This window comes from Pecten maximus, chromosome 5 (assembly GCF_902652985.1).
Source record: "Pecten maximus chromosome 5, xPecMax1.1, whole genome shotgun sequence".
NCBI classification, from domain to species: Eukaryota; Metazoa; Mollusca; class Bivalvia; order Pectinida; family Pectinidae; genus Pecten; species Pecten maximus.
This window is the reverse complement of record NC_047019.1, coordinates 37,156,293-37,279,838: the sequence shown is the minus strand read 5'-3', so window position 1 is coordinate 37,279,838 and position 123,546 is coordinate 37,156,293. Positions and strand designations below refer to the sequence as shown.

General features: G+C 36.1%; 5 protein-coding genes across 6 annotated transcripts; 1 reads left to right on the top strand and 4 right to left on the bottom strand.

The window, feature by feature from the left end:
* Positions 1 to 2,498: 2,498 nt before the first annotated feature.
* LOC117327949 (protein LTO1 homolog) lies at positions 2,499 to 10,165 on the top strand (the record flags this gene model as incomplete). Its single annotated transcript, XM_033885207.1, is given in 5 exon segments — positions 2,499 to 2,604; positions 4,358 to 4,428; positions 6,570 to 6,684; positions 8,973 to 9,122; positions 9,726 to 10,165. Coding segments are annotated over 4 exon segments (364 nt in total), but the record flags the coding sequence as incomplete, so codon positions are not given.
* Positions 10,166 to 13,420: 3,255 nt separating this feature from the next.
* On the bottom strand, positions 13,421 to 48,111 carry LOC117328441. The gene is made up of 16 exons (XM_033885971.1): positions 47,719 to 48,111; positions 46,085 to 46,188; positions 45,780 to 45,934; positions 45,203 to 45,371; positions 42,836 to 43,069; positions 42,058 to 42,272; positions 41,678 to 41,786; positions 40,559 to 40,771; positions 23,461 to 23,750; positions 19,264 to 19,486; positions 18,292 to 18,485; positions 17,877 to 18,064; positions 16,940 to 17,280; positions 15,794 to 15,875; positions 14,594 to 14,806; positions 13,421 to 14,486 (listed from the first exon to the last, which is right to left on the bottom strand). The coding sequence occupies exons 1-16, from the start codon at positions 48,109 to 48,111 to the stop codon at positions 14,376 to 14,378; spliced, it is 3,234 nt and encodes a 1,077-aa protein (XP_033741862.1). The 3' UTR covers positions 13,421 to 14,375.
* LOC117327948 (sterol 26-hydroxylase, mitochondrial-like) lies at positions 17,254 to 28,192 on the bottom strand. Its single transcript, XM_033885206.1, has 6 exons — positions 27,993 to 28,192; positions 23,461 to 23,750; positions 19,264 to 19,486; positions 18,292 to 18,485; positions 17,869 to 18,064; positions 17,254 to 17,517 (listed from the first exon to the last, which is right to left on the bottom strand). The coding sequence occupies exons 2-6, from the start codon at positions 23,747 to 23,749 to the stop codon at positions 17,304 to 17,306; spliced, it is 1,116 nt and encodes a 371-aa protein (XP_033741097.1). The 5' UTR covers position 23,750; positions 27,993 to 28,192; the 3' UTR covers positions 17,254 to 17,303.
* A 3,536-nt stretch (positions 48,112 to 51,647) lies between the features above and the next one.
* On the bottom strand, positions 51,648 to 63,696 carry LOC117327947 (organic cation transporter protein-like). 2 transcript variants are annotated; one of them, XM_033885203.1, is made up of 10 exons: positions 63,625 to 63,696; positions 60,861 to 61,360; positions 60,503 to 60,606; positions 60,204 to 60,358; positions 57,944 to 58,112; positions 56,646 to 56,879; positions 56,001 to 56,215; positions 55,645 to 55,753; positions 55,157 to 55,369; positions 51,648 to 53,481 (listed from the first exon to the last, which is right to left on the bottom strand). In XM_033885203.1, exons 2-10 carry the CDS (start codon positions 61,254 to 61,256, stop codon positions 53,418 to 53,420), a joined length of 1,659 nt encoding a protein of 552 aa, XP_033741094.1. In that variant the 5' UTR covers positions 61,257 to 61,360; positions 63,625 to 63,696; the 3' UTR covers positions 51,648 to 53,417. The 2 variants fall into 2 exon arrangements, with proteins under 2 accessions (XP_033741094.1, XP_033741095.1); XM_033885204.1 differs by lacking the exon at positions 63,625 to 63,696 and having other exon boundaries at positions 60,861 to 61,679.
* A 9,628-nt stretch (positions 63,697 to 73,324) lies between these two features.
* On the bottom strand, positions 73,325 to 84,843 carry LOC117327946 (organic cation transporter protein-like). Its single transcript, XM_033885202.1, is given in 12 exon segments — positions 73,325 to 73,393; positions 73,525 to 73,737; positions 74,897 to 75,005; positions 75,335 to 75,549; positions 75,760 to 75,993; positions 76,373 to 76,541; positions 76,864 to 77,018; positions 77,209 to 77,312; positions 79,151 to 79,492; positions 79,494 to 79,581; positions 81,447 to 81,499; positions 84,793 to 84,843. Coding segments are annotated over 10 exon segments (1,656 nt in total). The 5' UTR covers positions 79,551 to 79,581; positions 81,447 to 81,499; positions 84,793 to 84,843; the 3' UTR covers positions 73,325 to 73,335.
* Positions 84,844 to 123,546: the final 38,703 nt, after the last annotated feature.

The window sequence follows — 123,546 nt, the reverse complement described above, 5'->3', positions numbered from 1 at the left end:
ATGATTATTAGTTTAAGTTTGAAAATGAGCAAAATTATAGATTATTTTGAAGAACTAGATTTGAATATGATGATCATCGTACAGGTCAAGCATATACTTTATATGAGATATTGTATTGAACTGTTCTAGTATATCTGTTTCCAATGAATAAGCCATATAGCCTCCCAGTAAAATGTGAACTAAACATATATTCTGACAATTAATGCAAAAATGAAATAAATTAAATATCAGAAATAGATACGATTGCACACATAAACAATTTTTTTCCAATATTCTTGGTTAGGAAACAATTTTTTTCCAATATTCTTGGTTAGGAAACAATTTTTTCAAATATTCTTGGTTAGGAAATGTACCATCATCTAGTGACAGTTTTAAGAATACAAATAATTGATACTTTTTAACATATCTGGTATATAACCATTTTGAACACATTCATTTGTTTCATACAAAAAACATCTTAAAATAAAAATGTTACTGGTTAAATTACTTCTTTTCATTCTACACAACCTACCTAGAAACAATAGTTTTTTTTATATCTATGTATGCTTCAATAGATGTCCATCCAAGTACGGAGGTCAAGATCTATAGGTTCAATAGTATTTAGTAAAGTTCTTAAAAGGGAGGTAACCCCTACTTAATTTTGATTCTTAAACCAATCGACAAAGACCGTACGTAATAATTATTAAAAAATGTCAAAAACATCGTTTTGATACGTTATTGATGTAATATATATTGATTTGTGTGGAATATAATGGTAGATTTGGGTAGATTTGGGTGGATTTGGGTAGATTTGGGTGGATTTGGGTAGATTTGGGTAGATTTGGGTAATTCGTCGTGCCGAACGTAGGTACCTAGCTAGACCCCTGCCATATCTAAAATTTTAAACATTACTACCAGCATTATATAGAGATCTCTGTTAATATAATTTTAGGCATGGCCTATGTGAGAGCGCAGCAATCCCGGTACCCATGGAATTCGAGAAACAAGCACACATAATCTAGTGTACTAGAATAGTAAATCCCACGTTACAAAATGAATATATTGCCAACAGAACTATACACTGGTTTGTAATAAAGTAAATATCAACAAAAATTATGATTTAGATAACTTACTACAAAAACTAATCGTAGAATAAGTCTTAAAATAGACTGATTAAGCGATGACAAGGTGACGGGACAGCAGATCTCGCAGATGAGCAGCAGACGACAACAAAAAAATTCGGAAGTCCTTTTTATTTTATGTTTGGCAAACTTGTATGCAACTCGAACGGACCGGGGCTGCACTCGTGAAACACCAGAAATATTTTCGTTGAAAATTATACCGTTACGTTTTGAATATAAAAAATTAAGAACTTGTTCGTGATAAATTTTATTAACAAATTCTAACTAGTGTGAAGTCAAACATTTGCATATTTTTAAAATCTTGATATTTTGTAATCTCCCGAGAATGTGACTTTGAATACAGTCTTGCGCAACACTGGATCTTGTCGTAACTTCCTGTTTCCGGTTACTGAGAAAGTTTTTGAACTCTAAGTATATTGGGGTAAAGACAAGTGAATTGTCGAATTTTGATGGCAATCTGCCCCTTTCACCCTTTATCAAGACACAAGAAAATTACCAACGATCACATATAGACATAGAATATGAAGCAGTTAAAGAAGTTTAGTAGATAAACAACAAAAAAATATTGTTATATTTGTGTTAATGATCCCCTCGATCGATGATTAATTCGCCGAAGGCCTATTGTAATTAATTAGAAAACATCTTAGGTGGTGTACAGCTGGTAGAAATAAATAAGGTGTAAAAATAAAAGGTTAAGCAAAAAAACAGCACAAGTTGAATTGGTGTGTTGGCAGCATATGTGCAAATGTTTTTGTTTATCTTTGCAGTTGGTTCATTTCATCCCTCAAAACTCTGCCCAAACTGCAGGCATCTTGTAGTAATGACAATTATGGGTGCCATATCCCATATTACTGACTAAAATAGTTTGTTTTAACATTAATTGAATAAATATCTAAATAATTCATACACATTTATATAGAGTTAGTGTAATTTGAACACAATCATTGAAAGGGTTGTTTGAAAAGTCTTATGAACTTTTTCAGCCAATCAGCTACTGTTTCGTAAGAACCAATGCAAATCCCTAAAGAAAGTGACTTAAATGTGTTTCTGAGGTTTGTAGGGATTGTGCTGGTAAATGAGCATATGGAGTGGGTACTTCAAATATACAAGGATAAATATTGTTTGAAGGTTTGAAGGTTTGAGGTTTGGGGTAGGACTACAAGTAGAAAAAAAGGCGTGAATTCAATCCGCCGCCCCCCCTCCCTCCACTGTAAATATCGGGGATATGGTGCTATGAGTACCTATGTGTTCTTATATAACTATATGCTATAAACCTGTGCAAATATCATTTTATAGGTGGTAAAAGCTTCAAACTATGTTTTGGAATAAATATCCCATCATTTGAACTACAAATGATTAATTTTTATATATATGCAGGTCTCAAAGTCAAGGCTTCAATGCTGGACAGATGCTTGGTCAGAAGACTGGTTTGGAAGATGGGTATAGGCTAGGCTGGGAGAAGGGAGCAGGTGTTGCATCAGAGGTAAGTCAGTTCCAGTACATACAGCAACAGTACATCAATACCTTTATGATATAATCGTGTTGTTAATGGTAGGTTTGATAAACATCATGGGACAGGTTTCCAAATAGAATTATAGATCGGTACAGTAAAATCCTATATCTGTTAATGATCCTGACAATGTTTATTTATATCTTACATCCTTAGGACTAATGTCTGATTCCTTACATGTACATTCTAGGACTAATTTCCAACTACCTACATTCTAGGACTAATATCAGATTCCTTAAATTCTGGAACTAATCTCTAATTCCTTACTTTCTAGGACTACCCTCTATTTCCTTACATTGTAGGACTAACCTCTGATTCCTTACATTCTATATGACTCATCTCAAATCCTAACATTCTAGGACTTATCTCAAATTCTAACATTCTAGGATTATTCTAATTCCTAAGTTAATTTCTGGGACTAACATCTAATTCCTTACATTGTTGGACTAACATCTGATTCCTTACTTTGTTGGACTAACCTCCGATTCCTTACATTGTTGGACTAACCTCTGATTACTTACATTGTAGGACTAATCTCTGATTACTTACATTGTTGGACTAACCTCCGATTCCTTACATTCTGGGACTAATCTCGATCTGATTCAATTACATTGTTACTAATCTCTGATTACTTACATTGTGGGACTAATCTCTGATTCAATTACATTGTTGGACTAACATCTGATTCCTTACTTTGTTGGACTAACCTCTGATTCCTTACATTCTGGGACTAATCTCTGATTCAATTACATTGTTGGACTAACATCTGATTACTTACATTGTTGGACTAACATCTGATTACTTACATTGTGGGACTAACCTCCGATTCCTTACATTCTGGGACTAATCTCTGATTCAATTACATTGTTGGACTAACATCTGATTACTTACATTGTTGGACTAACATCTGATTACTTACATTGTGGGACTAACATCTGATTCCTTACATTCTGGGACTAATCTCTGATTCAATTACATTGTTGGACTAACATCTGATTCCTTACATTGTTGGACTAATATCTGATTCAATTACATTGTTGGACTAACATCTGATTACTTACATTGTTGGACTAACATCTGATTACTTACATTGTGGGACTAACATCTGATTCCTTACATTCTGGGACTAATCTCTGATTCAATTACATTGTAGGACTAACCTCTGATTCCTTAAATTCTGGGACTAATCTCTGATTCAATTACATTGTTGGACTAACATCTGATTACTTACATTGTTGGACTAACCTCTGATTCCTTAAATTCTGGGACTAACCTCTGATTACTTAGAATATTCCTTGAACTAGTGGCATAGTCTCTAGGAGTTCAAGTTACCATGTTTTATATTTTTACTTTTTTAGGTCATCATGCATGTAAACCTTGTGTTGATGATTTACATGGTCTTATTGATACCAAAACATTGGATTAATTACCTGTAAAGTGTTGGAACCCTAGTATGTGTACTCTAGACATATGGAGCTTTAACTATAATTTTATGAAATTTAATACAAGTATTACCATGAATTTGAGATCAAAAGGTCAATAAAAAAGGTCCATTATCATGCATGAGGCTCACATTCACTTTCATATCTTGAGAGTTGACATACTTGCTAGCTGTATACTGTATTTGCAAAGTTGTCTTATAATATGACTTCTAAAGTATGCATGTTTACATGTAAAGAAATGTATGCTTCTGCAGTGATTTAAATAGTTTTCATTTCACTTGCAGCTTGGGTTTTATGTTGGATTCTGTCAAAAGATATTACAGGAATTAAAAGATTCTCCGGCAGGCAAGCAAAGGTAAATCTGAAGTGAACATATTGGCTATATTTGATTGTCTCTTGCTACTATAGAGATTGAATTTTGTAGATCTATTGATAAAGTTTTAAATCAAAAGAGCATCTATGAATTTTGAAGTCACCTGAGACAAAGTCTCAGTTGACCTTTTGCGATTGCCTTTTGTCTGTTGTTGTCTGGTGTAAACAATTTACATTTTCAACTTCTTCTCATTAACAAACAGGCCCAGGGATCTGATATTAGATCTGTAGCTAATTAGCTTGCTGGGATGAAAGGTTACCAACTTTGTTCAAATGGATGACCTTGACCATCGTTTAAGGTCATAAGGATCAAATATGCTAAAATCTTTAAATGACTTCATCTTGATAACCAAGAGGCCCTGACACCTTATTTAAGGTTTGTAGCATGCTGGGATGAAGGGCTACCAAGTTTGTTTAAATCAGTGACCTTGATCTTCATTCAAAATCACGGGTCAAATATGCCAAAATCTTTCATACAACTTCTTGATAAGCAAGAGGCCCAAAGAGCTGATATTAGGTTTGTAGCATGCTGGGATGAAGGGCTACCAAATTTGTTCAAATGGATAACCTTGACCTTCATTCAAGGTCACAGTGGTCAAATATGCTAAATATTTAAACAACTTCTTCTCAATAACCAAGAGGTCCAGAAACCAAACCTGATTATGGCCCTGTTTCATGCTGGGATGAAGCTAAGAGGTACAAAGTTTATTCAAATGGATGACCTTTGCCTTCATTCAAGGTCACAGGGGTTAAATATTGCTAAAATAAAAGACAACACCTCAGGTGACCGTTAAGGCACATGAACCTCTTGTTACAGGTTTAGATTATTGCAGTAGATGTTGCACTCCGTTGAATTGTGAACTTGTTTTTCTGTACCAATTCGCTAGGACATGTAAGTAATAATCTGATATATTTTTCAAAATGTGTAGTCAATAACCAAAGGTTTTGGTAAATGAACACACTGTGCTTTTAGATCACAAAACCATGGACACTCTTTTTGATGCACTGACTATATAGGAATATGAGTCACAGCTGTTAAATATACACCCTGTGCTATGTGTACTGGACTGGGGGCATTATGTTTTTAGCCCAACATCATGATCATCAGATGGTGTGCTGGTTCAGATTGCCTTTCATCCATGATCCATTGTCACTGTGTCCATCCATTATTCAATCTGTAAACATTGGATCTTTATATCAAATTTCATATGTATGCTTTCCCTTGGTACCTCTTTGTGCAATTTACATTTTAAGACAGATTGGAAAACAAGATGGCAATAATAAGCTTCATTAATAATAAACTTTTTTTATTTAGGATAAATAGGCTAATAATCTACCGCATGGTCCTCTTGTTAGTAAAAATACATGTGTATGTTAAAAGTACTATATGATATACACAATGAACAGCAGTCAAAATATCACAGTTTTTCTTGATTGAAATTATTACATAATACATAATATTCATACATAGGTACTCATTGTTCAAAAGCATGTGCCTAATATACATACATATTGATATTGCAAATTATATCATAAGCGGTTGTAGAAGAGGATGTCAGTGGAAATTTCATACTCTGTAGAAAAGCAGTTGTACCCTAAGACTTTGATTTACATTGATAAGTTAATGTTCTGAAGTGGCATGGCAAAACAGCTAATTTGCTTCATGTCATCGGGTAAAATATTCCACTCTTTAAAACTAGAGATTAAAAATTGTTTAGAGTAAAAAACAGTTCTGTGTTTTGGTACTTGGAAATTATTCTGTCATGAGAATCAGGTATTTCTGCTATGACCATCTCACACAAGAGACACATTGTTTGATAAATATTCGTAAATTCAGATTCGTCTGGATTGCTACAATTCATTCTCTAATTGTACAAGTTCCTGTTTTTTTTTAAATGATTAAGAGGAAGAAGAGAGATTTAGAGGAAAAAAGAGAAAACTAGAGAAATGATTAGTCTAACAGAGATCCAAAAAAGGTCATTCAATTGGTGGGTGCCAGTTGGAAAATCTCTCTGGGATCTCTTGATTGTTTAACATGTTTATCATAATAACCAAACAGAACTTGTATTTTAAGTGATTGGCTAATTTATAAAAAGAAAACCTGCTTTCATGTTTTGTTTGAAGGCCCACCAAAGCAGCCCAATCCTTGCTGAAGTTAGTTGATGAATTTCCTCTGACAAACCCTACACATCCACAGCTGTTTGAACTAGTACAGCAAATAAGATCCAAATTTAAGCAGGTACATGTGAAACCATCACAGTTGGTATGTTGTGTATGATTTAAGATTTGATTATTGAATGAACAAAAGACATCAGTTATTAGCTCACCTGGTCTGAAGGACCTTGTCCGACGGACCAATGTGAGTTTATACCATACTGTGGCGTCCGTTGTCCATCCGTCTGTCAACAAATTACTTTTTTAACGTCAGGATGCCTTTGGCACCTGCCATTATAGTCGTGGTGGGTAAATTTTGTTAGTCACACTTTTGTTTCCGGCTAAGAACTTCTCTTTTCTGAAATACAAATGATATTCATCCGCAGCATGATATAGTTCCTATTTTATCAGCAATTATTGACACGATTTAACTGATGATTCCCGTGTTTACTGCAATTATCTAAAATGAAACATGAATGTTTGGTGTTCTAGACTATTTTAGATAATAAATATAAACATTTTCCTCATCAGTTTATGCAATTTTTTTGGCAGAGGATTACATAGTTTTGTCTCAATTCTGCCTTGAAAACGAAAGTAAAAAAAATCAGTCATATGTTCATCCTGAGATCATATGCTCATCCTGAGATCATATGCAGGAACATTTCATTTAAGCATAAAACCAACCGTGTTTACGTAGTTAAATGTTTACAATTCTATAAATAGCTTTGCAGCCAAACATTCCACGGATAACTTCAGCTGTCACGTGACTAATCACGTGATCATCACTTATATCGGCCAAAATGGCAGTTATATATGTCTAATGTAACTAAACCAGCGACCGTTCACAGTTTTTAGGCAAGAAATATCAACAGGAATTGAAGGCAAGTTATAACAAACTACATTGTCGTTTTTCATGAGGATTTTATTAAATAAGATTATTATTTGTTTATTTGAAAATAATCTTAACGATTATGATCCGTGACTGCCGTCTTGTTTGTCAAAACTGTACTGTAGGCCTATACAACTTATGTCTCGTCGGACAGCATGACCAGTTTTCTATCGGAGTTAAACTATTTGCATTATAGAAGTTTGCTAGGCCTAATTAACATCTTAAAATATCAATAAAAAAACTTGGGCTGTGTACATCTTGGATTTTATCTCTGGTTGTACATGTAACTGTAATAGACCGATTTGTCCTTCAGTTGATTTTTTTTTTTCAAAGTTTACAAGCAGCTTTACTGATTCAGAAGTATATAAATAATCTTCCACAAACATTAAAGACATATGTCAGGGAAAGAACTATACTCAGCTATTGGAAAGTTTTCAGCAGATAAATATGTTATACATGTTTTCTTGCATAGGAATAACCAGATATAGACTTGTGACATTTCATTTGATACAAATGTAGCTGTCTGACTCTAAAATCCTATTTTAAATTTCTTATTTTATGACCTCAGACCCCGACGTTTCTCAGGGCCTTTAAAATTTGGCCCTTTGATTCTCCATAACCGCTGATTAGAATTGAACAAAATTTGATCCCCCTGGGGGCTAATGGGTGGGGCCAAAAAGGGTCAGTTTGGTTTAATTGATATAAAACAAGTGATGAGGCTGACCCACTGGGGGCCTCAGGGGCGGGGCCAAAAGGGTCACCTCGGCAATATTGATATTAATGACTTCTTCTCTGGAATTAAGCAATGTATGACATTGATATTTCAGTGGTATCATCCCCAGGTGGCTGGTATTCAAATTTTTACTAATAATGGGGCTGATACTTCCCTCCCCTACCACCACCACTATTACCATCACCACCCCCTGGGGTCTGGGTCCTTTCCCCACCCATGAAGACTTATTTCTTTTGTTTTAACTTTGAAACCATTCAGATCTCCACCCCATAATCATATATAGCCTTGCTGGGCATCAAGAAATGAACACAATGCTGATGTAAAAATAGGCCCAGGGGTCTTTCCCTACTCCGAGGGACTTATAGTTTCTTTTAAATTAAATACAATCATGTTGAATCTTGAATTTGTTTTTGGGTTACATCTTTGAAGCAGTTGAGATCCCCACAACATAATTACACATCAACAAATAAAGCTATTAGCAAATGGAGCATAAACATTATTTTGATGTTTGCTCAAATAAACCAGGTGTGCGATACAGGCCCTCTGGACCTCTTGTTACAATACTGAAAATGAATAGTTGTTGTTACAGTGTATTACAATTGTTTTGAAGTTTGATTTATTTTCTTCAAAATTATCTTAATGAATTTTTTTAACTGGTATTTTTTTCAGTGTTTTGAGTTGTTGATTTGTATCCTTGGAAAAAAATGCTTTAAAAAGCTTTGACAACTTAAACTTATGTATATATTTTCAGCTGACATCTGTGCTGGGTATCAATCCTAGCTATAATTGGAGTGAACCAGAGAGTAAGGGTGTATCGTTTTGATGAGGAAAACTGGACAGGCCTAGTAATGCCTGTTAATTAGGGGAGCATTACCAAATGCACATGTTATCAGCAGTCCAGGTAATATAAAAAGAAAAATGTTTCAAAAGCATTTAAGTATTTTCCATTTTAATTGGCAAATACTTGACAAACTTCTCCAGACCTTCTTTTGATCATAGCTCAGTCATGGTTCCAGCATTTTGTCATTATTTAAATGTAATATTATAGAAGAAATTCTTTGAATTTAATAATCTAGAAAAAAATCTTTATTGCAACATGTTACAACAATTAAATAACAAGAGAGAGAGAATCTGTCAAACCATCATGGAGACGGGGGTACAGTTATTTGTTAGGAATAAACCACATTATAAAAGGAGAGGGGGCATCGTTGTTAGCAATAAACAACACATGTTCATTATGAAATGGGGAGTAGCAGTAAACCATATGTGTTTGTTATGAAATGGGGAGTAGGAATAAACCACATGTGTTTGTTATGAAATGGTGAGTAGGAATAAACCAAACGTGTTCGTTATGAAATGGGGAGTAGGAATAAACCACATGTGTTTGTTATGAAATCAAAAGTACTGAGATGTTAGGAATAAACCGAATGTGGCAAGAATAAAATATTAGGCTACATATTCCCCAATGGTTTCTAGTTCTAATTGTCCTATTCCATGATTTCAGATTGCTTGTAAATCACTGACAGAATGAGAAATCCTCTGGATTTCTGGGTTTCATCTACAAGGATGTGTCAAATGTAGAAAATCACTTACACATTGGAAGTATCAGTTGAAGTAAAGAACATCTTGTATACACATTGGAATCAACAGTTGAAAGAAAGAGCGTCTTGTACGTTCTCCGATGTTAAGAAATGGAGGTCCTGATATCAGATTAATTTGGATTACTTCCGATTACCAGAAGGAAGAGACACTAAGTTTCCAATGTGAAATAAGAAACTCCCATTTCATAATTCTATAAATATCGTTTATTACTCAACTAGAGGCACATCCCCATCTATACCTACTAGGAACACCAGGCCATGATGAGGAAACGCTGCAGTGTAACTTATGACAGTATTTACTAAGAGATGGACTGATGCAAATAAATCGATTTACGACAACAAATTTAGTTCTGTTGTTTTTAAAGCCCCATACTCCCAAAGAAATATATATATGAATGTTTAAATTTTGACCTTTTTACAGTTTTCAGACTTAATTCAACTAAAAAATTAGAGGAAAATGAGTACCAGTATTTATGAAAATGTACGGGAAATACCCAGAAATAATAACTGGGTCTGTTATTGTTATTGTTTATTCACTTTAAGCCTTACGGCTCATAAGGATACATATACATAATAACATAATATATAATCAATCATATGAAATACTAAATAATTCTATCATCAAATAATAAACATGATCTTGTACATTGCATGGACAATATAGATGTTCGAAAACAATTATAGGTACAAGATAAAGAAATTTATAAAGATGGGTGGCTCTAAAGTGACAAATGCAATTTTAAACATAAATACTAATTCATAATTGATGGTGAATAATTGAAGAATCGGCAGCAATTCTGAAAAAGGGGCTAAGTAAAATATATTAGCAAAACAATAGTAGGGTCTATATGTCAAGTGGTGCTGTCAGGGGATGGACTATACAGCAAATGCAGGAGACGGAAAATGTACTAATGTAATATAACATAAATAAGTAAATGAGATCAAATTAAACTAAGAATGAATTCTGGACCGTGATAACAAGCTTGATTGTAAATACTTTCCGAGATTACATAAATCATTTCTGTTACGTACAGATAAAAGCTGGACAAGTTTGAATGAAGGGCGATTCCAATAATACTTTTTGATAAACTTTTTATGAATATCTACATAGAGTGGACAGACCAAAATAAAATGGAACTCGTCCTCAACTTGGTTTTGATTACAATAACGACATAATCTATTTGCCCTTTGTATATTACGATACCGGCCTTCTTCTATACAAAGTTGATGCGAGGAGAGTCGAAATTAATTTGAAATATGCATCTGGAATAGACTAACTTTTAAGTAAAATTGTAACGTAAAGCTATCGATCAGGAATTTGTACAAAAAACATTTAGACGACCTTTCAAAAAATTCATTCCTTGTTTGAATAAAATTATCAATCAAACGCTGCTTAAAACAATGTAAAAATACAGTTTCGTTATCAACAAATTGGGTTAACCAAACATCACCAAAACCTGATGACAATAAAAGGTTTCTAACTTGGCAACGCCAATTACAATTTGTGTGATTACAATCATTCATTTCTTCATAAACTGACTTAAGAATACAATTGTCACATTTAATTAATTTCAACCAATATTTAATTATTCGACATTTTCTGATAATATGTAAAGGCAGGCGCCCTAACTCCGAGTATACCATTAAAGATGGCGTACTTTTCTTTACATTTAGGATTCTTCTTAAAAAGTCGAGATGTATTTTTTCTACTTTATCTGCAGCATGAAAACCCCACGTTTCGCAACCATAATTAAGAACGGAAGAAACATAAACATCAAATACATTTAGTCTAGAATCTACATTGAGAGACAAATTATTACAAATTCTTAATGCATTATGCATACATTTCCGACCTTGTTCAGCAATTTTTTCTTGAGTTTTTGTAAACTTGCCATTAAAGTTTAAAACTACACCAAGATAATTAAATCTGTCAACAATTTCAATTTCATTTCCATCAAATAGAAATTGTTCGCCGATACGTAATCGGCCACCATTTCGAAATACAACAATTTTTGTTGTTTTTTTTCTGTATTAACTGTCAATTGCCACATATCACTGTATTGTTTTAAGGAATCTAGCAAATTATGCAAGCCAGAGGCAGATTCTGAAAAAAGGACAGTGTCATCTGCATACATTAGAAGAAATAACGAAATATCTCGTAGGAATAAAGCGTCACATGATGTATTAATCAGTTCATTTTCAAAGTCATTCACATACATGGAGTAAAGAAAGGGAGACAACCCCTTCCCTTGCATCAAGCCCCGTGAGCATAGGAAGAAATCAGATAATTCAGACTTGTTCCTAACACAAGATTTTAAACCTTCATATAAAGATTTTATAATATTTAATAATTTTCCTCTCATTCCATTATGGAAAAGCTTCAAAAATAATTTGTTTCTATTTACACTGTCGAAGGCTTTGCGGTAGTCTACAAAACAACAGTAAAGCTTGCGCTCGCTGATCATGACTGACCAAGTTTCTTTGCATATGAGTCCCACAATGCAATGGGCAGGGTATCAGTTATTTAGTCAACACAAAATTGCGGCTTAACTTTTGATTAAGACTATCGCCATTGAAAAATCTTTTCTGGTAAAATTTTGACGACACTTTGAATTAAATTGACCAATTTTTGCAGGACCTTTCTCTATATATTAGTCTATAATCGGTCTTGAACTTATAAACGTGCTAAGCACCTATCGTTAAGCTTATGGTCAGAGATCCACTTTGTCCTTGAATTTTGTCCCAAATGACGTCGACCTTGCCCTACGATCAGTTGACTTTTTTTTTTAATTCAGACCTACTTTGCGTCATAATGTCATAACCAAATGTTAATACCTTATTATTCACAATCAACAATTCCGTCTCAGATTAACTAAGGTTGTCAAGCACAGCGTGTATTGACACAGATTTAGTAGTGACGTGGTCAAATGTTATCTAGAAACTGTACGCTTCAGCCATTTGTTGTTAGCTTACCTCACGGAGAAGTTTCCCACAATATTCAGTTTAGTTTTTGACAAAATACTCACTTGACGTTAGCTTTTTGTGCAGAGATCATCGGGTAATAGGAAAAAACGCTAAACATTGCGCTGACCAGTCCTTTCAAAATGGCGCCGCCTAGTTGACATTCCAGTAATATCAGGAATAGACGACGTCATAATTATGTTACCAATTCCAGCACTTATTAATCCACTGAGCCTTTTCACTGCGTGTATATTCGCAGCCAGAGTTGACTAAGCTAAAGAAGGGAGAGATGTAAATATTTTAGGATTGCACTTCATTTTGAATGCGTATACAATGTACATTAGTATGCCCGCAGATGGCAACGAACATGCCCTATGCAGCGCTACTGCGCTAACCATAGGAAATGTTCGTTGCCAACTGCGGGCATACTACCGTATACGCATTCAAAATGAAGTACAATCCTTGTATTTACATCACACAGATCGTTTAAATACAGTTCGAAGAAAATAAAATGCAGGTTGTGTTGCGACGTTAGTAACTACGACAGCCATAGGTGCTAAGATAATATAGTTCCAGCGAATCTACGTAAAGACACCAGTATTGTTATCAAATTAAAAGAATCAACTCATCATTTTTGTTTCATACCTTATACGTTTTTAATTAATTGATATATTCACAATACACAATGTCCGTCTCGGATTAACTATGGTTGTCAAGCACAGCGTGTATTGACATATTTAGAAGTGACGTGGTCAAATGTTCTCTAAAGGAACTGTACGCTTCAGCCATTTGTTGTTAGGTTATTTCGCAGAGAAGTTAAAATAGGCATCCATTTTCGCAATATTCAGTTTAGTTATTGACAAAATACTCGCTTAGCGTTAGCTTTTTGTGCAGAGATCATCGGGTAACAGGAGAAAACGCTAAAATTGCGTTGAGCAGTCCTTTCAAAATGGCGCCGTCTAGTTGACGTTCCGGCAACGTCACAAAGAGACGACGTCATAATTCCCGTGCTTATTAATCCGCTTAGCCCTTTTTTACTGTGTATACGCTAATTAATTCGCATTCAGAGTTTACTAAGCTGAAGAAGGGACAGGTGCAAATATAAAGAAATGAGTGGAATTGGAATTGTTGTTGGGAATATCACTTTAAATAGTGACGTAGTGACGATATGCAAGTAATCAATATATTTAAAAACTTGTTGACACAAGGTGTTAGCTGTTATAAACTATATTATATTTCATTATATCATATTATATATATTGAGAGTTTCGTTGTTGGTCCATTGTGCTACCTAGCTGTCTTTGTCCTTACTCAGCATTGGTAATAACAAAACAGCAAGCATATGATTTGGACAAGACCACTAACTTTAGTCTACTCGTTATATAACTATCTCACCGTAACTATCTTTTATATCTTTACTAGTATTATGTCCCTGAGGTATATCTCCCAATATTCTTCTGTTTTCCATCTTTCTTCACAAGCTGTTCTCTGGACACGATCCCCTTCTGACTGGAGAGCAGTCGTTAATTCTTATTTCACAATTGCCTTTTGAAGTGCACAACATTTGAGGCCGGGTTTAGCCACCAATTGTCCTATTTTGTGAAGCGTATGTCTAGAGCTTCGTCTGGTAAGGCGGCTACACTGTATGATATGTCTGTATTTCTTGACGTCTCCGGTATTGTTATTTTGTATCTTTGTAGAATCTGAAAATCAAAAAAAGGAAGCATGAAAACTAGTAACAAGAACCAAATTTGGATTCTATCATTCTAAAAATCTGTATAAATTAAGGTACCAATAGGACTATTAATACCTTGATCACGGCAACATAAATCTGCTGTTCGGCCAATCTTCGGCCGACACAATTGCGTCTGCCCATGCCGAATGCTAATGCACAAAGGGTCATCCTTCGTCTCCTCTCCGGAGTCTGGCTAACGTCCATCCACCGTTCTGGTACGTACTCTTCCGGATGGTCGAAGTACTCGGTACTACGGCATAGGGAGTTGTGCCCAAATAGTATCCAAGTCTGTAGTAATAAACAATGAAAGCAAATTCAAGTAAATGCGGGTGTAATTTTGGAATTTCATAAAAATGGACATAGGATAGATTGAAATATTTCTATTCTTCCCAATATGTAGTTAGACATTCGTTGTATAAAGTACGTTTTATAAAGTTGATATAGAAGACAGCTGGAGCATACGAGACCCAGAAACAGGAATCTCAAAAAGGAGGAGTGTTCTAGAATGGTATTCGTTCCTGACTCCCGGGGCTAAGACGTGGTGTCTTTAATCTAGGATGATAATATGTAGTCACCAACTGTCTGATGTACGTTAAACACCTATCAATCCACGGAAACGGAGTAAGGACATGGTACCAGGACAGCATAAAACGACATAGGTTGTCCAGCCTTCGTTGGAACAGGGAGAATATAACTTGATTACATTGATAACAGGCCTTTTAGTAGCTAATAGAGGGTCGATATTCCTTGAAAAAGAAAGAAAGAAAAATGTTATGCTACTATGAGGAAAGCAATGCCGTACATGCGTCACCCAGATTGGAGTTCAATAATGAGGTATAACAGGGGTTAGTAATGACATTTTACTGAGTTTTGTGTAAGCTGTCGATAATAATGATGTCTTACCGAGTTTGGAAGTGAGGTGTCGCCGAGTTTGGGGCAAGGTGTCGGTATTAATGATGTATTACCGAGTTTGGAAGTGAGGTGTCATCGAGTTTGGGGTAAGGTGTCGGTAAAAATAATGTCTTACCGAGTTTGGAAGTGAGGTGCATAACATTGATTTCCTTAAGGATTTGGATAACGCCTTACTTAGCGTACCTTTGTATTTGAAATGGGTGTACAAGTAGTTGAACAAACTCAGACAGGACGATTGGGGAGGCTAACATATTCGTTTAGAATAAAGCGGAAGGGTAGTACATGTATACATACTTTACATTAACATGTTCCCTAACGAAATGTGGGCAGTATAACTTGTCCACGATAAAATAACACGCTCACGCCTTTTGGTACAAGGTAGTCTCCCAAGACGACATTTTCCGAAAGTATCCTCATGGGTCCATTTACTGTGGGGTAGACGAACCTGAAACAGGAATACGATAGATCGAGATTATGGTTGTAGTATTTAATATACTCCATGAATTAAGTATCATTCAATATTGTTAAAAACTAGTTTGATAATGGGTATTTGTCCCAATGATACTTTTTTTTATATATACATTGTATCGGTTTACAAAACACTTATATCACGTTACAGATTAAGCAAAAGAAGTACAATGCACACTTACGTCAAGTCGTAGGCTTTTCTGCTAAAGACACTGGCGGTTACGTTATGTGCATATAAAATACGGAATGCCGATCGGTTGGATAATGCATGATTGAATGACAAATAATCGATTTACTTGGATATTTATGTATAAGTTTGCAATGTGACACTTATGAGTGAAGACATCGCTAATTGTTTGTGTGGCAAAATTGGTCCGCTTGTTTTATAGTTCCGTAAAATTTACTCACCGTACCGCTGATTTCAATGGCGGCGAAGTTACAGAGACGACTACCGAAATGTTTACCGGAGTGATTAATGTCATGGCTTCTAATACCCTTTTATATCTATCAATTTGGTCTGATTATTAATTAACCCCATGATCGGGGGAGTGACAACAACACACGCTATCGTTATCCCTATTGTCAGTCAGGGCATCTAGGGGAGAAGTGTGAAATCTTGCCGCGGGGGTCACGACCAACACCTGTCCAGTGGTCAGTACAGGTAAACTTTTGTTCGAATCATGAGATGTCAATTACCTATGACATCTTGGCTAACGGGCCATGAAAAAAGTTCGATACATCGAAAACTTTGATTTATAAAAATTCGAATCATGCATAGGTTCGTTAGTAACTTAGCGTTATATAGTAAGGAAATTCGGGACCAAGCAAAAAGTTCGATACAGCGAGAAATTCGAATCAACGAAGTTCGAATCATCGAGGTTTGACTGTACTTAACATTCCAAGAGTAAAATCTGAAACAATATGATATACTGTACTTTATTTTATATATACTTTACATTCAAAGAGAAAAATCTGAAACAATATGATACTTTATTTTATATACTTTGCATTTCCAGAGAAAAATCTTAATATATATGATACCTGAAGGATTCCTTGACGCATGCTTTTAAATATGGCATGTGCTGCAATGTTTCTACCGATATGGAGTTATTCATGCCACTGATGCTTTGGATTTCTAGGACTAACTTCTCCTGCTTGTCTTCGTGCATTCCTAGTGACCACAGAACCCACATCAAGGTTTGAGACGTCGTTTTTGGAAAGTAATAATCAGTTATGTAGAATACACTTAAGAAAGAAAATTCTTTGTATTGAAAATTAAATACTCTATCGTGAGTCATATTAAATCGAACCCACTGAAATAGTACAAACACAACGTATGATAAACCCATATTATTGAAGACATTTTGCATTAACAAACGGCTCTAATAAAGAAACAATATGATAATTACACCGCTTTCATAACGGACACGAATTTGTATGATGGATATAACCGCTCTAGATATACCATTTCCACTCCACCAAATAGTATGCTGCTCATCACGGATATGATCTCGTCGTCCGCCATATTTTGATCACGTGACAGGTATCCAAGGAGATTATCAGACATTGGTCTGCTTATCAGCTCTTCTCTCGCCAGTGAAATTTTCTTTGTGCAAAAACTACAAGAATATAATAGTGGTTACGATAACGGGTTCGCTTACCCGTTTTGTTGATCGAACAAAGCCTTTTTGCTGATTTTACAGTCTATTCTTTCTAAGTTCATGTCAAAAACGAGATACATTTAACGCGTTAAACATAACATTTAACCCGTTAAAACTAGTTTTAACGTGTTAAGATTTAACGCGTTACCACTTTAAAAAATTAACGCGTTAAGATTTAACATTGATCGTTTTTGACATGAACGGCCTTTCATAGGCTACAGTATTGATGTATGCACAAATATTTTGTTTATCATTTTTCAATATTTTCAACAATAAGAATTACAATGGTGTAAATGACGATATATATACCTTCTCACTTTATCCATCGCTGATTCAAACCGAATGTACATGGGTGTCCGATACCACTTCACCAGTGGTAAAGTAAACAACGACTTTGACATCAAACTGAAGACCTCGTCTAAGTCACCGAGAAACTCATCGTGTTCCTCGTTACCACTTCTCCCTAATATATCCAATCTGGTGTTGAAAGTTATCAAAGCTGTAGCTAAAACATTGAAAGATTTTTTTTTTTTGAATTGTGAAATCCTCTTTAAAATACCGAAACATATATGTCTTTTTAAATACTGAAATTATCTTTAAAAATCGAAACTAAAGCAACTTAAGGAGTTGTTCCAAAATTTGATTGAAGATTTTGACCAGAAATGTGACTATGATAGAGGGAAAGTGATGTAATAAAAGAGTAGACGATACATCTTAAGGCTAACCAATCACCTTCAAGAACATATTGCATCAATAGACGTTTCATGAAAGATCCATTCAGCTGTCCGTTACTAGTGGTCAAATGTCCAAGCGCTGTTACAAGGTCCTCCCCACAACGGAAGTGGTCCAAGAGGTTGCTTCCTATTGTCCGTGGTGATAGACCCTGTTGTAACGGCCGGCGTATCCGATACCAACTATCACCCTGTCTGCACACAAAATGACAAAATATTCTTTTTGTTTGTTTGGTTTTTTTTTGGTTTGTGTGTTTTCTTCTTTTTCTTGTTTATCGTTTATTGTTTTTGTTTTGTTGGTGTTATTTTTTGTGTTTTTTGTTGTTGTTTTTTTTGTTTTTGTTTTTTTGTTTTTTGTTTTTTTTTTTGCATTTTCTTTTTACATTAGCTTGATATATAATATAATGTATGTATTTGCTTTCATTGCACAACAATAAAATATATTTCATTGGGGAAACTGATACTGGAAGTGATCGAAATTATAATAACTGTTACAGTACTTCAATATCCAAATTATATATATTTATAGTGCAGAGCTCATCCTGAAATTCAAAAGTATTGGTTCTAATTGGCTTAGATCGGTCTGCAGAAGACTTTAGCATGGTAAATATTCTTGATTGCATTGTAACAAAATCTTGAGATAAACATTTGAAAAGCAGGTCCTATAATTCCGTATGTGCTGATTGCGTCATAATTAAATCAGAATTGACAATCAATCCCATATTTCATTGCTGTAATTTTCCTCAAAATAATATTTGCAAGAACGTTTTATTTTAATGCATTTACTACTTATTTATTTTACTCACCGAAATATCATTATGCACAAAAATCCTATCAAAGAAAACACAATACAAACAATCGATCAAGTAAAATATGCTCCTCATCAGTTCGCTATCAATGACAAAAATAAATTGTACATTGATATCGTTAACTCTTATACCAGTGCTTTAAAGCTTATACGGACAACGAATACCTTGTGCTGATAAGGTCCACTCCCCGTCGGGAAACATATGCATCCAAAATAGGAAGGGACGTACGGCAGGGGTAAAGTCCTTCCTGGGATATGACTGCATCAATCAAATCCGGATCAAAGAGTAAGACGCTCTTTTTCATACCCATAGGAAACAGGACTATCTTCCCATACTTTGCGTTAAGCTCTTGGAACAATAGATGGAACTTTGATGTTGTATGATTGGCTGAAAATAACAATAACATAATACAAAATAGAAGCTTTACACTTATATATGGTTTAAGGGGATAGCCATGATCAGGAATTAATGAACCGATTGTCATGAAAATTGACATGAGTAATCTTTGTGCCACCATTTGCTTTGTTGCAAAAATCACTATGCCTTCTCATGCAAATTTTCTCTTTATCAAGACTTTGAAAAAAGCAATATTTCTAAAAACAAGGACGAAAAAATCCTACAATTCTCTGCAAATGTTTAGTGGTTACAAGGAGAATCCATTTTTAGTTGAGGAAATTTTCTTTGGAGGACATTCTTATTTCATCAAAATATAAAAAGAAAAAGATACATGTGTCTTTAAAAAAAACCCCGTTTTTGTCATGAATTTAATCATATAACTTTTCTTGTAGCAATAGATTACGATCATTATTACATTATGAAATAATAGATAAATTATCTTACTAGAAAAATAAAAATAATGCATATTTCTTAAATATTTAGGTCAATGGACAGATTTTCGTCTCCCAAAAGCAGGAAAAAAAGAAGTGAATTAATGTTGATGTTTAGATCGAAATCACTGAGATATTATAAAAGTACAAGTAATTCGGAGTTTTTAGGGAAAGTGTTGTCTCTCTAGTTTACCGCATTCGGATTTTAAGTCGCACTCATTTCAGATAGGTGCTGCGGCAACCTTCTCAGCTGTATCAACAGATAGGGAGATAGAAGTTGTTCACAATAACATTAGATTTACCGTTTGTTATGTTATAGTTACCCCCTTCTACAATTCTAGTTATTTAGATGTCAAGTTGGATACTCGGGTCTTCAGTAATAAAATTACCGGACCATCATTTTGAATTGCAGAACGGGAACATATTCATCCGATGGTCTGGGAACAAGGGATATCTTGGTTTTTGATCAGATGGACCAATACTACCCGCATAAGGTAATACTTGAATTAGTATTCCAACAATGAACTTATGTTGCAGTATATCAAAACATACAAAACATAACATTTTGTTTGAATGTTATAACACTTTGTCTGAATATTATAACATTTTGTCTGAATGGTATAACCTTTTGTCTGAATGTTATAACATTTTGTCTGAATATTATAACATTTTGTCTGAATATCATAACATTTTGTCTGAATGGTATAACCTTTTGTCTGAATGTTGTATATTTTGATAAGGTATTTTTACTAGGTGAGAACCATTGAAAAAAACGGAAGCGTGTTAATCGTGAAGGTCGCATTAGCTTATAGGCGTATGTAATGAACACCTCTACTGTGACATATGGCAGACATTACTATATGGATTTATATTTTCCTTATATTTTATGTTCTCATCAATATTTGATCTGATTTTTTTATTCTATTACTTCATTTCACCATTATATCACTTGATATTTTTTCATGATATGATTTGATTTTATCAAAGTATGATTATTTATTTCGGTAAAATATCATTTGATTTCATTTAAAAATGATTTGATACAAGTAATATATGATTAAAATCATTATGATATGGTACGATTTTGCCATTAAACTATATGATGTGACCATTATACTATTTGATTTTATTGATAGTTTCGAATTCATCATTGTATGATTTGTTTTCCATCGTATATGTATATAGTTGTACCTTTTTATTGCATTATTTTATCATTCGATAGTGTACCGTCATGTACTTTGACTATATACAAACACTTCTATACCTCGAGAGTGTACCGTCATGTAATTTGACTATACAAACTCTCCTATACCTCGAGAGTGTACCGTTATATACTTTGACTATATACAAACACTTCTATACCTCGAGAGTGTACCGTCATGTAATTTGACTATACAAACTCTCCTATACCTCGAGAGTGTACCGTTATATACTTTGACTATATACAAACACCCCTATACCTCGATAGTGTACCGTTATGTACTTTGACTATATACAAACACCCCTATACCTCGATAGTGTACCGTTATGTACTTTGACTATATACAAACACCCCTATACCTCGAGAGTGTACCGTCATGTACTTTGACTATATACAAACACTCCTTTACCTCGATAGTGTACCGTTATGTACTTTGACTATATACAAACTCTCCTATACCTCGATAGTGTACCGTCATGTACTTTGACTATATACAAACACTCCTATACCTCGATAGTGTACCGTTATGTACTTTGATCATATACAAACACCCCTATACCTCGATAGTGTACCGTTATGTACTTTGACTATACAAACTCCTATACCTCGATAGTGTACCGTCATGTACTTTGATCATATACAAACACCCCTATACCTCGATAGTGTACCGTTATGTACTTTGACTATATACAAACACTCCTATACCTCGATAGTGTACCGTTATGTACTTTGATCATATACAAACACCCCTATACCTCGATAGTGTACCGTTATGTACTTTGACTATACAAACTCCTATACCTCGATAGTGTACCGTCATGTACTTTGATCATATACAAACACCCCTATACCTCGATAGTGTACCGTTATGTACTTTGACTATATACAAACTCTCCTATACCTCGATAGTGTACCGTCATGTACTTTGACTATATACAAACACTCCTATACCTCGATAGTGTACCGTTATGTACTTTGACTATATACAAACACTCCTATACCTCGAGAGTGTACCGTTATATACTTTGACTATATACAAACACTCCTATACCTCGATAGTGTACCGTTATGTACTTTGACTATATACAAACACTCCTATACCTCGAGAGTGTACCGTTATATACTTTGACTATATACAAACACTCCTATACCTCGATAGTGTACCGTCATGTAATTTGACTATACAAACTCTCCTATACCTCGATAGTGTACCGTCATGTACTTTGACTATATACAAACACACCTTTACCTCGATAGTGTACCGTCATGTAATTTGACTATACAAACACCCCTATACCTCGATAGTGTACCGTCATGTACTTTGATCATATACAAACTCTCCTATACCTCGAGAGTGTACCGTTATATACTTTAACTATATACAAACACTCCTATACCTCGATAGTGTACCGTCATGTACTTTGACTATATACACGCTTCTATACGTCGAGAGTGTACCGTCATGTACTTTGACTATATACAAACACTCCTATACCTCGATAGTGTACCGTCATGTACTTTGACTATACTCACGCTTCTATTTTCTATTCTTCGAGAGTCTACCGTCATACACACATTAAAAATAAAGTATGCACACTCCTATTAGACGTTGGTAAAATGATAGCTGATATGGGCTATCGTTCTTTACAAAGTGGTCAGCAACTTACAAATTAAGACAAATGTTGATACAGTCTCAGTTTGATAATTTTTGTGTAACCCAAGGGTGTCCAAATGGATGACACCTACATGTAGGTGTTGTGCGTTTCCTGTAATTATTGAATGTATTACCTATGTGTTTGATGACGTATTTTTACTGCAAATATGAATTGTACATCAAAGTGCATGATATATGCAACATTGCTACAAGTTCTTCTAAATTTGATGATTTTCATATTGGTCAAATAAGTAATTAACTTAGAATACGCATGACTGTATATAGACAACAACCTAAAACCGACTCCTTACGAAATATATATGCCAATACGCAGAGTCATGAATGTGCTAGTGATCAATTCAATTTATAACCTATATATCAATTTCAGTAATCTGACATTGTTTTACTCAAAAAGAAAGTCTAAATAATCCATAGCAAAAATGCGCGATTATGTGTACTTGATATGAACGCATTTATATTGTGTACAAGGGTGGAAGATGCTAGTAAGTTGGTCATACTCCTTAGTTTAAATACGTCTAATACAATGTATTATACCAATATATAATCTCTTATCCAGTTTTATCTCTAGTCGAATAACATATCTCAGTAATATTCTATGCAAGCTCAAAAAAAAAAAAACTTTAATGAAGTTGAAATTGATACAATGGCTGTTACTTACTGAATGGTTTCATTGCTAATATTGTTCCTAATAAGGGCAACCCTTTAATGCCTTTTGGTCCTGGAATCTCGTCCATTGATTTCAGACTCTTTTTGACTCGTACAACATTCTTCTTAATGGCATATGCATCGCCCTTCTCTGCTCCAGTCTCAGGACAAACATGGACACACGCTAATTGGGATGTTGTCAGAGACGGGGGCCCGTGGGAAGCGATATGAGGTTTTAGTGTCTTTGATGAAGGAGTAGTACGAGAAAACAGTAGAGTTCCGAAAGGTAGATGTCGAGCCATACTGTTGAGAACAAATGGAGGAGTCTATTAACCAAAGGTAATAAGGCATCCTAATAATAATAAAAAGAACTCATATACCATAGGCTATAACTATCATAAATATTTATTAAACTACACAAATAATTTACATGAATAAGAATGTATTAAAGACTATTGCACGTTTGTATATTCTAATATAACACGTGCTCTAAATTCAATTAACTTTCACACTGAGCTACATCCGTGCACTGTGAAAATGGTCTTCAATTAATATTTAGTCGAAAGCGACATTGCTCGACACTACATGCTTTCAGCAGATTTTTCAAGAAAGCGTGCTGGGGTACTCTTACACCACGTGTGCTGATAAATCATTACAAACTGAACAATACAGATATATAAGTTACACCAACCTTTCTTTACGTAACGATTAATCGAAATGTAACGATTGATGTTGGTTGATTGATTGAGTGTAGTCGATATAAGGGCATTCACAGAGGCATGTAGCCTTGCAATATGGTGTATATTCCGCTTAGTTGAGCGTCTCAGATCTACATCCAATATCCCTGTGGCTATGAGACGTCCAACTAAACGGGATATTGTTGTCTCATTAACACCATATTGCTGGGCTGCAATATGTTGCGAATGCCCCTGTATTATCAGAGCTATGGCCCTACCCCTATTGACTGGTGTACATGAGAAATAAATGTTCGATTTGTGTGATGATTTACAAGCTTAGAGTACCCCGGATCCACGCTTTCTTGAAAAATCTGCTGAAAGCATGCAGCGTTAAGCGGGGTCACGGTCGACTTAATTTCACACGAAGAAAATTTTCACAGTGCACAGAGGTAGCTCAGTATGAAAACTAGTTTAAGCTATATAAGAAAAAAACCTAACTTGCGTTTATATTATATTTCGGAAACCGACTTCAATACTGCCCAATGTGTACAATTCAGGTGTCAATGTGTTTATATGAAATTTCTTTATCGGTTTTCTGACACGAGACAAGTGTTTCAAAAGGGATTGTTACCTTTTTTATTATTTTATGTGTGTGAGAGAGAGGGTGTGAGGGTGTGCGTTTGGGATATACATTCGCAAGTAAGGTAAGTGCAATGATTAAAAAAATTATGTTATGATATATAAGAATCACTGACAGGGAGAGAGGGTAGATTCCCTTTCGCAATGATCAATGCGATGTCTTACTTCCTTGTGTATTTTAAATTTGCAATCATCAAATTTTATTTAATACAAATCGGCAAATCCAGAAAACGTGTCCATGTTGATGTTTTTTTTTATTTATTGACGGACGACAACAAAAAGTATAGGCCCCTGAATGAGAGTGAATGAAGTCCGTGGTCAAAAACCAGAGGTTAGTCAATCAAAATAGCTCGAGATCAGAAAGGACAAATCAGAGGCTTTGAAAGCGGTTACACACCGTGGTGTACAAACAAAAACAATAGATCTAGCACAATGTAAAGCAATTTATCACATGGCACATCAGTTGTGAAACGGGTGTAGTTATGGGATAATGTATGAGTCGATTAAAAATAAATTCTTATTTGTCATTCGGCGAAAAAACTGGAGCGTTTATAATTTTAAATTGAGCGCTTAATCAGATAAAAAAAAAGAGACAGCAAACGATGTGATATGAGGAAAAGACACTGTCTTGTCTGACGTCTCGGCTCCCATCTTGCATCCAAAACTGGATGTAATACATGCGTGGCTCAAAAGTGTAATGTGATATCACAGGACAGAGACCAAGAACAGAATAACATCCTTGAAACAATGAAAAGATAAAGAGAAAGACAGGGAAAGGAAAAATCAAGAGCAAGAACAGTGACAACCTAGAAGAGGAAAATAAACACCAGGCTTGAAAAATCAAGAGCAAGAACAGTGACAACCCAGAAGAGGAAAATTAAACATCAGGTGACAAGGTCCCTTATGAAAAAATAATCCGACACCAAGCGGAGAATATTGCGGATATGGCACAGCAACACCCATGAAACCCCACAAGAAGCCTCCGCACGTCATGGTACACCTAAAAAAAAAAAATGATTTTGAGTGCGATAACTGCCATGCATCATTTAAGAGGCTGAAAAATTGAAGACAAAAAACGTAAGGTAACGCATTCAACAAGTAAGAGGAAAAGCCAGTGGGGATCCAAGGGGAAATCTATCGGTAATCACAGATCATGCAATACAGCAAACTCATATCATTGAAGATAACATATTCTATGACCAGGTTCTGAATAAAGAAAAAATGCATTAATGATACAGATATTTGACATCTAAACGGTTTCGCTGATCCTGTGCAACCCTTACATTCAATGTCTCCTTGACAACCTGCTTATTGCTGTTTCCTTCACAATTTGTTTTTTGTGGTGTCCTATCACGTCACGCACGCGTGTGATATTTTGAACCAATATATATTTCCCAATTCATTTCTGACTGACGTAACAGATTATATGCAAAAAAACACTCAGTTTCCTTATGAACATAGTATATATCAAATGCCCTCGTTTAACCTATGGTAATTTCTAGTCATTAATAGGCTATTCTGCAAAAGCATGAAAGAAATTAGGCTACAAGGACACGCTTTGCAATTCTGACAGCGTTTCATATTCATTTCTGTGATATTCCTTCTACAAGCTTCAAGTTGAAGATATACACACGGTAGGAAGGTCGCTATGCAGGTTAAACGAAGCAGAACGCTGCGCGGACTTGTTAATCGCACTCACGTGACCTCATTCGGTTTTCATCGTATAGTAATATTTACAAACAGCAGCCGATGTAAACGGTTCAAAACCCGTCAATGTATATCTATAGAACTTTTTACGATAAAGACTCGTGTATCTTTTAACGTAGTTTGGTGTTATTATGCAAATACCCGAAACATAATGCAAGTTTTCATATTTTCACCCCTTACCTAATACAATTTGTACGTTTTTTTATCACGTCATACTGCAGAAGCATATCCATTGAATTTGAAAACTGGGGTCCAAATCACCTTTCTCCAGACACATGTAACACATTGGTTCAGAAGATAGGCCTTAAAAAACGAAGCGTTTAATGAACATTCCGACAATCAGGAGTACATCTACACGGAGGACAGTGAGTGAATAAAATCTGTCTGAATTTTCTAACAAGTTTATTCTGTCCAAACGTAATCAAATTTGATAATTTCACTGGAATTAATAAGCCATGAGGTTCATACAAGAGCCAAGTGTGGCTTGCATTATTTTCATTTTACTTCATAGTCCTATGAAACGGAGCTTACACGGTTGATACAGTAACACTGCAGTGCTAGTTAATTTTGAAAAGAAAAAGGTTTTTTAAATAATGTTCTCATAAATATAAACTAAATGATTAACACAATGTTACAATCGTAGCTATGTCATATGGAATTAACTCATTAAATAATGTCTTAGTCCATTAGCTTTACTCCTGACAGACTCTGTTTGTAACTGCTCATCACCATTATCACTGAGATATTTTAAAGTAGTTTTATACTTGTATTATTGTAAGTTTTCTGATAACTTAATGTTGATGTGTAGTAATCTAAATATCATGGCTAGCTGTGCGAAGTATGATATTTATTTTATAGTATCTGGGTATCTTGACATTTGTGTCCCTAATTGTTTTATGCTAGTAAATCAAACAGCTTCGGTCTTCGCATCTGTCCCACTTTAGTACCGAGTAATAAAAAGAAGACTGCGTTTCTACCATACCAGCCAATTTAAGATACGTACATCGATGACTTATTGTATGTCTTTAATGGTCTTAATCATCAGGTATGGGATGTTGTACTATAAGGAAGACCTACAGTACATTTAAATACTGATGTTTATATATTATCATACCATTATGTGAATACAAATCCCCTGAATATCAACTCGTCATAAACCTGACGGTGAAAAGAAATGTTTGAATGGTTTTATGGTATATGAACTGCCTTCCTTTATCATACATTTAGTACGAGACCACACAACACGAGTGTACTAGACCTCGCACTACACATGGAAGCATCGTATACAATTTTGCTTGTTCATCTTTTAAACTTTATCAAAGAAACTACATGCATTAGGTTGAGATTATTACTGTCATACGTGTGTATACATAGAGTCGTGCACACCAGAGCGACACTTTATGTAAACAACAAAACATACAGGCCAAAATACAAAACAGAATTTAGCAACTGTTCAATTTGACCGCGGGTTTTCCTTTTTTTGTAATTCAATATTACAATTTACATTAATACCACCACTTACCTTATACCGTGAGTAAAACACGAAATTATACTTCTTCCACACAACCGACGGGTGCCTGTTAAATCCAACCCCTGCCAAACTGTTAGGAAGCCTGTCAATTGAGCCCACACTAAGACATCAGTGGGGTTAATGGAGTAGAAACAACCTACATTTTACGTGATCTTACGGCAGACCAAATTATGATAATTCATTTAATATATGTCCATGAGAGTATTTATTTTATGCATCTCCTATAGTGATGCAACATCCGAGGTTATATTTGTGTTTTGTGTGTCAGAAGAATAATAGTACACATTTTGTGCTTGACGCCTGAAGCAGACAAACCAATAGGAGATATATATGAGAGGTATTGTTAGGTTTGACACACAGTTATTCATTGTTATATTAATATTTTCATTCATTGCTTTATTCATATCTTTTTTTAGTGAAGTGACAAAATGATATTATAGGTTAACAGCAATGTTTCAAATGGGGCGGTATTATGCGCGGAAAGTAATGTGATAAACAAGTGTTTTTTCTGTTTAACTGAAAGAACACTAGAGCTAAATGGGGTCAACGTGAAGTGTATAGGGTTTCCTAGGTATAAATGTGTATTTGTTCTGCTTTACATCGTAAACTGTCGTCATCCAATGAGGTCAACAAAACAGTGTTGAATGCCTTCGATAGTTTAGGTCAAACGTGTAGTATAAATAATAGCGCATGCCCTCTACACCCACTCTATCATCAATGTCATTCCCGCAAACAGTATATCAACACCAAAAATCAATGTTTAGAATAAATGCTAAAATATCACTAAAATCATAATAGGTTTTCGTTTTTGGGAATTGACTTTTCAGTTGACTTAACTGAAATACCCAGATGGAATTTTGTGAAGAAAATAGTGAAGCTCAGGATTCTGATTAATACTTGGAAAAAGCGGAATCTGACTACTACATTTACTCCTGTATATCTTTCAGCTTTATTATCTTCTCATAACTCTGCCTATGCAATTAGAAATAAGAAAAAACATCCATTAATACAAATGAAATTCTTTAATTGATATGATAAAAGCTGTAAATAAATGTAACTGTAAATAAACTCCCTTAAATAAGTTAAATAATTGTGTTTATCTAAATAGCTACAAATTACAAATTGAACCAAGTTAATGAATGGTTTAAATCAATATAACTAAATAAACACCGTTAATCAAGTTAAAGAATTCTGTAAATCTGTAAATTGACCAAATCAACAAATGCTGTCAATCAATCGGAGAATATAATGTAGGAATATATTTACATTTGCTCCTCATTACCATTGACACAATGCTAAGAGGCAGTTGCCATCATACGCCTATAACACCCAGTGCCTCAGGCTATAACAACCTGTGGGTGTAGGAATACAGACAGTTGTTTGATGTAAACAAACAATATGGCCGCCAACAACGAGGTATCGCTTGATGGAGATTTACAAACGAACTAATTAAGTTGTATCTGTTTAAAATTGCCATGGAAATGTATTTATTGTTTCTTAGCTAAAATTCATTTCATTGTATATGTATTTTCATGCCATATCAATAAGTAATTCGTCAACAAATTCATCAAAAATGCCATTCTGTCGTCTGCTAGACTGAACCAGTTGAGTATGAAAGAGGAAGTTGCATAAAACAGCTTGTTTCTCGCGTTCCACAGGTTTTCGAGTCAGCTCATGCCTTTTATCGAGTTACGGACAATCGCCAAATAACAATCCCGAGCCTAAAAGGATCAAGTTAACTGAAATATTTCAGAACTCAAGTGATCGTTAAGGCCCATGGGTCTCTTGTTTAGTGGTCCTATCACGTAAATATGTAATGCCCCTCTTTCTACCACAATACCCTGTGTTATTCAACTCTCAGACCATCAGTTAATCATTACAGCTGTTGATTAACAATCTGTTTATACCACACGTGGTATAAACTCTGTACGCATTTCGATTGGCTAACACGGTGAACTTTGACCCAAGCTGCAATTGTTATTGACGTCATCAATAATCTAATGACGTCACATCACCGGGTCCCGGACGTCACCGGTACACTTTATTTGCACACGAGAAATTATACTTGGTCACGTTTCCCTTTGATTCAAGCCGATATTATTGTGGTAGAAACAGGTCACACGACTCGAAATTGTTGGATATGGAATTTATTTCACACTCGTAAGTTATTTTTTAAAAGTTGCAAAAACACTCGCTAAAGCTCGTGTCTTTTGTAACTTTTAAAAAATAACTTACTCGTGTGAAATAAATTCCATATCCAACAACCACTCGTTGTGTAACCTCTATTTATCTACTCTTTCTCTCCTATGATCTAAGTAAACCAAGATAATTATGTGAATTCGTCTCATTACAAAACAAGTTTGTAACAATCTCATTCTCAATTTGTACAGATATATATCTAGAAATGGAAGTCTCAATGAACTACAATCCATAGTATGTGATATATCAGGATGTAGTATAGTAAGTTCGCGAGGTAATAAATGTACATTTGTATCTGACGACCAGATTATAACACAAGCATCTGGAAATATACTAAAAGTAAAAAATTCCATTTCTAAGGAGCCAGGAACCAAAGTTGCATATGTAGGAGCAATATTTTGCCCATTGTTGTTCTTTTACATTGTCGGTAATATTTCTTATCAGGTCAATACGATTTTTGATGTTTCTAAAATGAAATAACAATGTATCAGTCATCTGTGTGTCAATATAATTTGAATTCTTTTCCAGCTACAATTTAGCTGCCTTATCACCGAGTAGTCTTAAGGAATTTTAGCATATAAACTAACTACATAAAAACTCTACCTTAGTAAAGATGATACAAACTCAAAAAATCATCTTTGATAAAACTTGAAACGTTGAAACGAAGTGGTTTTGAAATAATATCTAAAAATGACTTCGACATTGAGTTCGGCTATTCGGACCACCGACGATTGGTCTGAATTTTAAGTCGTCATATCTAATTCATGTGCGATGTAAAATCTGATTGGTATGTATATCCATAAACTACCTTAGGCATGTACATCTCAATAGCCCTATTCATTGCATTTTACTGTTCTTTCTTCTGCACCTTGTTATTATGACGCCATAATACTGTAACGTAATAGTTATTACATTTACTACATAGCACGCGCAGTTAACTTGCGCTATTACTAATTAGACCTTGTATTAGGCTGTATGTTAATGTCCATTTGAAAAACCACCTTAAGATGACTTCTGATTAACAGCTATTCTTAACACTATGCATCATGACGACAACGTGCTCTTGATCCGTAGGTTAAAACTGTTTGAATCTGAATCATTGAAAAAACAATAGTTCGAAAATGTATGTCACTTCTAACAAGATTGCACTATTAGTTACTTTACTTTTGAGCAAACCCTCATCAGGTTTTTGTCTCATGAATCATTATAGGTGTTGCGGATGAATTCTAACTTCACTTTAATTAATGCTTACATTTTGATATCAAAACATATTTTAAGTGCATGTGTACGCCCAAAAGGGCACAGAAACTATGGTTCTGTTAGGTGCAGACACGACGACACCGACCATTATGATAATATATTCAGATGTATTAAGTAATGGACATCCTACATTTATACTGATAAAAATCGCTGATCAATTATCATAACAGACAACCATGATATTGCAATTAAAAAAAATTAACACAAGTTACAAACACGTGATATAAATGTTGTAATACCAAGGCGTGTTATAAGTACTGTAATACACAGACGTGTTATAGGTACTGTAATACACAGTAGTGTTATAAGTAATGTAATACACAGGCGTGTTATAAGTACTGTTATACACAGGCGTGTTATAAGTACTGTTATACACAGACGTGTTATAAGTATTGTAATACACAGTAGTATTTTAAGTATTTTAATACACAGACGTGTTATAAGTATTGTAATACACAGACGTATTATTAGTATTGTAATACACAGGCGTGTTATAAGTTTTGTAATACACAGACGTGTTATAAATATTGTAATACACAGACGTGTTATAAGTATTGTAATACACAGACGTGTTATAAATATTGTCATACACAGACGTGTTATAAGTATTGTAATACACAGGCGTGTTATAAGTTTTGTAATACACAGACGTGTTATAAATATTGTAATACACAGGCGTGTTATAAGTATTGTAATACACAGACGTATTTTAAGTATTGTAATACACAGACGTATTTTGATTATTGTAATACACAGACGTATTTTAAGTATTGTAATACACAGACGTATTTTAAGTATTGTAATACACATACGTATTTTAATTATTGTAATACACAGACGTATTTTAAGTATTGTAATACACAGACGTATTTTAAGTATTGTAATACACATACGTATTTTAATTATTGTAATACACAGACGTATTTTAAGTATTGTAATACACAGACGTATAGACGTATTTTGATTATTGTAATACACAGACGTGTCATAAGTACCTACTACCCCCCCCCCCCCCCCTTCTTTTCATACTATTTTCCTATAATAAAAAACTTAATCCAAAATGCTCCATTTATCCATATAATATATAAATGTTTTTTCTTCTTATCGATTAAGTATATTTGAATTCATTCCAAACATTTATATGTCGTGATCTTTCCCGATGCAGTCATTTAACTTTATATGTACCTATCTTCTCCTCCTTCCCGCCTCCCCCCCCCCCCCCCCCCCCCCCCTCTCTCTCTCTCTCTCTCTCTCTCTCTCTCTCTCTCTCCTCATTATATTTTCGTTCCTTTATCGAATTTCGGAATATTTGTATATGCCATCATGTGACTATGTTATTGTTTATTATTTTGTTATTATTATGGGAGAAGTCGTTTATAAGTTGGAAAAACTTGCTGACTAATCCCTTTGTCATTATTATATGTCAATAAAATATGTTTAAACTAAACCAGAAGTGATATTAGTATTGTTTTACCAAACAGTGTTACAAGTATTCTAATTCAAAGGCATGTAATACATTGTTGTGTTATAAGTAATTAATACACAGGCGTGCTATAATTATTTTAATATCCAGTCATGTTAAAAAATTGCATGTTAGATGTAATAATGAATTGCACATCCGCTAGATTAAATGTAACGAAACGGCAGGGTTTGACAAGATCAAAGACGAATATTCATTCATTTATTCAAACAGCTTATGAAGTATATATGCAATACGCCTATGGCGAATTTCATATCAAATTAATGATAGTTGAACAGCTCATAAACCGCTAAATTTTCTTCGAGATAGTTTACTTGGTTGGCCAGTTATCTTGACAATCATTACGTTACACATCTCCAGACACCACGACTGCTGGTGCCATTACGCATACTAATAACTGTACTTCATAGACATTTCTATTATAGAATCAGGCTTATACAAGGTTTTACGTGTTTCGTGATCAATTTTGTTGAAAGTAATAAATACAAATGCATATTGCAGTTTAATGAAAGCTTCAAACAAACGCCGTCAACCAAATTGTGACACCACAATTAATAATATAAATGTATGCATTTGAGTATCAATGGGATAGTATTAATATCAAAGGCAAGCTTATTATAAAACTTATCAACTGGTAGTATGATTTTTGATAAAAGCATAAAAACTTTTAATCTAAATCAACGAACTATAAAATCAAATATCATTTAAAATTTAAATTAAGCCTTGGAAAAATAGATTATATATATGGAATCATCAGAAATTCAATGAGAAATATGTTTCCTACAGAAACATACAATTAGTTCATAAAATGGAGTAGGTATTCAATTCGTATCTGATAATATGTTACACAATCTTGTTAACACATCAACTTACCAAAATTATACATGGAAAGCACTCAAAGCCTCTCAGTAATCATTAAAATGAGTACAAATGTCTTGCCTGATAAGAACGATCACTTGTTTGTTACTTAATAACAATTATTTCTTATTATCATACATTGTACCTATATGTTTAAAGTGGAATTTTGTCATCACCTTGTCATTGCCTTTTGCTATCATTGTATCATGTCCTGCTCTGAAGGTAAACATGTTGCCTATGTCTGGTGGTGAAGAACATAGACGATCGATACTGGAACTTCCACTTGGTTTAAACTGTATTTTATTTGGTTATAGCAATGGTACATACAAATAATACAAATATAAGGATACAGAAACAAGTACTTGGTACTTATATTAATCCGTCTCCTGATTTAGATATAGGCTATGAACCGATATTGACAACATAAATAATACATATGTCATATATTTATTTATATATATAGATAATGTGCAGGGAAGAGAAAAAAAGAACGGGTGCAGGGGTCGGGTTGGGGTTTACTGGGTGGCATCGGGGTTGGCATCAAAAATGCAAGAATAGAACAAACACTGGTTGTTTACCATCCGAGTTCATAATAAAAATGTACTTACACTACATGATATAAGTATTGGGACTGTTCATGTATTTCTGTAAATATTTACTATTAGTTTATAGTAAAATCTGCGCCATACAAAGTGTATATAAGTATCGCGACGATAAATAGGATTTCTAGCACGAAGAAAACGGTAATTTCAGAAACGTTTAGATTAAATGATGAAATTTTGAACACAATCAAAAATAACTTCGTTGAACTGAACAGGGAATTCTGGACTACCATGGAGTAAAAGGTTAACATTATAGTTAGGAGGAAGGCGATTAAAACATTGAAGTCTAAGCTGCCGGTAATTGGCACAATGGAGGAGGAAGTGTTCTGTAGTCTCAGTAGACAGATTACACGAACACATAGGGCTATCAACTATGTTTCGAGCAAACAGATGAGTATTCAATGAGCTGCAATTCATTCTTAGACGTGCATGATGGATCTGGCTGTGTCTGCTTCTGCAGTGGTAATAGTGCTGAGGGACAGAGTGAGCAGAAAGAGTGTCGGAGTTAAGATTTTTTTTAAAGTTAGTTATGGACGGATTGGATTTGATGTTTTCAGGAAGTCTGTTCCATAAATCAACAGAAGAGGATATAAAAGAATCTTTATAGAGTTTTGTTCGACTGTTTATTTGAAAGAAATGATTAGCTCTTCTTGTGTTATGGGTATGCATATCAGATTGACGATCAGGTAGGAAGTTATTCAGATAAGGAGGGCACTGACCATGAACAATCTTGTGGAATTGAATAATTCTATGCTTTTTCTTGCGAGCACTAAGGGGGTCCAAGCCGGTTTCTACATAAAGTCTAGCGTGGCTTATGAGTTTAGTTGCAGCAGTCACAATTCTAACTGCTTCTAGCTGTATATTTTCAAGAATCTGGTTTTGGCCTAGAGTTAGGTTGTCCCATAGAATATCACCATATACTTATAAGGGTCTAATGAAAGTATAATGAATAGTTTGAAGAGACTTCCTGTCAATACTAAATTTGAGGTTTTTATTAAGTAAACTAAGTTTTTTAGAGGCTTTACAAGTTTTATATTGGATATGGTCAGTCCAACTCCCGTTAGCAGATATTGATACACTAGGTCTGATCGACGCTGGGATGTTATACTGTTACTGATATATACCGAAACTCCTCTTCCTTGTCTATGCGGTCTATAATAACAGTAAGGGGGAGTAAAACCAGGAAAGTCATAAACGAAAGTTACCTTATCAGGGCTAAGCCATGTTTCGGTAAAGGATAGGATACTAACCTTGTAGAGTTCGCTGAAGAGTATATCAATTTTTGCTTTATACTTTGAACTTTAAGGTGAACAAAAGAATACTTGGCGTCGTCAAACAACGTTGTAAAATTAGAGGAGCATGAGGAAAAGTGATGAAATTAGGATTCACTAGGCCCAGGATTACTTTCGATGTCTCCAGAGAGAAGGAGTAATAATTGAAGGAATATTAATGTTATACACATGGTAGTGGAAAGAGATATGACGCTCTTCACTTTGTAAGGTACATGCCTAAATTTGGTATCAAAGTCATGTCTAAGCTGAATTGACGCATGTAACATAACGTTTAATAAATGTAAGACGTATGATACAATTAATACAAGTAAAATATCCACAAGTACAGACCCGGTAAAGTTATATAACCTTAGTTGGTAGTTGTAGGGTAAAGTTGTATATATAACCTTAGTGGGTAGTTGTAGGGTGAAGCTGTATATATAACCTTAGTTGGTAGTTGTAAGGTAAAGTTGTATAGATAACCTTAGTTGGTAGTTGCAGGGTAAAATTGTATATATAACCTTAGTTGGTAGTTGTAGGGTAAAGTTGTATAGATAACCTTAGTTGGTAGTTGCAGGGTAAAGTTGTATATATAACCTTAGTTGGTAGTTGTAGGGTAAAGTTGTATATATAACCTTAGTTGGTAGTTGTAGGGTAAAGTTGTATAGATAGCCTTACTTGGTAGTTGTAGGGTAAAGTTGTATAGATAACCTTAGTTGGGAGTTGTAGGGTAAAGTTGTATATATAACCTTAGTTGGTAGTTGTAGGGTAAAGTTGTATATATAACCTTAGTTGGGAGTTGTAGGGTAAAGTTGTATATATAACCTTAGTTGGTAGTTGTAGGGTAAAGTTGTATAGATAGCCTTAGTTGGTAGTTGTAGGGTAAAGTTGTATATATAACCTTAGTTGGTTGTTGTAGGGTAAAGTTGTATATATAACCTTAGTTGGTAGTTGCAGGGTAAAGTTGTATAGATAACCTTAGTTGGTAGTTGTAAGGTAAAGTTGTATATATAACCTTAGTTGGTAGTTGTAGGGTAAAGTTGTATATATAACCTTAGTTAGTAGTTGTAGGGTAAAGTTGTATATATAACCTTAGTTGGGAGTTGTAGGGTAAAGTTGTATATATAACCTTAGTTATTAGTTGTAGGGTGAAGCTTTACATGTACTAAAGAATGATAATTTAAACATATTACCTACTTTTAATAAGCACAACACGAGCTGGGATTATAAAGAAACAGAGAAAATAAGATTTCACAATATGATAACTTTATTGAGATTAATATATTCCTATGGTCTCGGGTAACACGTTGATGATCAGTTGTTGTCGGTGACACTGATACTATTCCGACAGTCGTTAAGTACAATCACCTTGTTCTCTTGTGGTTAACAAATTCAATCATTTTCCAAGCTGCAAGTCTGGATATGTTTTTTCAACAAAAACACGTGTGCTTCTCGAACTTAAAAAATCTCCGAACTACGTCCTGAATCAGGTTGCGTAGTGGTCAGTAGGAGACGAGCATATTCCTAGACTATAGTTGTCCTCGGAACTTCAACTTCCTTGTCCGTTCTCACTGACCTTGAATAAAAATATATCTCAATAACACAACTACATACTGGTAAAGGAAAAGGCACCGGCTGTTGATCTAAAGCCAGATTGTTCTGCAAGGCACAGACTGCAGTAAAAATGGTGACAAATGTGAAGGAAAATGAAGGTTAGTATTATCTTTGAGGTGGTTTCCACATTTGTGAATGATTTCTGTCATCACAAATAGTCACACGGAATGTCGGATGAACTTATAATTCACACTTGACCATTGATTTATATGTATGGACCCACAGTTAGATCTAAAACCGAAATATGTTGCTGGGAACATAGGGCGAAATGGCAAATAAGACCCGTTTACGGCATAGTAATAACGTTAAGGCATAGTAATAACGTTATTCAAGGGTGGTAATAAAGATAAACTAGATAAAAACAATTATAGAGACATCACGCTAACGCCTGTTCTTCAAAAGTTATTAGAAAAGGTTTTATATCAAAGATTGAAAGTTAGATGTGCTGAAATACAGTTTCCGCATAGACTCCAACAGGGATTTCGGGCAGAATGTGGAAGCATCATGGCGGCGTTTACTGTTAAGGAATCAATATGTCACTACATCGAAAATAAGTCAAAAGTATTCGCTGCGTTCTTAGATAATGCCAAAGCATTTAACAGTGTATGGATAGAGGGGCTATTACATAAGGTGTACAGACTCGGTTTTAATGGAAAATTCTGGAGAATACTAAAACATTCGTTCGAGAACGTGACTTCGTGTGTGCTTTACGAAGGCAAAACCAGCGGAAGCTATCCGGTCAAACAAGGGGTCGGTCAAGGGAGAACTTTGTCAGCATGGCTGTTCCTTGTGATGATAAACGATCTCGCAAACGCTCTGGATGACGCGGAACAGGGGTTACATATACAAAAATTACATATCCCCTGTGTGTTTTTAGCTGATGACACGCTACTATTAACGGGAAGCATCGCAAAGCTTCAAGCTCAATTAGACATTGTATTTGAGTATGCTAAAGAGTGGAGGCTAAACTACAACTCTGCTAAATCCTCACTGATGGAGTTTTCATATAAGAGACGATTTGCCAATAGCAAAACAGCCGTATGTTCTCTGGGAGACGCGATTATCCAATGGGCCGATACAAAGACTTACGCAGGAATAACTTTTTGCCCGAACCTAAAAGCTGACGTAGGCATAGAAAGTGCGTGTAGTAAAGGTAGAAGGAGCCTTAACAGTCTAATGAGTGTGGGTGTTCATCCTGGTGGATTAAATCCTCTTATAAGTGCGAAGCTCATAAAAACCATTATCCTACCTGGTGTCATATATGGATGCGAACTTTGGGCTAATGTCACGCAGAAATCAGCGGACATGTTGAATAGAACTATGCGGTATGCTGCACGAAGATGCCAAGGTTTTGAGGAAACTTCGCCATCGGCCATAACTACTAGAGCTATAGGCTTACCCGATGATTTATGGTCTGAGGTAGAAATAAGAAAACTGTACCTATGGAACAAGCTTTGTAACGCTAAATCGTCATTTGTGTGGAAATCTCTTTTCATCATTCGACTGTGCTCATTTATGTTCACCGCGCAAACTTTCCAAAACGTGAGCTTCGTTGTAGACATTCTACAAAAAATGGTAAAATATCAGATAGAGTCATTCTTTTTCGAATATATCCTTTCTGGTACGTGCTGTAGAGAGTTTCAGTGGAAATCGTTTGTTAAGAAAGTCGTGACGAACTATCATTTTGATGCATGGTGTCAAACGTGCGAAAGTCGTCCCGATTTGTTATACTATAGAGCTGTCCATCAAGATATTGGACCAAATCCACTATGGTTACTGACTTTGAAGTTCCCTAAAATGACATGGAAAATCTGTGAACTAATCAAACTTTCCTACAGAGTTGATCTCAAAAATGTGATGTGCAAACTGTGCAATAAAGCTGTTAACAACGACGTTAAGCACTTTCTATTACAATGTCCTGCACTGTTCCAAAGCAGAGACATGTTACTCGAACAAATTGTTAATTGTATAAGTGTTGACAAGTATGTGCAATACGATATGATAGGAGAAGACGAGAAGTGTTCATTCATACTCGGCGGAAGGCACGACATCATCTTGGGTGACGAGGAATGGGACAATTTAATTGTTGCTATTAGTGACAAACTTACTGAGATGTTTTCCGAAATGACCAAACTTCTTCAGAAGAGTTCTTGACTTTTTTATAATCTGATCAGAACCATGATTATGTACATAAAATAATTCTTTGTTTAAATCGTAACACACAAAATGACATGATAATGTAATCTCTCAAGAGGAAATAAAGAATGTCTGTCTGTCTGTCTGTCTGTCTTGACCATTGATTTATATGTATGGACCCACAGTTAGATCTAAAACCGAAATATGTTGCTCGGGAACATAGGGCGAAATGGCAAATAAGACCCGTTTACTAAATTGACTCACTTTCGAAACGGACACAAGAATGAATTCCACGAGATAAACACATTTGTTGCTCTGATTACCCTCGTATTAGTCAGTGGTTAGTAATTATATCGCCAACGGGTCAGACTGTTATTAAAAACATTATTTTCATCCAAACACGAATCCACGTATCATTTATGAATATGAAAAAAAAATCATCATTCTGCCTTACACCAGCACGAAACAGAAATATATAGACCGCTATATAAACAATCACGGTCAAAACGTGATACCGCATAAAGCATTTTCTCGATCCGACCAATCACACGAATGTATTATAGACACATATATTCTACGTGTTTGCTAAATAGTATCACATGTTTTGTACTTCAAATGACTGACTAAGGTCAGGGTGGAGGTCGTACACGATGACGACAATAGACGCGATCTAAAGGTATGCCAATTTGTTTCAACGTAGGCCTAAGCGTTTTTGGTAACGGTCTCAACACGACCTCTCCCCTCTCATAACACACACACCACCACCACCACCACACACACACACCACCACCACCACCACCACACACACACACCACCACCACCACCACCACCACCACCACACACCACACACCACCACCACCACCACACTCACACCACCACCACCACCACCACCACATACATCCTTTAACCTGCAGAACGGCGATTTGTACAGCTTTAGAAACTGTTAGAATTTAAAATTTAACTGAAAGTGTAATGAAAATGAAAACACATTGAATATAAACACCATAATATTGAATGATGCAACACTTGACATGCCATGATCGTGTTATGGTAAAGCAATCTATATCAGCACTCTGCCATAAATATGCCAACAAAGAAAAGGATTCTGAACTTATAGAACTGCTATTAAATCAGCACCTCGATCTGTTACCCAACGCCTCGTCTATAGTTTGTGGTAATGGTCGTCCTGCTGTCTCCGGTAACAATAAAGCTACCAATCCCGCTACCACAGCAATGCTACCAAAAATCAACATTGGCAAGGGACCCCAGAACTGCTGTAACTCCAATATCTGAGGGGCTAGCATGCCCCCGACTCGGGCACACACGGAGGAAACACCCATACCGGCATTTCTGTAAGAAGCATTTCAAATCTGGATCAATTATTTCACTTAAAGACAAAAGCTATATTTGTATCATGTGTATATTTAACATGTTGTTTTACAAGCATCTCGATTAAAGAAAGTGAACGAGCGAATAATGTAAGCAAAGTACAAACAAATCTTGCCTGGCGATCGTAGAAAACATCCCATCCGACATCAATTTTCACCTGAAAACCACCCGAAACCAGCCGATATCAAAACTTACCTGACAACCGTAGGAAACATCTCGGCCGACATCATATCATACCTGACAACCGTAGGAAACACCTCGGCCGACACAATATCTTACCTGACAACCGTAGGAAACACCTCGGCCGACATCATATCTTACCTGACAACCGTAGGAAACACCTCGGCCGACATCATATCTTACTTGACAACAGTAGGAAACACCTCGGCCGACATCATATATTACCTGACAACCGTAGGAAACACCTCGGCCGACACCATATCTTACCTGACAACCGTAGGAAACACCTCGGCCGACATCATATCTTACCTGACAACCGTAGGAAACACCTCGGCCGACATCATATCTTACTTGACAACCGTAGGAAACACCTCGGCCGACATCATATATTACCTGACAACCGTAGGAAACACCTCGGCCGACATCATATCTTACCTGACAACCGTAGGAAACACCTCGGCCGACATCATATATTACCTGACAACCGTAGGAAACACCTCGGCCGACATCATATATTACCTGAAAACCGTAGGAAACACCTCGGCCGACATCATATCTTACCTGACAACCGTAGGAAACACCTCGACCGACATCATATCTTACCTGACAACCGTAGGAAACACCTCGGCCGACATCATATATTACCTGACAACCGTAGGAAACACCTCGGCCGACATCATATCTTACCTGACAACCGTAGGAAACACCTCGGCCGACATCAAATAAATGATTCCGTAGGAAATAGATATTCCAAATTTTCCTATCATGACAAAGGTGACCTTTACAGCTAACAAGTCTGTGGTGGGAAACAAGACATTATTAATTCATATTAATCCATTTGACTATGACGTACGTATACATGTATCTGCATTCACAGCGTTTTCGAAATAGATGTTTAAATATATAAATACCAGCTCAAGTAATCACCTGTTGACCCTTATAAAGGACAAGATCGGGTCTATTTACAAAACCTGACTTTTAAAATATGGCTTTATACATTCACGCAACATTTTTGAGTTAAGGTTTTGGATGATAATATTGTGGTATTTATGGTAACTTAAACTTACCACTGGGTATAACACCGGAAATGACGCATGCTATCCCACTGGCAGTCATCGCCGCCATTAGGGGCAGCCGACGTCCAAGTCTATTAAGGAACAGGACACACAGTATGTTACCGGGGATCTCCACAGCCCCTGCGATAGCGAAGTTAACATAAGGACTGCCTCCAATAGTACCGACTCCGAGAGACAACCCGTAATACACCAAAGAATTCACGAACCTGAAAAATATTTAAAAACTTAATGTTCACTGCTCATTCAGATTAAAAACATCCTTATTTGAGTGTGTTATAATTTGATATATAAATAATATTTTTTATCTTGGTTGATTTAAAAATGTTTCAAAAAGTTTTCTAATGATTTTTACATCTGGTTAGACCAAATCTTGAGAAAATGTATTCTTGTTTCATTTCTTATTCCATTTGCGCATAGTAAAACTACATTACAATGACGATTTTCAGTATTGTAATATAACATAGTAACTAACTTTCACAAAACATCTTCGAAATCATGTGCAGCTAAAATCCAGGAAAATAAAAATGCTATTCTTATATGCTTGAAAAACATTTTATGCCGTATTACTTCCTCCCTTCTCGCATTCAGGTTTCTTTATATTATCTTGTTACAGTAACTTATTTTAATTGGTTGGCTCTGAAGTAACGTAGTCGTTGCTTTACATTTTTGTTGATATAGTAATCCATTCGATTCTGATTAACACTTTTTGATAGAAATGATGGTAGATGACAGGAATCAGAGAAACGCCACACCGTGTACGTTAACTCACCAGTTAAACCACACGTTAACCGACAGGCAGAACATTGGTAAAGGTCGAAATAAGTCTATACAAGTAAACTTCCGGTCAAAGATCACTTCCTGTGTCTCTTTATGGTAAGTTGAAATTTCCAGCGTATCCTCCGATAGCTCCATATTGTTTGTCTTCGCCACAAGCTTTATGATCGATTTTGCTTCGTCCTTTCTATTTTTCGACAGCAGCCATCGGACAGATTCTGGGAGAATCCTGAAATTGTACTAATTTCAATGAAGAAAGAAATTCCATTTATTACCGAAAAAATATTCGACATGTTAATTTCATACTTCAGATAATAAACATGACAAGTACGTAACTCTTACCCAAAATATGTTATAATTGTTTTGTTAAGATATAAACAACAACAACTACACTAAATTAAACCTGTTTGTAGGATAACTGTGAGATAACCATTATATGATAACCATCCACATGTATACTAACTTTAAATGCTTATTGATGTAGATATTACTTATTAGCTAACTCTTAAATTGTATTTAAGGCTGCTAAATCCCGTGTGTCCTTGGAACAATTATTTGAGATTGAAAATGGTAGATAGTGTTGGTGGACGTTAGTGCCCTTACCTATGTCACGTTCACTGTTAATGGTAGATAGTGTTGGTGGACGTTAGTGCCCTTACCTATGTCACGTTCACTGTTAATGGTAGATAGTGTTGGTGGACGTTAGTGCCCTTACCTATGTCACGTTCACTGTTAATGGTAGATAGTGTTGGTGGACGTTAGTGCCCTTACCTATGTCATGTTCATTGTTAATGGTAGATAGTGTTGGTGGACGTTAGTGCCCTTACCTATGTCACGTTCACTGTTAATGGTAGATAGTGTTGGTGGACGTTAGTGCCCTTACCTATGTCACGTTCACTGTTGGTGGACGTTAGTGCCCTTACCTATGTCATGTTCACTGTTGGTGGACGTTAGTGCCCTTACCTATGTCACGTTCACTGTTAATGGTAGATAGTGTTGGTGGACGTTAGTGCCCTTACCTATGTCACGTTCACTGTTAATGGTAGATAGTGTTGGTGGACGTTAGTGCCCTTACCTATGTCACGTTCACTGTTAATGGTAGATAGTGTTGGTGGACGTTAGTGCCCTTACCTATGTCACGTTCACTGTTAATGGTAGATAGCGTTGGTGGACGTTAGTGCCCTTACCTATGTCACGTTCACTGTTAATGGTAGATAGTGTTGGTGGACGTTAGTGCCCTTACCTATGTCACGTTCACTGTTAATGGTAGATAGTGTTGGTGGACGTTAGTGCCCTTACCTATGTCACGTTCACTGTTAATGGTAGATAGCGTTGGTGGACGTTAGTGCCCTTACCTATGTCACGTTCACTGTTCAGAATATACTCATATCTTTGACGTTCTTCTAAATCAGTTATTGAATATAGTATTTTCGGGCTTTTGCACCTCTTCATCTAGATTTTGACATTTTTATTGACTTATTTCAGTTTCCTAAGTCATCTCCTACGTTTAAATATTTTAGACTCTTATCATCACTAACGCGTCCTGGAAGTACGACACAGCTGTATGGTTCAGTTCAATTCATTTTGGCTTAACTGTTTTGGTTTACTTTTGTTTAACGTCCTATTAACAGCCAGGGTCATTTAAGGACGTGCCAGGTTTTGGAGGTGGAGGAAAGCCGGAGTACTCGGAGAAAAACCACCGGCCTACGGTCAGTACCTGGAAACTGCCCCACGTAGGTTTCGAACTCGCAACCCAGAGGTGGAGGGCTAGTGATAAAGTGTCAGGACACCTTAACCACTCGGCCACCGCGGCCCGGCTTAACTGTATCTATGTCAGTTAGTATTGAGATGAAGTAATATTATCTTTTGAAAAGGATTAGCGATCATTGAATTGAGTAAATTGAAAACTTGTACCATAATAATATCCATTAAGATACGACTGTGTTTAATGTAAATACAATAACATTTACACCCCGACACACCAGCAGCCAGTCATCGAGCTTAAATGATAAATCTAATCACGTGACTCTTTGTTCTGCTGATATCCTACGAAATGGATCTGGTGCTCTGATCTGGTGATCTGTTGATCTGGTGCTCTGTTGATCTGTGATCTGATCTGGTGCTCTGTTGATCTGTGATCTGATCTGGTGATCTGTTGATCTGTGATCTGATCTGGTGATCTGTTGATCTGGTGCTCTGATCTGGTGATCTGTTGATCTGGTGATCTGATATCTTATACAATATTGAATTTTTCGCGATATTTGTTGTGTTCTAGTCTGTACATTGTGATTATCATGTCAAATGGCATTATTTTTGCAAAGTTTATTTTTCATATGTTAGAGGCTACAGATTATTAGCGTACCACCAATAAGCGGCGAACAGGATGACAGGTACTGTAATGACGACCTCTATATAACGCCAGTGTCGGATGTAGTAAGCTAGGAAGGAGAGAAGCATGTAGCCCACAGCGTAGAAACTCAGGATCATCTGTCCGGCCAGCAAACGGTACCTTATCGCTACCAGCTCAGTACCTTCCCAAGGAATATATATCACCACATACTTTTATCATAATTGATATTGATCTTGAAATTGTATAATACTTACAATCCTATTATCCCAGATAGATAGAAATGATTAGTTTGAACAATTTTTCATGTTTTCTGGCTTGTTTCATAGTTTCATGTGTGCTTAGAGAAAAAAAAATAATGTTAATAACTGCATCAAGTGGAATATATTATATAAATGGGATAGTCAATATGTAATATGTTGAATTTAACATCTACAATCACTGTAATTGTATAGTATCGTATACTTCCTGGGGCATGTAATGCTTATCTTAACCTACAATATTGTTACCAATCTTTTTCATATCAATAAGACAATAAAAATGTAAAAGGCTGTACATTTTTGTTTTGTTTATTTAAATTGTCGAAACTCACACATAATGTACGCTACGAGGAAGAGGCCGGTTTGTGCTGCCCCCTGTAGGATGTAAAATGGTATAAAAACAGTCATAGACTGCGCTGAGGCTGCCACACATCCGGCCAACAGTAATAAAAGTAGGCCACTGAAGAACATAGGTTTTCTCCCATATCTGAAATACCATCAAATGACACAAGATCAGATCGGTGTTTGTATTCAGAATAATGTTTTATGTAGCGTAATTTGAATTTGTTATGATGCTAATCAACATTAATTCAAATATATGTACAGGACAAATACTATAAAAACAACTCATAGTTACATATCCGAGAGTTGGCCAAAAATCAACGCCCCAAGAAGTCGTCCAAAGAAGTAGAGAGTCTTGGATGTGCTTCTTAACCATCCTTGACTGCACACCAGGTTAAACTAAGCCAAACAATAAAACATTTCAGTAAATTGGATGCATTCACCAGTTCATCTGGTATAGTCATTGAGTGAGAAATGTGCTTGAGGAGAGGATCCCATTTTCCCTCCCTATCGTGACGTCATCTCCTATCGATACTTAGACAATCAGACCCGGTTCGGTCCTTTTTGGGCGTACTTTGTGGTGGGCGTACTTTGTGGTGGGCGTACTTTTGTTGAATACTGAGGTATCGTCATACTCATCTCTACTATCGGCTACGAGCTACACTGGTTTTGCAACTCTTGAATACTTCTTGTCTTTACTCTGTATTATCTTTGTTTCCAGGTCCCCATTGGTTTGTATCACTGAGTTTGATAATGAAATTAAAATAAAAGCCTCAAGGAATATGTAATGATTCCCCTCCATATACAATGTACTGGCTTTACCGACTATGATACTTATCAATATTACCTAATGCTTGACTAGCCCTTTATGAAATATCAATTGAACAAGATATTGTTTTCCCGATCAGAAACAAGCTTTAATGGACAAAGTCATGCACAAAGGGGACCCGACATTTTAAAATTGATGATCTCTCTAGTACTTATCAAGAAATAGCGATAACAAATTTCAACTGGCATAATCCAAGATAACTGCCTGTTTGCTATTTCGTTTTCACGATCAGATTTTAAAATTGAATGAGTACAACTCAAGAAATAGCTGTAACAAATATTGCTTACGAACTAACGACAGAAGGACGGGATGAAGACACAATTAAGGAATAGTAGTTTGTCTCTCACTTTCCGATACTCCAAGATGAAATATTTATAGCTATGCATCAATTCGAATAGATGTTTTAAAGATATAAAACCGTAAGTTTAATAGTGAATTCAATGATAAACTAATTAAAACTTAAGTACACTAAAGAAGACAAGACTCCTAAACTCTTCGGTATGGAGGAGGCCACAGAAAATGTGAAAGGTCTGATAAGTAAGGACTTATTAAAGCAGTCTTAACTCTATTTGAAACATTGCTTAAGAAGTCTTGACTACAGATATTTCAAAAGATATACCAGAGTCTAGACTACAGATATTTCAAAACATATGTAGGTAGTCTGGACTCCAGTTAATCCTAAATATATACCAGAAGTCTGGACTACATATAATCCAAAATCTTTAAGATACATGGGAAGACTACTTATAATCTAAAACTGTCCTAAATAGTGGGAAATTGATTATATAAATGTTACGTTAAAATGAAACACTACATCCTCTGATTACCGGACACCCCCATAACTATCCCGACATGACGCCGCCATTGTTCTACACTGGAACAGAGGTAAAACGGTGCAGTCGCTCACATGATTCAATGCATCTTTGGAAGACTGGATAGAGCCTATCTCTTGAAGCTGTATTTGTTTTAGTTGTTTACTCACTCAACTAATCACAACATTTCAAACATAATTTGACAAGTTATGGTATCATTTTTGAAAAAAAATAAATCACAATAAAAAAACAAAGCAAATAAAGCCTTTGTCCGATTGACGTACTTACATCAGAAACGATGGTTGGTCCATATACGTCTGTGGAGTATTCCCACTCTGTACAAGATTCGGTTGTGAGAACAGAAAGGTCTGTGGTATTTGCCACGTCAAATACATTGCTCCCATTAAAGAACAAGGCGTAAGCCTGATGAGGATTGTATAGCGAACATTTCTCTCCTTTTTTAATAATGGCTTCCCATTTTTGGAACGATACATTTGCAAACAATTTGTCCGAAATGGCTTTGTCTTTGATTGAGCATTCGTATTCTGGTTTTGCGCCAACAAAAACCATGTTCATAGAGTGAAATGCGCAAAACGTTCCCACCAAACATATCAAGAACAGTCGAATTTTCTGGTAGCGTCCAAAACCGCCAATATGATGGAGCAACTGGTCAAAATCCATATTTGAATTTCTTTACAATAATGGAGACTAAATTTTTTAACATGTATAGTCAGAAACGAAAACTTGCAGCATTGCGCGCCACGCATATGCTTTTCTGAAACAGCAGTGTTTTAATTCCCGGTGTAAGGTTACCTTATGTACGTGTTCAAACATAAGGGACTTTTTAATTCCCGGTGTAAGGTTACCTTATGTACGTGTTCAAACATAAGGGACTTTTAATTCCCGGTGTAAGGTTACCTTATGTACGTGTTCAAACATAAGTGACTGTCTGAAAAAACGTAAGTGTTTAAAACTCACATAGGAATATATTAATTGTGGTGGCCAACAGTTATATAATCGCAATAACAAACAAGAGGTCCATGGGCCTGAACGGCCATCTGACTCTAAAGACCCTTATATATAGTAGTACACATACTCTGTAGCAAATATAGTGGAACTGTTGGCCATGGCGGATATCCTGAATTTTGGATTGACCCGAAAAATAACAACATTTGATCAGGAGCCTCTCAGGATAATTTCAGGTACGTTAGAGATGAATCCAACTGGTGGAACTTATGAAGAAGTTTAAAATAGGTGTTGTTCGGGGAAAAACCATGATTGCGCTATCATGTTACAAATTGGCCGCCGTAGCTGCCATGTCAAAGTTTTAACGAGGCCGAAAAATAGTAACTCTTTGTTGGATCCCCTTCCTTAACCTTCTCACCCATTTCCATTTCAATGCCATCGGTAGAACTGGAGAAAAAGTTTAAAATGTGTTTTACAAGATTGCTGGCATGGCTTAACTGCTACTGGGGAACGGACGTCTGGATGAATAAGTCAGATAATTATGAAATGTTGAAGGTTCACGGCCCTTTGGGATATGTATGGAAGATCTTCTGTATGTCTATACACACATCAAAGACTACTTTTTGATATGTGGATGGGTTTTACACACATTCACGACCATTTTGGGATATGTGGAGGGGTCTTACACACATTTACGGCTTTTTCTATATGTGAAGGAGTCGTGCACACGTTCACGACCACTTTGGGATATGTGGAGGGTTCTTACACACATTCACGGCCTCTTTTTGATATGTGGAGTGGTTTTACACACTTACACGGCCTCTTTTTGATATGTGGAGTGGTCTTACACACATTAACGGCCTCTTTTTGATATGTGGAGGAGTCTTACACATATTCACGTCCACGACTCACGTGTTAATGGGTCTTCTGTGTGTCAGTGAAAAGCCAATGCATAAGCTGTATTATCTTGGAACTATCGTAACACAGGAAAGAAAGCATATCCATCCATTTCATCGTTTATTTTATTTTTTCAACGTCAACTACATATATGAAAATATACATCACAGTTTTATTGTTGTCTACATTTCTACTTTATATAAAACTGAAAGTGTATCCAAACAATGGTAATGTCTGCGTTGTTGCTATACGACATTAAACAGGCAAGAAAACAGCCTACTTCTGGTACACATGTGGATGACAGCATGTTTACTTATACATTTCATTTTTACCAATTAACATACACACACACAATACCATACAACAGGTGTTCTAAATAACTCCAAATAATGTTCAAAACAAGATGTTAATTGATGTGATGTGAACGCTTAATTAATTGCATTGTACCATTACAGTATCCCCGTTCTGTGTTGAGGTAATGCTCGTAAGGAGTAACGAGTGTTAAAACATATAAAGGAGGTGGTGCATAGGAGGGCTAAATCGGCCCACGGCGATTTTTTTCCCGGAAACATATTTTTGTCAAAAGCATAATATCCCCGATTATGTGGGAGGAATTAATTTCCATTCCTCAATGTATATATTCTTTTTTTGGTGATTTCATTATTTCCCCATCTAACTGCATAAGAAGCTAATGTTTTGACCACTAATTATTATAGAACACATTTTTATTTCCTATTTGTGAAACAAATTCACCCCATTTGTTTAAGGTTTAATTTTGTATATGAATCATCACGCTCCGTGACACTAAATTAAATTTCAGCCTAATTTGATGTCTTCTTTGTGAAAATCATTGTTTTTAACTTTTCATTTAAAGTCTAATACCACAAAGTTATTAATGGAGTACTATCAAAATTTTCGGTTAGAAATAATCTATGGATATTCATAAACATTTAATGAAACAAATTTATTTGGTGAATTACTGGATATGCCAAGATTTTATTATGTTAAATGCATACACCCCCAATTTTGGACAACATATCAAAGTACCGAAAGTACTGAAAAATAGAGGCAAATGCTAGAAATCCAACAAAAATAACAATGCAACCAGACTTTACTGCTTGTGTCAGACAGGGTGCTCCTTTTTAACCCTTGGGTTTTTAATACAATTTACTTCATGACCTTTCTTTGTAAGCAAAAATCTTTTGTTATCCAGTAATTTTTGATGATTGTTTTTGGTTGTGTATCAAGATTAATATGCAAACATGTTTTTTAAAAGCAAAATTTGATAGTACTCCAACGATTATTACATTTTATCTACTTAACAAATAAAAGAAAATTTCAAGAAGGTAATTTTTTTACTGATAATTTTGTTAAAAAAGTTGTAATTACACTTTCTATTATACAAATTCATACTAAACACACATGTTTTTATAAAATATAACATCACATGAGACTATCAATGCAATATGAAATTTATCAAGTACTTTTGTACGAGAAATATACTGAATTTAAAAGGGAGGGTACACAATTTTTACAGAAATCATGTTAGGTGGCGCTGCGTATACAGCATTTGCCAATTTTCGTTTTAGTGTCTAAAATGACATGTATTTGGTAAAAGTCTATCATAATATCATGCATAAAATAATATTCGGCCGTGGGCCGCCATGCACCACCTCCTTTTGCCGAAATATAGTGCTGATATATTAAGCGGTAATGCTAATTGATTTTGACGTTAACAATCGTTGGTTCTTTATGACGTACACATTCACATGTATCACTTTATAAGGAAAATACACAAAATTTGCACTATACTATAATATCTATATATCATACAGTTACAATGAACTTCGCATTCTAAAATATGAAAGTAAAACAATGACTGATACCCATCTATTTATTACATAATCACTTATTTGGGGAAAATATTGAACGGAAAAAGAACAAACATGTTTAACTAAATTCTTTTTCTTAAACGATGTTTTCGCAGAGAAATAAAATTGATAATTACTTTTATACGTATGTGGCCACATATTTTTATTGTTCAATTTAACCACGGATTTTTAACAATGGCGTGAGTACGAGCATTGGCTCTGTCCTATACACATGATGATGTAAAAACGTAGTTGATGGACATATCTCATTTTTAACAATATTGGTGAAGTAAATGGACGAGTGTTTCAACGCGATGATACATGGGAAAGTCATTCATAGTAAATATCGAGAATATGAAATACTAAAACATATTCCTTGACTCGTTATAGTTTGTTTCGTAGCGATAATCTTACCGCATGTTGATTTCTTCGTTGATGCAGCAAGACAATTCAGCGCGACTAAAAATAAATATTTGGTAAAGCTTTTTTTTTTTTTTTTTTGACTTTCGTGAAATCAGATTTGATTAGCAACTACGATTGATACGATAACCAAAACTACATACTACATAATCGGTGATGTAAGCAATGTGCACGGTTACTTAGCGAACATTCAAACCATTGGTTACGATTTATTGTGAATGTTGACACACAAATCTAGTTTTAAGCGAAAATGAACTCCTGCGAACTATGTGTGAAAGGACAACTACGAAAATTCGACCCGTAAACAATAAGTATTTATGATGCTTACCAAATTTCAGAGAAACATCAATTGGTTTAAAATGTATTTCTGAAAAAGGAGATTCCACAATCAAACAATTTGTCATTTTATTTTATTCGTTGTACATCGGTAACACAAAATGTTTTAGCTTAATCTAAATCAATATTTAAATTAATACATCGTTCACGCTTAACACAATGAAACGCCCAGGCGGCACGTGCTTACATTCAAATGGGTTGTGATGTGTTCACTGCGCAAAACGTCAATCACGTAATCAAATACCATACAAATTATTCTACGTTTTCTTTGATAATCACAAGCACTAACCTAGCAATTACTACACACGGTTTCACGTTAATTAAGACCTAAATGTGTCGTAAACAAGCACCTTTCGAAGATATTTTAAAAAAAAACGATAATTTATTTATCATTAATCAATAAATATGAAATAGACTCTTTAATATTTAACCATACAGAACATTAACTATATCAAATGATTTGACATTAGTATAACAGGCAAAAAGCATTTGAATGTTTACTGTAATCGAGTGTGAATATAGTTTGGACTGGTAACTGTGATCGAGTGTGGATATAGTTTGGACTGGTAACTGTGATCGAGTGTGGATATAGTTTGGACTGTTTACTGTTATCGAGTGTGGATATAGTTTGGACTGTTTACTGTAATCGTGTGTGGATACAGTTTGGAATGTTTACTGTTATCGTGTGTGGATATAGTTGGGACTGTTTACTGTTATCGAGTGTGGATATAGGTTGGAATGTTTACTGTGATCGAGTGTGGATATAGTTTGGACTGTTTTCTGTAATCTAGTGTGGATATAGTTGGGACTGTTTACTGTAATCGAGTGTGGATACAGTTTGGACTGTTTACTGTTATCGTGTGTGGATATAGTTTGGACTGTTTACTGTTATCGAGTGTGGATACAGTTTATTATGACTACATTGTATATTAGTTAATGATGAGGCCTTTCCAGAGAAAAATATCTTTTATCATGATTAAAAAATGATTAAATGTGATTTTTTTTCTTACGAATTTTCTTGCGACATAATTCTATGTAAAAAGGCTAATGTACATGGCATAAAACAGGTTGATGTTTACACGTGATATAACCGAGTGTAATACGGTCTATGATATGTTCGAATTCACTGGCTGTAAGATATCTTTCTCTTTTGGATTGAATGTAATTGAAAAAAAAAACCTTCTGAGGGGTTAGAAATCAACAACATATACGATCTTAACATTGGGAATTCAAGGTATGAGTACCAAACCCAAAATACATTGTAGGACACACATATAGCAAAATCACTTACAACAATAAAAACTTAATAACATTACTGGCAGTGGTAAAATGCTGCAACACTCATTAATAGGTTTTGGTGCAAATTTCAATGCGCAAATATCATATTAATCATTGATTCTGTCGACCCAACGAAATATGATGGACAAATTTGTCTTTTAAAGATGACAATCATTGAACACATGAGGAAGATTCGAGATGGAAGAATGTGTCTGTTGCCTAACATATCGCATTTTTACCGTCGTTACTCGACTTGGAATCCCATTTTTCCTTTTGTACTGTTCTGAAAAAATAAATATAAAGCATATTAAAAGATTGGTGAACGGCCACGTAGATAGCAACATTACACATATCTTTTCATCCTCGAACCCAAGCGAAAATCGCACGGTCAAATAAGCGATAGAGCGATTTTCATCTGGGGCCGAGGATGATATCCTCATGGACCTCACTTGAATTGTCTATAGCGTATTTAGTAAATGCCCACAACTTAGGCAAGGTTTAAAACAATTTTATACCCTCGTTACTGAAGTCCCTAACATTACTGACGAGTCCAAAAAGGACGACACAGCTGTATGATGCCCCTAACATTACTGACGAGTCCAAAAAGGACGAAACAGCTGTATGATGTCCCTAACATCACTGAATAGTCAAAAAAGGACGAAGCAGCTGTATGATGTCCCTAACATTACTGACGAGTCCAAGAAGGACGAAACAGCTGTATGATGTCCCTAACATCACTGAATAGTCAAATAAGAACGAAGCAGCTGTATGATGTCCCTAACATTACTGACGAGTCCAAGAAGGACGAAGCAGCTGTATGATGTCCTTAACATTACTGACGAGTCCAAGAAGGAAGAAGCAGCTGTATGATGTCCCTAACATTACTGACGAGTCCTAGAAGGGCAACACAGCTGTTTAATACTTCAAGGACTCACCAATGATGTCAGTTATATCATACACCTGTGTCGTCCTTCTAGGACTCGTCAGTAATGTCAGTTACATCATACACCTGTATCGTCCTTCTAGGACTCGTCAGTAATGTCAGTTACATCATACAGCTGTTTCGTCCTTCTAGGACTCGTCAGTAATGTCAGTTACATCATACAGCTGTTTCGTCCTTCTAGGACTCGTCAGTAATGTCAGTTACATCGTACAGCTGTGTCGTCCTTATAGGAATCGTCAGTAATATTAGGGACGTCAAATAATTGTGTCGTCCTTCTAGGACTCGTCAGAAATCATTTCCTGAACATCACCCACTAGTCCAGGAAAGACTTCAATTTTAAGCCTGTATACATTTATACATATATACTAGATCAGTTTGTCCCGTAATTTAAGACTTTGAAGTTTCATATCATTATCTTTTTTAAACATTTATTATCGGATATTTACATTTTTGGTATTTGTCGAACGTGAAAGTCTTACCGGTAGTTGAAAAAAAAAAAAAAAAAAAGACACGGAGCAAATCCTGCGGATATCCCCTGGGTAATTTCTTTGTCGATATTTAAGATACACATACAGCGTGCAAGGGAGATGAATCTTTTATGAATAAGAATCAAAACAAGTACATACCTTTATTTCGTTATATACACTTCAAGTACACTACCGAGAGGGCAAACCTCTTGTAAAAATGTTGGAAATGTCATAAATCAACCTCCAAAAATAAACGTATGTAATTGTTTTTATTCAATTCTTTTCTCGCTTACACACAGCTTATGCGTATTTGAAACATCGACCAAGAAAATTCCCCTGAGGATGTCTGCGGTGATTTGCTTCGTGCTTTTTCGAGTTTTGACAAATCAAAGATGTAAATGTCCGATAACAAATGTAAAGCCTGATATTATAGGACTCTAGATCATTATCATGCCTGTGCCGGTTCTACATCATTGCAACATAGCAATGCGCCGGTATTTTATCAATTATGCTAATTGTTTTTCATTAATTGCAATTTGCTTCCTTACTTGGATTTGTTACTTAAGCATTCTTCAACAGTCTGAGGTAAGGGTCTCCCTGCAGTCTCTGGAAGTATTAGAGCTAGGCCTCCAGCCAGGATCGACAGACCCCCAAATAATATCAGGGGTAAAGGAATCCATACCAATCTCAGCTCAAGAATAACCGGTGCCAGCATCCCGCCAGCTTTTGCAGTCATTGAGGAGACGCCCATACCAGCGTTTCTGTAGGAACAATTGGATTACTAAACCAGATATCACAGTGTAGTATTGACAGACATGTAGTGCATAGCTATCAAGAAAGTAAAACTAAAAACATCAATGAAAAGAGTGGCTTTTCAGTAGAGAGAGGACATTATATGGTAAATGAAAGCACAGCTAAGAGTCCATTAGGTATCCATGTTCCATTCACATTATTTTTTTTTTTTTTTTTTTTATGACATGGACGTCTACACCAAAGCAGTAAGTGTGGTTTAAAATTCTTATTATATTGATATTACCTTAAAACTGTCGGGAACACTTCCGCTGTCATTAAATAGATGATGGCATACGATGCAGTAATTCCGAACTTTCCAATCATTGCAAATGTTATCTTGACCGCTAACAGATCTAAATGAAAACGTAGTTAGAATAACATAAATTGTTACTTTTTACGTCATGTTTAAACAAACAAATAACAAAAATACACGTCGATAACTAGATTTTTGGTAAATACATTTTTTTTTTTTTTTTTTTTGAAAATTATATATATATAGGATGTCATATTTGTAGCAGTTCAAAGAAAAGTTAATTACTTTTGTTTGATAATATCTGCATTAGAATCAGGATTATACAAGGTGTTGTAACTCGATACTACCTTCTGGTACGAATCCGGATATGATACATGAAATTCCACCGACAACCATGGTTCCGCATAACGGCCAACGTCTCCCAAGTTTATTAAGGAAAAGTACACAAAGAATATAGGCGGGGATCTCCACAGCACCAGCAATACAGAAATTGATGTATGGATCCCCTCCTAAATTTCCCGTACCGAGGGACAAACCATAGTATACCATGGCATTGACGAACCTGAAATCAAATTATACACAAATAATAAACACAAGATCAAATGTTTAATACCATAGAGTCACCAGTTATGGCATTATGTAGAATCTCAAATGTAAACATGTAGAAACAAAAGTCACAGAGAACCAGCACTCAAAATATAGCCAAACGGTTATCAACGATGGCATCTAATATAACCAGATTTATTTCAGTCGTAACGTGTGATGCCCCATCAGGTAGTCATTTAGATTTAATTATTAGTGGGATAAAACATATTATACAGCCGTGCTTAGTTTTAACATAGGTGTGCGCTATACTATACACACAAACAAAAAATTAAGATGACGAAAAATAAAGCATCAGATTCACTTGCGAAATAAGTTTTTTTGTCCACATACAATTTCTGTAGGACAATCAAACTCGTAATTGATGACCTTAGATTTGATAGACTTACCAATTGAACCAGACGTTCACGGAAATTGCCAGCATCGCTAATGGCCTAAACAAATCAATAAAGGTGTGTTTCCTGCCATCCGTCACTTCCGCCTGCTCTTTTCTGTCATTTATATCCTCCAGCATTGAATCTGACACCTCCACGTTATTCACCTTGGCAACGTTCCTTATTATTGTTCTAGCTTCTTCAATTTTGTTTTTTGATAACAACCATCGTACGGATTCAGGCAGCACACTGAAATAAAATCGTCATCATTTACGTTTTTATAGCGACTCGGCTAACAATAAATGATTTTTTCATAACGGCTATATGAAGACTTTCAATGAGACGAATCTCGATCAAATGAGGCAATACAATACGTTATATACCTGTAGCTCTTACCCTCCAAGCGCAATATCAATGAATTTGCATAGAAATGTTTAGTAAAGTGTCCTATCTGTTCTTATCTGTTGGTTGAGGGGAAAATCCAACATTTTTTGTTCTAATTTCATTTGCAAAATTATTTCCACATGTTTAATGAGTTGAAAACATATTTTCAGCCTGCTTAACTCTTTAAACGCGGGTTTTATAAGGTATCTCACTCTTCTTAATAAATGTTTGGATTTCATCACAGGGTTTATTAATATCTGTGCTTTCATATTTACTGGAAACATCACAAAATATAGTGGTTTCTGCCAATAAAGCAAAGAGTGAAATACTTAAAAGATTATAAGAAAATAAACAAAACAGAGTGATTTTTATGACAAAGCTGAAATAAATGAAAAACATGCGATTACTTTTGTATTCCTTATACATCATCCTGGACTGCATACACTTACAAAAAACTTTCTATTCAAGTGCACCAGCATAATGCTTCTTTTCTAATCACTATTTTGCTTTTCTACACATTTTTATTCAAATAATTAAAATTCCAGTTGCCAATGAAACGTATTAAAAGATAACATTCTCAAATGACCAGTTATACCTAGACTGTTGACTGAAATGATATATATTCAGTTAATAATCATGACAAAGTGTAAATGAGCACAAAAATGACATTTAATTGTTTAACGCTTCTGAAGTCCTGTCGTCATGATAACGTCACTAATGTGTTAACACGAAAACATGGTTTGGAAAAGATTTCTAAATATTAACAGGTTGTCTACCAAAGAAAACATAAGGTTGATTTTTTACTTTTTTTTTTTTTTTGTTAAAATTAAAATGATACATCTTATAGAGATACCACATATTCAGTTAAAACAAAAAACAAACTTCTTGAAATAAAACTGCATGATCAACATGATCGAGTTCCAACATACCATAAGTAAACGGAGAAAAGCACCACTGGAAGTGTTATAATTAACTCTATGTAGCGCCAATGTCGAATGAAATAGGCCAGCAAGGAAAGGGTCATATATCCAATACTGTAGAATCCCTGGATCATGAAGCCTGCCATAACTCGGTATTGTGGAGCAACCAACTCGGTACCTAGAACATAAACTCGCCATAAGTCGGTATTGTGGAGCAACCAACTCGGTACCTAGAACATAAACTCGCCATTAGTCGGTATTGTGGAGCAACCAACTCGGTACCTAGAACATAAACTCGCCATTAGTCGGTATTGTGGAGCAACCAACTCGGTACCTAGAACATAAACTCGCCATTAGTCGGTATTGTGGAGCAACCAACTCGGTACCTAGAACATAAACTCGCCATTAGTCGGTATTGTGGAGCAACCAACTCGTTACCTAGAACATAAACTCGCCAGTAGTCGGTATTGTAGAGCAATCAATTCGGTACCTAGAACATAAACTCGCCATCAGTCGGTATTGTGGAGCAACCAACTCGGTACCTAGAACATAAACTCGCCATAAGTCGGTATTGTGGAGCAACCAACTCGGTACCTAGAACATAAACTCGCCATTAGTCGGTATTGTAGTGCAACCAACTCGGTACCTAGAACATAAACTCGCCATTAGTCGGTATTGTGGAGCAACCAACTCGGTACCTAGAACATAAACTCGCCATTAGTCGGTATTGTAGTGCAACCAACTCGGTACCTAGAACATAAAGTCGCCATTAGTCAGTATTGTAGTGCAACCAACTCGGTACCTGGGAAATAAACCCGCCATAAGTCGGTATTGTAGAGCAATCAATTCGGTACCTTGAACATAAACTCGCCATTAGTCGGTATTGTAGTGTAACCAACTCGGTACCTAGAACATAAACTCGCCATAAGTCGGTATTGTAGTGCAATCAACTCGGTACCAAGAACATAAACTCGCCGTAAGTCGGTATTGTGGAGCAACCAACTCGGTACCTAGACTATAAACCCGCCATAAGTCGGTATCGTAGAGCAACCAACTCGGTATCTGGGAAATAAACCCGCCATAAGTCGGTATTGTAGAGCAATCAATTCGGTACCTTGAACATAAACTCGCCATTAGTCGGTATTGTAGTGTAACCAACTCGGTACCTAGAACATAAACTCGCCATAAGTCGGTATTGTAGTGCAATCAACTCGGTACCTAGAACATAAACTCGCCATTAGTCGGTATTGTAGTGCAACCAACTCGGTACGTAGAACATAAAGTCGCCATTAGTCAGTATTGTAGTGCAACCAACTCGGTACCTGGGAAATAAACCCGCCATAAGTCGGTATTGTAGAGCAATCAATTCGGTACCTTGAACATAAACTCGCCATTAGTCGGTATTGTAGTGTAACCAACTCGGTACCTAGAACATAAACTCGCCATTAGTCGGTATTGTAGTGCAATCAACTCGGTACCAAGAACATAAACTCGCCGTAAGTCGGTATTGTGGAGCAACCAACTCGGTACCTAGACTATAAACCCGCCATAAGTCGGTATCGTAGAGCAACCAACTCGGTACCTGGGAAATAAACCCGCCATAAGTCGGTATTGCGGTGCAACAATCGGAATTGTGGAACAATGTGTCTATAAGGTTAATTATTTCTTTTTAAAATTGTAAATTGGACGTTTTACCTCTGTTCAATACTTAATGAAATTAATTTAATAAATGGTTTCTGTTCAATACTTAATGAAATTAATTCAATAAATGGTTTTATATACAGTATCGGATAGTATTGGTATTTTATTTTAGTTCTACGTGAAATGTAATTGTTATGAATGACATGGCATTTAATTTCAAATAAAACAATTACTTGTTACTAAACGTCCCTTGCTCTATTCATTCCATAAGTTGACAGCGATAGCAGAAGGAGTTTAATCAGCCAAAGCATCAAGACAGTGGATTGATTTGAGGAGATGATACCTGCCTGGATTCCTATCATCCAAGGTCAGTCATCGTCATGGGCATAGTCACATAGTGCGACAGGTATCTATTGTAAACGTAATCTAGACACCGACTCACTGATGCTATCACAGGCCTGTAAATGATAAGGCTGGTGTCGGACCGTCTGGTTCTTTATTCGTCCTCTATCGTTTAAATACATTGCATTCTGTAAATGCACATCGAAGTTCTTCTAAAGTCATAAGTATCATGAATTTTAAAATTAAATATTACGTTTAATAAAAAAATATTCAGAAGCTAACTTACACATAGTGAACGCGACTAAGTACAAGCCGGTTTGAGCTGCCCCCTGGAGGATATAAAATGGAATGAAAACCGCCATAGAGGGAGCTGCTGACGCGACACATCCTGCCACCAGAAGAGACAGAAGACCGGTAAGGAATATTGGTTTCCTACCAAATCTGAAACGAGATTATTTCTTAGAAAAATATGTATATACATATATTATTGCACAAAAACCAATGACATAATTGATAGTAGGAAATAAAGAATTATATTAGTTTGACAGGATTTCAATCTTACACAACATGTGAGTTGCAACGTACATGTCTGAGAGTTGTCCAAATACTACAGAACCAATCACTCGACCAAAGAAGTAGAGGGTCTTCGCTGTACTTCGCAGCCAGGCCTGACTGCATACCAGATCAAACTGTGGACATAATTAAGATATTTCTCATACTTCAATTGCTACATGGCATACAGAGACATAGTGTGTTTTTATTGTTTTTATATGTTTATTTATGTCTTTATTTGCGGATTTGTGTGTCATTTTATTTATCAGGACTTTTCATGCTTTTCTTTTCTACTTTTGAAATTGCATTCTTATCAATTTATTCATGTTGTTTAAACGGTTATAAACAGCTGACATAAATATGGCGTGCAAAATATCGACTTGTTGCTTACCTCAGATACGATGGTCGGTCCGTACACGTCCTGGGAATATTCCCAGTCAGTGCACGGTTCGGTAGACAGGATGTTATCACCTATAACTTTCGATCCGTCAATGGTAAGGTTTCCACTACCTATCAGATCATATGTTTGTGATGGACTGTAAATCTCACATCCTTTTCCTGCACTTCGTAGAAATGTTTTCCAATCTTGTAAAGTTGCATTAGCAAATTCTTTTCTTGAAAGGTTTCTTTCACCAATCTTACACTGATAGTCTGGTTTAGCACCAACAAACACCATATTCATGGCATGGAAAGCACAAAGAATTCCCACCAAACATATCAAGAACAAGCGTATCTTTTGGTAACGTCCAAATCCACCAATTATTACTAAGAGATCATCAAAATGCATTGTTGCTGGTTATGTGTCTGACTTGTCCGGAATCAATATGGTTGTGGCCACGTTGATTATCGCTATCTCCCCACAACAAAAAACGGTCAAAGTTCCGCTGTAAACTGAGAGCATAGTTAGTTTAAGATCATTTACATTACTGATGCAGTCATAAATATCAGGGCGCAACAAATCTTCAAGGAATAAACATATATATTTATCATAGAAACAACAAAACAAACATAACTGAGATGTATAACGCAGTACAGGTATTCCATTATATTCCCTTAAAATGAAACGAAATATGTTCAATTTCAACATCTATTATTCGAAGGAATAATCATAAAAACTTATATACGAAATTTGAATACATGTTTACATTATTTTCAAATAAATGATAACTTGTACGTAAAACCTAAGATCACCAACGCTGGAATAAGACCCTAATATAAAGGACGTCAGACTGATGGTTTTTCGTTTGTTGTTTTTTTTTCTTTTTTTTTCTGTTTTAAATTAAACCGTCATCACTGCAATCAGAATAATGTTCGTTATGACAATCGTCTTATGTGATTACGCACCTAAACCAATATGCATAAGCTGTGCTTTAAAACCATCATAATTAAACAAAACAATCCCATTTATGGTGGCCAATAAATGTTCAATTTGAAATTTGACGCATGACGCCATTAAGCTGTTAAAACACAAAGGACACATTGGCAAGCACTATTATCTCTCGGCGGATGTACTTACCGCTGACAACCACAACCACCAATGTCTGGTGAGCGATATGTGATAATACTGCCACTTAGTGGCGATAACGCCGAACGAAACAAACACAAACAATTGGTTTTAAATAGGTCAGAGACTAATAAGTCTGGACATTTGTCAAGGGACATTTCCCGGCGACCAACATTCCAGGTAGCCTACCCCCATATTTAAAGTCCAGTGCGCGAGCACCATGTGGAATAATAATCATTAAGTTAGAGGTAAAGGTCAAGGAAATTGTAGAGTAATCGTCAACAAACAAGTCAATATCTAATAATATTTTTATTCCAAAATACGTAAATACGCCACCTGAATCTGAAGACAAAGTAAAATGTCCTCATAAGATTTAAAAACACACACATTATGTATATACATATTTAAACATTGTTGATGCTCAGGCAGCTAACATAATCCACATTTCTTATATTTTAGGGGATTTAGCTTGAATAATTAACAGACAACCTCATGCCTACTTTACTTCTTTGAAGATATAGTTGATTTGTTTTAATAGCAAACATGGAACACTATCACCAAAGAGCGCGTGGTTTTTCTAAGTGATTTGATAAAACAAATTATGCAAACGCGTATGCTACATCATATACTCGTATGCTACAGCATTACATTATGTACATGTGGTACGAAGAAGTGACACTTGAAGTAGTTATAGTGTGCCTTAGCAGATGACACACGGGCTATTATAAAACAAGTTTGTTTATATTTTTACAGTATGATGAGGAGCAGGTCTGGACAAAGTCCAGAGTACACGAATACATCCTCACTGGACTATTAACAATGAACGATGAGCGTTGAACCTATTTTACGTAGAAAAGGACAAGGAAATTTCTTGTAAAATGAGTATGTGTTGGGTTTTTTTTTAATTATTTTTTTAAAGGTCAAATAACGTCTTGCATTTTCTTAAAAGAGCAGTAATTGAAATATCGTAAACAACAAATCACTGTTAGAGTAACACTCTCAAAAGGATAATAAGCCAACAGACGTTTGTCGGTTATAAATCACAGAACACAAGTTATTCGGTAGGTATTTCCTGTCATATATCGACACCTTATCTTTCTGTTAAGAAATAAAGAATGTGCCGTGTTATTTTTTCAATGTTTGAGAGAGTAAATATGATACTGTGTATATTTTAGTTTCCTTTATAATAGATAACACGTTGTATAAAACCTAAATCAAAATAAATAAAATAAAATAACCTTCCAGAACAAAATATGGATCATAGGGATCATTATGCTTACAGCGAAACCAAAACCATTGCGTGATAAGGAAAATTGCATTCTAAATGGTTGACCTTACTACTTCAACTACTGATTGGTCATAACATAATACAAAAATGAAAACAATTTTTCAAATGTAAAAATATACCAAAGAAATGTTTTGTTCAGAAGCAACACGTAAGTGCATGTTAAGACCGGATCTCACTATCGATTGATACAGGTCATCCAAACCACTTCTTTCGTCATCTTCAGTTGTTGGCACCCATCCAATACATTCACTCATTATAATATATCGATCGAAATACCAGTCCTTTCCTTGTGGAACCATTATGTGAAGGTAGACAACTCTTAATCCACTACAGATTTATCAAACCTTTGAATTCCTTACTTACCAAATAATGTCGATATTTACATTCCAAAAAGGACGCCATTCAGCATTTACAGCGTGACCTCTGATCCTTTTTTTCCAAATACGCTATTCACGTGTTGTGGCTGGGCTTACGCTCAATCACAATTCTCTTCCGGTGCGTGCACATGGACCACATTGATCGCTTAAAGATGCACGTGTCAAAGCGATAAAGGTTTTCAGTAGGCTCTCGTGTGGATAAATTGTCAATCTTTAGAGGAAAACAGATTGAATGGAAGCGTCATAGTTTTAAAAAATGCTTTCCTATGTATTTTCCTTTGTTAGCGGTTTCCTACTTCAGCGTATTTTCCCTTGTCTGCCTTTATTATGAAATGAGGAAGTGACGTTTGAATGGGTAAGATGTTTTTGTTTTTTAGGTTAAGCATTCGTTTTTAGGGTTAATAACTATATTTTCTTATTTTGTTTAAAACATCACCTGTAATTTGCACCTGTGTCATACCCTTAAGCAAGTATTCCTGGACAGGTGAGGATGTATCACATGTGTCTTTATATGATGCATTGCAATGATTCTGTCCAAACTTTGTCATAGTGTACCTGTTTTATACCTGATGGTCTATTTATATCATTATTTCTATTAGTTCATTCTGTATGCTAGACCAGTATTGCGAGGTATGGTGTGTAGGAAGGGATGTATGAATTATTTCTTCATAATAGTAAAGAATGCTAAAATGTATATATATTGTATACCCTCTTTCTAAATTTATATATTGTATATCCTATTCTTAAATCTATATATTGTATATCCTATTTTTAAATTTATGTATTGTATATCCTGGTTTTTTTATGTATTATACCAGAAAAGGTACAAACATGCTGTCCTCATTTCATAAATGAGGTATGCGTATGTGCTTCCTCCAAGTCATCAGAACTAAGGAAGACAGTCTTGTATCCAGTTTGATTTTGATGTCATTTATACACTACTTTGTTATTTCCGTCTTGTTCTTGTTAATTATCAAATTACATGTGTAATTATAATTGTGCTATTTTATTAATTGAATTGTAATTATCAGTCTCCATCTACATGTTGAAGGGAGTACCGTGACTTTTCTCTTTATCGATGATAACAATCCTGCTTTTCTGATTTACATTGTTATATGTCGTAGTTAATTCTATATCTATAAGCGTCTGCTAATACTAAATTGTTCATGCCGAATATATCATAGATGTTAGGGAGCTGACGAACTAATACCACCATAGCCATCCCATCGTGCAGCAGTCTTTTCCTGTATATATAGGACAGTGATTAATTAGTGTCTGTAATTTCTTCGTCACTTCTTGAGTAACAGTAACTAGTTGACGAGTACATCTACATATGTAGCGTGGCTATGTATATATATGTGTATTTTGATCTTTGTATTTTCGTCTATATGTGATCGTGTTGCATGGATTGGAAATAAAGTATTTATGTAGTGAAAATTAGGTCTGTTTTGAAATACTGATGAAGTCTTAAATGAGTGAACGCAATGTGAAAATAAGTGAGCCCAAATCGGAATAGAGAGCTGAATTGGAAGTGTTAATGCACTTAACAAGTATACAAGATATAATTGTCGACATTAAAACAACCAGGGCGATGAGTGATCAGGAAACTACCAAGAATTGTTCCATAAAATCAAAATTGATACATTACTAAAATCTCCATTGTCATTCATTACATAATGTAGTGAATACCCGATTCAAATGTCACACCTCCTAAAAAGAAAACATAATTCGTGAGTACAGTCCATATTTTCTATTTTTATTTTGTGCAAAGACTTATACATGTAACTCACAACAACTGACAGTCTATCGTGAGCATGTCACCCCTCTATTATAAAATTAATGGGGGCGCTTGTTGTATTGTCCTTCCTGCCTGAGAGAACCCAGCAGCTATAAGTCAGACAACAAGATGTGATACAGGTGAATTTTGGTAAAATATAATAAATACATCAATCACGCTTGCATATCCAGGATATTCAATCGCTTAATAGCTATGCCTTGATGAACACATTCCTGTGATTTGATTTTTTATTTCGGTTGATTTTTAAAATGTTGAATTGGAAATTAAATATTTTGGCATTAAATGATCACATGTGAATTCATTTTTTTCATTTTTCATAAAAATGATTTTCTTCTTATTACCATAAACATTACGTGAACGAGCAATATTTACACAACACAAAGTTAAACATTGTGTAAACAGTGTAAGCATAATACAATACAACGTACCGTTCTTCTTAAACACTAGAAATATTCCAAGAGGGATAACTCTAGTGAAACTCACAGGTAAAAGTAGCATTGTAGCATTATACTAGGTATTTTGATGCTGATAATCAACAACCAATATTCATATCACAGCTTGAAAACCAACCTGAATACCAAAATAAGTTATACACGACAGTTATATGCATATCCATGTCCCTGAATATTTTAGACAAGGAAATATACAATGAGAGGTATGTTTACACGTATACACAAATGAATTTTCAACAATACCATCAATAATCTAACTATTAATATAAAATTACATATTTAATAGTATTATTAATATCTGTATATAATAACAAAGAACTTTTTGTGTCGTTAAAACAGTAATGAATTATGATAATGGTCACGTTTTATTTTTCAATGGGTCGACAAATATAATGTATCAGGCTGCTACTGTTGTATTATTTTAATCGTTCTCGTTTGTTTGTCTTAAGTTTAACTCTACACACAAAATGCTACAGGAAAACAAATTATGACTAGAAGATTTTAAATAACCTGCTTTAGACAATTTTTCCATATTTTCAAATTGTGATAACCTGGATATGAAAACGATCATCATATTCCTGAATGTTTCAGACCAAGATAGATAAATGGCCTATATGATGTATATCTATACAACGAAAGTATGCTTATGATTAGTAGTCATATATATTCATACAGAGAATAGTTTGTTAATGACTTAAGTCATATATATTTATACATAGTGTTGTTTGTTAATGACTTAAGTCATATATATTTATACATAGTGTTGTTTGTTAATGACTTAAGTCATATATATTTATACAGAGAGTAGTTTGTTAATGCCTAAAGTCATATATATTTATACAGTGAAGTATGTTAATGACTAAGTCATATCTATTTATACAGATAGAGGTATGTTAATGACTTACAGTCATACATATCTATACAGACAGAGGTATGCTAATGACTAACAGTCATACATATTTATACAGACAGAGGTATGTTAATGAATAACGGTCATACATATCTATACAGACAGAGGTATGTTAATGACTAACAGTCATACATATTTATACAGACAGCGGTATGTTAATGACTAACAGTCATACATATTTATACAGACAGAGATATGTTAATGACTAACTGTCATACATATTTATACAGACAGAGATATGTTAATGACTAACAGTCATACATATTTATACAGACAGAGGTATGTTAATGCCAAATGTTCATATATACATATGTATTCAGGCAAAAACGTATGTTAATGCCTAATATTCTTATACATCTATACAGTGAGGTATGTTAAGGCACGTATGCTACCACTGAATTTTTAACAATAACATAATGAATCAAACTATGATATTATATGTTTATTATTATATGAATTTTTCTAGAGTTCCTTTTTACATTATCTTACCTTATGCCTTTACTTCAAATGTAAACATGCCACAAGAAAATGAATTATGACTAGATACAGTTATTAGTTATATCCTGCTTAAAGCAGTTTCTCCATTTAAAGTCTTCTCATGGACTGACACTGATTTTGACGAATACATATGATTTTTAAAACGACTAAATATAATATTATAAATCATTATTTTGCCTGTTAATTGTAACTACATAACGGTCAATCTCGAGATAGTCATATTCAAACGCTCACAGCACTAAGATTTTGTTTTCAAATAATAAAGTTGTTCGTATGCTTGGAAACTACTTATTTGAAATATATAAAATTCACATAAAAGTAAATATATGTATATATATGGACACGCAAAGGAAGAATACACATTCAGCCTCCTGTTAGCACTCTAATAAAAATATAGGTCATGTATTATCATGTTAATTATAATTATACATCATAGTTATATAATTATTATATGTATATATATTCTCTGTGTATGCAGCACTATTGAACTATCAATATTCAAATGTTTGCAATATCACAACAAAATATGCTTCACACTCTCATACACAGCAACTTACTAATGTACCACAATGTACCACAACGCACAAATGTACCACAATGTTCCACAATGTGCTACAATATACTACAATGTACCATAGGCAAAATTGTACCACAGTGTACCACAATGAATCGTAAGGAAGACTGAGTAGTAAGACGGATTCTACTGTCTCCTGGTTGAACATATCGTTTTAACCTCAAATATCTTAAGTCTTATAAGCCGTGCGCTATCCAAATTTCGTATAATAGATTAAAGAACAGTAATAATTAAATAAGTATTTATATAATAATCCGAATTTCTATGTTAATGACCGTAGCGACTAAACAACAACTGTTCTGAATACATTATGACAAAATTAGATGATCTGACCATACGGGAACATTGTACGATGTTTACTTGCCGAAATATACGCATTTTAATTCCAATCCAAACCGCCTCACAGCTTCGGTCGCCATCTTTGCTCAAATCAAAGCATCTGTGCGTTTGAAAGAGTTAGTACTGCAAAGCTTCTAAATGATCTTGTGTTACAAATTTTAAGATTATAATAGAAACGAAATATGGATTTTAGAATAATTTGATTTAAATTACTTATGTATTAGGTTAGCGAATCGTAGCAATTATTTACAATGCACTCTAACTTTGCACTCAATACTGATCACAATGTTTTTATTTAGACATTTTCTATATCTTTCGCTTCACATCATTTTAAGAATTGATTTAGATTTCCCAGTAATTTTGCGGGAAATGCATTTGATGACGTAACCTACAGGCTATAGAATCAGGCATCTATAGTCGATAAATGGAGGTTTGGAGTGGATAACACTTCGGTCCATTAGCTGTATGATATATTTCGTGGCGTCGGCTATTAGAACGTGACACGGAAAGCACAACGATAATAAAAACAGAAGATCATTGAACATTCCCGGATTATTTTCGCAATTTTTGAGACACCAATGTGCTAAAATACAACGGAAAGTAACACAAATCTAATTCATAGCTATCGTATCGTAACCTACTTTCGTTTTACAGTTTACGGATATGGTCATAAAATAATTCATATTCTGAGCCATAGTCGATCTAATTACTTAATTGCGGAATATTTCTATCAAGTATATTTGTACTTCTCATGTACAGGGTACATCTTTGTTTACAATTGACTGGTCTGCATGTCTGATCTTACTCCCTCAGCTGACCCTGACCACAGGGCCACGTTAATATCGTATCCTTTTGTAAACACCTCATAATAAATGTATCAACGGCAGAATCGTTTGGATTACACTTTTTACCGTTTAAATACTTTAATATATAAATACTTATAACCGGTTAGCTTGTAATACAACAATAATAATAATAATAACAGATTTTGTTGGGAAATGGCCTCGTCTTAAAAATGAACAACAATATCTATAATTACTGTCCTGAATAGAGAAGTTATCGGTAGCGGATATAATCAGATGTATTTGAAGAGACCTAATGTGGGGGTACCTAATAGGAACTTATTATGTACACTTCGGATCATCTCAAATACAACAAACACATCATTAAACCTTGAATGTTACATTTGTAATTATATTATGACTGGCATAGTTTATATTGTCTATAAATTCACCAGAGTCGTGCTCATAGCACCTTGAAAACATTAATCAATATATTTAGAGTACCTAACGGAGCTTCGTTAAAACAGTGGTCATGTGACCTGTGTTATGAGGCCATATACACCAGACAAACAATTACATTAATGACATATCGTTAAGTTATCATTTTGCACATCATACCGTCTAACGAAATAAATAAATTCACAGTACAAGTGAAATTGTTATCTGACTCACTATATAAATGGATATTAACCAAATTTGACTGTTTTCCTATAAAACATGCTACCCATGAACTGTTGCCCGGTCACATGATTTACCGCGAATGCTATCCATGAACTGTTGCCCGATCAAGTGCTGTCCAATCGAATGCGCCTAATTGCAAGCGTACATATGACGGTGACTACACCACTTGTCGTCGACAGGTTTGTAAACATCGGTCGAGTGTAAACATGACTTCTAGGTTTGAAGACATAAACGATGACGAGCTTTTAAATCTCATAGAGAACAGAGACTCGGCTAATACCAAAAATATCATCAAGGGTTATGCGAGTTAGTAAATTTTGAATTTCAGACTTTTTTTTTGTTGTAATTTATTCACCTCAATGGTCAGATAACAAAACAGTTGTTCCATGCCTCATCAGTCAACAGTCAAAACTGTTTTCACGAGGTATTGGTACTGACCAGGTGAACTGTTTCCCAGAGGCCGAAAATTGAATTGGTAAAACTATATTACACAATGATGGCATCACCTACACCGTCGTATATAGGAGACAGTGGCGGGGAAAGTATTGTCGTTATCATATGATATTTCGATTTGTTATGTAAGTAATTCCCTTTGACGTCTGGTGTTTGAAAGCATGCCCAATATAATCTACTCAACAATGACTTTCTCTGGATTGTACCTTTTAAACTAATCCCCAAATCGAGTGTCCCCAACAGGTTTACAAATTATTTGAAGAGAACTAAGCGGAAGCGAGACCCGACAATCCATTGGTTAGACTTTGACTTGGAACAAATTGATATATAATACGCACACTCAATAGCGGCATGTCATATGATCGATGACACCATTACGTACATGGAGATCGTATATATACCGTCCAAAGTTTTACTATAGACTAGACTATTGCCTTTCCTCTAAGTTGATCTTCTCCGATGTCTCTGCATCTTTTAAATGACTAACAGTCATACATACTTATACAGACAGGTGTGTTAATGACTAACAGTCACATATATTCATACAGAGTGTAATATGTTAATGACTAACAGTCATACATATTTATACAGAGTGTAATATGTTAATGACTAACAGTCATACATATTTATACAGAGTGTAATATGTTAATGACTAACAGTCATACATATTCATACAGAGTGTAATATGTTAATGACTAACAGTCATACATATTTATACAGAGTGTAGTATGTTTAGTACTAACGGTCATACATATTTATACAGAGTGTAATATGTTAATGACTAACAGTCATACATACTTATACAGACAGGTGTGTTAATGACTAACAGTCATATATATTTATACAGAGTGTAATATGTTAATGACTAACAGTCATATATATTTATACAGAGTGTAGTATGTTTAGTACTAACGGTCATACATATTTATACAGAGTGTAATATGTTAATGACTAACAGTCATACATACTTATACAGACAGGTGTGGTAATGACTAACAGTCATACATATTTATACAGAGTGTAATATGTTAATGACTAACAATCATACATACTTATACAGACAGGTGTGTTAATGACTAACAGTCATATATATTTATACAGAGTGTAATATGTTAATGACTAACAGTCAAACATATTTATACAGAGTGTAATATGTTAATGACTAACAGTCATACCTACTTATACAGACAGGTGTGTTAATGACTAACAGTCATATATATTTATACAGAGTGTAATATGTTAATAACTAACAGTCATACATATTTATACAGAGTGTAATATGTTAATGACTAACAGTCATACATATTTATACAGAATGTAATATGTTAATGACTAACAGTCATACATATTTATACAGAGTGTAATATGTTAATGACTAACAGTCATACATATTTATACAGACAGGTGTGTTAATGACTAACAGTCATATATATTTATACAGAGTGTAATATGTTAATGACTAACAGTCATACATATTTATACAGAGTGTAATATGTTAATGACTAACAGTCATACATATTTATACAGAATGTAATATGTTAATGACTAACAGTCATACATACTTATACAGACAGGTGTGTTAATGACTAACAGTCATATATATTTATACAGAGTGTAATATGTTAATGACTAACAGTCATACATATTTATACAGAGTGTAGTATGTTTAGTACTAACGGTCATACATATTTATACAGACAGGGGTATGTTAATGCCAATATTTTATATATATTCAGGCAAAAACGTATGTAAATGCCTAATATTCTTATGCATCTATACAGAGAGGTATGTTAAGACACGTACGCGACCACTGAATTTTTAACAATAACATAATTAATCAAACTATGATATTATATGTTTATTATTATAATGTGATTTTTTCTATAATTCTTTTTTACATTATCTTAATAACACACCTTATGCCTTTACTTCACATGTAAACATGCCACAAGAAAATAAATTATGACTAGATACAGTTATTAGTGATATCCTGCTTAAACTAGCTTTTCCGTTTAAAGTCTTCTCCTGGACTGAAACTGATTTTGACGAATAAATATGAATTTTAAACGACTAAATATACTATCATAAATCATTATTTTCTCTGTTAATGGTAACTACTTAACGGTCACTCTCGGGATAGTCATATTCAAACGCTCACAGCACTAAAATTTTGTTTTCAAATAATAAAGTTGTTCGTATGCTTGGAAACTACTTATTTGAAATTTATAAAAATGCATATAAAAATGTATAATATATATATATATGGACACGTAAAGGAAGAATACACATTCAGCCGCCTGTTAGCACTCTAATGAAAATATAGGTCGTGTGTTATCATGTTAATTATAATAATATATAATAGTTATATAATTATTATATGTATTTCTCTCTATGTATGTAGCACTATTTAACTATCAATATTAAAATGTTCGCAATATCACAACAAAATATGCTTCACACTCTCATACACAGCAACTTACTAATGTACCACAATGTACCACAACGCACAAATGTACCACAATGTTCCACAATGTACCGCCATGTACTACAATGTACCAAAGGCACAAATGTACCATAGTGTTCCACGATGTACCACAGTGTACCACAATTAATCGTAAGGAAGACTGAGTAGTAAGATGAATTCCACTCTCTCCTGGTTGAACATACCGTTTTAACATCAAATATATTAAGTCTTATAAGCCGTGCGCTATCAAAATTTCGTATAATACATTAAAGAACAGTAATATTACAATAATAATAATAACAACAGATTTTGTTGGGAAATGGCCTCGTCTTAAAAATGACCAACAATATCTACCATTACTGTCCTGAATAGAGAAATTACAGAGCTTCGTTGAATACAGTGGTCATGTGATCTGTGTAATGAGGCCCTATACACCAGACAAACAATTACATTAATGACATATCGTAAAGTTATCATTTTGCACATCATACAGTCTAACGAAATAGATAAATTCACAACACAAGTGAAAATATTGAATTGGTAAAAATGTGTTACACAATGGCGGCATAACCTTCACCATCTTATATAGCTCCATTGTATTAGACTTATTATAAGACAGTTGAAATATAAAACGACTTAGAAAAAATTGATATATAATACACACACTCTATAGCGGTATGTCATATGATCGATGTAAGTACATGGAGATCGTATATATACCGTCCAAAGTTTTTCTGTAGACTAGACTATTGCCTTTCCTCTAAGTTGATCTTCTCCGATGTCTCTGCATCTTTGGTAACTTTCCTAGGGAATAAAGAATATAAAATTGTTCACTTCATTTTTCATTATATTTTTATAAGCATAAATAGTGATAACATATCGCTCGCACACACCAAACAGTCTTTTTTTAAATTAATAAGTATAATACAACTTACTTAGATCTATTGTTCAGACAATCCTCTATTGTTTGTGGAAGGGGTTTTCCCGCAGTTTCCGGAAGTAACAAAGCGAGGGCACCAGCAAATACTGACAGACCACCAAAGAGGATGAGGGGCAGGGGTCCCCAAACCTGCTTCAACTCTAACATCTGAGGAGCCAGCATGCCCCCTATACGGGCACACATAGAGGATACACCCATACCGGCATTTCTGTGGACAAAATGATGAGAGTTTTACCTTATTCATGCAATAAGGGGGTGTCTTCTATCTATTACAAAACAGATACAGTTGATAATTGTCATTTGTATGTGATCATGTAACATCGCGTGAAAGTAACATGTTGGCTTCTTTTATTTGTTCAAGAGGAATTATATGTAAGAAAATGTCACTTCAGGACATTTCAAAGTTACATAGAGAGATTCGATTTGTACTTAGTGTTTAATTTTCCTTGATATGATGATACATGGATGAGCGAGGTAAAGAGTGCATCAATCATGCGAGATGTAAGGAAGAGACCGAAGAAATGTAGCGATATATCTTAAAATGGAAATGTCAAGTCTTACACACGGTACTAGTAGGGAGACACACGTCCGCTAGTCCTAAGTCCTTTTATGTAGGACGGCACTAGTAGGGAACACCCGTCCCCTTGTCCTAAGTCCTTTTTATGTAGGACAGCACTAGTAGGGAGACACCCGTCCCCTTGTCCTAAGTCCTTTTTATGTAGGACGGCACTAGTAGGGAACACCCGTCCCCTTGTCCTAAGTCCTTTTTATGTAGGACAGTACTAGTAGGGAGACACAAGTCCGCTAGTCCTAAGTCCTTTTTATGTAGGACAGTATATGTTTCGAGGACATTAACCACCAAACATGAACAATAGCTCGGTACACGGATCGGCCGATAGATAAAGCGGGACAAAGATATAATCACTGTTGACACCGTTCAATGACCTTAGTTATATCTCGGCTACGCGGTCTGATAAATCTGACATTTAACAAAGAAAATAGTGTAACGATAGTCAATCAGTACCATCACTATAGTCAAACATACGATAGCCAAGCAATACCCAAAACATCAAAACATTATATACGATAGCCAAGCAATCCCCAACACATCAAAACAGTATATACGACAGCCAAGCAATCCCCAACACATCAAAACAGTATATACGATAGCCAAGCAATACCCAACACATCAAAACAGTATATACGATAGCCAAGTTATATCCAATACATCAAAAAGGTATACACTTTTTTGTATAAAAATGATTTGCTAGTCAGGCAGTTTCTAAAAAGCAAGTGTTTCTTTTTTGGTATCGAAAGGGATATACTCAGTGATTTTAAGCATACTTCAACAGGGCGTATAAACTGACCTGACAACCGTCGGAAACAACTCGGCTGCCATTAAGTAAATTATACCATATGAAGCTGTGATGCCAAACTTCCCCAACATGGCGAATGTGACCTTAACCGCTACCATGTCTGAAAAATACACATAACTGAGTTTTAGGTTATAAAATAAAATGCAAGACAAGAATACTGAAAGAAAATTGTGAATATCTTTTAATTTCACCAGTTTATGATTAAAGATGTAAAATATGTCATAATAAATAATCACCCCATCATTGTAACGACAGTGGGTGTGTCTGCATATATCTATAGTGCCTTTGCCTAAAATATCCTGGACTCAATTCCTTGACCTTGACCTGCTTCACTGCAAGTATTTCCTTTAAAATAGTACAACGTGTCCTTCCGTTTTGACAAACAAGAACGGGAGCTTTTGATATTCATAATATTCGTAATAAACTTACCATTGGGGATAAATCCAGATATGATACACGATACCCCACCCACAACCATGGTGCCACACAAGGGCATGCGCCTGCCGAGTTTGTTGAGGAAGATGATACAGAGAGCGTACGCGGGGATCTCTACAGCCCCGGCGATACAGAAGTTGACGTAGGGGTCACCCCCGAGATTGTCCGTACCGAGGGAAAGGCCGTAGTACACCATAGCATTGATTAACCTGTCACAATTAAATGATTACAGCAATTCCATGAATGTTTTCATGGGATATTTTTAACTTTTTTTTCTTTTCTTTTTTTTTGTAAATATTTTGATGGGTTTTTTTATGTTTATCTATTTATTTTTATTACAAAAACACAAATTAAACAGTTAAATCTTCTCTAAAAATGAACGTTATAGTATTACGTCAAACTGTACTGAAATGGCTTACCAATTGAACCAAACGTTGAGGGATAGCAAACACATTGGGAGAGGGCGCATCAGGTCAACAAAAGTGTATTTCCTATTGTCGAGTACTTCCGGTTGGTCTTTCTTATCGGTTAGATTTTCCATCATGTTGTCAGTAAGAACTACTTTATTGGTCTTGGCCACATTTCTCATGATTTCCTTGGCCTCATCCACCCTGTTCTTGGAAAGCAACCAGCGGACGGATTCGGGTAAAACGCTGAAAAGAAAATGTGAATTTATCGAAGGTACGGTATGAAATTCTCTAGATTTGGCTTACTAGGTCCCGATTTCCATTACAGTTCTGTAGGTATGACTGCTGGCAAAACAAGTGGTAATTGGCTGATCCGATTAACATAAGAAAACATTAAAGAATTGAAGGAACTATTTCTTAACTTATTTTTTTCATTAACTCCACTATTGCTTCCCTTTGTTTTTATTTTTCGTTAATTTAAGGAACAGAGTTACAGTTGTGACACAGTTGTCTTGACGTCTCGACATAGTAACCGTCTGTATACAAGCTATGGTGAGTTTTTGTCGGAATATATATATTTCATAGTATCTGCGATTTCTGTGAATTTAGAACATATCATCCGTACCACCAGTAGGCAGCAAACAGGGCCACAGGAATGGTGATGATAGCCTCAATGTAACGCCAATGGCGGATAAAGTAGGCCATCAGGGAAAGAGTCATGTATCCCACACTGTAAAAACTCTGTATCATAAACCCAGCCATCAGTCGGTATTTAGGTGCCACCAATTCTGTACCTAATTAAGATATAAAATAACAAAAAGAGAAAAGTGTAAAGCATTTCTTTGGATAACAAAAATGCTCATGTTTCAAGTTTCATATTGATATATATGAAGAACACTGCGCATTTGTTGTTTTGGGGAATACGTTTCGTTTTGACTCTACTTTACCTAGCTTTCAATTTGTTACGAAAGGTGGTAATAGTCTGCGTGTCTTTTGTACCATATGTGCTTGATATTCTATTGAAATCCAATATGGAAAATTATTAAAGTTATTCAAATCATGGGATTTTTGCACTGAAAGTTATAGGAAACTAGTGAATAATCTATTTTTACTTACACATTGTGTACGCTACTAGAAAGAGGCCGGTTTGTGCTGCCCCTTGCAGGATGTAGAATGGAATGAACACAAACATAGATGGCGCTACAGCTGCGACACATCCGGCTATCAGCAGGAATAGCAGTCCGAAAAAGAACATCGGCTTCCTCCCAAATCTGAAATTTCCGTTAAATTTATTAGAATTCTTTTTCCAGTAAGCATATTTAATCATTAAATTGGCGATAATTTTTCACAGCCTTAAATCAGTGAAGCGGATTCATTTGATAATAAAATATAGCGAGTTATTGCGATTTTATGAAATTGCTCGTCACAATCTGTAGAATAACACGAGGTAATGATACGTACATATCCGAGAGTTGTCCGAATATGACCGCCCCCAACAGACGGCCTAAGAAGTAGAACGTCTTCGAGGTACTCCGGAGCCATGCCTGACTACACACTAAGTCAAACTGAAACAATAAACAATGTTCGAGTAAGGAGAAGTGTTTGTGAGTATTCAACGCTACAAGAGGTTCTATTAATGTGTTACGATATTTGACTGTTGTTATCAATGCATTTAATTTTGTTTAAATTACGTTTACATGAAATTAACTATCGATATATTTTGTCTGAATTAATTTGAAATTTCATTCACAGATATTATCATACCATTATTGTTTCGAATCAGAAATATATATAGACTACCTGAGTAAAACTAATACTTGTAGTATTGGAGTGGAGTGGGACCATAATGAAATGATATTTTTTTTAAATGTTTAATGTATCTCAGTCCGGGATAGGATCGTATATGTTTGACGTCCTAACAACAAAATAAGACCACTCAAGGACGGCCAATGTCGGTTGTAATATAGTACATATAGTTATAGACCCAACTCAGAATCATGGACATAGTATTGAAATAGTACATGTAACAGAGGCCAGTCTTGTTTACAATGGTTCCGCTAGGGATCGAATTTGGTCTATTTTCTCTCAAACGACCTCTTTTATCATTAAAGTTATTGTATACTTTGATTTTCTATACAACTTATGCATGTGAACATTAAATTCGTCGCTTTCACCAATTATATAGTCCATAAAATAATACTGTTAAAGTCGTCATATCGCTTACTAACACGTAACATGTCGTCCCTTTATCAAACACCTATTTCTAAATACGATAAGGGGCGACACAGTTCTTACATTTTAAGATAACAGTCCAGCTAATTTGCACATTTCTCGCCTACAATTTGATTTATTACAAACCTTACTACAACGGAATCTTGTAGAAACGTCGACTTCTGTCATATTGTTTTTGTATTCACTTTATTATATAAATGGAATCTTCATTACCAAATAAAATAAAGTTTCATGAATGAAATCAAATGTGATGTTAGGATATATGCTCGTGATTTCTATTGCTTTGTATTTAACCTCGAAGATATTATTCCTATTCAAAGTAATGGTAGTTGGGTGACACACTGGTAAATGCACTCGCCTCTCATCTAGGATCGATTCCCTGATCAGACGTGAAAAGGGTTAATAAAGGTCACCTGCTGGACCACGTGGGATATTCCCTGCAGGTAGGTCGTAAGAATTGTACCTGCTGCCCACATTGCATGATCGTAAGAGGCGACTAAATTCGGGATCTTATCTTTTCTCTTCTTTCTTAACAACTTTCTTCTTCCTTATGTCTCCCTTGGCAATGCCTCACTTTTGGCCTTAAGTTCAGCGTTCGCCCCAGTGGGGAAGGCTTTTGGTTCTGTCGCCTGGCCGAGACAAACCAGAGTCTTCAAAATGGTAGTTGCTATTCCTGCTTAGCGCTCAGAATATTAGTAGTGAGACGACTGGTTCGCCCGTTGTCAGTATGATGTGACCGGGTGGGGTGTCCCGCTAGGTGTCTTCGGCAGTATGCGTCAGTGAGGTAGCACTATACACTGTAAATCGGCAAACGTTCCGGACTTCTAGTATCACAAGGAGGCATAACACAAACATACCGTAGCCTCCCAAAACACATACGCACGCACCACACGCATGCATATCGCACGCACGGAAGGCCGTCCTTACATGACCTTAGCTGTTGATAGGACGTTAAACAAATTAAACCCAACAAAACCAAACCAAATCCTTGGTTTCCATTGTTGTCTTTCCCTTTGTTTCTGTATATCCACAGAATATAATACCATGATATCTAGCCCAATTTCCCGTTGTCTGTAACATCATTAGTTATGTCTGACTATATTTCTATACTATAAATTGTCAAGAAATGAAACCATCATCATCCATACAAGTGACCTTACGTCATACTTACGTCAGACACGATCGTCGGACCATATACATCCTTGGAGTACTCCCATTCCGAGCAGGATTCTAAGGGAAGATTAGCGTCTCCCGTGACTTTGGACCCTCGGATCACCAGAGTCCCGTTGGCGACCATGTCGTACGTTTTTAACGGGCTATAGATCTGGCATCCGTCTTCGTCAAATCTTAAAAACTCCACCCATTGTGAGAAACTTGTGTTTACAAAGCCGTCACTTTCAGAAAGGTTCATAGCACCAATCTTACACTGATAGTCTGGTTTAGCACCTACGAACACCATATTCATGGCATGGAAAGCACACACAATACCCACCAAACAAATCAGAAACAGGCGTAGCTTTCTGGTAGGGGCCAAAGCCATTCACGATTGTCAATAACTCGTCAAAATGCATTTCTTCGTTTTCGGCCTTTGATTTGATATTTCTGGAAATAATTTTTTAATACAATTATTAATATAATTTTGAAATCACTTCGAAATTTGCTATCGATACTTGTTTACCTTTGTTTGTCAACATAAAAAAGCTTATAAGAACCAATTCTAAGCACCTTTACATAGCCTTAGTAACCTTAGTGTATTCCGTTTCCCTGGTGATTGTGGTTAGTACAGTGTCTTGTATATGAGGAGTTCCGCCCCTCTACATAGTCTGTAGTTATACCAGGTATATACTCCCATGTCCCCAGGTAACTGCCCTCCTCAATCTGTCGTGGTCAGATATATTCGGCCTAGCTAACACTAGCGGTCATGAACATATGCAACAGAATTTATATTACCATCTCGCTACCTGATTATCGGTTCATATCTGGGTTATATTTGTCTAATGACTAATTCTGTCTGAGGCATAGTCTCACATTCGTCCCCTTTCATCTCGAAAGTTGACTATATATACCCGTCTCCCTCTTCCCGCCACCCGTCTCCCTCTCCCCGCCACCAAACATCTCATACTCGATTCTGTGCATTAAGTGTTAATCTATATCGTATTTCTCCTTGTAACCTCTTATTAACGTTTACTAACGTCCCTTTGTGACAGTCTAATGTCTCGTTAAGTCTAATGAAAATATTATAAGTCTATCAGTGACACATTCAATAAATAACAACATGAGAAATATCTGAATGATATAAAACACGTTTCACGTATTAGTAGTATATTCAATTATTAACATGTGACATAATTTGAATGAAATAAAATAGATTCATACCTTTTGTATTTACAAATTAATAAAAATTATTCATTATCATGATAATGACAAACTAGTTACGAATACATAGTAAATCACTGAAAATATGTTGTGATGCGTTTTATTTTTTATTAAATAATGCAAAAGAGCTTATATTATAAGTTTGCTGTGATGAAATGAGATAATATTATAGCAAATAAAACGAGAAAATAAATGTGGATAATGACACTTCAAGTCTCTTGAAAAATGTAATCATGGTGGCGTGTAATAGAAGGGTACCATAATACACTCTCGGAAAGATTGCTACTCATCTAGACTGGATTGTCTGTCATAGTTTCTCTACTCGCCGCTAGGTATCGCTTCGGAAACACACACATCTATAGTCTTAACGAGTGCAGGCTAGCGGAGAGAAATTTTACTAAATAATGTAATCTTGTACAACTGTTCTTCGTATAGCTTAGCGCAGCCCTGGCGGAAAGGAGAGAAACTAAGGCCAAAAACCAGTCCTACCACAATGGCCGCATACTGAAAGTAAAATTATCACACTACCGTTCCATATGCATATCCAATCAGCCATCCTTCATGGAAGTTTAGAACCTGTGATTCCTTTTGTACAAGGATAGAGAAAGGGTCACTTATCGGGCATCCTCATAGTAACCGCTACATCTCGTCTGTTTGCGTCTCGGCCATTCGCCATATTCGTTGAGGTTTTGAATAAAAAGCGCGGCAGTTGTAACGTTAGTTACGTTGCTCGGCAACGAATGTCGACAAAACCATTGTTTTCTCTCTCATGTCTCATCAAAATCAAATACGATTTCTACTTTACTTACACGTTTGGAAATCAGCTAAATATTTCACATTATTTAACATAGTTTATACATATGTGTACCTATCGAATTATTGGAAAGAATGGACTATTTGCCACCCCGTTTAAAACATTGATTAGCCGGTGTTGTACACATATTGGATCACCAAACACAGTACATATTGTCGTTTTCTCCCCTGACATTGCAAAAATAGTAGGCGGTTGCATCAAACCTGAACATCACGAAGTTAATTCTTTACATGAACATTTCACTATATACTATATGTTAATATGTAGATGTTCTTACGTATTTTCTGTGATGTGCACGACCAGATGTACTTGAGTTTCTTTACTTAGTGTCTGGAATGAAAAAGAACCAAGAATTAGAATTTATTACATTTTTACCAGTGAAATATCAAAAATTATTCATTTTATAAAAGTGATATAAATATCATATTTTTCACTAGTGAATCACTTTTGCTGATTCGACCAATCAAATTAATGATTAGAAAATACCAAAATAATTGACCAATCAGAAAGGACGACATATATGTCAGCACCTGGACAGGGGGAACTACTTTGTTTTAGTTTACATTAGGCCTAGTTAGCATACGGGGTAGGTTTTTCGTTGATAAAAAATGTAATAAACAGAATATCTAACAGTGTCTTCAGTAATACCAAATATATTTCACTCGTGTGGCTAATATTTTAATATTTTTCATTCGTGCTGCGCACTCGTGAAAAATATCAAAATATTAGCCCCACTCGTGAAATATATTTGGTATTACTGAAGACACTGTTAGATATCCTCTATATACTCATTTGAGAAATTTAGGAACTCCTCCGTTTGAATAAGAATCCCTAAACACATACTGTAGCCTTGTCACGTGACATCATCCATGACATCGTCACTGTTGCTGACTTGAGTACAGCCCTTGGAAAAATTGTGATTGCCACAATTAATATATTTTCCTACCTTTAAGGTGTGATATAGAAAACTTAATCTCGGGCTGAAATCCTTTGTGGTTTCACCCGAGAAGCCTCTTCTGAGATAGCTTTGTTACATCCAAAGATATTTTCCTGTTTACCTGACGACTACTTTAAGCAAATTCAAAGTATTACTTTAAATGAATATGCCTCAATTCATAAGTCTGAATAGAGCGAATCTGTTGCTAGCACGTGCTTACATTTTAATTATTTACGTCAATTAAAAATCTATATCGTTTGTTTTGTCGTACAGAGTTCTGGGGATAGAGACTGGAGTGGATTTCTATTATATGGCTAGTAATGTGTGATTTGATAATGAATACATAGGAAGGAAAACATTGTATGCCCCTCAAGAATTAAATTCTCCATGTATTGTATGATAGATATTTATCTGAGACGAGTAAACCAACATCATTTTTCACATAATCATGGTATTATAGGTGTTTTGGCCGATGATGGTCTCATTTTTTTTAGAAACGAGAGTAAGACGGACAGAAAAATCCAGAAGGCAACTAACGTATTCAATATTGTTTCGTTACGTATTGTAAGGCCAATGACCTGTCGAGTCAGGTATGTACAGGTTCACCTGTAACTTGCTTTCATATCAATCCATGTGAAGTGAGTCTTTTAAAGTGTCAGGTTTCCTTCCACCTTAACGATTGGCTATAGTGGTTCTGTTGACTCATTACGTCTGTACCTTGGTGATACCAGTTCAGACAAGTACCATGTTTAATCCAAACACATATGTACCGGACCTAGTATTACGATGACCGGGTCAAGTATATCACAATAACTGGGCCTAGTACATCACGATAACAGGGTATATAGTACATCACGATAACAGGGTATATAGTACATTACGATAACAGGGTATATATTACATCACGATTACAGGGTATATAGTACATCACGATAACAGGGTATATAGTACATTACGATAACAGGGCCTATATTACATCACGATAACAGGGTATATAGTACATTACGATAACAGGGTATATAGTACATTACGATAACAGGGTATATAGTACATCACGATAACAGGGTATATATTACATCACGATTACAGGGTATATAGTACATCACGATAACAGGGTATATAGTACATCACGATAACAGGGTATATAGTACATCACGATAACATGGTCTAGTACATCATGATAACGGGGCCTATAGTACATCACGATAACAGGGTATATAGTACATCACGATAACAGGGTATATAGTACATCACGATAACAGGGTATATATTACATCACAATAACAGGGCCTATATTACATCACGATAACATGGTCTAGTACATCATGATAACGGGGCCTAGTACATCATGATAATGGGGCCTAGTACATCATGATAATGGGGCCTAGTACTGATAACGGGGCCTAACGGGGCCTAGTACTGATAACGGGGCCTAGTACATCATGATAACCGAACCTATATTACATCATGATAACGGGGCCTAGTACATCATGATAACGGGGCCTATATTACATCATGATAACGGGGCCTAGTACATCATGATAACGGGGCCTATATTACATCACGATGACATGGCCTAGTACATCATGATAACGGGGCCTATAGTACATCACGATGACATGGCCTAGTACATCATGATTACGGGGCCTAGCACATCATAATAAAGGGGCCTAGTACATCATGATAACCGAGCCTATATTACATCATGATAACAGGGTATATAGTACATCACGATAGCAGGGCCTACTACTGATTACGGGGCCTAGTACATCATGATAACGGGGCCTAGTACTGATAACGGGGCCTAGTACATCATGGTAACCGAACCTATAATACATCTCGATAACATGGCCTAGTACATCACGATAATATGGTCTAGTACATCATGGTAACCGAACCTATAATACATCTCGATAACATGGCCTAGTACATCACGATAACATGGCCGAGTTTCTATTTCCTTCATGGATATGGCTAATTATTTATTGATTAAACCATAAATTAAAACACAATTGTCTTACAAAAGAAACCAAAACATTAATCATACAGGGCACTGTTACATTTCCTCGTAAAACTCATTACTCTTTAGCACTAAGTAGTCACTTGCTGAACATTTAATTCATTTATTCAAAACAATGATTGTTTCAACAACAAATGTATGCAATTGTGGCAATGTTAATTAACAAACTCTATTTAAATAGGTATATTTACCGGTAATTCGGCCCTATGTCAAAGTTATTTGGTCAGCTTAAAACCAGTCGGTACCATTTCTAAGGTTCTAGGAGCGTTTTAAAACATTAATGCGATTAACTTGTTCACATTTAAACTAACGACAAGACCACGTATGACCACCTCTACATGTCTTAACACAAAACAGCTACACAGAAAAAGTGTAAAAAAAAAAATACGTCTACACAAAACAGTCCAAAGCATTGCTATCGTTCTGCACTCAGCATCTGGTTACTATGCACACGATATGTGTGTATTGACATTGGACGCATTTCAGGCGGTGTTCCCTATATGTATTACCAAGGTATCAAATGTCTTTAACAACTAAGCTGTTGAGTATGATATAAATCATTAGTAATAAATCGTACCTAACGTTTATATTTATTAATTACCATTATGACAATTTTCAGCAGATATTATATTGTTAATGCCAGTATAGTAGATAATCTATACTTACTCAAACCGACTCCCCACGTGTGTTCAGAGATCCTACAAACATATAGAGTGCTCATGCGCGGTACGTTTACTAAATATATATCAGTCATTTATTAGCACCAGTAGTACCGGGGATCGTATTGTGTGGCGTGGGGTGACTATATGGCCTCATACTTGTCTCTACTACACATGGTAGAGTGATTCCTTCCTAACCTTTTGACTATCAAACCGTTTACTATTATATTTAACACACATTGGAACAATTACACGAACCACAGTGAGTTAATATTGACAAAGCAATATGGGTAGTCCAACTATGTCGGAAATAGATCTTAAAGCGGAAAGTATGATCGATATCAAACTAACCAAATGGTCGTGTTACGTCAACTTACAGAAGCAACACGTTTGGTGATGTGGCGGTAATTAATGTATACTTATACATGTAGATATTCGTATTTGTGATTTTCTGTCTTGGTCGAAGTCCAATTGAGTATAAATTGATTAACAAGAAATTATGTTAATTACTTGACAATATCCAGATCCAATTTGATTTTCCCAAACTTCGGCAGGTAATTGTACATACAGTGAAGACAAACCGTGTTGACTGTACATTCCATTTCCAACCATATTTTTACAAACTTCGTCATATAACCTTAGGAATGAGTTAAAAATAGCACATCATAAAAATATAAACACAATTCCAGGACATTTTTAAAGAAAATTATATAAAAAGATGCGAATACTTTCCTTTCCAGGTTGTGCACAAAATTTTAACAATGGAAGTTTAATGCCATATTTTGTGAATTTTGCGTGTGGGCTACTTTTGTGCCGACGTATTTGATGTGTGTTGTTGATGTGTGTTGTTGATGTGTGCTGTTTGTTGTCCAGTGTTGATAACGAGTATTGTTGATGTGTGGTTGACGTGTGTTGTTGTTGACGTGTGTTGTTGATGTGTGTTGTTGATGTGTGTTGTTGACGTGTGTGGTTGATGTGTGTTGTTGATGTGTGTTGTTGATGTGTGCTGTTGACGTGTGTTGTTGACGTGTATTGTTGATGTGTATTGTTGATGTGTGTGGTTGATGTGTGTTGTTGACGTGTGTTGTAGATGTGTGTGGTTGATGTGCGTGGTTGACGTGTATTGTTGATGTGTGTGGTTGATGTGTGTTGTTGATGTGTATTGTTGATGTGTGTTGTTGATGTGTGTTGTTTGTTGACCAGTGTTGATGACGAGTATTGTTGATGTGTGATTGACGTGTGTTGTTGACCAGTGTTATTGACGCATATTGTTGGTGTGTGTTGTTGACGTATGGTATTGATGTGTGTTGTTGATTTGCGCTGTCTATGTGTGTTGTTGACGCATATTGTTGATGTGTGTTGCTGACGTATGCTGTTGACGTCTGTTGTTGATGTGCGTTGTTGAACAGTGTTGTTGACCAGTGTTGTTGATATGTGTTGTTGATGTGTAGTGTTGACCATGACCAGTGTTGATGACGAGTATTGTTGATGTGTGTTCTTGACCAGTGTTGTTGACCTGTGTTGTTGACGAGTGTTGTTAACGTGTGTTGTTGACATATGTTGTTGATGTGTAGTGTTGACCAGTGTTGATGACGAGTATTGTTGATGTGTGTTCTTGACCAGTGTTGTTGACCTGTGTTGTTGACATATGTTTTCGTGTGCTGTTTACCAGTGTTGTTGATAATTATGTGTTCTTGGTACATGTTGTTGACGTGTGTTTTTTTATGTGTTTTGCTGACCAGTGTTGTTGATGTATGTTGTTGACGTGTGTTGTTGACCAGTGTTGTTGATGTGTGCCGTTCATGTGTGTTGTTGATTGTGATTTTGTCCAGTGTTGTTGACTATTGTTGTTGATGTGTGTTGCTGACATGTGTTATTGACGTGTGTTGTTGATGTGAGTTGTTGATGTGTGTTGTTGACATGTGTTGTTGATGTTAGTTGTTGACATGTGTTGTTGACCAGTGTTATTCAAGTGTGTTGTTGACATGTGTTGCTAATATGTGGTGTAGACCAGTGTTGTTGATGGGTGTTGTTGACCAGTGCTGTTGGCGTATGTTGTTGATTTGTGTTGTTGACGTGTGCTGTTGACCAGTGTTGTTTATGTCTGTTGTTGATGTGTGTTGTTTAAGTGTGTTGCTGACGTGTGTTGTTGACGTCTTTTTTGACGTCTGTTGTTGATGTGTGATTGACGTGTGTTGTTGACCAGTGTTATTGACGCATATTGTTGATGTGTGTTGATGACGTATTTTATTGATGTGTGTTGTTGACGTGTGTTGTTGATTTGCGCTGTCGATGTGTTGTTGTTGAACAGTGTTGTTGACCAGTGTTGTTGATATGTGCCGTTGACCGGTGTTGATGTGCGTTGTTGATGTGTAGTGTTAACCAGTGTTGATGACGAGTATTGTTGATGGGTGTTCTTGACCAGTGTTGTTGATATGTGTTGTTGACATATGTTGTTGATGTGTGTTGTTGACATATGTTGTTGATGTGTGTTGTTGACATATGTTGTCGATGTGTGTTGTTAACGTGTGTTGTTGATAATTATGTGTTGTTCGTGCATGTTGTTGATGTGTGTTTTTTATGTGTTTTGCTGACCAGTGTTGTTGATGTATGTTGTTAACGTGTGTTGTTTACGTGTGTTGTTGACCAGTGTTGTTGATGTGTGCCGTTCATGTGTGTTGTTGATTGTGATTTTGACCAGTGTTGTTGACTATTGTTGTTGATGTGTGTTGCTGACATGTGTTATTGAAGTGTGTTGTTGATGTGTGTTGTTGACATATGTTGTTGATGTATGTTGTTGATTTGGGCTGTCGATGTGTGTTGTTGATGTGTGGTGTTGACATATGTTGTTGATGTGTGTTGTTGACATGTGTTGCTAATATGTGGTGTAGACCAGTGTTGTTGATGGGTGTTGTTGACCAGTGCTGTTGGCGTATGTTGTTGATTTGTGTTGTTGACGTGTGCTGTTGACCAGTGTTGTTTATGTCTGTTGTTGATGTGTGTTGTTTAAGTGTGTTGCTGACGTGTGTTGTTGACCTGTGTTGTTGACGTCTGTTGTTGATGTGTGTTGTTGACGTGCGTTGTTGACCAGTGCTTTTGACGTGTGTTGTTGACGTGTTTTGTTGATGTGTGTTGTTAACGTGTGTTGTTGACCAGTGTTGTTGACGTGTGTTGTTGACGTGTGATGTTGGTGTGTGTTGTTGGTGTGTGTTGTTGGTGTGTGTTGTTGACGTGTGATGTTGACGTGTGTTGTTGACGTCTGTTGTTGATGTGTGTTGTTGATGTGTGTTGCTAACATGTTTTGCAGAACATTGTCTTCGTAAAGGTTTCTTTCGTATGAAAACACAGCCTTCAAAAATGACTGAATTTCGTATGTTTTAAAGCTTTTTTTGTAAAGAAGCCTCGAAAGATAACACTTCAATCTCACAGTGAGTTTTGCGCAAATAACAGAAAAAAACAGACTTTGTTTTTAAGTGTTACAATTCCCTGACAGCAGTTTTGGTGTTGTAGTGAAAATGTAAGCATGTAATTGCGCGACAGGTCAACAGAAATTTTTGTGGCTTCTTGTTTGTTTCGAATTCCCCTTTATGTTGTAGTTAGGCGAAGGCTTCCTAATTATGTCTTCCTGTCAGTCAGAGTCTCTCAACTCTTTATGACAACATCATAACACAACGCCAACACGCTTAAAAATATGTCATCGTGATTTAAAGTCGGTGATAACGAAATTGAGCAAAACACAAACAAATGATACCACATTTTAATGTGAATTTAATGATAGACAAAATATGTAGCAGGTGCGTATGGGGCCCGAAAGGTCGAAATCTAAAAGTGGCGTTAATGAGAGTGTAGGGTCAAAAGGGTGGAAATCTAAAAGTGGCGTTAAGGGTAGTGTAGGGTCAAAGGGGTGGAAATCTAAAGTAGCGTTAAGGGTAGTGTAGAGTCAAAAGGGTGGAAATCTAAAGTGGCGTTAAGGGGAGTGTAGGGTCAAAGGGGTGGAAATCTAAAGTGGCGTTAAGGGGAGTGTAGGGTCAAAAGGGTGGAAATCTAAAGTAGCGTTAAGGGTAGTGTAGGGTCAAAAGGATGGAAATCTAAAGTGGCGTTAAGGGGAGTGTAGGGCCAAAAGGGTGGAAATCTAAAGTGGCGTTAAGGGTAGTGTAGGGCCAAAAGGATGGAAATCTAAAGTGGCGTTAAGGGGAGTGTAGGGCCAAAAGGGTGGAAATCTAAAGTGGCGTTAAGGGGAGTGTAGGGTCAAAAGGTGGTAAATCTAAAGTGGCGTTAAGGGTAGTGTAGGGTCAAAAGGGTGGAAATCTAAAGTGACGTTAAGGGTAGTGTAGGGTCAAAAGAGTGGAAATCTTAAGTGAGCGTTAAGGGTAGTGTAGGGTCAAAAGGGTGGAAATCTAAAGTGGCGTTAAGGGTAGTGTAGGGTCAAAAGGGTGGAAATCTAAAGTGACGTTAAGGGTAGTGTAGGGTCAAAAGGGTGGAAATCTAAAGTGGCGTTAAGGGTAGTGTAGGGTCAAAAGGGTGGAAATCTAAAGTGACGTTAAGGGTAGTGTAGGGTCAAAAGAGTGGAAATCTAAGTGACGTTAAGGGTAGTGTAGGGTCAAAAGGGTGGAAATCTAAAGTGGCGTTAAGGGTAGTGTAGGGTCAAAAGGGTGGAAATCTAAAGTGACGTTAAGGGTAGTGTAGGGTCAAAAGAGTGGAAATCTTAAGTGACGTTAAGGGTAGTGTAGGGTCAAAAGAGTGGAAATCTAAAGTGGCGTTAAGGGTAGTGTAGGGTCAAAAGGGTGGAAATCTAAAGTGACGTTAAGGGTAGTGTAGGGTCAAAAGGGTGGAAATCTAAAGTGACGTTAAGGGTAGTGTAGGGTCAAAAGGGTGGAAATCTAAAGTGGCGTTAAGGGGAGTGTAGGGTCAAAAGAGTGGAAATCTAAGTGACGTTAAGGGTAGTGTAGGGTCAAAAGGGTGGAAATCTAAAGTGGCGTTAAGGGGAGTGTAGGGTCAAAAGGTGGTAATCTAAAGTGGCGTTAAGGGTAGTGTAGGGTCAAAAGGGTGGAAATCTAAAGTGACGTTAAGGGTAGTGTAGGGTCAAAAGAGTGGAAATCTTAAGTGACGTTAAGGGTAGTGTAGGGTCAAAAGAGTGGAAATCTAAAGTGGCGTTAAGGGTAGTGTAGGGTCAAAAGGGTGGAAATCTAAAGTGACGTTAAGGGTAGTGTAGGGTCAAAAGGGTGGCAATCTAAAGTGGCGTTAAGGGTAGTGTAGGGTCAAAAGGGTGGAAATCTAAAGTGGCGTTAAGGGTAGTGTAGGGTCAAAAGGGTGGAAATCTAAAGTGGCGTTAAGGGTAGTGTAGGGTCAAAAGGGTGGCAATCTAAAGTGGAGTTAAGGGTAGTGTAGGGCCAAAAGGGTGGAAATCTAAAGTGACGTTAAGGGTAGTGTAGGGTCAAAAGGGTGGAAATCTAAAGTGACGTTAAGGGTAGTGTAGGGTCAAAAGGGTGGCAATCTAAAGTGGAGTTAAGGGTAGTGTAGGGCCAAAAGGGTGGAAATCTAAAGTGGCGTTAAGGGGAGTGTAGGGTCAAAAGGGTGGAAATCTAAAGTGACGTTAAGGGTAGTGTAGGGTCAAAAGGGTGGAAATCTAAAGTGACGTTAAGGGGAGTGTAGGGTCAAAAGGGTGGAAATCTAAAGTGGCGTTAAGGGTAGTGTAGGGCCAAAAGGGTGGAAATCTAAAAGTGGCGTTAAGGGGAGTGTAGGGTGAAAAGGTGGCAATCTAAAGTGGCGTTAAGGGTAGTGTAGGGTGAAAAGGTGGCAATCTAAAGTGGCGTTAAGGGGAGTGTAGGGCCAAAAGGGTGGAAATCTAAAGTGACGTTAAGGGTAGTGTAGGGTCAAAAAGTGGCAATCTAAAGTGGCGTTAAGGGTAGTGTAGGGTGAAAAGGTGGCAATCTAAAGTGGCGTTAAGGGTAGTGTAGGGCCAAAAGGATGGAAATCTAAAGTGGCGTTAAGGGTAGTGTAGGGTCAAAAGGGTGGAAATCTAAAGTAGCGTTAAGGGTAGTGTAGGGTCAAAAGGGTGGAAATCTTAAGTGGCGTTAAGGGTAGTGTAGGGCCAAAAGGATGGAAATCTAAAGTAGCGTTAAGGGTAGTGTAGGGCCAAAAGGATGGAAATCTAAAGTGGCGTTAAGGGTAGTGTAGGGTCAAAAGGGTGGAAATCTTAAGTGGCGTTAAGGGTAGTGTAGGGTCAAAAGGGTGGAAATCTAAAGTGGCGTTAAGGGGAGTGTAGGGTGAAAAGGTGGCAATCTAAAGTGGCGTTAAGGGTAGTGTAGGGCCAAAAGGATGGAAATCTAAAGTGGCGTTAAGGGTAGTGTAGGGTCAAAAGGGTGGAAATCTTAAGTGGCGTTAAGGGAAGGGTAGGGCCAAAAGGTGGTAATCTAAAGTGGCGTTAATGAGAGTGTACGGTCAAAAGGGTGGAAATCTAAAGTGGCGTTAAGGGTAGTGTAGGGTCAAAAGGGTGGAAATCTAAAGTAGCGTTAAGGGTAGTGTAGGGCCAAAAGGTGGCAATCTAAAGTGGCGTTAAGGGTAGTGTAGGGCCAAAAGGGTGGAAATCTAAAGTGGCGTTAAGGGGAGTGTAGGGCCAAAGGGGTGGAAATCTAAAGTGGCGTTAAGGGTAGTGTAGGGCCAAAAGGGTGGAAATCTAAAGTGGCGTTAAGGGGAGTGTAGGGTCAAAAGGGTGGCAATCTAAAGTGGCGTTAAGGGTAATGTAGGGCCAAAGGGGTGGAAATCTAAAGTGGCGTTAAGGGGAGTGTAGGGTCAAAAGGGTGGAAATCTAAAGTGGCGTTAAGGGGAGTGTAGGGTCAAAAGGGTGGAAATCTGAAGTGGCGTTAAGGGGAGTGTAGGGTCAAAAGGGTGGAAATCTAAAGTGGCGTTAAGGGTAGTGTAGGGCCAAAAGGGTGGAAATCTAAAGTGGCGTTAAGGGGAGTGTAGGGCCAAAAGATGGCAATGTAAAAGTGGCGTTATAGAGATACCTAAAACATTATATGGAATGGTTTCACAAACACTATAAAGAATGTAACTTCTGTGCCCCGGGTTATGTCTATTTTAAATAAATCAGTTATGGGAGTCCTCTGACCCGGTAACTCAAACAATTTCTACATAAGTTAATATATAAGGAGTGTCACAATGCTGTTTACAGTTTTTATATTGATTACGAATTTTCGAAAGTTATTTACTCAAGGAATATATAAATGTTTTATTTCATTTTGCAAGACTAAATGAAGGGATGTTTTAGAGTAAATCTAATGTCCCTAATGAATATATAAGATGCTTTAAGTTGTATAGACGGTCTCCTTGTTGATAACGTAACATAGAATCAGCGTTATTGCCCAACAAATAAAGAGATGTATTGACCAACAAATAAAGCTATAACCTGGTACGTGTACCATACTACATGCCGTGTTGATGTTGTACACACGTCCCTGTCAGAACGACGGAATTTCCTCTCTTCATGTCATACAATAAGATATTGTACATTTGTAGTTGGCACCACGACATTGTTACGTCACGCAGTAACGGTTATTTCTTATCAAAACAGGTGGTATTCGTCGTCATGGAGACCGTTAAGAGTGCCATAATATTGTCCTCCAATAGGTACAACCATGGTAGTGATTGTTCTTGTCTCATGTCTCATACAAAATGGTGTCGGATTATCGTAAAATAAAAATAGGTTTCTGATTCTCAATTCCTGATTAACGAGTGCTTTATTAGTTGAAAATTGTTATTCTTACTTGTCGTTACAACTTTGGTCATGGTATTAAAGCCAATGTACAGAATATCAATATTTACCTTAAAAAAGTCTGGACAGTCTTCTCCCGACTAGCTGTCGTGTCTATCCTTGTTATGACAATAATATAACATGTTAAATCATGCCATCATAACCAATCAGAGAGGGAATCCTGCTTGGATGTATTTTACACTAGACAATTATCAACATCTCTAACCGAGATATAGACTGCTGAATACCGTCAGGTTACGGGTGTGACATACCATACGTGACGACTAAAGGTGTGTATTTCAACGTGTTTTACGTGACAAGGTCTGTTTAAGTGACGGTTGCTGCTTAACAAGTTTAATAAATGCTGTAACTGATCCAGCCCTAAATATTTCAAGATTATTAGGTCGTGAGTACTGCAGTGTATCTTATATTATGATTAAGGATGGTGAGGGTGCATTTTATTGTCTCTGTTATATACCAACAGGAATCTGTTTTGATAATTCCACGTGCTTAATCAAGATAACAGCCACGTGTACATATAATTCGCTACGTGTACTTGGCTGTATTTTATTTATAAGATTCATTGACTTTAATGTTTTGTGCCGAAGGGTTACCATTCTACAATAGTTATGCTACCCAAACTGCTTAATATAGACAAGGATCTGGAGAGTTTAGCTCACTCGACAGATTATAAGACAAATAAACAAGTTCGAGATTTGAGTTTGATCCTGAGACAAATAAAATTAATACAAAAAATTAAATTGCTACATGAGGATATTAACATTTGTCCTCGATATGTAAACAGGAGTAATCTCCCTTCCGCGCTAAGTTCGACATTGTACACACTAGAACATATTCAATACGAGTTATCTCCCTTCTATTGCCAGGCGTTTTGAAGCTACATTGTTTAATGACGATGTTAAGTAGTTTCCGAAACCGTTGTTCACTTTCCATTTGCTTTGATTTTCCATTTGTTGCTGTTTCCCCTCGGTTAGCTATGGTTGTTGACTTTCCATTTGTTGCTGTGTCTCCTCGGTTCTTGTGTTGTCTGTCCATTTGTTGCTGTATTTCCTCGGTTCCCGTTGTTGTCTGTCCATTTGTTGCTGTGTCTCCTCGATAACCGTTGTTGTCTGTCCGTTTGTTGCTGTGTCTCCTCGGTTTCTGTATTGTCTGTCCATTTATTGCTGTGTCTCCCCGGTTCTTGTGTTGTCTGTCCATTTATTGCTGTGTCTCCTCGGTTCTTGTGTTGTCTGTCCATTTATTGCTGTGTCTCCTCGGTTCTTGTGTTGTCTGTCCATTTGTTGCTGTGTCTCCTCGATAACCGTTGTTGTCTGTCCATTTATTGCTGTGTCTCCTCGGTTCTTGTGTTGTCTGTCCATTTATTGCTGTGTCTCCTCGGTTCTTGTGTTGTCTGTCCATTTATTGCTGTGTCCCCCCGGTTCTTGTGTTGTCTGTCCATTTATTGCTGTGTCTCCTCGGTTCTTGTGTTGTCTGTCCATTTATTGCTGTGTCTCCTCGGTTCTTGTGTTGTCTGTCTATTTATTGCTGTGTCTCCTCGGTTCTTGTGTTGTCTGTCCATTTATTGCTGTGTCCCCTCGGTTCTTGTGTTGTCTGTCCATTTATTGCTGTGTCCCCCCGGTTCTTGTGTTGTCTGTCCATTTATTGCTGTGTCTCCTCGGTTCTTGTGTTGTCTGTCTATTTATTGCTGTGTCTCCTCGGTTCTTGTGTTGTCTGTCTATTTATTGCTGTGTCTCCTCGGTTCTTGTGTTGTCTGTCTATTTATTGCTGTGTCTCCTCGGTTCTTGTGCTGTCTGTCCTTTTGTTGCTGTGTCTCCTCGGTTCTTGTGATGTCAGTCCCTTTGTTGCTGTGTCTCCTCGGTTCTTGTGTTGTCTGTCTATTTATTGCTGTGTCCCCCCGGTTCTTGTGTTGTCTGTCTATTTATTGCTGTGTCTCCTCGGTTCCTGTGTTGTCTGTCCGTTTGTTGCTGTGTTGTCTGTCCATTTGTTGCTGTGTCTCCTCGGCTCCCGTTGTTGTCTGTCCATTTATTGCTGTGTCTCCTCGGTTTCCGTTGTTGTCTGTCTATTTATTGCTGTGTCTCCTCGGTTCTTGTGTTGTCTGTCTATTTATTGCTGTGTCTCCTCGGTTCTTGTGTTGTCTGTCCATTTATTGCTGTGTCTCCTCGGTTCCGTTGTTGTCTGTCCTTTTGTTGTTGTGTCCCCCCGGTTCTTGTGTTGTCTGTCCGTTTGTTGCTGTGTCTCCTCGGTCTTGTGTTGTCTGTCCATTTATTGCTGTGTCCCCCCCGGTTCTTGTGTTGTCTGTCCATTTATTGCTGTGTCTCCTCGGTTCTTGTGTTGTCTGTCCATTTATTGCTGTGTCTCCTCGGTTCTTGTGTTGTCTGTCCATTTGTTGCTGTGTCTCCTCGATAACCGTTGTTGTCTGTCCCTTTGTTGCTGTGTCTCCTCGGTTCTTGTGTTGTCTGTCCTTTTGTTGATGTGTCTCCTCGGTTCTTGTGTTGTCTGTCCTTTTGTTGCTGTGTCTCCTCGGTTCTTGTGTTGTCTGTCCCTTTGTTGATGTGTCTCCTCGGTTCTTGTGTTGTCTGTCCTTTTGTTGATGTGTCTCCTCGATAACCGTTGTTGTCTGTCCATTTATTGCTCTGTCCCCCCGGTTCTTGTGTTGTCTGTCCATTTATTGCTGTGTCTCCTCGGTTCTTGTGTTGTCTGTCCATTTATTGCTGTGTCTCCTCGGTTCTTGTGTTGTCTGTCTATTTATTGCTGTGTCTCCTCGGTTCTTGTGTTGTCTGTCTATTTATTGCTGTGTCTCCTCGGTTCTTGTGTTGTCTGTCCATTTATTGCTGTGTCTCCTCGGTTCTTGTGTTGTCTGTCTATTTATTGCTGTGTCCCCCCGGTTCTTGTGTTGTCTGTCTATTTATTGCTGTGTCTCCTCGGTTCTTGTGTTGTCTGTCCTTTTGTTGCTGTGTCTCCTCGGTTCTTGTGTTGTCTGTCCATTTATTACTGTGTCTCCTCGGTTTCCGTTGTTGTCTGTCCTTTTGTTGCTGTCTCCTCGGTTTCTGTGTTGTCTGTCCATTTGTTGCTATATGTCCTCGGTTCCTGGTTTGTCTGTCCATTTGTTGCGGTACTCCATTTTGTTGTTTTACTTTGTATTTTGTCCTGGAATACAGCTGATGAGGCGTATTTTGCCAATGTTGTGGTGTATTTGGTCTCTTTTAATGTCCGTGTGGTTTGTTTTGTATTGACGTAGTGCTATGTTATGTCTTTAAGTGTGTACGTAAGTGATGTCACTATCGTCTCGTATGGTGATAGGACGCTCTAGTGTAGCTCAGGTATCATACAGGTGTTGGACTATTCCTACATTAGTACAGTACTTATATAACACGTGCGACATGTTCTGGCCTGGTTTCAATATGTACCATGTTTGATTCATAAAATCGTCTCGTATCATAATGACACGCAGCACGTGTTGACTCTCTATATCCTGACAATAAAGCACAGTTTCTAGTGTATTCCCGCCTCTTGCAATCTCAATCATTGACAATTACGTAAATGAATAGTACTATTTTGGGGTGATCAAATGTTTTCGAAATAAGCATTCGCCCGTGTAGCATCTTTTAATACTGGATACGATCCATGACTTTGTGGTCTCTCTGTTTTGATTGACCTTATCTTTTTTAAATCAGCAGATCTTACATTTACAAAACATATCATCACGACTATGTAACTTCGTCTGTGTCGGTGGAAGTCTCTATGATAGAAAACCACGGATGAACATTTTATTAATAAAATTATTAAAATGTTTCTGCTGTGAACATGAATAAAAGATGCAAAATCAGCATAGAGGTTTGAGATAGAATTCTGAGAGGGGATAATGTCGGAGAGGGGATAATGTCGGAGAGGGGATAGGGATAATGTCGGAGAGGGGATAATGTCGGAGAGGGGATAATGTCGGAGAGGATTTAATTAAGAGTCTAAGATATATCAGAGATGATGAGAAAGGTTTATGAATGCATTTCGTCTATGCCCTTCATCTGATTGAAAAACTGAAGAATTAGGTAAGTGCCAATAAGAAGAGGTTCACAGTAAGTCAGCTGTCATACCGGTTTAAGTCGACATCGTGATATCAACAGTAAGTCAGCTGTCATTCCGGGTTATGTCGACATCGTGATATCAACAGTAAGTCAGCTGTCTTACCGGGTTATGTCGACATCGTGATATCAACAGTTAGTCAGCTGTCATACCGGGTTATGTCGACATCGTGATATCTACAGTTAGTCAGCTGTCATACCGGGTTATGTCGACACCGTGATATCAACAGTTAGTCAGCTGTCATACCGGGTTATGTCGACATCGTGATATCAACAGTTAGTCAGCTTCCATACCGGGTTATGGCGACATCGTGATATCAACAGTTAGTCAGCTGCCATACCGGGTTATGTCGACATCGTGATATCAACGGTTAGTCAGCTGTCATACCGAGTTATGTCGACATCGTGATATCAACAGTTAGTCAGCTGTCATACACGGTAATGTCGACATCGTGATATCAACAGTTAGTCAGCTGTCATACCGGGTTATGTCGACATCGTGATATCAACAGTTAGTCAGCTTCCATATCTGGTTATGTCGACATCGTGATATCAGCAGTTAGTCAGCTTTCATACCGGGTTATGTCGACATCGTGATATCAACAATTAGTCAGCTGCCATACCGGGTTATGTCGACATCGTGATATCAACGGTTAGTCAGCTGTCATATCGGGTTATGTCGACATCGTGATATCAGCAGTTAGTCAGCTGTCATACCGGGTTATGTCGACATCGTGATATCAACGGTTAGTCAGCTGTCATACCGGGTTATGTCGACATCGTGATATCAACAGTTAGTCAGCTGTCATACCGGGTTATGTCGACATCGTGATATCAACAGTTAGTCAGCTGTCATACCGGGTTATGTCGACATCGTGATATCAACAGTTAGTCAGCTGTCATACCGGGTTATGTCGACATCGTGATATCAACAGTTAGTCAGCTGTCATACCGGGTTATGTCGACATCGTGATATCAACAGTTAGTCAGCTTCCATATCTGGTTATGTCAACATCGTGATATCAGCAGTTAGTCAGCTTTCATACCGGGTTATGTCGACATCGTGGTATCAACAGTTAGTCAGCTGTCATACCAGGTTATTTCGACATCGTGATATCAACAGTTAGTCAGCTGTCATACCGGGTTATGTCGACATCGTGATATCAACAGTTAGTCAGCTGTCATACCGGGTAATGTCGGCATCGTGATATCAACAGTTAGTCAGCTGTCATACCGGGTTATGTCGACTTCGTGGTATCAACAGTTAATCAGCTGTCATACCGGGTTATGTCGACATCGTGATATCAACAGTTAGTCATCTGTCTTACCGGGTTATGTCGGCATCGTGATATCAACAGTTAGTCAGCTGTCATACCGGGTAATATCGACATCGTGATATCAACAGTTAGTCAGCTGTCACACCGGGTTATGTCGACATCGTGATATCAACAGTTAGTCAGCTGTCATACCGGATTATGTCGACATCGTGATATCAACGGTTAGTCAGCTGTCATACCGGGTAATGTCGACATCGTGATATCAACAGTTAGTCAGCTGCCATACCGGGTTATGTCGACATCGTGATATCAATAGTTAGTCAGCTGTCATACACGGTAATGTTGACATCGTGATATCAACAGTTAGTCAGCTGTCAAACACGGTAATGTTGACATCGTGATATCAACAGTTAGTCAGCTGTCATACCGGGTTATGTCGACTTCGTGGTATCAGCAGTTAGTCAGCTGTCATACTGGGTTATGTCGACATCGTGATATCAACAGTTAGTCAGCTGTCATACCGGGTAATGTCGGCATCGTGATATCAACTGTTAGTCAGCTGTCAAACACGGTAATGTTGACATCGTGATATCAACAGTTAGGTAGCAGTGTACAGTAAAAATGCCAAATTCTGAAAAATATGGCACATGCTTTAGATATGTAAACATTGCCAGTTAACCTTACATATAACCTCTAATAAAGTATATATATTTGAAATCTGTACAACATTTGCAATTTTAATAGAGCTCTGAAGGATAAGTAAACTGATATTTTCTGTGATTTTTAGAGCTGTGAATACCATGGTAACAGCTTAAAAAATTCTCAAAAATTGCAAAATATTATGATATTTGACCCAAAATGGCACAATTCTCTACACAATTTTTTTTCTGAAACCTATTTAAAATTAAATATCTCTATCCCAAAGACAGAATTAATCTTGTTTGGACATATGTTGTAAATTAAGTTTTTCCGCTATCTTACCTTTTCTGTGGGCTTCCATTTTGCGCTGTAGGCGAAACTAAATTTCCTGTGTAAACACACGTTCGGAAAATCCGGATATTTAAAATCCGGAACCAATTTATTGATTTTTGTTTTAATAAATGTGAAGCCTGTATGTACTACTTCATACTGGATATACCAATTATAGTGTACATTTATTTTTTCATTTTTTTATACGTATCATAATACAGGAGTTATTTGCTTAACAAAAAAATTGCCCATGGCCAGGCTGTCTTACTGTGGTGTGCTACCTTATACATCACTTTCGTTAATTCTAATTTTACTAAAAACCCCATGAATGTCTAGAATATGTTCCGACGAACAAAATGACATATCGGGTTACTGTGTATCTTTAATAGTCACCGAGTATTGCTGATTTCCCTGAGAGGTGTATTTTGACAACTTTTTCTCCCAATCCAGTAATAAGGGGAGGTAATTTTAAAGATGAAAACTCCCATAATTCTGTATATCTCTTGAATAAAGTTGTGTTTTGAGTTGAATGTGGTACTTTGAGTCTCTGTGCATGTAATCAAGCAAAAAATACTATACAACTATCAAATTTAGCCTTGTAATATGACGTCATAGTTACCATGACGTCATCAGTAACTATGACGTCATCAGATGTAATCTATGACGTCATAAATACTCAATGGTGTCATAATAAATAACCAAATTCCTTTCCAAACCTCAGCTTAGCAACACATGCAATATTCTAACTGATAAATCATGACATGACATCCAAGATTTCAAAATGTCATGCCTATGACATCACAGTCATCTGTTTCCACCCCGGTAATTCAGATATGCACCAATGATCATATGAAAGTGTCCGCTGATCCCATTTTATGCGGAAAATGCTATTTTTTCTGCTTTACCGAAGGAAGTGACAATAATTGACAATATTGTATCAACCGTACACTCCATCAATTGAAATTACATGCTTACCAATGTATAAATAAATTGAAAATAATGGTTTCACCAAATATTTCAAAAAATAACACTTACTGTAATAGTTTCCATGGATACGGGGTAATAAATCAGGTAAAACAAACCAGAATTCGGTCTATATGGTTTGTTAGATACCCAATAAGTTATTTTGGGTTTGTTATAAAACATAGAATATCTTTTCAATTTACACTGACTCATTAACATTATGCTTAATTAACCCACCCTTAAAATGGGTAAATATGCGAGTTACCTCCCTTGATTCCTCTAATATGACAAGCCTGATAATAAACAAGTTTTAAATTGTTTTTATGCATTTTTGAGCAATAATGAACTAAAATGAAGCTTAATCAAGCATAATTAAGCACAATTTCCAAAAAATAACATTTTTCAGCCCTTATAAGGTAGCAGTGTACAGTAAAAATGCCAAATTCTGAAAAATATGGCACATGCTTTAGATATGTAAACATTGCCAGTTAACCTTACATATAACCTCTAATAAAGTATATATATTTGAAATCTGTACAACATTTGCAATTTTAATAGAGCTCTGAAGGATAAGTAAACTGATATTTTCTGTGATTTTTAGAGCTGTGAATACCATGGTAACAGCTTAAAAAATTCTCAAAAATTGCAAAATATTATGATATTTGACCCAAAATGGCACAATTCTCTACACAATTTTTTTTCTGAAACCTATTTAAAATTAAATATCTCTATCCCAAAGACAGAATTAATCTTGTTTGGACATATGTTGTAAATTAAGTTTTTCCGCTATCTTACCTTTTCTGTGGGCTTCCATTTTGCGCTGTAGGCGAAACTAAATTTCCTGTGTAAACACACGTTCGGAAAATCCGGATATTTAAAATCCGGAACCAATTTATTGATTTTTGTTTTAATAAATGTGAAGCCTGTATGTACTACTTCATACTGGATATACCAATTATAGTGTACATTTATTTTTTCATTTTTTTATACGTATCATAATACAGGAGTTATTTGCTTAACAAAAAAATTGCCCATGGCCAGGCTGTCTTACTGTGGTGTGCTACCTTAGTCAGCTGTCATACCGGGTTATGTCGACTTCGTGGTATCAGCAGTTAGTCAGCTGTCATACTGGGTTATGTCGACATCGTGATATCAACAGTTAGTCAGCTGTCAAACACGGTAATGTCGACATCGTGATATCAACATTTAGTCAGCTGTCATACTGGGTAATTACGACATCGTGATATCAACAGTTAGTCAGCTATCATACCGGGTTATGTCGACATCGTGATATCAGCAGTTAGTCAGCTGTCATACCGGGTTATGTCGACATCGTGATATCAACGGTTAGTCAGCTGTCATACCGGGTTATGTCGACATCGTGATATCAACAGTTAGTCAGCTGTCATATCGGGTTATGTCGACATCGTGATATCAATAGTTAGTCAGCTGTCATACACGGTAATGTCGACATCGTGATATCAACAGTTAGTCAGCTTCCATACCGGGTTATGTCGACATCGTGATATCAACAGTTAATCAGCTTCCATACCGGGTTATGTCGACATCGTGATCTCATTTTCTTATGCGATATAAGGTCGGACGTGTTTTATGCTTGCTCTTGCTGATATTCCTATTGATTACCAACCTAGTTTGAGAAGGTGACTTTACCTCGGATTTTGGCGTATTCTTGTAATATATATTTTTTGTTCATACTCGATTTTGTTGCATCACTCTTTTCAAACTATTATTGTCTTTACGCTATTGTCTCGGCATGTCTTTTTTCTTCGATCTTCCTCTTGCCTGTTTACTGAGAAGGATTGTTCAAGGCCATGTCAGATGTCACTGGTCAGATGTCTCTGGTCAGATGTCTCTGGCGTTTCTGCTTAGGACAGCTACTCAGTGCACAAACATCTTCGCTTTTTTTGCACATATCTGAAAGTATTTCTGCTACGCCCGAGAATAACAAAACGACTGGTTTATAGTGGTGTGAGCAATATATGATTCCAGTACTGGTCATAACACAATTATTGCGAAAATAAAGGAAATCGCTATCAGCGCAAATTACAAAGGTTTGAATTATAGATTCAATAAGAATTACCTCCCTTCCATTGCTATTTCAAATTTACGTAAAAAAAATAAAACCACTGCACTAACAAAGTCATTATGAATGACAGCATAATAGATATTCTGTTCCTTTACTGGGTTATTTTTGGTTATTTTTTATAACAAATGTAATAGTATTAATATATCGGTGAAGGTCAGGTTCGGTGACCCGTGAATCTGTCACGCCACCTCGGCAATTTAAAACGCAACTCGACACGGGACAATGAAGTCAGCACGATGCCAAATTATACACAAAATAGGCAGTTTAACTTCTGTTCCTATAGGTATACACCACTGGTGACACAACCATATATAGACCTAAGTGGGTCACAGCGCGAGACTCATTACGTACCCTCCTCTCTCCTCCACAAATAAAACATCTATCATTCTTCTGACTGATTTTAAAAGCACACGAAAAACCATGTTTATACAATATGCTAAGAGTGTGTGAGGTGTGTGTCATGTAGGATGTAGGTATGTAAGTCTGTATAATAGAGTAGATGTTTACACAATTTATTAAAATACTATACATTACATGAAGTTATCATTCTACTATCTGAATGTTTGTGCAATATTACCATTAATGCTTACATTCATTATTCTTTTTCTCTTTACACATTGTATACATGCTTTACTGTCTTTGATATTTATTATTTACTTTATTCACTTTGGTTTATATATGTATGTGGTACCTAATGGAGAGGAATTATACAGACTCTAACAAAATTTGTTGAAATAAAATATGCTAAATGTTGCACATAACCCCTCGACAATTCAAACCAGCATTTAGATTCCATGACGGATATCTAACCTGAGATAAAATCATAAAAGCAAGAGGCTTGCTCTTCTCAGACATATTCAACATAACGAAATGCCAATGCGTATATTTAACATATAAACAAATATATTAAAAAATGTCGCTAATGCTGCTTACAATGAACTCTGTAGCAATCGCCTGAATATCAATCCCCAGGTAATATTCTATTTTCATACTTTATCTCATTATACTAACACCAATTTTGTTCGGATACAAGTATTACAGAAAAGTATTAAAGAAAATTCAGTAATACGACGACAAGGTTAATTATACATAATATGATATCTAAGTATAATTATAGGTATTTTTACTCTACATATTTTAACACAGCTTTCTTATTCGCTGAACACGATGTAAAGACACATACAATGTAAAAGGGCTTTCTTGACCTACATAATAAATGGGGGACACCTGTTGCGAAGGGACCCTTGCTTGGTGATACTGTCGTTCTACGATCACGTGACTTTATTAGTTGGTTTCGTGGTAAGCCTTTTTTGTTTCGATGTATCCCTGGTTTCTGTGTCCCCCTTTGTTTCTCTACATCCTTGGTAACCGTGTTGTAACAAATTCTTATTTTTTCGGAATATCCTTGGTTCCCGTTGTTGTTTTTACCGTTGTTTTTACATATCCTTGGTCCTTGGGTTCCGTTGTTGTCATTTCCCGTTGTTGTCTTTCCCTTTGTTTCTGTATATTATTGGTTCCTGTTGTTGTTTTTACGTTTGTTTCTGTATATCATTGGTTTCCGTTGTTCAGGTGGCTTTCCATTTTTTTTTCGATACTAGTCTTTTGTCCCTGTTATTGTTTCTCATCTCTTTATTCATTCTGTATTTTTGGTTCCGATTTTCGGTTTCCCTATTATTGCGATATCTCTTCGAGTTGTTTAAATTGGTATTTTGACTTTGTGAAGCGTAGTTTTTCCTTTGTTGTTTATATTATCCTAACGCTGTCTTCGTGTATTGACACAGACGTGTTTGATACCTTCGTGTTTTGATGGATGCCTGTATGGTATAATAGTGTATGCATGGATACTGTAGTATATCTTCATTAGAGGGTATTGACGAAGTGGTACATTGGTATACTTTAAAAGCGTAAGTAGCAGCTTCCAGTGGCATATTATCATTAACAAGGTACATCGATCCTGTGCCCTGGTCATTAAATCTCAATGTCAACTCCTTTTAGGAAGAGTAAACTAAATGTTTGTCAATACCACGTGTTTAATCTTAAAATGTCTTTTTATCATAATGTACTAATGTTTAATGCTTTACTAAATATTTAACCTTTTGGTTAAGATAGATTACTTGTATTCACCTAATCATGCAATCGCATTGGTTCCTGTTTTAATCCGAGTACTCTTCTGTATGCCTGCTTTCTTAGCTATATAATCTGACTCCGTGTCATTTCCTATGGCAACATTCAATTACTTGATTCCAGAGAGCGCATCACCTTTATAATATGGAAACAATAAAAACAAAATGGTTCTTCGACATTTCGATATCTTAGATGTACGATTAATTAGTGGGATTTAAGCTAGAAATGGAACTGGTAGCCACACAAAATGTTTCAAAATGCCTTCCAATACAACACATTCCTCACGATTCAGGCATGAAATGTGCTTTGTTTTGTAAACATAGCTATGATGACATTTTGTCCTTTGTACACAAACAACAAGAATAAATTGTATTCCTGGCTCGTATCCAGCCACATTCACCAATAACGCCCTGGATTACGTTAACTTCTGGTGGTAATCAACTACTCCTTTTCTACAACCTCTACAATATCATTGTGGTGCCATGACGTTAGTCATTGACGTACATTTGGTTGCTAAAGAAGTCGGTAGCTAATTTTGGCTGGCGTTATCGCTAGAGTATGCTATATCCGTCACACCGTAGACTTAGACCTACTTATATATAATATACACACTGTTTATATATTGGGTTTGCACGTGTGCGAAAATACTCATGCACGTGTCTCTATGCATGCTTTGTATGACAACAAACCGACTTTTGTTTGTGTCAGTGTCAGCGTAAATTTGTATCTGCTTTTTTCGATAGATTACAAACACGCAGGAGACCAATTGTATACCAAAAACATTAGACAGGACTGTTATTAGCACGGCATTACTAGATTTTAATATTTGCTTGGTATGTAATATAGAACTGTATAAAACTGTTGGTGTGTGTATAAAATTGTTGGTGAATCTATAAAACTGTTGGTGTAACACTGTGTGTATGAAATTAGTGATATATGTTAAATCTTGCCAATTCGGTCCTTATTTGACCATCCATCTTTAGCCATGTGTATGTGTTGAAATCTTTATATATGAAAATGTGTAAAAATATATCTATATAAAAAGCTATCCTGACAGGTATCATGTCACTATTTATTTTCCAGATAGTTTTCCAGATATTCAAGCTTGTTGTCATTCTGCTTATGTATTTAGACAATTTACAAAATCCTGAACCATGAAATGCAAGGATAAATCATAAGTTAATTTACTTAGCGTCCCACTTCCATCACAGTAATCATAAGGTTTATCAAGTGTCCCATATCCATCACGGTAATCATCCACATCATGATATTAAAAAGGTGTGCTTTTTCTGTAAACCTTGATGTTTAGCTTCTGTTTGAGAACTATGGTTACATCTCGAACAAGAAATACGCCATCTGAATTTAAGTATTCCAAAATAACCAGATGATAACTTTCTCTGTGATACATTTTATCAATTTTAAAGTTTTATGCAAGTCTTTACACTTTATTATCAATATTTATCTAAATATTTATTAACAAAGTAGTACTAGTTCATGTTATTGATAAAAGAGAGTTGACGGAACTTATTGAGTTCTCGATGTTTTTGAAACGGGACGAGTATTTATCAGCACTTCACTGTGTCTATATCATACTCTGATGCTGGTAGTCTTAACTTCCGCATTCTCTAAGGTTTTGGTATGTTTATGTTACTTTTGCTTAGATCTTCCCCCAAACCCAACCAGTACGGTAAAGTAATGTATCATACAGACCAAAGTGTAATTACGAATAATGAAGTGATTTTATCATACAGACCACAAAGTGTAGTTACGAATTGTGGAGGACAAACCCTTGGTGATGGATGCATAGAGGTAATAATATTATTTAAAACGATACAATCATTATTTACGTCAGTGTTATATTATCATTGTTTTCCTTCTCTACATCTAAAAATGCATGACTCATGGCTGCCTCTGATCAACAATATATCGGAACTAGCATGGATACGTAAACTGCATATCTTAAAATGTTTTGTTGAAGTACTGGTCTAGTGTGAGAGGTTATAAGACAATGTTATTACAATGTTTTTACGGTGTATATAATTATGCAAATGTATGATGTGGTCAATGACCTTCACCTCCAGTGTTTTCTCACTTTTTATAGTCTTTATATAAAAAAAATGTTTATCACCCATTGATTAAGTCTACGTTAATTGGTAAATTATTTAAATGTGTTTTCGTTTAGGTTATTGTTTTACCAATGGCTTAATGTAGGGGAACATCTACGATTAATCCCATGGAAGGTAGTTATTATGTTATTTTTTTTACTTGAACAGAGAAACCGCGATGCGAGGTAGTTTATATTTCGGCAATTCATACAAACATAACTGTCCTTGACTTCCCCTCTATTGATTCATGGGTGAGCGAAGTAAGACCCAACAACTCCCTGTCTACGGCCTGTACCCATTGACACGCCAACCTATCCAGGAAATTGTCAACAGCATGCGGCAGCAAGCTAAAAACATCTCATAAACCATTTTCGGTTCAAGGCTATCAGTGGAAGAATTAAAATAAATCGGTCAAGGGCTAATTCATATCAAACCTACGGTAGACCTTTGATACGACGTTGACTCACCCTTCACTACCAAATAGGTAAATCTTGCCGACGTGATAGCCACTGAAGACAAAGTTTCTGGTTAGTAAGGATATTAAGAAAATTTGTTGACTCATATGAACATTTATTAAAGTTGATATTATGTCCTAGGGTGTATCCACCAAACTATTTTGAAGTGTTTAATTAAAATCAATTAGGCTGCATGACTGGACGTTTTTAGGAAAATGAACGCAAGTCAATTGACTACTATATCCTTAGAGTCGAACTTTTAACATGCTGCAATTGTGAGATATGAGATTCTGGTGGAGTCTTATGTACTACGAAATAATATTTAGAATTTAGAGTAGACAACAAATATTACCCGGCTAGAGAATTAATATCTACATATATGTCGTACAATGTGAATACTTTGACGGACTCAATCTTATTAATTTATTGAAGGACAAGACTAAGGCTATGACGATGAAGTGTACCAATTTGTCTGTTACAACCGCCCCAGTACTGCAGCTTTCCAGCCAATCTGCATGTCATATAGAAGTGATTATGTTAACCAGTTATTCACTTTTATTTCTGTATATAATGTACATCCAAAAATCTGTACATGTTGCTCACAAAATCTTAATAGTTTGTTAATTCATCTCCACTACGTGAACCATATTTTCCTTATTGAGCAGGTGCGTTGTTTAATGTATCGGACTATAACTGCTGTACGTCACTTTCACTTGTTTTACATATGTCATATTGTAGAGTGGGACACTTTACAGAAATTGCTAGTTTATCAATATTCGTTTGACTCACTACTTCGCTGAGAGGAGGACTTGATGATGTCTGTTGAGATTGTCTACTACACAGATATACTAAAATGTGAATGACGTAAAGGACACTTGATTGTGTGCCCATCTCTCAGTAAATTCTTATTACCCATATTAACAGAGAAAATATATTTAGATATTTACATGTAACAAACATTACATAGACATCAATACACATATCGTAGCTGCGTCATAGGCATATGATGTAGGTAATTCACGTGTAATATGCTATCAATTATCTTTGATGCTTACAAACATCACAATTGATGCTTATAAATACACTTAGACTTACATTGGGACCAAGTTATCCCAGCGATACGGCGTTACACATAGTCCGACTAGCCTGGCTCTTAGAAATACCCATATGAGCATTACTTATGTCATATGAGCATTTATTTACACTTCGGAATAGTACTTTCACTTCAGACAAACACTTGCACAAAATAACTGACTTATAAAGCTTCATCTTTGACACAAGGGTAAACTAATGAATTTAAATGGTCGGATTTTAATCAAAATTTCAGTATATGTTTCATTCTTAAATCTCGAGACTCATATCCCCTTACTGTGAGTGCTCAGCAATGTAATGGACAATATCATACATACACATGCTGCATGTTAAAGAACGTGATGGTTTAGGGAGAGGGATAACACAGTGTTGTTGTGGTGTAGTGCAATTAAGTAAATGAGCGCTTACTTCACTGAACAATACTAAAACTTATTACAAGTACTTACACTTATTACAAATACTTAAAATTATTACAAATACTTACACTTATTACAAATACTTAAAATTATTACAAATACTTACACCTATTACAAATACTTAAAATTATTACAAATACTTACACTTATTACAAATACTTATACTTATTACAAATACTTACACTTCTGACCAATACTTACACTTCTGACCAATACTTACACTCATTACATATACATATATATGCTAATATAATGTCACCAATAAGCCATTAGCTGTAGTACATTTACTGACCAGGTTAATCTTTCAATCTAACATTTGCGTACTCAGTATATCGGTCACTCAAGGCCGACGACTAGCCATAAACAAACCTACGGACAATAACATCCACGCCATGTGGTCACTTGTTTGGCCGGTGATGGCCTAAATCGCGGTGAGAGTTTACCTAGCAGGGAACAAATTTCGGGGAATGTAACATATAAACACTCAACTTGTACCAAATGACATCAGTAGTGCTATATACCAGTATTTTGTAGACTGACCGACATAGCTATAGGCCACATTACTAAGTACTGACCATGAGTGCTAATAAATCATTTACCGATATGCATCTGTAAGTATGATATAAAACAAGAGGGAAGATTGTCCTATATCGCTCTTCTGCTAGTAATGCTACTTCAAAGTTGATCATTTATATATGTCGTTTATATGGATGGAAAACCGAAAACCTCTTTATTCCAATATAGGAGTAGGCCAAGTTCCAGCATGCTGCTGGCAAATATCATGAACCCTGGCTCTTAGGGCAAGTGAACTAACAATGCATATATGTCATAATTTAGAAATTATCTCCTCTGAGTTAAAAACATATGAAAAGGGGAAAGATGTTGAATAAGGTTCTTTTTATTGTCCAGCATCCAAATCAGTCGATCGTCATTCCTGGAGGTGTGGCATTTACTGCTGTCATTATCTATATAAATAATGTCTATTCTGCTGTATACATTACAAACCAGATCCGTAACTACTATACAAAACGAATATTAAACGCTCGAATCATATGACAATATGTACAATATGTAACTTGACCGAAAATTTTAAATCCTAGACACACCTGCCACTATACCGGCCCCTAGACTGTCTCCTCTAGGCTCATCAGAAGTTTATCTCTTGGATCAAGTCAGAGTAATCAGAGGGATAGGCTAGAACTTATTTTATTTGGATAATTATCTATAAATATACCTCCTCTGAAGTCTTAACATTCAAATATTGAATTTTACACCCCGGATGTTGGTACCACTTACGTCAAACGCCCAACTTGAAAATAATAGAAGTATCGAAATGCAAACAGAGATCTAGGATTTCTACAATGACTTTCCGAATACACCGATTACCGTGAGTCGCATAGGGCTCAGTTTGAGTTCAAAATACAGAAGCTATCTAAACTTTCAAAGAGAACTTTTCATCTACAACCTTTTCGATTCGACAAAGAACGGGAAACAATACAAGCGCGGTAAGGCAGATACAATTAAAATATCCATTCACTAATACATGAAATTCAAAGTAAGCACATTATAGAAAATACCAGTATTTCATGAATTTCAGCGATATATATCTGCTTCAGACATTATTCGATTTTGTACTTTTAATGACTCGCTAGATGGCGCGACTGTACACTTAGGTGGCGCTGATCAGACAGTTCCTGTTCCGCCAGGTATAGGTTGACGAGAGTAAATGACTTGGCTGATCCATCTCGTCTGTCACAGATCGATGTGTATTTCCCTTCCATGAGCGATGGGTGGTCCGTCATACATTAATCTGTGACATCGTAGTTCGTGTCGATCGTCACACACAAGTAATATGCTACACATCGTAATAAAACTTGGTATCACAACTTTCAAGACGACACCCACTCTGACCAGGTATATTATCATTCCTTCTAAAGTGTCATTTATCGCGTTTATTTTCAGCATTTGTTTAATAGTAATAGTTCTTATGAAGCACAAACCCCATTAATCTACCAATCAAGATAATCATAATACATAGAACGGCGACAACAGTATTGAAACAGTAAAATATTGAACTTTAAACTGATGATAATTGTTTTGATTTTAGTGGAGAAAGAAGACAAATGTTCCGTTTTTTGATTCAGACTCCGTGAAATGAAGACAATGGTATTGATAACGCTGCGATATTTGTAAATCATAGGATTTGAAACTTATTATTCCTATTTATTAATAGATATAAAAACCTGTGGATTATGCTGAACAAAATCTACATGCTGCCAATTAGACTTTTGGAAAACTTATAAGAGATAAAAGTTTAAATAAAACCTTAAGATCTTGGATATCCTTTTTTGTTAAATATAAACCGCAAATTTTGAATACATTTTTAAAAAATAAAATCAGCTGTTAATAATAAGATGTGAAATATGTGTCAAAAACTTGCAAAAATGTGTCGCCAAATTCTTAATAAATTTTGAATCATACTATTTTTAGTTTTAGTAATATAAATCACACAAAAATTACAATGATTCCTGCATTTAAGAAATTCAACAATTACGAACTCGAATATTGTGTCCGCAACCCCTGGAATTTCGAGAATGCCGACTCCAAGACAACTTGATTATATTATGTTGAGCGATTATCTATATATCGATATATATCAACGTACCTGATCGTCTAGTTGTTTCTTCTCCTTTAAATCTTTAACCTGCAGCAGATTCGCCATCTTGTATCGTCACTGTCGTTGCTGCTGCCGATTGGTATTGTTTAAGATAAGTTTCGGTATAGACAACATTTACTAAATAATATACTAAATAAATACCCCGAAACTCATTCTACTTATCCAATGCTTAATTTTAAAGCCGAATGATATGCGTGAATATGAAGACCTTATTCCCGGCACGTTTTTGATCATTTTATTTACATATTCACTGTCTGGACAGAAGGTTCTCCTGCACATCCTGACACCGTGTTAAGTAAACGGTAAACTCTAGGAGCAGTGACATTTTGATTTTTTAGCTCAATCAGTTGATATTGATAATGTGGAAGTTTGAGGTATTGTAGGACGTATTCCTCAGAATGACACTAAATGTTATTAGGAGATCAGTGACACTTTGAGTTTGTCTTCAGATGAGTTTTGATCAATCCCATTATAGAGCCGGAGTTTGATTTCTTTAAAGTCTCTGATTACCAGGACTTTGTTTTTCAGCACAAAAACATAAAAATCCACTATGGACAGAAGTGTAATATATTTTAAGAATTTGTTTTAAAAAATAATGGGTGTGTGTGTTAAAGGGCTTATTTCGCACCATTTGAATCGCTTTGACTCAATTAATCGTCTAGTACGAAATTTCTAGTTTGATCGACTCAAAATCTAAAAGATCTCCTTATCCTGGTAAGTTTGGAGGCTTTGTTAAATGAATTAAAATGTATCATTCTACATCCGCCTTAAGATAATCCTGTATTAAATTGTTTCTCGCTATTTTGCCTTTTTTAATACAAACATTTTGCACAGTAAAGACAAAATAGCGTGAAACAATTTAATACAGGATCATCTTAATGACGGATGTAGAAATATACATATCACTTCATTTAACAAAGCCTCCAAACTGCTATCATATCAAGGAACTAGGACGTATTTAATACAAACATTTTGCACAGTACTTTCTAGTTCCTTGATAGCAGTATTGTTGAGATAAGTTATGTAATAAACAAGTGGGACGATCCTGAAATCAATTGATATTTAGTAACAGTTATTTCCCTAGGACACCGAACAGGTGTAAAATATCTTATTTTATTGCCCTTTGTGGTTATTATGAGTATTTTGCTGACTGGTCAAGTAAAGTTAGGTTTACAGTGATTTCCCAGTTTCATTTAAGATTTAAGGATATGCCAGTATCATCTGTGTATCAAAAAAGCTTGTAATATTTGTAACAGTAGTATCTTGACAAGGTCACATTAAGATTACCATTATTTCTACACATTGTAAAATAAAGTGATGTTTGACACCCTGTCGACATTTTATTTTATTACGAGTATTCTATCCTATATATCTTCTGGCCAAAAAGCGTTTTTGAATTTCTCGGTTGACCTTATATTGGAAAAACATGATATTAGGAAGACATAAAGATACAAAGAAAATGATATCTGGTTCAAAACTGATATTGCCAAATAAACATATCTGCGATTCTCATTTTAAAGAATATCACAAGGAAATCGTTTGAATTTAAATGATTGAACGACGACCAATTGGCTTCCCTAGTATTGTACAAATGACACACATGTAGAATTTTGTGATATACAGGACTGACTACGTCTTCAAAGGAATATTACGCCAACAGCTGAGCCTTCCTTATAGGACTCTTTAGTGACCGTCTTGGTGTCAGACGTTTGGAAAGACAAAAGGGAAGCTCAGAATCAGAGAACTTGGTATATTTTGGGTATTTTTATTTAATATGGATGTTAAATACATTTGAAAGAACAACAAATACTTATTTGTTCTTGCCAGTAAATGTATTATTGACATTAGGCAAATTTTCTGAACCAGTCAATAATTAATATGGACATTAGCTGAATTTGGAACAACATCAAACACTTATATGTTCTGAAATTAATCAATTGAATAGCTCAATAATGTTAAAAGCTGCATCCTCCATGTTTTACAGCTAGGTCTACCCTCCATGTCTCATCCTCCATATTTGACAGCTGTGTCTATCCTCCATGTCTCATCCTCCATATTTGACAGCTGTGTCTACCCTCACTGTCTCATCCTCCATATTTTACAGCTGTTTCTATCCTCTTTGTGTCATCCTCCATATTTTAGAGCTGTGTCTACCCTACATATCTTATCCTCCATATTTTACAGCTGTGTTTACCCTCCATGTCTCATCCTCCATATTTTACAGTTGTGTCTACCCTCCATGTCTCATCCTCCATATTTTACAGTTGTGTCTACCCTCCGTGTCTCATCCTCCATATTTGACAGCTGTGTCTATCCTCCATGTCTCATCCTCCATATTTTACAGCTGTGTCTATCCTCCATGTCTCATCCTCCATATTTTAGAGCTTTGTCTACCCTCCATGTCTCATCCTCCCTATTTTACAGCTGTGTCTATCCTCCATGTCTCATCCTCAATATTTTACAGCTGTGTCTATCCTCCATGTCTCATCCTCCATATTTTACAGCTGTGTCTACCCTCCATGTCTCATCCTCCATGTTCTACAACTGTTTTTACCCTCTATGTCTCGTCTTCCATATTTTACCGCTGTGTCTACCCTTCATGTCTCATCCTCCATATTTTACAGCTATTTCTTCCCTGTATGTGTCATCCTCCATGTTAAACAGCTGTTTCTACCCTCTTTTTCTCGTCAGCGTCTGTGTTGATAAGGGCTAAAAATAAGGAATGTTATCAATATTAATATGAATCAAACAGGAATGTATAACATTTAAAGGCCTCTTATCTGTTATATATATATTATCACTTTGCTCATCGAGATGTTCCTAAGTTATTGTTTTGTTGTTGTTGGGTTTTTTTGTTTTTTGTTTTCTTTCATTTCAACGGCGTTCCAGGTTAATCGTGAGGACCTAAGCTAACTTAAACATACGTTATATTCATTTAAAACATAAAATTAGGGTGACTTTTTATTAATCAGAAATCATGAATATCCGGGTTGAAATTTTGTAGATGACTGATACGTGGATATCGTTCGATCAATATTACTCAAGGGTTCCTAACGAATCCAGCTATTATACCGGAGGTGTAAATTATATAACCAATCAAAACAAGTCACCAGCGTTTTACCTTCTAAATACAAGGATATATCCGGTTCATGGAGTAGGATTTGTTTTTCCTGCGGTAACTGTTTATGGGCTTGATAGGACAACTGTACCTATAATACTAGGCAGGTTTTTAATGTGGAATCGAATACCTAGTAAGAAATCTCTATCTACGTCAACAAAATCTATTCAATTCCAGAAAAAAAACACTTTAAATTGAAGGTGAGGCGTCAGATTAGATTTATCAAGCGACGAACAATGAGCCAAAGGACCTTGGTTTTTCATTGTATGTGTTTATAAGTAAATACATCCTGACTGGAATGTTTCCAGTATATATGTTTCCCACACGATAATCAGACAAACTAAATCCGTTATACAATGTACAGATCAGTATTGTACTCAATAAAACGTTATATTTCATAAGGATTTATAGGAAATCATATTGGTCAAACATTCTTCGAGATATCAGTTTAACACTTATACAAGCTTGGCTGACTTTGCCAACAACACTAAAAAGCATTAACCTCAAACCGCCCTTTAGTGACGTAGGCCATGGACAGTTTATATAATATAGACTTATGTAGATCGCGATTTAAGATGTTTAAACTCACTACCGTAATGAGACGATATCTTCAGGTCACTAGATCACAAAGGGGAAACCTGCTGGAGAGCAACATTATACCGATCATACTCGTATAACCAGTTGTGTAAAAATATCAATAAATACCATTTATTTTATACACCTATTTTAAGCAGAACCCTGTAAGTTTGAAAGAATTTTCTCACTAGATGTATATCGTCATTTTCTCAAGTTTCGGTTGTTTGGATTATGAGAATATGATTACATGTTCATTTTTTGCCCTTTTACCAAGTTGAAGATTTTGTCTATTGTTTGCGTTAATAAATCCATAATCACGCGATTTGTTGCGGCCTCTTTGTTTTCCCAGAAAGATATGTCCAATCCGGCTGTACTACCTGTTAAATGTTTTGAACATGTCGTGTATTTCATATTTTTTAATTGATAATATTATATTCCTGATACTTGTCACACAACTGCCAGAAGAAAGACTACGAGTACACTGTCCCAAGTGTCCGATGTTGACCTTTTATATCAGCCCATACTTACCAAAACGGATCTAATCTCATACCGGTCAGGCCACAACTGGCTGTGACTCAACTTACTGTCCACTCGCGTGGTCAGCCAAACACTGGCCGCAGTTTGTTTGGATTATAATAGAAATACATACATGTGTAAACGGATATTTTTAGATGTTTTGTTTATCCTCACCATTGAAAACGATCTATACCATGCATCAGCTGATAAATGAAAATATCATATAATGAAAGGCGTTCCCAAAAAATTTATCACAGCACATCGGCCCGTTGTCCAATGAGCTCGCCATGTTTTACTTTTGCATAATATATGTCACTATACAGTGTCCAGACTCACAGAAATAAAGAAAAAGAAAAATTAAACTCTCTTGTCAAATAAAAACTCGTCATTATATGTCAGAAACCTAATTAAAATAAGATCATTGCTCCAAGTATAAAATGAAAAGAGAAATCTCACCTTGATTTGAGTGACACCATAATCAAAACCAGACAGAGTTTGTATTTCTAGGGGAACTAAAGATATATGAATGTCTACGACAATATTCTGACTTTATCATCCCATTTTTAACAATGGAAGGGAGGACACTACACGTGACCCTAGGTGTTGTAGAGGATACACGTTTCCAACTTTGTCATGTGACCCCCGTAAAATAATATACAAGTCACCACAGAGGTCACAAAAACTTACAGACGCGGGAATCTATTGATGTCATGATGACGAAGTAGATGTTGATCAAGGTGAAATGAAGTACAAATGTGTCGATCATTGTGTAGTGAATCACCAGCTCTATTGATAATCTGTCATCCGAGACTTTCTACAACTTATATCAATAATATCATGTTTTTGTATTGTATGTACCAAAACTGTTTGTCAACACACGGGGTGTGAACATTGATATTGTTATTAGTGGTTTTGAATAAACAAAAAAATAATCAATTTACACCATCTCATTAAAGTTAAGGTGTGTTTGTTATCCAACTAAGTCTGTTTATTCAAAAATTAGATATGTATGAAGTCAAATGTATCTGTGCAGCAATTGTAATACAGCCGAAGATTTCCAGACACTGCGCCATCCGCAGCAGCATGTCTCGGTGAACATTACCGACGCATAACATCCACTAACATCCACATTGCAAATCGCTTGAAATACTTTGATATAAAGCAAGGTAATAAAAACATCGTCCTTGCTTGGCAAAAATGACGACACTTCAATTAACCTATATCTCTACATTTCAGTTGGTATAAATATCTCCTTTTTATTTCTATAACTGTTCATGCTCTGATTCATAGAAATGTTAGTACTGGTACACCTGTATGCTCTATTAGCTATCTCTCCGATTGGTGTTTAGTCACGTGTTGTGATATTGTTATTTAAATCAATCGGTGAAATAGGACGATCGCATGTGTCTACCGGTATTAATAATATAATTAAATCGCCCGATACTGTCCAAGTTAAACAATAAAGTTTCTAAAGATGTATAGATCCGGCGTCTGTTAAAAGCACGCTGGTGGTGCTTCGTCGGCCATATTAAAAGAGAAAGATATCATACATTATACCACTGAAAGTTTATATGTGAGCAGCATACAATTATACCTGTACATACGAAGATTAACAGCCAAGATACAACGTGATTTCTAAACGAGAAGTATTACACGAATTAAATGTAATCATAAGTTCATTTAGATTTAAGTTGTTTAATCCTAAGCAAATGACGATTATATTTTGTACCGCGTTAATTATTGAACAAATATAATATGAAGTGTGAAGGGAAGTTATTACGTAGGTATATAACAAACCCTTCGTCATCCAGTGGGAAATAACAATGTGAAATGTAAGTAACTGTACCTATTTCCACGCAGAGCTCTATTGCAATGTACGAGGGCTGATTGATAAGTTGTGAGCCTAATATTGAAGGATTTGAATTTTGCCGGACATTTTGTATTATTTTTCAACATAATCCCCTTTAGTATCTACACACTTTTGCCAGCGGTGTTTAAGTGCCACAATGTCACTTTTATAGAAATCCTTTTCTTGGCTGTTCAGAAAGTCATTCACTGCATGTATGATGTCATCATTGGACTGTTTTCTGTTTTGAAAACAGATGAAAGTCTGATGGAGCGGGATCGGGTGAATAAGGCGGATACTCAATCATTTAAAGCCACAATCGTGAATGGCAGCCATGGCAATGACAGACTTGTGAACAGGAGCATTGTCTTGATGGAATAACACACATTTAGTGATCTTTCCGCGGCGCTGAAGTTTAATATCTTCCCGTAACTGCCTCAGAAGTGAAGCATAGTATGTGTCATTGATTGTCTGTCCCCTTTAGAGATATTCTATCTGCAGAATACCATCTGCATCCCAGAAAACCGAGGCCATAACCTTCCCAGCTGATGGAACAGTCTTTGCCTTCTTTGGCGGGGGAGAGCCAGAGTGCTTCCATTTTTCGATTGTTGTTTGGCCTCTGGGGTAAAATGATGGACCGTGTTTAATCCATAGCGACAAATACCTGAAGAAAGATGGCAGGATCTTCCTCAAAAAGGTTAAGATTAGCACGCGATAATGTGCGCCTGATGTGCTTCCGATCAAATGTCAGAAGTCTGGGTACCCATCAAGCCGAAAGCTTTGTCATTGCAAGATCCTCGATCAGAATCGAATGTACTCTTTCCTGTGAAGTGCCAACTACACTGGCTATATACCTTTCTGTGACTCGTCTGTCAGTCATAATAATATCATGAAATGTATTGACCATTTCTAAGGTTGCAACATCGACAGGCCTTCCAGGAAAGGGGTCATCCTCAAGACTCTGTAGGCCGCGCTTAAATTCCGCCACACTCCTTTTCACTGTAGCATATAAAAGGGCATCTTTCCTTGTGTTGCTACAATATCATTATGGATATCTGTAGGTGTTAAGCCTGTTTTACGAAATATTGGATCACTGCTCTTTCACCGATTTTGTCCGTTTTGCAAAAGCCGCTTGTCTTGTTTACTTTAGAGTGCTACCTCGTCGATATAAACAAACCAAATGAGACCAGTTCTTGGGTATACGGCCCTAGATAGTCAGAGAATAGTAGGACATCAAAAGAACATCCTTGAGTACCTCCTTCAATACGAGGCTCACAAAATATCAATCATCTCTCGTATATATAACACGTGCGTTCGTGATTACAAGAAGAATATCACCTTACCCAAATCGAATAAAAAGGCAAAGATAAAAAAGAATAAGAGACATCAGTGTTATTGTATGACAGTTTGGCGAGGACTTAGTTATTGAGGTTGTGTACATCGACAAAGAAAATGAAGTAATTTAACAGTTAACAAAAACATATAACACGTCTGCATATAAAGCCAAACTTAAGTCTATGGAAGTCTGATTATTCAAACACTGCTTAAATCGAAGTAAAAATCAGTTCCAAGAGTAAAAGGTTATATAAGTATAGTCGGTTACCTTATTTTGTTTTTGTTTTCAATTCTCCCGTAACCTCAGACTGAGTTCGAGATAGTGAGATTGGACACATCCCATAAAGGTGTAAAAAGAACTACCTACATCCAGAGGATAGCATTAAGTCAGGCTAAAGGTACGCAAAGTATCTCAAGTGGTAGCATCAATGGTGACATGCTTATATTTTCACTTTCATAGAAAACCTATGTAGACCAAATTAAAAGCGCTGATATCTTACACATCTTCACTGTATACCACCCAAGAGGATGACAATAAACACAGTTACATGATCATTAATCACTTCAGAATAATGGGTTTCACCTGATTGGATTAACAATATCATGTATCGAGTACACGTGTCGAGTCATTAGAAAGTTATCGCAATCGGACACTGTTTAATAATATACCTTATAAGATACAAGGAATCCTTTATAACTGACTTAAAAAACACATCATTCAACAAAATGATCAATTGACATAAATTTCGCTATCTGAAACCGTCTTAGAATAACAAAATCTTCTGACAAAACCCGGCTATGAATGAACCTTTTATACTATTCGTAATAATTTCGTATTATACTAGTGATATTTTGATATGTGTGGTTGCGTGACACAAAAATGAATTCGTTTGTAGAATAATTATTAAGCCCATTTAGAATATGAATTATATATCATTGATATTAATCAAGATTGCCCATATTTGTTGTGCACATCTGATCCCGTCATAGATAAACAACACAGGATACTGACATGCAAAGGAAACTGTAATTCTAGCCCAAAATCGAAACGAGGCTAAAGGGTTGTAAAACACACATAAGATGTACGAACAAAACGGAATGAAAATGAACTAGGACAAACCAAGTGTTCTGGAAGGGTAAGCGATTCTGAGTGGGCGTTAGCTACTACATCTAATGTGGTCCCGAGGATCCACTGCTCTTATTGTGGTTGTGTTTTCTATATAAACAATACGAATATCAAATCCATTAGGTTCCCGATTCTTGAAAAAACGAATTAACAGCTTAAGTTCAAAAAGGAAGATCCTGATGTCAAAACCACACTAAAAGATTAACATGACAGGGTTGTGGTTATGCCTGCAGATAAGACATTTGATAATGTGAACCTCGTCTGTAAACACTATTACATTTCCTGCTCACAGGAAGTAGGCTTGCTTGACAACCAAGGTTACCCAAACAACGCATTGTCTGGTTTTCGTAAAGACAAAATACTGTCCTGTGAGAAGGATGCGGATCTGCTTAAGATAAACTGGATTCTTAAACTTCATAACTTTATGTTGCTGGCTTTAGTCTTTGTCTATATCTTAACTTTAACTACCACTCTAAGTACAACTTTCATTAAATTTCATCCATTTAAAGTACAACTAAGGTTGTTGTTTTTTTTTAACATTTTACGTCCATTTAAAGTACATCTAAGTCTTTATCTTAACATTTTACTACCACTTTTAGTACAGCTAAGTCTTGATTTTAACATTTTTCGCCTATTCCTACCACAACTAAGTCGGGGCTGCTGTAATATTGGGGTCCTGTTTACTTAAGAAGTGGCATTAATGGAATATAGAATTTGAACAGATCTTTCGATTAATCTTGAAAATGCGCTCCTAAAGAACGTTTCTTTCATCAAAACATTAATTTTTTCCACTGTTTACAGTTCCATTTCCCAGTCAAAACTGAAGGAACTCATTCGTTGTAATGAGAGCTAGTATCCTTTTTCCACAAATACCATATTCAATAGTCGGCTACGGTCGTCGGAAGGAAACACTTGTACAGCTTGAAATGAAGGACGCTACATACCCATCAGCATCAGCTGCTTACAGCGATCTTTACTTACACTGCAACCAGCAGTTACTACTTTCATTAAAGGTGTATGATAAGCGTGATGAAACAATTCCCCGATTGTTATGATTTTCCATTCACGATAACAACATCCCTGCATCCCCTACCTGTTTACATATCACAGATGATTCGATATTAAAGGATTTATCCTATTGTGAAGATTTCCATGACAGATGTTGACTTTTGATGGTGAAATTACCAAACCCAATATTTCGAGAGATGCGGGATAATAAAGATAATAGGAAAGTTTTATATTGATATCATGATATCATTTAGAAATGTTCTATTTCCTTGTGCGATATGAAGTCAGAAGTGTTTGATGCTTGTTGATATGCCTATTGGTTCCATTGGCACCACCCTAACAGTGACTGTACGCCTGGACTTCACCTTGATTTGTATGACTCGGTGTCGTCGATAAAGTAGAAGATGCTTACTCTTCCGGTGCACCTGGTCTGATTCTCCTTGAACTTTTTCATCAGTTCTCCTGCAAATCTAGTATATCTACATAAATTGCCTTGTTTGATTGATATTAAGTTTTTTATGATGCCTTTGTTATATTCTTGGTATTTGTGTAGTTTCAATTTGCAGACAGCATTTCTTTTCTCATTTAAATCGGAGTTTAGCGTTGTCCATTGTGCTACCTTGTATACCGAGTAGTAGTGTTTTTCGATATCAAATGTTGTTAGTGATTATGCTAATTTCAAGGTCTGCGCATTGCATTCAATAGTATAAAGGTCATAAAACATGGTCATAATTTGATATCACTACCTTAAAGAAAAAAAGAAGAAAACAAAAAACACACGAATGCTGCATTATAAAAAGAGATGTTTTTTCTGCCCATCAAGTTTCGGATTCGTGAAGCTGTCTTAAACTCTAATAAGGTACAGCATGCCTTCGTTTCTCTGTCCTTTTGTAAGTTGTTCTCGCCTTAACCATATCTACGTCACATGGCGACTGTTGTCAAGGGAATCAGAATCGCGTGAACCTGGCCTAGCATATCACGTCACTCATTCCTCATATCAAGGTATATTGGGATGTGCAATGCTTGCATGTCTGCATTCTGTAATAGGGAGAAGTGGAGATACGGGCGTATCTTAATTGTTTGAAAATGACAGAGGTGAGGCAATCTGTCAAATGTACTTAACATATAAAAAAAACAACGCTTCTTGAATATACAGCAAAAACAAACTGTGTACTTTTATACAAGAATGAATAAAAAAGAGATCATGCAAATGAAAATTACAATGAGTTGTCCGACAACGAACCTCGCACGGTCCTGTCCAGTTTGAACCAGTTCACTGGTTGTTTTGTGGTCCAAGACGTCGATGTGTCCCACAGGTAAGCTACCGGTGAGAGTATGACGTTCATCAGATAAACGACACCTTTAATTTTGTCAACAAGTGCGACAGATCAGGAAAAAAGTAGGAACGACCTTCACCCCTTATCACGTGCCCTCGAGGACTGAATCTCGGTGAACTTTGACGGGAGTATAACGTTATCAGTTCGGTGTTCATTCATCCATGTAAGATGGATGGCTTTTAGGAGATATACAGGTGTGTGTGTATATATAGCTTTTAAACTAGACAGTATTTACATTCACAATTACAGTGAAACGTACAGCCTTTGTCATCTATTGAAATCAAAAGTATTGCATTTAATGGCAATAATTCTAACTCGGAGGAAACTGGGACAGTTACACATAATCACTACTTTTGTAAGACATTGGGACAAGACATGAATTATAAGGTCATAGCTTGATAACTTGGACGATGGACGCTATAAACACGTCAGTCAAGACTTAATTGGGGGATACGTTGAAATGGAACTGTGACAGTTATTACAAGGTGATTGTAGCTACGCCATTATTTAATCAAGTGTCCAATTTACCCATGGTTTAACAAAAGGTTGCCATTCTTATTTCTGGAGACAGAATAGAAACGAGGAAACGATCATAACACTGTCCCGCCTCTATGGACGACCTTATATCATTTAGTCGTCCAATGTATGCAAATTTATGTATATCGGGTTAATAGATATGTCGCTAATGACTAGAGCCGTGATCGGATGATGCACATGTGTATCATGCTCGTGTTTTAATGAGTGTTCTCGGATATATTTCATGCGCATGCATCTGATGCAATGTGCACTTTTGAATGTTAATATGTTTATCCAATAAATATCATGTGCAACGGGGCTTTGACACAAATTCCCAACCAACGATCTATCTTTACTGATATTATATGATGCATGTATATCGTAATATAAATACTTTTTCTTTTGTGACGTTGGTACAAAGTCTTAATGACCGGTTCTCATTTCTACCTTGATTTGAAAAGATGACCGATGTCGTCAACCAACACAGACTTATTTTCCTGTTAAACTTGTATTTATTCTATGTTTTATTCATATTTTTGCCTTTGTGTTATCGAATAACAGTTATAATTACAGTTTCGTTTAAAATTGTGAATACGTATAGCCTATGTGCGTTCTAAATGCGCATCAGTGCTGCACTCCGATCTAGAATTGATCCGACCTCCGAATTCAATGTCAGATTGGCACCCGAGTGAAAATTGAGGTAATCTGTCGCGGTAAAAACAAAAGGGCAATTTTTCAACTATGTAGACATTGAAAACTGCATTTCGGGTACAATAGAGCGCACATTAATGGTTGTCATATGATAGAACTGTGATGTCAGACTTGTGATGTCAGACTTGTGATGTCAGACTTGTGATGTCAGACTTGTGATGGCAGACCTGTGATGTCAGACCTGTGATGTCACACTTGTGATGGCAGACTTGTGATGGCAGACCTGTGATGTCAGACTTGTGATGGCAGACCTGTGATGTCAGACTTGTGATGACAGACTTGTGATGTCAGACTTGTGATGACAGACTTGTGATGTCAGACTTGTGATGTCAGACCTGTGATGACAGACTTGTGATGTCAGACTTGTGATGACAGACTTGTGATGTCAGACTTGTGATGACGGACCTGTGATGACAGACTTGTGGTGTCAGACTTTGTGTCAGACCAGTGATGTCAGACTTGTGATGTCAGACCTGTGATGTCAGACTTGTGATGTCAGATTTGTGATGACAGACCTATGATGACAGATTTGTGATGAGAGTCCTCTGATGTCAGTCCTGTGATGTCAGACTTGTGATGTCAGACCTGTGATGGCAGACCTGTGATGACAGACTTGTGATGATCCATATGTAAC

What these genes read in the sequence shown, in the direction of transcription:
- LOC117327947 (XM_033885203.1), bottom strand. Translation starts at nt 61,256, where the DNA reads ATGCATTTTGATGATCTCTTAGTAATAATTGGTGGATTTGGACGTTAC. An exon ending in GTGAACGTCTGGTTCAATTG is followed by an intron (nt 56,216 to 56,645) that starts GTAAGTCTATCA and finishes ATTTGATTTCAG; the next exon opens with GTTCGTCAATGCCATGGTAT. An exon ending in ATCCGGATTCGTACCAGAAG is followed by an intron (nt 55,754 to 56,000) that starts GTAGTATCGAGT and finishes GTTTTCATTTAG; the next exon opens with ATCTGTTAGCGGTCAAGATA.
- LOC117327948 (XM_033885206.1), bottom strand. Translation starts at nt 23,749, where the DNA reads ATGGCTCGACATCTACCTTTCGGAACTCTACTGTTTTCTCGTACTACT. An exon ending in GTGGACCTTATCAGCACAAG is followed by an intron (nt 18,486 to 19,263) that starts GTATTCGTTGTC and finishes TTTTGTGTGCAG; the next exon opens with ACAGGGTGATAGTTGGTATC. An exon ending in GCGATGGATAAAGTGAGAAG is followed by an intron (nt 17,518 to 17,868) that starts GTATATATATCG and finishes ATATTCTTGTAG; the next exon opens with TTTTTGCACAAAGAAAATTT.
- LOC117328441 (XM_033885971.1), bottom strand. Translation starts at nt 48,111, where the DNA reads ATGGATTTTGACCAGTTGCTCCATCATATTGGCGGTTTTGGACGCTAC. An exon ending in GTTAACGTGTGGTTTAACTG is followed by an intron (nt 42,273 to 42,835) that starts GTGAGTTAACGT and finishes AATATTTTTCAG; the next exon opens with GTTCGTGAATTCTTTGGTGT. An exon ending in TTGAATCAGCGATGGATAAA is followed by an intron (nt 17,281 to 17,876) that starts GTGAGAAGGTAT and finishes TTTCTTTATTAG; the next exon opens with AGCCGTTTGTTAATGCAAAA.